General features: G+C 38.9%; 1 protein-coding gene across 1 annotated transcript; it reads right to left on the bottom strand.

Annotated features, from left to right (window-relative positions):
- Nucleotides 1–44701: 44701 nt before the first annotated feature.
- LOC104585868 (Transducin/WD40 repeat-like superfamily protein) lies at nucleotides 44702–117302 on the bottom strand. Its single transcript, XM_010242884.3, has 21 exons — nucleotides 116834–117302; nucleotides 116663–116747; nucleotides 107899–107938; nucleotides 107563–107811; nucleotides 97869–97968; nucleotides 97712–97786; nucleotides 83406–83504; nucleotides 82913–83029; nucleotides 82689–82804; nucleotides 82441–82540; nucleotides 81981–82339; nucleotides 77949–78279; nucleotides 65416–65630; nucleotides 63628–63846; nucleotides 62149–62335; nucleotides 61407–61657; nucleotides 51584–51676; nucleotides 51234–51335; nucleotides 50713–51070; nucleotides 45698–45835; nucleotides 44702–45609 (listed from the first exon to the last, which is right to left on the bottom strand). The coding sequence occupies exons 1-21, from the start codon at nucleotides 116963–116965 to the stop codon at nucleotides 45055–45057; spliced, it is 3921 nt and encodes a 1306-aa protein (XP_010241186.1). The 5' UTR covers nucleotides 116966–117302; the 3' UTR covers nucleotides 44702–45054.
- Between the last annotated feature and the right edge of the window lie 26877 nt (nucleotides 117303–144179).

The following is a 144179-nucleotide window of genomic DNA, read 5'->3' as shown; positions in this document are numbered from 1 at the left end:
CTCCTTGCTCCAAGCCCACCCCCTTTTTGAGTACTTATGTCAAGGGTCGAGTTATTAAACCATAGTTTCTCACAAACTTCCTATAGTATATGCATGTGTATGAGATATGTGCTGAATGGATGTGATTCGTTCATGGGTCATAATTGCTTGACCCATGTATTGACTTATGTGGCTCTCCACAATCGTCATGGCTAAATGCACACCATTTCCATGATGCCCATGGATCATTATATGATCTTCTTTTCTGATGGGCTCCATCAATAGCTTTCTCCCCAAGAGGAACCTCGTGGGAAATCTAGCCCATTAATGGCCCATTTGAATCTTACTTTATGAAAATCAGTGGAAACCACTATGGTATGCCCTAAATCCGACTTAGGGAGTGATATACACGTTCATGATTAGCATGAAAATGGGCTGAATTGGTGGGTGAAGATGCATCATAAAATTGGACTATCCAATTCTCTGAGGCGATTAGTGGGTTTGCTTCATAAGATGATAGGGGTGTCATAGACAAGGGGGGGTTATCTTAAAATGGAACTCTTCCAGTGTATCTTGAGGATCCCGATATGACGGGTCTGCACATGCCAGTTAGAAAGGTTTAACCTAAAATGACAATGAACCATGTCTGATAGAGGCTAAAGGGAAAGCTCATTGGATGGGTGGATATGTGATCATTCATAGAAAGTGATGGGATTATGTAGCTGAAACAGTTAGTCCCATGCACCTATGTGATTTTCTACATTTTCAGGGACATGAACTGTGTCCTCATCATTGAGATAGGAGAGAAATCTTAGAGATGAACAAATGGCAATGGAACATAGATAAAAGTCTATTCTATGAAAGATAACATGAAACAATATTATGGTTGTTGACTAATTAATCAGGCCTTTTATCAGAAATAGCACACAGACAGCTCGCTAAATTGTTAGACGACAACAAATTGAAAGGACCCAACTATGCAGACTGGTTTCATAACCTAAACGTAGTGCTCATGTCAAAGAAATTGGACAAGGTTGCCAAAATCCCAACACTGGAATGTCTAGGTGATGGGGCTTCTAAGGCAAGGAGGGAATATCAGGAATGGGTAGTGAAAAATTCTCTTGCCTAGTATTATGGCATAGCCTCGTTGGATAATTCTATCCAGCGAGTATAATCATTCTACAAGACAAAAGTTCTTCAAACTATTGATGACTATGAGGATGACTGAGACCCAACTAGTTCATGACCATGTTATGCGGATGATAGATTATATAAATGAATTGGAGGCTCTTTGCTCCCAACTTGACGATGACACTAAGACTGATGTTGTCTTGAACTCTTTACCCTCATCTTTCAATCTGTTTGTTATGAACAACAACATGAACACGTTAAAACTTAGCTTGTAGAAGCTCAACAATATATTGCAAAGAGACGAAGAATTGATTAAGAAGGACAAAACGGTAGCCATGCTTGTTGAAGGTGGAAAATCTGGTAGGAAGAAAAGGAAGGGTAAGAAGAAGCCTTAGGAAAGGGAGGCAAACCGAAGAAGTAGAATAGACAAGTCATCTGATGAATGTCACTTCTGCAAGTAGACTTGGCACTAGAAGAAGATTTGTCCTCAGTATCTAGAATCCCACAACAACAAAGAAGGTAATTTTGAATCTCTTGTCATAGAGACCAATATATTGGTCACTCATGCGTCCAGGTGTATTGACTCTGGGGCTTTCACTCATGCATATAACACATTGTAGGGGTTCAAGAAAAGCATAAGACTGAATGATGACGAGGTTGTGCTTTACTTGGGAATGACTGCAACTGTTGAAGCTACTGCTATAGGAACAGTAGGTTTAATTTTTAGAGAATTGTTAGCACCCAATTTTTGCTTGGTCCTTTCACCTTACCTCTTTGTATCACCTTTTGGCACTCCAAAAAACTTGAAATGCAACCATATCAGCTTGAGACTCTCTAAAACCAAAAATACCCCATTTCTTGATGCAATCCACAGGACAAATAAGAACCTTGATTAGACATAATCCCCAGACTTGGAAAACTACAACTTAGTTACACATAAATTTTCATGATTAAACTCTAAAGATCCACTGTTCATCACGCCAACTTCCCTTCTAACGGCCCTGATCCATGTGATATTCAAACCTCAACTCCCCAAAATCAAATCCAACACACTCATCACCTCAAGATCACTAGGAAGCAATCAACTAGCGAATCCCCACCACAAATCTATGATGATCAATTATAAAAACATCAAGATCCCATTTAGATGACCCTGAATGATTATTGAGATCGACCATATATTTCTCAGACCATAACCATCCACTTGACTTCTTACCCTAATCCATGCCTACTTGCCAAATTGTAGCTCAAAATTCCCTCGTTTGACCCCCCATCAAGCCTAGATCCTATTCCAATAAATCTCATTAATTAGAGCCTACCATCCATCATCCCAACTTCACATGACAAATCAGACCTGACCATTGTGTTCGGAGACCTAGAAAACCCTAGCATGTCAAATCTCACGACCAAACACCTCTGTTTGACCGTTGAAAAAGTAAGATTCCATTTCGAACCCTCTCATTGAATGGAAAACCACAAACTAAGACCATGATCTAAAATAAATCAATCAATCTACACCTCTGATCAAATATTCATCACTTCCATTAGATTCAGAATGATCGAAAGTGCCAACCCATCAAATTTCATCCCAAATTTCCTTGTTTAACCCTTCATTAAGCAAAGATTTTGTTTTAGCAAATCTAGTTGATCCGTCAACTATACATTTCAATCATCCCAACCCCATTTTTCCAATCAGACCCCACCACTATGTTCAGATACCCAAAAAACCCCAAGACGCCAAATTTCATGACCAGACTCACTCATTTGACCATTAAACTAGAAAGGTACCATTTTGATGTACCAGATTAAATTGCCATGTCATCTGGTCTGACCTGAAGCCTTGAAATGGTGATGGATGATGTCAAACCGATTCTTGATCCATTAGAACACCTGAACCAATCAAGCAAAGCCTAATAGACCCAAAAAGGTCAAAATACCAAACAGACCCCTACTTAAGACCAAGAAAAGACAATAGTTTTTAAAAGTTCATCAAATTTACATTTTCTGCCACTGATAACCCCAAATATGAGACTACAACGTCTGGCATGCCCGAAGCTCCCATTGGACGCACGAAACCCATGAAAACCACCCCCAAATCGAGAAAAAGAGTTTCACCAAACAGGAAAGCTTAACTGAGCACCTAGTTCTTTGAAGAATTTTTGCCTATTTCAGTCAAAGAACTCTTCTCAATCACAGGCACTGTAGCTGAGCAAATTTTAGACCCATCTCCCTCCATTTTCTCTATAAATAGAGGCCCAACTCAAGCTTGAGAGAGGGCAATTGGACTGAATAGAGAAGACTTGAGGGAGAGACCAAGAGGGGACTGAAGAGAGGAGAAGAATGAGAGAAAACCTGAGAGAGAAGGGGGACAAAAGAGAGAAAAGAAAGAAAAACCCAAGAGAGGTTCCTAGAGAGAAAGAGAGAGAGGAGAGCTTTCTCCCAGACCATAGGCTACCTTATGTTCACCCAAAAATCCGGAGATACTTTGAACATCAGATTCTAAACTCGTCTCCTCCACCTTCAAGTGAAGGTTGCTGCAACCAGAAACACTCCCTAGCTCAAGAACCCATCTAAACTTCATTTTGTCGCATCCCTAGCTGCTAGAAAATTCCCGTCAAGGAACATACAAAAGGTAAGTCGTCTTTAGTTTTTCTGGGTTGCTTGAGGTTCTGAAATGTTGGAGAATCATCATTTTCAATTTCTTATTGACTGAGAGTTGAGGAAGAGAGGCGAAGGTCTTAGGGAAACCAGTACCTAAGACTCGAAAACATCACCTCAAAATCAGTCTTAGGAGGAGTTGAAAGCATGTTCCTCCAGATTTAATAAATTCTTGCAACCATCTTTGTTTTTCCCTAAAATAAACTGAGCCTAAACAACTCCTGTATTGGACTGCTACAGCAGCTTGGAGAAAGTATAGCTCGCTAATAAAAAACAGAGCTCACCTCAGCAGACCAGTGCTGGAGACCAACTCGTAGACCACCCTCTTCCTTCGGAAAAATCCAAAAATAGTGGACATGTGGGGACCTAACTAGAGGCCCCCATATTTATAGCTCGTGGGAGATGAAATCAATGCCCAGATGAAAAACCACAGTTGGCAAAGGTATGTTGTCAGGAATCCAACGGCACAGGTGCAGGATACCTTGGCAACAACAGGGACCTAGCGCGTGGGCACAATCCTTGAGAACGCCAATTTGAAAATTCAAAAATAAGCACGTAACAGCTTGGTGACAGTAGGATCTTGGAGCATGGGCTCAATCTCCGAGCGTGCCAACTCGAAAATTTAAAAATGAGCGCACACACGCTCAGTTTTTAAATTTAAGCATGCATTCAAATTTGAAACACCTGCCACGATGCATGAAACCACCCCCTCTTTTTCTGAACTTCGAAAGGTTCTAGAAGAAGTGGTTTAGGCCGAGCCTAAATCGGGTGAGTTGAACCGCCAACAAAGGCGAGCAGACCAAAAATGCCCCAAAAGGTCCTGCTCTCTTCACCTGCTATGCAACGACTCGAAAGTAGGGGCAATTGATGAAAGGCATTTTGGTCACTCCGCACAACTACCGACATGTGGACATTATTGGCGATGTAACACCAAGTTAGCAATACAGCTCGACAAGTCAGCACGTGGCACCCAACATCAGGTGAGCGGCCAAACTAGGGCAAGCTTAGGCCACTGTCAACACGAGCTCGTCTAAATTGTTTAGTGTGACATAGGAGCAGCTCGTCGAACTGTCTACAAGACCCGCGGGCGACTTGTAACCGCCACGCGAATTCCAACAACTGATGCACCAACACGCCTTAAACTGCAGAAACAACTCCGCAAGAGACTTAGAGACATTGCCTAATGGAACTTGAACCTTAGATAACTATAAAAGAGCCCCAAATCCACTAAAAAGAGGTATGCGCATTGAAGCACTTAAGCTCTCTTACACAGTCTCACGAAAATTCTCGTACTGACTTAAGCTTCAGAATGTTTTCCTGGGTAAAACCTACCCAGGCACTGTAAGTAGATGCATGCCCTTATGAGATTAGCTCTTGGGTAGAAGCATTAATATGCCAATTTTAACCTCTTATGTACTTCATCATGTGCCCATCTCTTGGCTAAGTAGACGTATGACTTTATGATCTCAACTCTTGAGAAGTAGCATCAAAAGGCCATTTTTTTGGGGTCTTCTTCTATCTTGTGACCATTTGTTGGCTAAGTAGGTACCTAACTCTATCAAAATGCCACTTGGACCCATTCTTAATATTTAAACTTTGGGAGGATCTAGTAAAGATATATGGTAAAGGGTCTAACCCTCCCTTTACCAGTATCAACGGATACTTCGTTCCCTTAACCAAACTTAGGCCAAGTAGATGTTTGACTCTATGAAGTACTCTTGAGAAATAACATCAAAAAGCCACTTGGACCTTCATACCATCAAAACCCCAGGATATCAAATAGGTACACATATGGTGTAGGGATCAATATTCCCTTAGCCAGTATCGAAAAGACATTCTCATGATCCTTCATAAAATTTTGAGCTCAAATATCTTTCTTGCTCTTCACCAAACTAAGTAGATGTTTGACCTAATGAGTTTGCTCTTGGGGAGCAACATCAAAAAGCTTGTTGTTTCACAAACATGGTATATAAACTAATTACTCTCGGCATTTCCTTCAAGAGTATTTTAATTACACCACTATCTGCTTAAGTCCCAAAATTAATAATAATAAAATGAGAGAAAAGAACAAATGTACCAGATAGCATCAAATCCCAATATCTAATTCATAATAAAAATCTATCTATCAAGTCAACAAAAACACAATAAAGGAAAACCCATAAATTGAGGTGAAATAAAATTATCAAACCATGAGATTCTATTGTAAGGATTATCAAATAAAGTCTCTTTATCAAGTCCTAACTCACATAATTTCAAGTCAATTACAAAAATCAACATTCCACAAACTTGAGCAAATACCATAGTTCACGAATGCTCTTTCAAAGCTTAATCGAATTCCTCAACCTCCAAAAGTTTTTTCAAAGTTTCTTTAAACATTGTATATTCCAACTTCAAGATCAATATTAGTTTTTTACCTACTAAATGCTTTTTAGTTTTCGACAAAGGTCCACTAATTTAAGGCATTCCACTTGCATGACCTAGTCTAGTTGGCCGTAGATTTTTGCACATCCTTGCTAGGTTCCCTTGACCCACTCCATGGAATCTATCCTATCTAATCACCTACACATCTAACCTTCTTAGGATTTTCAATTAGTAGCCGCACCCACCGTAGAATCGACAACCCTAGCACTTCACACCAAGGCTATTTTATCCATATCACCCTACACCCTCACAAGTCAGGCTTAACCTCAACCCATTCTTGCTTAGGATCCAATATCTAGTTAGCTAAGTCATAGTAGCCTCAATAGTTCTAGGTGCGTACTAGGGGTATGTCAGTTTTGTTGTGGTTTTTCGTTGTTTTTGCCTGCACTTCATCATTAGCATGAGCATATCGCATGTCATTGCATGTTACATCCCTAGAACTAGTCCTTAGCCCACACCAGTTTATTCCCATTCGTTAGATGCCTACAACCTAGATTGGTACCTTTATAGAACCAACAACATAGGCCCTTTAGACAACCAACTTTAAAACATCAATACAAATCAAACAAAAGTTCAAATCCCTCTTAAACTAAAAAGAACCCTTTCAGGATCGTCATAGAGCAAACCTCTCATCAACCTTCCATTGAAGAACATATGAACATCCCAACCAGAAGAAATAATTGAATTCAATGCTTTATCCCCTCACCCTAACCTTGGCAGGCCTAAAAATGTTAAAATCCTAAAATTCCACAAGTATAATGGATCTAGTTGTCTCATAGCTCACATCATCCTTTATTGTACAAACATGTTGTAGCTTGGACATAAGAGCCTAAAAGGAGCCACTTTGGATTGACATACCCAACTTGACCTAGACACTCAGAGAACATAGGGAAAATTAGTAGAACAATTTATCAAGAGTTTTGTTGATCTAGAACACCTTAGGATGACATAAGACAAGCTTTCCTAAATTGCAAAAGTCTGGTGCACACATCGAATGGGGAGTTAAGGACTAGAAAATCCACCTAGCATCCACAAATCCATTAGTCGAGAGCAAAGAATCTATTGTAGTTGCTATCGTACATCAACCTTCATCTTCATCACAGAAACTGATCCCTTCAAAAGAAGATCAAAGAAATGATTTGCTTCCCTCCCTTTCACATTCTTAATTACTTCTTCAACTGATCGAGAGTGGATATCTAACACCTTTGTCACCTAAATCAATTCCCAATCCCCTACAAAAGAGCTTCAAGGACTAAGGCACTCAATGAACAATTGCACTTTTCTCAAAGTCAACATCCAAGATCTAATCGGCTTCAAACATATATAATCAAATTTGCAACCTTTATGAGAATTACGACTGGTCTGATCCCTCACAAGGGGTACGTGGGCAGCCTGGGCATTGGCGTTTGGGTGCAACTCGAATAACCAAATAAAAATCATAAAACCTTAGGGCCCTCAAATACACCTAAAACCCTAGGTTATCCACCCAGACACCCTTTAGGTACCAACCCAAATAGTGTAGGCATTGCTTGCATAATCTCTGTATTGCATGCAAACATATTAGGCATTCATTCCATGCATGGTGCATTCCATTTGAAGTCTAATGCTCCCAACAGGAAATATGACCACACCTACTAGAGGTCAAGTCAAAATCCAACAAGAGATCAAAGAACTTCAAAAACACTGAACCTATTAACCTTCAAAGTTGATTGGCTAATCTCCCGCACAGGGGCAACACCACCAATTTTTGTTTCGAATCCTACACCACCGCCCCAACCATCCAAGAAAGAAGTGAAGAAGTTTAGTCCGCTACCTTGCCAACCTTCCCAACTTTTGTCCATGTTGGTTAAGAAATGATACCTTCATTTATTGCCTTGGAAGCCTCATACGGATCCATGAAATTTTAACCAGAAGGCTTACTGTGCCTACCATCAAGGAACAGGACATGATACCAATGAATGCTGGCAATTGAAGTATGCTATCCAATGCCTCATTGATGATGGCCAATACAACCTTGGTGCTCAAGCTTATGGACATGCTGCCATCTAAAGCACATTTGCATTGAACTTTGTTTTTCTTTGTGCCTTAAAGCTTAGTATACTCAATGGAATCTTGCTTTTCGTCTTTTATCAATCTATGTTTGTGTTCCAATGATTGCTCCCGACAAAACATTGAATTCAACTAGGCCCAATTTATCCTTTCAGTGTATCCAAATGTGATGATTGAAAACTTGTAACAAGTCTCATTGATATGTTCTTGAGAAAAGTTGGTTGTTGAATGGAAATTCAAAAAAGGAAATTTTTGGAGAAGGGACAACCCTAGGTAGCACAAGCGCTGAAGGCATAAGGAAAATAGAGTCAATTGACAACAGCTACTCCTAAGTCGACACAAAGGCATCAAAACCACTGTCAACTGCTCATCGATCAAAGAAAGCACTAGAGGCCATTTTTGATCGATCATTTCCCTCGGTCCCTTATCATTCATTTAGACGATAGTAAGCCTCTTTGAGTCTTTCATCTAAACCCTTTTTTGACAAAACCCACAAGTTTCCAAAGATGCTTGAAACAAATTGGAAAATAAAAAGGCAAAAAAAAAGGAAAAAAAGAGGAAAGAAACAACATGAAAAGAGCAAGAAAAAATAGGGTAAAAAAGAGATAGGGGCAAATCTATTAAAGGATCCCAACATTGTAGAAGAGTAATACTTCTCCCATAAAGGTTCCATTAGGGACAAGTTTAACATGTATTTAATTTCATAAGTCATACATACAATTAAGAGACGAAGGGAGGCCATCTATCAACCATTTCACCTCATCTTTGATCCACTAACCAATCCTCTAAACCTCTTCTTTAACTAAACCCCCTTTCTCAAGAGACATATGTCAAATATTTGAATTGAAGGGATGAGAGATCCATCCCATGGACTTCCAAAGATTGCGGAATAAGGGGGTGAATTTCAAAAATTTTTCTCTCCCTTCAACTGGGAATCGCATTCCCTATTTAAAAAATCATATTTTCAAGGATCATTCTTGAACCATAAACTGAACCAGATCTGAACCAAAAGGAGTAGGAGAGGATTGTACCTGATCCGGAGAAATAATATCTCCCAACGAAGGTGTTCATGCCCAAGGAAGGATCCAAAGACTGCTCCCACTGAAGATGGCGTAGTGCAGGATGGAGCAGAATCAGCAGTGTTGTTCTCCAAGAACTCTGTCCTTTGCAAGAATCAGTAGGATGGTACGTGAGCACAACTTCCTTTCAATTCTTTCTCAAAGAATTGATGTCAAGATCCAATCTTGACTTCTCCCACAACTGGAGATTGAACTGGCAAACAGGGCAGCAAGAACAGGGAGGCGGCAAGAGAGTATTCGCAGGGTGCAGAATTCTCTTTTCTTGATTTCAGCACTGAAGAAAATCTAATGTGTGTCTCCTAAAGGCTGCCAGCCCCTTCTTCTTTTGTTAACCTAGAAAGATCAGCTCCTAATCTCATTAGGAGCTGCTTATCCAAATGATATTTGGATCAGCCTTCTCTTCAGGTGATAAGGATAAACCCTTATCTTATTTGCAGATTAGATTAGCTTTCTCCTAATCACATTAGGAGGTTTCTAGATTTGAATCACATTCAGATCTGGACTCTCTGAGTGGATAGGGTGAAGACCCTATCCTATCAGCTAATCCATCTCATAATTCGCCCCATTATTAACTAAATAAATAGCCCAGTTCGAAATGGGATTTAGGCCCATTAAGCTTATGTACTCACTTAACCTTCCTAACTGCTGCCCAGTTGGGCTTCCTTGTATGGCGTGGGACCCAAGCATTGATCTACACATCAGCCACATGGGTTCGGCCCAGCCTTTATTACAAGGCCTGGCCGAATACACTGTTATGGATAGTGCACCCCCTGAAACCCATCAAATGGGCTCTATGGGCCCAACACTTACCCTAAGTGGTCCCTGGGCCAAGCCACCTTGTAACACCCAGGGACTGTGGGCAGATGCAATGTTAGCCCATCAGGTATTATCCTCAATGGTCATACACTTAACCTCTCAGCCCATAATGATCATACACTGCCCGACAAGAGAGGACCTCTCCCTCGGCTGCAAGGAATAGTGTTGCACTCTCTACTTATATGGATCATGGGAATTAAAACCTTTTTGCAAACATTTGAGAAACCATAATATATATACTTTTATATCTCATATAAAATATACTTTGCAAAACAAATCTCAACGGTTGAAATCGGCTGCCGGTAGTCTTGGTTTCCATCTGTGAGAGTGCATCCCCGATCATTACCTTTGTCCGACAAAGGGGCTGATCCTGTCACTATGATCACTCACTCAGATGAATTCTCGGACTGTCCCAACATACCCTGGTTTTGACCCCGCTAAGGATCTCCCTGATTGGTACATCAAAGACAGCCCAATCCGACACCTAGTGCAGTATCATAATCGAGTCTAGGGGTCGGGTGTAACTTTCCAGTTCTGCCCATCAATCTCCAAGGTCCAGGGCAATACTGGAAATCTGGTCCAGTTCATAGATTCAATTAATCCTACACTGTATGTGCCTAGGGTCTCACCTTGGCAGCTGAGATAGGCCACCCCAACCGACTTGGTGGCACCACAGTGTCAGCCTTGTCAGGATAGGTCTCCCCAGACCGACCCACTGGCTGTGAACATTCTAAACTAACACGAGTCTCATTAAGTGTCCAGTTTAAGGGTATTACACAGAAACTTACCAAGGGAACATTAATCAAATATGCACTTGTATTCATTACAATAAACTCATAAAGTACATCATTCTGATTGAAGCTAAGGGCATACAAAATTGTCTAACATAAATGCCTTTACAACAAGTCAAAAAGAGGAAAAACTAAAGCAACAAAGTGCAATATCAAAAAAAAAGAGAAAAAAAGATTGAGGCAGCTAAGTTAAACATCTATTTCCGACTTCGTCATAACCCCGCCTCATCCTTAACTCCAATAAAAAATCTTCTTGGATCAAGAAGATGTATTGCTTATGGCATTAAAAGTCATGAAAAGAATTTCTCATCCAAAGGGATTAAAAAAAAGGAGAAAAAAAAGGAAATGAAGAAGTGCAAAAAAAAAAAAAGTGCTAAAAGCCCCATTTGTTTATTCAAGCATCTAAAACCTATGTCAAACGAATATTTGAGCCTCCTATCTTTTGATTTTGAACCATGTCCTAAGCTACGTTTTGTCCCATCTAATAAGACCTCATCGATATTTGAGAGATTAGCAAGTTAACCTTGGGCACACTTTTTTCGCTGACAATGACGGAATCAAATATAGGCCCTCCAAATGAGAGAAAAAGAAGAAGAATAAGAAAAAAGAAGTTGGACCTGGAAATACTAAACCAGGGGCAAAAAAAAAAAGAAAAAAGGAATGATACATTCCAAACTTGGGGCAAGGGTATTAAAGCACAAGAAGTTCGATTCAACAAAGTTGTGAATGTTCAATCTCTATGTGAAGGGGCAACTACCTCTTGCTCGAGCATTTTCCCGAAGTGAATTTCCATTTGACATTTAACATTCCTAAGACACCTATCTTTGAAACCAATAGTGTTGTTATCATCAAATCTCACACCACATTAAGGGTAAGCAGGCTCTTTTAAGTGTCTTTGTTTTATCGTAAGTAAGCCATCACCACTCACCTAATCCGTATCAACCTCTTGTCATCATCTTCTCAGTTGGCATCATACACATTATCCTTTTCTCCAACCCAAATGTTTCAAAATGAATAATCATCATAGGAAAAGAAGAAAAGGGTCCTCACCCATTTACCATGCTTCTTAAAATCATTCATCTTCCAGATTAAAATCATTCATCTTTCAGATTAAAATCATTCATCTTCTGTCTGTTGTGAATTCCCTCATGGCATCAAAGTCCCTCACAACATTAAAGTCCCTCGTAGGCATCAAAGTCCTTTGTGGAAAAAGAAAAAAAAAGGGTCTTACATCATCGCACGGCGAAAAGCTCAATAGCATTCTTTTTTCTTGCATCTAAAGCATCCAAAAATTTGTTTTCAAATCATCCAAAAGTTTTTTAGAAAATCCAAAACCTTTATCCCAATTATCCAAAAATTTTTCATTAAATCCAAAATTTTGGCATGCACCTGATCCGAAGTTCTTTGTAAGTTTTCTTTTATCTAAATCCAAAAGTCATTAATCGTCCAACTTCCTTTCATTTACATCATCCCAATCCATCTACCTTTGGGCATAATCAAATATCATCAAAATGTCTCGCTTTGTGCGATCTGCCATTGGGTATAATCGAATACCATCAAATATCACCAAAATGTATCAATTTGTGCGATCCGCCCTCGAGCATAATCGAATACCATCAAATATCATCAAAATGTATCGCTTTGTGTGATTCACCTCCGGGCATAATCAAATACCATCAAATATCATCGAAATCTCTCGCTTTGTGTGATCCGCCTTCTGGCATAATCAAATATCATCGAAATGTCTCGCTTTGTGTGATCCGCCTTCGGGCATAATCGAATACCACCAAATATCATCAAAATCTCTCCCTTTGTGCGATCCATTTTTGGGCATAATCGAATACCTATCAAATATCATCAAAATCTCTCACGTAGTACGATCTGCCTTCGGACACAATCAAATACCCTTCAAATATCGTCAAAATCTCTTGCTTTGTGCGATCTACCTTCATGCATAATCGAATACCCATCAAATGTCATCGAAATCTCTCGCTTTGTGTGATCTGCCTTCGAGCATAATCAAATACCCATAAAAAATTGTCAAAATCTTTTGCTTTTTAAGACCCGCCTTTAGGCATAGTTGAATACCCATCCAAATTCATCAAAAATCCTTCTCCTTTGGGCGTAATCAAATACCCATCCAAATTCATCCATATCTTTCACTTTGACTTCGAGCATAATCAAATACCCATCCAAATTCATCAAAATCTCTATAGCATAATCTCTTACCCCTCAAAAACCATCGAAATCTATCACCTTGCGTGGCTTGCCTTCGTGCAAAATCTTGGAGTCAATCAAAAGCATTCACTTAGTATAATAAAAAAAATCCCATGTGAGATACCTTTGAGCAAATTGCTCAAAGAAAAGAAAAAACTTTCAGTTCGATCATTCCTAGAATCAATTGTAGAGTTCAAAAATCTTTTTCCCCCAATGCGTGGCAGTATGTCCAAAAGCACAAAAAGCTTGATAAGTCATGATTAGACCACCTTATCCTCAAACCACCCTTATAAAATCTGAACCATTACTTGGGGCACTAGACTTACTTTAACATCGTACACTTTGCACCACACAGTTTTCATCGCTTAAATTATCGAAGTTTTAATGCATAAGTAACTCGTACACGTGCTATATCAATCACAAGACCTTTGTTTCAAAATTGTTTCCTAAAATGATTTCAGCATCAAACATCAAAAATCAAAACCCATAAAAAACCAAAAACAAAAGTCAAAATCCATATTAAACTTCCACCAAATATTTTAAAAAATCAAAACCTATAAAAACTCAAATAAAAAAAAATCAAAATCAAATAACTGATTTCAAAAATCAAAATCCTTTCAAAAAATCAAAACCCATCAAGTATTTTCAAAAATCAAATCCCATAAAACCCCAAAACAAAAATCAAAATCCATCAAATATTTTCAAAAACTAAAAACTTAGGACAAAAATCTAAATCCATGCCCAAACTCAAATCAAAAGACAAAATCTATCAAATATCCAATAACCAATTTCAAAAATCAAAACACATAAAAATTCAAATCAAAAGTCAAAAACCATCAAGTATTCAAATCAAATAACCAATTCCAAGAATCAAAACCCATAAAAATTTAAATCAAAAGTCAACAACCCTCAAATATTCAAATCAAATAACCAATTTTCAAAATCAAACACATAAAATTTAAATCAAAAGCCAAAGTCCATTTAAATCAAATAAATAAAACACGCAAAAATTCAAACCAAATAACTAATTCCAAAAATCAAAACCTGCATCAAAATTCAAAATCCATCAAATATTTAAATCAAAATCAAGACTTGTAAAAAAACTCAAATAAAAAACCAAATTCCAAATTAACTTAGTAAAATTCCATCAAGCATTTGAATCAAATCGTAAAAAAAAAAATCAAATTAAAATTTTTTGGCTTTCCTAAAATCATGAATTCAAATGCCACAATCGAAAAAGGTCAAACCTACACAAACTAAACCTATAGGTATCCCCAAAAATAACAAATTTGAAATTCATAAAAAAAAAATAATAATAAACTTTAAAAGCTTCATCCCATACTAAAAATGTATGAAATCCTTCAACGCATATGCATGCATTAATCAAAGATCAAACATCAACCAAGGCTAATTATTTTTGGGATGACACCACTATGTTTTTCTCGTGTTTGTTTGACAGTTGCAATTCCCTTTAAAGGCTTGGGATGGTACAACACCTTCCAAGGTAAGGTTTTGCACTACATCAACTTCAACCTTGACTAAAGTTCTAACAGTGAAATCCCCTCCTCCAAACTCTTGGCCCTCCCAAAAATCTTTGTGTGCTTCTTTTTCTTTGTTGTTCGGCAGCCTCTACCTCTAACAAAGAGGGGCAGTTGTTACCATCCAATTTTTTCTCAGTCCCTTCACCCCACCTCTTTGTACCCCCTCTTAGACCCCGAAAACATAGAACCTTGATTAGACATCATCGCTAGACTTGGAAAACTACAACTTAGTTACTCATCACTTTTCATGACTAAACTGCAAAGATCCATCGTCCATTATGCCAACTTCCTTTCTAACGGCTTCGATCTATGTGACATTCAAACTCCAACTCCTCAAAATGAAATCCAACATATCCATCAACTCAAGATCATTAGGAAACAATCAACTAGTGAATTCCACCACGAGTCTACGACAAGTAACTATAAAGACATCAAGATCTCATTCTGATGACCCTGAATGATTATCGGGATCGACCATATCTTTCTCAGATCAGAACTATCCAATTGACTCCTCCCCTTAATCCATGTCTATATACCAAATTGTAGCTCAAAATTCACCTGTTTGACCCCCCATTAAGCATAGATCCTATTTCAGCAAATCTCATTAAATAGATCTTACCATCCATCATCCCAACTTCACATGACAAATCAGACCTTATCACTGTGTTCAGAGACCCAAAAAACCCTAGTACATCAGATTTCATAACCAAACACCTCCGTTTGACCATTAAAAAAGTAAAATTCCATTTTGGGCCTTGCCGTTGAGTGGAAAACCATAAGGTAAGACCATGATCTAAACTAAAACAACCAATCTGCACCTCTTATGAAAGATCCATCACTTCCATTTGATGAGACCAAAAAGAACCCTATTTTTATCCCCTAATATTCACTCTTTTACATTTATTTAGCACTTAAATGGACTCATTACTCTTGTATTTCGATTCAGGGCAATAAAGAAGGCAATTGGAAGAAAGCAGGGCAAATCTAGTGAATTTGCACAATTTCGGCGACAGTCAGTAATCTAAGCCTAACTCTCAATTCCAGACTCCGAACTGGACAATTCAAGAAGAATTAGAAAGATGAAAGGAAGACCCACAACTTTTATGTTTTTGATTTTAACAGATTTGGCCCGCATCGAGTGCGAAAACGAGCCTAAAGTTGGAGCAAGTTCGTAGCCAGACCCATTTCACAACTTAAGCCCAACTCGTAGAAGTACCTTGAAGTAGCCCAAGTTTTAAAGCAGCCCAACTCGAATTCAAGAGTCAAGAGTCCAAATCTCAAATGTAATCTCCAAAGAGAGAGTCTTATTAGATCTAAAGTCTTGAATGTAATCCTAGAGAGATAAGAAGATTGAGATTAGATCATTAGATAAGAGATAGGATAGATTAGTTCAAAGATGATCAAGACTCCCTAAAGATAAGATGATCTCCTAGAAGGAGTTGGAAAACAGCCCTCTCCTTTGGCTATATAAAGAGGGGGGCGGACCATCTCTAGCATCACTCACTCCCAGATCCAAGAGATCATCAAGAAGACCAAAAAGCTCAAGAAAGTAGTTCGGTTATGAAGAAGCAAAGCATGGAGATTGCGCTGATCATGAGCAGCTAAGCTTCTTTTTCTGGTTCAAGGGGGGAGGTTCGATTGTGTCATTGTGAGGTTCTGTAGTTAATTTATTTTTTTGTTTTTTAATTCAAGTATTCATTGGTTCTTGTGCACATTTTTATTGGATGTTAATGTTAATTAGTTTGACAAACTGAATTAATGTTGATTTTTCTACTGCTATCTATGATTTCGGTGATCCGTAATTGTCACGAATAGTGGTACAAGTAGCAATTAGGTTAATATCTTTTTGGGTCAATTGTTCGTGACAGCCTTTGACCAATGTATTGACATGGTTTAACCTAAAAGGAATCGATGGAACAAGATCCAATAATTGCAGCTATCTCAATTATTGTTGTTTTGGTTTAACTGTTTTCACAAATCTTAATGCTATCACCGGTTAATATGGAATGCTATCGTACCCAGTTGAGTGGTGATAAGTGTTGATCGAATGCTGGGTTTGGTCAACTAAATTAGGAAAACACAAGGTTTATTATGGCTATCCTAATAAATCTAAGGTTAAATGCTTGAATTGTGAGATTTCCAGGGATACCTATGATTGATGGCCAATCGGCTAAATCGAACCCCTGAACCAGAATTCGGTAAGACTGATTTCTTTTTGATTGTTGAGTTTGCTATTGCTTTCTTGTTCTTTTAATTTTAGTTATTTTATTTTCCCACTCAGTTATATTATTCATTCGGCTGAGAAATTACTGTTAGCTCCCTGTGGGATTCGACCTAATACCACTTTTACTGCAAATATCTTATTGTGGGACTAGTACTAATTTTGAGGGCTTCAACAAAACCATCAAAATTTTGGTGCCGTTGCCGGTGAGCAACTTTAATTTCTTAGCTATTACCTTCCTCTTGTTAACCTCTTTTGTTTTATGACTCATGCTTCTCAACGAGGTGAACTCGAGTACAACCCCGAAATTGAGAAGACTACCCGTCGTTTAAGGAAGGAGGCGAAACAAAGGAATGATCGTTCACCTAAAAGGGTGAATTCAGATTTTGATCTACCAACTTGTGATCTACCCCATTTTCAAAGGAGAAAGAATGGTTGACAGAGAGAGGACGTTGAGAGAGTTAGCTGCACCAATGATGAACCAACAACCCCTATGCATCACGTCTCCCAATCTTGAGGTAGGTTTTGAATTGAAATCTGGTTTGATACAATTATTGCCTCTATTTCATGGTTTTCCAGGTGAGGACCCTCATAAGCATCTGAAGGAATTCCATGTCATCTGTTCAAGCATGAAACCCCACGGTATGACCGAGAATCAGGTATAGCTCATAGCCTTTCCATTTACTTTACGTGATAAAGCAAAGGATTGGTTGTATATTCTTCCTTCCAGTTCAATACGCACATGGGATGAGATGAACAGGGTATTTTTAGAAAAATATTTCTTTGCATCCCGGGCTGCAAACATAAGAAAAGAAATATGTGGAGTTCAGCAATTTGGTGGTGAGACGCTATATGAATTTTGGGAAAGATTTAAACAACTTGTTGCTAGCTGTCCACACCACCAAATACCCGAACAACTTTTGATCCAATACTTCTATGAAGGGCTTCTATCCATGGATAGAAGTATGGTTGATGCAGCCAGTGGAGGAGCCCTAGTGAACAAGACACCCGAAGCGGCCAGGGAAATAATTTCCAACATGGCCGAAAATTCACAGCAGTTCGGTGCAAGGATAAATGGCACTACTAGACGGGTTAATGAGGTAAGCCATGTCAATTTAGAAAATCAGATTTCAGATCTAACAGCTTTGGTTAAGCAACTTGCTGCAGGAAAATTACAAACAGATAGGGTGTGTGGTATCTGTTCGATCCCTGGTCATCCTACGGACATGTGTCCATCATTACAAGATGGATCGATGTAGCAAGTAAATGCCATAGGAGGATTCCCGGGGCAGCCCCAACGAAAGTATGATCCCTACTCCAATTATTACAATCCAGGGTGGAGAGATCATCCAAATCTAAGCTACGGGAACCAAGGAGGACATCAGCAATATCAGCCCCATTTTTTCAGTCGTCAGTCCCAGTTTTCAACACCCATCACAGCGGAAGGCCAACCCCTGAATTCAGGTACGTCATTAGAAGATATAGTTAAGGCTGCAACTACTAATACTCAGCAATTTCAGCAGGAAACAAGAGCCAGCATTCAGAATTTGGGGAATCAAATCAACCAATTTGCCACTTCCATTAGCAAATTGGAGGCATAGAGCTCCGAAAAACTACCATCACAAACGGTAGTCAACCCCAAGGAAAATGTAAGTGCAGTGGTGCTGAGAAGTGGGAAGGAACTGCAGCTAGAACCCACCTCACCAAAGAAGGCGGATAAAGGACAAGAAGAAGAGGAGGTACAGGACTCAAACGAGAACCCCATTAAGGTAGGAGCTGGAGAGAACGTTTCAGCCATGATCACGAGGACCTTACCAGAAAAACATGCTGATCCAGGTATGTTCACCTTACCTTGTGTGATTGGCAATAAGCGAATCGAGCATGCCATGCTAGACTTAGGTGCATCTATCAATGTCATGCCATATTCGATTTACTATGCTTTGAGATTAAGTCCTTTAAGGGAAACTAGAGTTGTTATCCAATTAGCTTATCGTTCTAACGCCTACCCAGAAGGGATTGTTGAGAATGTATTGGTACAAGTTAACGACTTAATCTTTCCAACTGATTTCTACATTCTAAAGATGAAGGAGGACACGATCACAAGTTCTGCCCCACTTCTATTAGGTAGGCCATTCATGAAAATGGCCAAGACCAAAATAGATGTGGATGAGGGTACCCTCTCCGTCGAGTATGACGGGGAGACTATTAAGTTTAATATTTTTGAAGCTATGAAGTACCCAAATGAAGACCATTTGATCTATTCGGTTGACACTATTCATCCAACTGTGCAGGAAATTTTTGAAAAAGACATGAATGAGGAGCTAGAATCGAGTGCACAATTAGATACGAATGCCCCTATTCCAGATTTGAACTCGCCCATGATGGATGGAAGGGGAGCACACCGGAAGCTGCAACCACGAGTTTCGTTTGAAGATCTTTTAGTTGCTGGAAAGTTTGTTTCAATCTCGTACACGAAAGGTAAGCCTCTCACCCCCATCTTTCTGCTTTAGTTTAGTTTCAGATTGCTTAAAATCCTTAAATTCTGGGAAACTTGTATTTCTGGTTTCCTCTAGATTGAGAAAAAAAGGTAGAGAGGCTTAGGAAAACCAGTACCTAAGACCCGATAACATCACTTCAAATCAATTATGGGCGAAGTTGGGAACGTTTTTTCTGGGTTTCAGGAGCTTTGAGCAATCCCGTTAATTGGTGTTTTGTCGAAATTTGAGCCTGAGCTACTTCCGTAGTGGGCTGCTATAGCAGCTTGGAGAGGGGGGTAACTAACACCTTAAGTCTTCAAGATTGGTACTGTCACCTCGGTCAGTGCCTTTTAGTTCAGTGCCTTTCCTTGGCAGAGAATGGAGTCACTATCAAGGCAATGTAAACCATTTTTGTAACCTAAAAATAGGGCCCAATTCCTCTAAAAAATGGGTGGCGATTCCAACTCTTTGAGCCGGCCATGAGCTTCCCAGAGCTCACACTCGCCATGAGATCTCACCTCCTCGGCTTGGGGCACCGTCACCTCGGTCAGAGGCCACACCTGGATGGCTACACCTCGGCAGCCCCCTCTGCCCGCCTCTTGATGGACGTACACCCCTCCTTGCCATGAGATCTCACCTCCTTGGCTCGGGGCATCATCACTTTGGACGAAGGACACACCTCGGCGACCTCCTTTGCCTGCCTTTCGATGGACGCATGCCCCTCCTCACCTAAGATCTCGCCTCCTCAGCTTGGGGCATCATCACTTCAGATGGCGGCCACACCTCAGCGGCCTCCTCTGCCCGCCTCTCGGTGGACAGGCACCCCTCCTCGCCAAAGATCTCGTCTCCTCGGCTCGGGGCATCGTCACCTCGAACGGATGCAACACCTCGGTGGTTGCACCTCGGTAGCCACACCTCAATGACCAGCCCTCTGCACTGAATGCAAAGAAATACCACTTCTGTCTTGCATACGGTTATGACCCGGTGTACGCCTACGGCATGGTCCCAAACCTTCAACACCAAGACCCATTGCACGCACGAACACTACCCGGCGCCGGAATTCATCTCATGCACGGCCATGGAACTCCCGCTCGTTATCTATACCTCACATGGTGGCAATCGACCAGAAGCCAATGCCTGTTGCATGCACAGACTCATCTGTTAATCTAAAGCACACAATTGGGGGGCACGAGCACCTTGTACCCGTGCAAAATATGGTACCGATCTCTCTGAAACCGAGGCTAACGCCTCCGTGCTCTTCGGCTCTCCACAACCCTCTCAAGAGATGAAATCAACATAGTAGCCATTGGAAGCCTCTTGAAGTTGAGGTCCTCAACATCTCCAACAAAGCCTAAACTAGAGCCGACGTCTCCATGCTCCCAAGTTGGGCTATCCTCAACATCTCCAAAATCGAGGCCAACACCTCCACGCCCTAAGACTGCTCTCACCAGCTCAGTCGTAGCTGAGGCCCTTGCCATAGAAGGCCACTCGGCGCCTCCCAGCAAGGATGGCACACTCAGTTAAGACCTCCACCACGGCCTCAAGAGTGGGGGGCAAATGATGTAGGCGCTTTAGGCAAGCTAGTAGCACGCCGACACACAACTGAGGGCAGTGTGCAACGCGGGACCAATGGCACGACCACACATGGTGACCTCGGATGGTCGCGCTCCTAGAGCCAGATCACATCTTGACCATCCATGCCTGTCTACCTCCAGGTGGTCTCAAGTATAAATAGGAGCTAACCCCCCTCAAGGTAATCATTTGGAATCTGGGCTGGAAAACCGTTACCCCAAGCTCTCTAGCTTCCTGGCGACCTCGTCTGAACTACTCTACTTTGGCCTCGTCCGCCCTCTTTGCCACACTCCTACTAACTTGACCGTCGGAGTCCCCACCTCGGGCATCAACCCAGGGCCTCTGACGTTCCCTTCCCTACAAGATGAACTCCATAGGTCCTCAACCATACCAGACCTCAGACTCCACTGGTCCTCAGCCTCAATAGTTCTCAGATTCCATAGGTCCTCGGCTACAGTAGACCTCGGACTCCATTGGTCCTTGTCCTCATTAGTTCTTGGACTCCATAAGTCCTCGGCCACAATAGACCTTGGACTCCACTGGTCCTCGGCCTCAGTAGTTCTCGGACTCCATAGGTCCTTGACCACAGTAGACCTCGAACTCCACCGGTCCTCGGCCTCAGCAGTTCTTGGACTCCACAGGTCCTCGGCCATAGTAGACCTTGGACTCCACTAGCCCTCGGCCTCAATAGTTCTCAGACTCCGCAGGTCCTCGGCCACAGTAGACCTCAGACTCCACTGGTCCTCGGCCTTAACAACCCTCAAACTCTCCCATCTTCCAGCTCATCCACGAAGCGAAGCTATAGAGTTGTCCTCATCCCATTTTGAGCATCAACAGTGGGTATTTTACATATAGGATTATGAGACTTTGGGGGTATTTCAAAAATTGAATTATGACAGCTTGGGGGTACTTTATAAATGGAATTATGGAATCATCAAATTCTAATAATTTGAAGAAAACTTAGGGATATTTTAAAAATCATTATTAAATCTAGGAACGTTTTATTAAATTACCTTTGGGTTTGGGGAATTATATGCAAGCCCCGTCCCCACCCCATCCTTGGTTTGGGGCAAAAATATTTTTTCCATCTCCATTTAAGATCGGGGAAAACCTATCCCATTTGGGGTGGGCCCTAGTTTTATGGGGAGAATTGCCATCCCTACCTCTTTATAGTTATTATTGCATTTTTAGTATCTAATGTGTTAATTTTAATAATTATTTAATAATTACCTATTCAGGATGGGGAACGAAGTCCCCACCCCAACCCAACCTTGACTGTAATATATGAAATATTTTTAATTATATATATATACATATAATAAGTATTCTAAAATATTATTTGTATATATGTTCTTAAATAGATTTATGTTCATTTCATCTCAAATAGATGTTAGTTAAGTGATAAACTAATTGATTAATGAACTTTTTTTTCATGTTTTAACTAAATCTTTTTCCAAAGTAACTCTTAACTAAAGATTAAAAGGAATTTGAGGACTCGGGTCCATGATGGGGAACTTGTCTCCACATCGAGGATCGGGAATAGGGGTTCATTCTTCTCTCCAATGGGCATTGCCACATTGGGGTTGAGGAAGGGTAGTTACTTAGAAATTGGGGTTAGGGATAGGGTATATGATCCCTGCCTTGAACCTGACCCATTGCCATTCTTAGAATTGAAATGATTTGGCCCATTAGAGAATATTATATGGCAACTTTTACTTCAATTTTTAATAAAGTGAATAACTAAAAGATAAAATATTTCAATAACTAAACATATTAAATAACAAAATATTAAAAATAGCTAAATAATTATATAAAAATATTTAATATTATGTAATTCTTTTAAAAAAATAAAATTCAAATAATGAAAACTATAAATATTTTACATATTATTTAAATACTTAAATAACTAAATATTTTAAATAATATAATATTTAACATAGCTAGATTTTAAATAGTGAAAATAATGAAACTATGTATTAAATTTCAAAAATTTCTTAAAAGTAGAAATAATGATATTATTTAAGGATTATTAATTTCAATACATAATTAATATCTTAAAATTGAATAAATGATATTATTTATATAACAAAATAATATTGTAAATAACTGATTTAACTTATATCAAATAATAGTTCAAGAAAATGGCTTTCAAAAAATTAATAATTATTAATAATAATTTTAAAATCTTAACTTATATCTATTATATATATATATATATATGTATGTATACTAAAATTAATATATGTTGTATTTTCAGTAATTATTTATTGTTTTTTGTGATAAATACATTTTCTATAATTATGTATAAAACTACTTTTTTTTGTTATTAAACAATAAATTTTCAATAATTATTGGAGATTAAACTATTGTTATTTAACATTTAAATTTAATTTATTGTACTTATTGTATTTTTGTTATAATTTATTGATTAATATTTATTAGAGATTAAACTATTATCTGAGATTACACTATTTATTGACTAATTTAATATATTTGTTAGTATTTATTGTATTTTCATTATCAATATTTTTTTAATAACTGTGTATTTTCACTATAAATTTTCAATAATTATTGGAGATTAAACTATTGTCATTTGTTAAAGGTTACACTAATAATTTAGCTGAAATTAGGAGTATTCATGGGTTGGGTCGGATAAGTTGTAGGTTATTTGGCCAACCAAATTGACATGGTCAGGTTGGGGAGTTGGTCACCCGAAATTGACTGACCATTAGTGAAAATTGACCAAATTGGGTTGTATCGGTTTGGGACAATTTTCAGTTTGGTCGATCGATTGAAAAGATTTAAACTTAAAAAATTATAGTGGCATTATTGTAAAATAAATTTATGATATAAAAATTATATCATAGATTATATTTATAATATAAAATATTAATATACATCTATGGTCTGGCCATTCGATTTTGGTTAGTTTACAAATGGCCAAAACAAAAATAGATCCATCTTGGTCGGGTTGGGAAATTGTTGAACCAAACTAACTGGAAATACTAGAAAACAGACCAACTCGGGTTGAGTTTGTTAGGTTGGTCAATTCATCAGTTTGATGAACAACCATGGCTGAAATTAATTATTGTTATTTTTGTATTGTAAAAAAACTTATTAAAAGTGGCATATAAAATATAAATAATTTTTAATTATTTAAAAAATAAAAAATATAAAACAATTATATACTCTTATGTATTTCTATTATTTTGCTTTCGTTTAAGAAATCTCGTGCATCATATGGGTCCTCGGTAGTATATGCTAAATTAATGCTATGCCACGTTAGATGGCCTCTTTGTGCTCAATTACCCCAAGGGAGCAATTCTAGAGTGGGTGCAAGATTCCCTTTAGAAGCACTAGGAGTTGCCACCTAGAATGGCAATCTCCCCTTTTTTGCTCCATTGATTTAGGAAGTTTCCGAAAATAGGGAATTCGCCAAATGAAACAATATTTATATCTATAGACATGATTTCAAGCAAATTAAAGAGAGGGGAATAAGGGGAATTCAATGTTTCTATAATCATGGAATTTTCCATTATTGTTAAATAATATATTCTTAAATAATAATCTATTGTTAAATAATCCATTAGTTATAAAAATTATTAAAAATTTCTAGAAAATATTCTACCAAAAATTATAAAATAATTATTTTAGAAATAATACATTATTTAACAAATAGTAAATAATTTAAAAATCTACCAAAAATTAATAAACAATCCATTACTTAATATTTTTTGGTTATTAATAAAATTGCAAAATTTAAATGTTTGGCGTATTTTACATTAATCATTATAATTTAATAAATTTTCATTAAATTTTTACAATAATAATTTATTGATAAAAGATATTACTAATTATCATAGTTTACTAATGTCTATAAAATCAATAATTGTAGTTAGAAATTATCAAATAATTTATGGAAACTCTTTAACTATAAATCCATAATTATTTTTTAAATAAGTAATTAAAAATTAAGAAATTAATGTATGAAAAAATATTTTCCAAAACTATTTAATTAATAATCTGTTACTATTATTCAACTAAATGATTAAAGAATTGGAAAAGTAAATTAGGAATTTAATATACCCGAAATTGTTTCATAATTATTTAAATAACAATCCATTATTATTATTTCAATAGATAATTATTAAATTAACAATCCATTATTATTAAGTTTATCCACACCGATCTACACTACCACTTGGTTAACTTCAATCATACATGGTTTTACATTAATTAACAACAAATGGTTTACTTTTAATTAAAAATAATGTAATTAACCATAATTACATTAATTTACTATAATTACACTTACTTTGATTAATAGTAAATAATTTAAGCTTAAAAAGTAACTAATTTACATTAATTTATTGTTATTGTAAATAATTAATTTACTACACATTACTACTAATCAATAGCAATTTCAATAAATTTTTGGAAATTATCATAAAATATTGTAATTTATTGTTATTTAATTTACTGTTAGTTAATTAGTTATAAAAAATTATTAGAAGTGTAGGGATTACAATTTTCCCTCTAAATTTGGGGCCCTACCCTGCCTTGCTCGGAATAGGGCAAGTTTTCTCAATGGGCAGATTTCTTAAGCTATCCCTAAAGTTTAGGAAATTGACTAACTATACCCTTACTATTTTAGTATTGTCATAAAATATCCCTAATGTTTTTGACAATTGACTAAATCTTCCTTACTGCCATTGTCCATTTTTAAGGACTTAAAAAGACTATTTTTCCCATCATTCTTCTTGAAATTTTCAAAATGAGGGTCTGTTAGAAAACACTACCTAATGCTCAATCTGGATCTTGGGAATGACAGGTGGCATCGATGATTAGGAGCCTTATACCTAACTTGATGAGTGTAGACCTACTGAAGGAAGAACTTCTCCGTTCATCTTTTCCAATCGACAGAAAAGCCTCCAATGCAACTTGATTTCGTTTCATTTCTCTTTTTCCTCTCCCTCTCTATCCTCCTCTCTCTTTCTTCCTGCTCTTCTTCTTATTCTTCTTCCCCCATCGACCTCACCTCCCCTGTTTCAGTGTAATACCTCATCGTTGCTGTTGTGACTTCTACTCACTGGTTGATTCAGTCTTCTTTTCTAAAGGTGTTATCAACTAGGAACCACCTCTGCAAATGCCTAAACTGCCACCATGAGTTCCCAAATCTCCACCACCATCAGAACCATCACTCTCTCTAACAGGAGGGTGGCGAGACATTGTCATTGGAGCTGTTTAAAGTGACAGAAACGATGAAGCATAGTATATGATGTAGGTGCATGTGGCCTTCCCAATAGCGGGCTTGCATGTGTTAGGCAGTTGCGCTCAGAGCGGCCCAATCAGGGCATGCGCAAAATAGAGCTCGGAGGCCTCCGTGGAACCAATAGCGTGGACTTTTAATGACAACACGTTTGTCATAGAAGGATCCATTGAGTTTCTAGTTGCTATAGGGCCGTTCACTATCACCCATGGGTTTCAAGTGATCTCAGGAAGAATTGCATATCACGCTCTGTTATGGCATCCACTGATACATGGTTTGGCCTTGGTCCCATCAACATACCATCAGTGCATCAAGGCAAACCACAAAGAACGTGGTGTGAGGATTCCAACGACTTGTGTCCCTTTCGACAAGGCAAAGACTCACCTACAAGACGCGATCTATTATACTGAGCTAGCCCATGAGGGTTAAACAAGGGTGGCCAAGGTAGAAGGTGTGCAGCTGTTAAAGCATATGAGAAACCCCCTGCCGTACCGAAAAGGAAGAAGAGAACGAGATGTGTTCGAGCTACCGACAATGATGGAAGAAGCTACTATACTATTGTTGAGGAGTATGAGGACGATGACGTGCTAGCCACCAAGAAAGCCATCCCTGAGGTATGACTGCATGGTTAAGATTTGTTAGTAAATGCATATATAGCATCAAATACTTGTTGTAGGCTATACTGCCATCTCTAATTCAGCCACTATACACATGCATTTTCTTCTAAAATCGAATGACTACTATGTGTGCATCTATTGTATGAACATGAATGATCATTGTACATATGATGATCTCTCCAAGTTGTATATGCATGCCTTCATAATTAAGAAAACAGATGTACTCATCCTAAATGGTGTTTCAACTAGAACTATTTTTCCATACCATCTCCACAAATGGACATCACGATGATCTCATCTTAAAAAGACTGTGAACAATCAAAATAGAGCCCATCAGAACCAAATGTACGACATACTAAATTGATGCATACATTTAACCATAAAAACAAAAAATACTAAAATCTACCCAAAATAACAGGGACATAACAAAGAAACTGTAGAATACTATGATGAGGTCCATGCACCTTGCAAACACATGCAAGACTCCATTGATGCTGTGGAGGAGTCATTGGAGGAAATAAACATGGCCACAAAAGAAGTAGAGAAGAGTGAAGGGATGAGAGATCCATCATATGGATAGTCGAACCCTGTATGTAGGTTGGGCGAAATTTCAAAAATTCCTCTCTCTCCCATGTAGGAATCGCATTCCCTATTTTAGAAAACTGCATTTTCAATGATCAATCTTGAACCCTAAACCAGACCAGATCTGAAACCAAAAGGTAGGAGAGAGAAATACCTGGTACAGAGTAGTAGTAACTCCCAATGAAGGTGTTCAAGCCCAAGGAGATCACCAAAGACTGCTCCCACTGAAAATGACACAACGCAGGGTGGAGCAGAATCAGCAGGGTAGTTCTTCAGCAAGAACCTGTTTCTTCACCAAGAATCTGATGAGTGGCAAGTGAGCACGACTTCATATCAGTTTTTCTCCAAAAACTGATATCAAGAACCTTTCTTGATCGCTCTTACAGGTGGAGATCGAACTGGCTATGACGACAACAACAGAAGGCAAGAGCAGAAGATGGCGTTAGTCCACTTGCAACTGTCTTCTCTTGTATCAGTAATCTGATTGGTGAACTGGGGTTCACCCTTCTCCTCTATTTATAGCCTTAAAGAGAGGTTCTCCTAATCCCATTAGAAGTTTCCTAATCCAAATCTTCTATTTGGATCTGGACTCTCTTTAAGAGATAAGGATAATCCCTTATCTTATCTGCAGAAAAAGATCGACCCTCCTAATCTTATTAGGAGTTTCCTAATCCAAATCATTATTTGGATCTGGACTCTCTGAGTGGATAAAGACAATCCCTTATCCTATCTGCTGATCTAAATCCCAGAACCGCCCCTCTTTAATTAATCATATTAAACCAATTCAAATTGGGCTTTAGGCCCATTAAGTCCATGTGCTCACTTATCCTCCAAACTGCTGCCCAGTTGGGTATCCTTGTATGGCGTGGGACCCAAACATTGATCTATACATCAACCACATGGGTTCAGCCCAACCTCTGTTACAAGGCCTGGCTGAATTCACTGTAGGAGACAGTGAACCCCTAAGTCCATCACCATGGTCTCTTAATGGGCCCAACATTTACACTAAATGGTCCCTGGGTCAAGCCACCTTATAAAAACCAAAGGATTGTGGGAAGATGCAAGATTAGCCCACCAGGTATTACCCTCAATGGTCTTACACTTAACCTCTCAGCCCATAATGATCAAACACTGGCCGACAAGAGAGGACCTCTCCCTCGGCTGCAAGGAACAGTGTTGCACTCTCTACTCACATGGATCCCGGGAATTAAAACATTTTGCAAACATTTTGAAACCATAATATATATATATATATATATATATATATATATATATATATATTTTGCAAAACCAAATTTCAACGGTTGAAATCGATTGCCGACAGCTTTGGTTTCCATCAGAGAGAGTGCATCGCCGATCATTCACTTTGTTCAACAAAGGGGCTGATCCTGTCACTATGATCACCCACTCAGATGAATTCTCGGACTGTCCCAACATACCCAGGTTTTGACCTCCTCTAAGGATCTCACTGATTGACATATCAAAGACAGCCCAATCCCACACCTAGTGCAGTATCATAATCGAGTCTAGGGGTCAGGTGTAACATTCCAATTTTGCCTATTTATCTCCAAGGTCCAGGGCAATACTGGAATTCTGGTCCGATTCAGGGTTTCAAGAAAACCCACACTGCATGTGCCTTAGGTCTCACCCTGGTAGCTAAGACAAGCTACCCCAACCAACTTGGCGGCACATCAGTGTCAGCCTTGGCAGGATAAATCTCCCTAGATCTATCCAACGGTTGTGAAGATTCTAAACTAACACGAGTCTCATATGTGTCCAGTTTAAGGGTATTATACAGAAATGCACCACAATAACATGAATCAAATATGTACTTTATTCATTTACATTAAATGTCATAGGGTACGTCATTCTAATTAGAGCTAAGGGCATACACTGTCTAACAAAGAGGCCATTATATATCTCGGCCATGCTAGAATATGAGGAGAAACATAAATTACTTGATCTTCTAAAAGGTACAGAAACCTTTCCTCATCACAAACACTAGGCTTCTGTTAAAACAAAGTTGATCAGTGTTTTCTTTCATAGAGTTTGAAGATGTCTTCGCTTGGTCATAACCAGATGCCAGGATTGGACTTGGCCCTTGTCAAACACTCATTGTGCATAGATATGAAATTCAAACCAGTAAAATAACCACAAAGGATCTTCAAAACAGAAATAGCTCTAAAAATCAAGGAGAAGGTCGAGTGACTTCTGGAAGTTGGTTTCATCAAGCCCATCACACATCCACAATGGTTAGCCAACCTGGTTCCGGTCAAAAAGAAGAATGGATAACTCAGATTAGTATCCAATCTCTAGTACACTGGTTCTGGTTATCAGAACAAAAATTAGCACACTAACTTCTCCCACCCTTACCCTAGGTGCTACACCGACTTCAGAGACTTGAACAGAGCTTGCCCCAATGATGAGTTCCCTTTTCCAAATATGGATATCCTGATAGACTCAATGGTAGAAAACCAACTATTCTCCTTCTTAAATGCCTACAGTGGATACAACCAGATCTTTATGGACCCTATAGATGCACCACACATGGCATTCAAAACACCTATTGGGAAGTTTTACTACAAGATGATGCCCTTCGGCCTGAAAAATGTCGGAGCCATGTACCAAAGAGAGATGACGAGCGTATTTCATGATATGATGCACAAGTAGATAGAATGTTATGTGGATGACATAGTGGTCAAGGCAAAGAAAAAGGAAGATCATTTTGAAGTGCTTAGAAAAGTTTTTGACAGATGCAGAGCATTCAACATGAGACTCAACCCATTAAAATGTGCATTTGGTGATCAATCCGGAAAGTTTCTAGGCTACAGAGTACCCCCTCCAAATATTAAGTCTCAACTAAAGACCTTCCTAGGAAGAGTCTCCTACCGTAGAAGGTTTATTCTCATCCTAGCACACGCAACGATGTCGCTGCTGAAATTAACCAAGAAGTCTAGAGTATAAATGATTAACAGAACATTAGGATGCCTTCAACCAGCTAAAGTAGACTTTGGCCAAAGCCCCAACCATGTCACCACCTAAGAGTGGTCGAAATTTCAAGGTGTACATCACATCAAACTCAGAGGCCATAGGATGCCTGTTACAATGATGAGGGCGTTGAGTGTCTGATATACTATGTCAGTAGAACTCTGAAACTAGCTAAAAAAAACTACTCCCACATGGAGCAACAGTGTCTGGCATTAGTATTCGCAGCATAGAAGTTTAGACATTACATCCTAGGACAAAAAGTGAAGTTGATCGCATGGAGAAATCCCATCAAATACTTCATAGACAGACCTCCACTCTCATGAATATTGGTTAAGTGGATGATGCAATTGAATGAGTATAGCATCGAGTACACCCAACCAAAGGCGATTAAGTGCCAAGCGGTTGCAGGCCTCCTAGTTGCCTTTCCCACCAATGACAGTTTCCCCATCTCTAAAGAAGTATCCGGAGAGCTACCCGTCATCGTAGTAATAGAAGATGGAGAGTGGACCCTAACCTTTGACGGTATAGTAGTACCAGCACCTTAGCCAGAGTCGGAGTCACATTGACTTACCTTGCCGGAGACACCTCAACCTACTCTTCCAAGTTGCAATTCCCCTGTTCACATAACATAGCTGAGTATGAAGCATTAGTATCGGGCTTGACAGTAGCCAGGGACTCCAGAGCAAAGAAAGTTAAAGTAATAAGAGACTCCAAATTGGTAATTGGCCTGATGGATGACATCACCACATTTAAGGAATTGATAATCTTGCCATATAGGACACTGATCCAAAGGTTAATCAAGGATCTGGAAGTAACCTATGAGCACCAAAACATAGCCAGAAATAGATACGTCGATGCATTAGCCACATTGGGATCCAAAATACAACCAAGTGAAAATCCAACGGAGACATAACAATGGAGGATTGGAGATATAATGTCATATAGGAGCTAGATAACCCAACGGAGGCAATGCAAGACGGTAAGATACTGTCAAGGTTCCAACTGGTGAACGGAGTACTATACCATATATTGGCATCTAGAGTTAGGGTAAGATGCTTAAGGCCCAAAGAGGCAGAAGTAGTTTTGAACGAAACCCACAAAACTCACTATGGAAATGTAACCACTACACTATATAGAAGACTGCAAAGATTGGGGTACTTTTGGCCATAAATGAAAACAGATGTGACCAAGATTCAGAATGACTACGAGAAGTGCATCCTAGAAGAAGACAAAAATGAATGCCTTATAGTGGGTGAAGCAGATTGGAGAACCATGTACATAGAATACAGTGAGAACAACACCACACCTTCCGACCTAGTCATGAAAGGAAAATTCTTAGCAAAGGCCAAGAAGAAAAACAACGTTTTGAAATGAAATGACTTTAAAAAGTTGCAGAAAATCAAAAGAAAATAGTAGAAATCAGGTTTCAAGAAGAGAGAAGAAGAAGAAGAAGAAGGTGGCGACAACTAGGGTTCAGAGAGAGAGATTTTCGAACATAACCTTCCCTCTTACACCCCTAATTCCATTTCATTAAGTTAAACTTTAATAATTTACAGAGAGGCCCCTAATTGGGTAGAAATTTAAAAAATATAACACAAGAAAGAATAAAACCCATATTAGCCCATTACAGTAAAGAACATAAAAAATAAAGAAGGATAAACAACTTATGGGCCATTCGGCCCATCTTCTCTACACTCCCTTCAAGCTGAGCATAGATGTCAATCATGCCAAGCTTGCTAGTATCATGCTGAAATTTAGCCTTGGGAATTACGTTGGTAAGGAAATCAGCTAACTGTCCTTCAGAAGTGATGAAAGGTAGACACACTTCTCTAGAAGCCACTCTTTCTTGAATGAAGTGTCTGTCAACTTCAATATGTTTAGTTCTGCCATGTTGCACTAGATTGTGAGCAATGTTGATGGCAACCTGATTATCATAGTATAACATCATTGGCTTATCATGCTCAATACCCAGTTCCTCCATCAAGGATCTAAGCCACGGTTATTTAGAAACTCCATGAGCCATGGCTATGTATTCAGCTTCGGTTGAAGGTTGAGCAACAACTGATTATTTCTTGCTTCTCCAAGAGACAATATTACCTACCACCAAGCTATAGTACCTAGAGATAGATCTTCTGTCATCAATGTATCTGGCCCAATAAGCATCTATGTAGGCTTCAAGTTTCATATGGCCATGCTTAGCAAATAGAATTCCCTTTCCAGGGGAACCCTTCAAAAAACACAAAATCCGCTCTACTACTGCCATGTGAGTATCCCTGGGAGCATGCATGAACTGACTAATGCAACTGACAGCATATGCAATGTCTGGCCGAGTCATGCATAGATAGAGATGTTTTTCAAGTAGTCTCTGGAAGACACCCTTATCTTTAAACAATATTCCATCTGAAGCAAATAGTTTATGATACATATCAATAGGAGTAGCAACTAGTCTAGCACACATCTTCCTTGTTTCAAAGAGTAAATCAAGTACATACTTTCTTTGAGAGATAAGTATCCCATCTTTGGATCTAGCAACTTCTATGCCAAGAAAGTATCTCAATTCCCCCAGATATTTGATCTCAAACTCTGTATGAAGGAAAGATTTGAGATCATTAATCCCTGATACATCATTACCAGTCACAACGATATCATCAACATACACAATTAGGTAAATGGCCAAGGATCCTCTCCTCTTGACAAAGAGGGTATGATCAGGCTGTGTCTGTACATAGCCAAAGCTAACAAGGGCAGCCCTAAACCTTTCAAACCATGCCCTAGGGGACTGTTTAAGTCCATAAAGAGATTTTTTTAACCTGTAGACCTTTCCTTTCGTATTTGTTTCATACATCCTTGAAGGAAGAGACATATAGACCTCCTCATGTAACTCGCTATTTAGAAATGCATTCTTTACATCCAGCTGATAAAGTGGCCAATCTGAGTGTGCAGCCAGAGATAGCAGAACTCTCACAGAAGTCATCTTGGCAAAAGGAGCAAAGGTCTCCAGATTATCAATCCCATAAGTCTGTGTATAACCTTTTGCAACCAGCCTAGCCTTGTACCTTTCAATGATGCCATCAACATGAAATTTGATAGTAAAAACACACTTACAGCCGACTGAATCCTTTCCTTCAGGAAAATCAACCACTTCCCAAGTGTCATTCTTGTGCAGGGCATCAATTTCTGTTCTCATAGCATCCGTCCATTCTGGAATAATAAGAACTTATGACACAAACCTGGGAATTGGGTTCGAAGCAACAGAAGAAAGGTAGGCAAAATATGAAGGAGTGAGCAAACTATAAGAAAGGTGTTTGGAAATGCAATGTGCAATACACTTCATTTTTCCTTTCCTAATAGCAATAGGGATATCAAGGTCTGGGAAGGATGACTCCAGAGGGGTTGTATCAGAACCTATTGTCTCTTTTGTGATTGGAAGTGTAGGAGGCTCATGTGCTATAAGGGAAACAATATGCTCATTTATGGTTCTCTGCCATTGGTACAACCTGGGATTAAAAAGAGGACGAGGAGGTAAAGGAGGAAGGATATGAACACTGGAATGAGAGTGAAATGACTGATCCTCGACTCATTTGAAGGAGGAAGAGTCTCAACAGAAGACTCAATTGGGATAGGAAGGGGAAGAGAAAACAATTGTGACAAATTCTCCCCCTTTGGACAATGCCTCTCTTGAGAAGAACCATAAAAGGAAGAGAGCTCGTCAAAGGTGACATCCATTGAAACATACCGGGTGCAAGTCTTTGGATCAAAACAACAGTGACCCTTTTGTGTGGGGGAATAACCAAGGACGATACACTTGTGGATTTTTGGTTCAAATTTATGTCTCTGGACACTTGGGATATGAACATAACAAGTGTAGCCAAAGACACGAAGAGGAATAGGAAAAAGATCATTGCCTGAATGAAGAAGACTGAAGGGAGACTTAAACACCAAAACCCTAAATGGCATACGGATTAGGTAGGTTGCATTGAGAACAACATCACCCCAAAATTTTGTAGGGATATGTGAAGCAAATAGAATACTTCTTGCAACTTCAACAATATCCCTATTTTTTCTTTCAGCAACTCCATTCTGTTTTGGGGTCCTAACACAGGAGCTTTGGTGAATAACCCCCAAATCAGTGAGATAGCAGGTCAGGTTTTTCTCAAAATATTCTTTTGCATTGTCGGATCTAAAAATTTTATTTCTGGTATCAAATTGAGTTAGGACAAATTCATGGAATTGCTTCACAAGTCTAGGAACTTCATCATGATACTTCATCAAAAATATCCAAGTGAACCGAGAAAAGTCATCAATGAAAAGGAGAAGATCTTTTATTACTTAGAGGATAACTATTTCTACAATGTTTTGACAATTCACACGACTCACAATGAAGACTGGACAGACTAATTCTCATAAACAGTTCTGGGAATAAATGACTTAATGCAGAAAAAGAAAGACGACCCAAACAAAAATGACATAACATGACTCGACTGATGGACTCTGTAGATGTAGACCCCAAAACAACTTTTCTAGGTTGTTCATGGCTCTGTCCAGGAGTGTCCAGTAGATATATTCCATTTGCCTCATGGCCACTCCCAAACACTTTATGAGACTTCGGATCCTGAAACACAGTAGGAAGGAAAGAAGGTTACACGGCAGTTCAATGACTTAGTTAGGCTACTTACAGATAACAAATTTGTATTTTGCTTGGGTACATGAAGAGCATAAGTATCAAGGAATCTGTAGTCTTAATGGTTCCCTTGCTGGAGATAGGGGCAAGAGAGCCATCGGCTAGGGTGATTTTGTCATGGCCAGGAAGTAAATCATAAGAAACAAACAAAGTGGAAAGGTTGGTCATATGATTAGAAGCACTAGAATCAATAATCTAAGGGATCCTACGATTACTTGAAATGACTACATGATTGGCAGAAGTCTATATACCTGAATGAGCAAATGAAGAAGATGTTGAATTTCCTGGAGAGTTGGAAGAAGATGCCACACCCTCTAGGTGATTGACCATCCTCCCAAACTTCTCATATTTTGCCTTCATAGCTGCTAACTTCTCACTAGCAGTCATCTCTTCAGTTTGGTATCTGTCACTATTTGGACCAGTAGCAACATCGACACTCCCTGCCTTCATATTATCAGACTTCTTTTGAAACCAATGAGGAAGAAGCTCAGGGTGCAATTTCCAACACTTGTCTTTAGTGTGTTTTGGCTTCTTACAGTATTCACAAATAATTTCTTTATTCCTTGAGTTACTTGGAGCCCCTGCAACTCCCTTCGGTTTCACTCCCATATTAGCAAAGTGATCATTTAGACCAGCCCCTTGGACCTTGATGCGTTTAGATTACACTAGCAAGTGCACTAGCCGATCAAGTAATATAATGATGAGTTCAGATTAAACAAAGAAAGGTTTCACTCCCATATCTGGCAATCCGAAAGGTTAAACAAAGAAAAACTTAACTCCTAATTAGCAAATTATCCAAAGTATTCTTGGATCAAACCGCCTTTAATAATGAGAAGAAGTGCTTCTCGAAAATACTAGCAAAACCGGTTCAGCAATTATACCATTAAGTTGTCCAACCGAAGTTGAATTCAGTCATGGGTTGGCTAATTTCTAATTGTATGAGCAGTCTCTCTCGAGCACAACCCACTCTATCTATGAGCAACAATTCCTATATTTCTATCAATAATTTAATAGCCATAGATGCATTAAGGACAAAGAATTCGAAAGAAATCAATTCTTGCTGAATGAATGGCAAACCAATCATGCATATTATCTCTAAGATACATTCAATCCGTTTTCTTGATCAGTTGATCTGATTACCTAAACCCTTTCTCAAGCAATTCAGGTAATCCAAGAAACAAGAATAATTCGGCCAAAACTACTCTTATAATCAAAAACCCTAATCAAGAAATCTCAAGACTGAATCACTATCAATTAGATCAACTTAAAATATTAATTACAAATCTGAATTAACATCCATCATGGTTCGCATAATAGAAAGAAGGAAAGAAAGATTCAACAAGAAAACCCTAATTGAATCTAGGTTACCAAATTCACAGAATCAAAGAAGAAGACAACTTAGGGTTTTTGCATCAATCTTCGATCTCCTCTTCAATTCGCATTCAGCAGCCTTGTGATCCTTCTCCTAGCACTTCTCTTCGTTTTTGTGTCAAGGGGTCGAACCCTAATTTCCTCTCATTCTTTTTCTTTTATACTTCTTTTTGCATCCTTTGGATTAGAGTCCTCCTCCTTTCTAATTATGCTAAAGTCAGCTGCCTTTTTGGAGCCTCCCATTGGGCTACGGTTGGGCCTCTCTCCTTAGTGGGCCGAAGTCTTCCTCTTGGTGGTCCGAAGTCCTCCTCTTGATGCCATATCACCATGTATTATGTTCTCTTAACTCTAAATTGTCCCAAATTCCCAATTTCCTGAAATCCAACTCAATTAGTGTAAAAACCATTAAGAATCATCATCAAAACCATATATAAAGCAATAAAAATAATGTGTAGTATGCGCACACATCAGACCTGGACAAGTCTTCTGCTTTCTTCACTACTTACCAAGGCATAGGCTTGAGATAGTGAAACACTAACCTTGGATAAAATATTTTGCTTTGTAATGTCATAATTTGGATTCAGCCCTGTCAAAATCTCAAACACCTTGTTTCTCTCAACAAGTTTCTTGTATGTCTCAGCATCATAAGTGGTGTCCCAGGCTATAGCTTCTATCAAATCAAATTCTTGCCATAAAAACTTCAGTATTAAGAAATATACAGCTAATGGTTTCTCCCTCTGTCTCAAATTCTTCACATCACTTCTTAGCTTGTAAACCCATTTAATTTATGGGAATAGGTTTCAGCAACATTATCCCGAATTTCCTTTGCTGAATTCATCCACAAATAGTGTTGACTAATCTGTGGTTGCATTGAGTTCACAAGCCATCCAATAACATTATAATTTTCTTGCATCCATTTTTCATATGATGGATCATCTTCCGAATGAGCTTTCTTGCTCCCGGAGATAAAATCCCATTTGCCTCTATTGCAGATAGGAATATTTACTAATTGTGACCAAGTCAAATAATTAGTTTCATTCAGCTTGACTGTGGTCATAGCTAGTAGAGAATCTATAGAGGCTCCTAGAACCTGTCCGGAGTCAGCAACATGCTTGTTTTCAACTTTTAAAGGGTTCATCTTCTTAAATACTTTGAAAATAACTTCTAACAACTTCAAATAACAACAAATGAAGATAGAACAAAAACTATGTTGTGAGCTAACCTCTATGCAGCCATACCAGCTACTTGCTTCACACCTGAAAGTCGGGAGAAATAGAGAAATCTTAGTCGTTCCTTGTAGACTTCACAAAACTCCAATCCACTTGATTCAATCTTCAAGATGAAGGATAAGAAGACCTTCAGTCACTGAGCGCCCAGGTCAAACTCCCTGTGGGGCCCGTAATTAGAGTTCTCCAGAAAATTAGGGTTTCGGGCAACACACTTGAATCTGTCAGGAGGATGACAAAACCAATCCCCTTCTCTCTAGAAACCATTAACAAATGAGCTGAAATAGGTTTCTTTAACTATTCATACGATTTAGTTCTCCATACACACTGTGTATGGGAAAAAAGAGGTGAAAAGTCGAGCCTGCTCTGATACCAAGAAGAAAAACAGTCTTTTGAAAATAAAGGACTATTTAAAAAATTGCAGAAAATCAAAAGAAAGTAGCAAAAATCAGGTTTCAAGAAGAGAGAAGAAGAAGAAGAAGAAGAAGAAGAAGAAGAAGGTGGCGGAAACTAGGGTTCAGAGAGAGAGAGATTTTCAAACATAACCTTCTCTCTTACACCCCTAATTCCACTTTATTAAGTTAAACTTTAATAATTTATAGAGAGGCCCCTAGTTGGGCATAAAATTAAAAAGCATAACACAAAAAAGAATAAAGCCCAGATTAAGGCCCATTACAACAAAGAACATAAAAAATAAAGAAGGATAAATAGTCTATGGGCCATTCGGCCCATCTTCTCTATAGGCCAAAAGGTTCTACCCACACGACGGAGTGTTGTACAGGAAGTCTTACACTGGGAAACCTCTACAATGCCTAGCCGGTGAGGAAATAGAAGAAGCATTAGGTGCAGCCCACAGCTCTGAACCAGCCCCACATTAGGGACAAGTAGCCTTACATAACCATATCCTGCACTTAGGCTTCTACTAGCCTACAATGTTGGAAGATACCCAAAAGCATGTACAAAGGTGCTACAAATGCCAAGTACATGTTGAAAGGATACACCGACCAACCAATGACCTACACCCAATCATCACACCGTAGCATTTTCACACATGGGGGTAGATCTGATAGGTAAAATACACCCACCTTCTCTGGGATACTGCTTCATCATAGTAGCCAGGGATTATTTCACAAAGTGGGCCGAGGTCATACCCCTAAGAAGAATTTGTACAGAAAACATTTCAAACTTCCTAAGACAGCACATAGTCCACCAATTCGGGGTACCCATGAGGATTTTGACAAACAATGGTTTATCCATAAAGAATCAGGAGGTCTGGGACCTGTTAGGATAGTATGGGGCAAGACTAGGCACATCTACAACCTATTACCCATAAGGGAATGGCCTAGCAGAGGCAACCAATAAGACCTTGTTAAAGATGCTGAGCAAGATGGTAGCAGAAAACCAGAAGGACTGGGTAGAGAAGTTGTTTGAAACACTGTGGGCTTATCACACAACAATAAGAAAAAACACTCAGGCAACACCCTACTCCTTGGTATATGCCAAGAAATTGTTCTACCGACAGAGATACAAATAGTGTCTACCTGAGTAGCCTACGTAATGGGAAAACACTTTTGAACAGAGATGGATCAATTGCTTAGCGACAAATTAGAATGCATAGAAGAAGAAAGAGAGAAGTCATTGCTGAAACAAATCAAATACAAATAAATCATGGCTTCTAACTTCAACAAGCTAGTAAAGCCTAGAAAATTCAAAGAGGGCAACAAGGTACTAAAAACAACACTCCACATCAGACAGGGTAAATCCACTGGAAAATTTGCACCTAATTGGATCGGACCATGCATAATCCAAGAATCTCACCCAACTGGATATTATGTACTAAAAAATGTAGATGCAAATGAACAGGATGAGACAGTGAATGGTCACTGGTTGAAGCCATATAATAATTACTAATGTAAATTGTAGCTGTGAAATCTTGAAGGAAAAAGCATGTCATATGTCACTTGTATTTCTTTCATTATTTTTTTTTCGAATCAAGAACTCAGATTTCAAGGAGTGAATATTGACAAGTTCAGTTTGTAAGAATCCATTGACTTCCTCTTCTTATTCTTCTCTTTTATATTTCTTTCATTCTTTTTATTTTCTAAACAAGAACTCAGATTTCAAGGAGCGAATATTGACAGATTCAATTTGTAAGAATCCATCGACTTACGTAGGCTAGATGGAAAGATATTGGGGGTTTCATTGTTCCTCTTCTATGGACAAAAATTGAGAAAGGTAATGAAACTTTAATTTTTTGTCTTTGGACAAAACAAAGAGAACAATAGGGTGAGCGATTCAGGATGAAAGGGGTTTTTCTCTTCTTATTTTTTTTTTTCTTTGGACGAAAACTAAGAAATAATAGAGGGGTGAAAAATTAAGGACGAAGGGGTTTCTTCTTCTCTAGGTTTTGATTCAAAGAAAAAGAAAATGAAACCCTCAATCTTGTTGATCGTTACCCTCTATTTATGAGTTTGTCTTTCAATTTCTGAGTTTTTGTTCATAGGAAAAAAAGAAAGATATTGACCTTTTATCATTCACTCCTTTTGTCTAAGTTTTCATTCAAAGAATAAAAATGAAACCCTCAATCTTGCCAATCATTTACTCTTTGTTTCTGAGTTTTTGTTCACAGAAACAACTAAGGGTTTCTATACATTTTTTCCTACCTTCTTTATTCCTTTTTCCTATATTTTCTCATTTCCTATATATTTTTCGTATCTTAATAATTATTATTAGGGCCATTTACTGGAATACCCCCTATAGTTTCATAGTTTTACTTAAACCTACCCTATAATTTGCATTTTACTAAAACACCCCTTATAATTTGCAACCTATTTACTTTAATCAACCTTTCATTAAAAACTATTTGTATTGCTATATGAAAATAGTAACATAATCACCTAAACTGAGTGAAAAATGTTTAAGGGAATGGACCCATGGTTGTTTATTCCAAAAGTACCCCTAAACTAAGTGGAAAATATTCAAGGGTATGGATCCATGGTTGTTTATTCCAAAAGTAACTTAACACTTTTTTTGTATAGAAAACAAAATTTACCATATAGAGAAAAAATAAATGTTCATTATGCTATCTTTTCATAAATATGGAATTAAAAGTTCCGCATATTTGGGGGTGAAGGCACTTGACATGTAGAAATTTGATTGGGCCATTGTTCTAGTCGTTTCTCTTCATCTTAGCTATTTCAATTGTTAATGTTGTTCTAATTCCATTTTTAGATCTGTGCATGTGGTTATAGAAAAAGGCATTTTGGTCGGATGGAGTTCTACCCATTTGCACATAAGCCAACACATTTGCACATTTGCTCTTCATCTGAGACTTCTTGTACTATATCCATTTGCACATAAGCCAACACAAATTTGTATTTACGATAGATGATTCAACCATGGGGACAAGGTCATCCATTTCTGGCAGATGGAGTTCTACGCATACATTAGTATTGAGGTTTAATTTATTGTCTCATAAACGGTTTTATACAATTGAATTCATCCGTTGATAGTAAAGGAAATTGCACGTGTGGTTTCAATCATGGATGGAACAGTTCAATGATTTGATTTGATTTTTTTTTTTTTCAATTGTGAGGTCAAATCTGGCCTTATATACAAACACTTACGTTGTATCATGGTCGGACTCATCATACAATTCTCTAATTATCCTTTAGAAACGGGGTATTCTTAACCAATGTTTTCAGCCCAGTATTGACCCGGATGGTTGAACTGTTTGAATGTTTACTGGGTCCGATTTTTCTAAAACCTGGAAATTGCCCAAAAATCATTGATATGATAAAAACCGTTCAACCCAGGCGGTTGAACCATTGATCATTCCACCCGGTTGACGGGTCACAGGTTATACATTAAAATGTGTTCAAACCTGTAGAGGCTTATAACTTTGTGCCTGATTGTCTAATTAGGGGTGATATTTTTTTATTCTTTTTTGTTTCAATGATTATGGGCAACTTTTTGAGCTGTGTTTCTAGGTCTTGCTATTTTTTTCTGAAAAAACCCTTTTTGCCTCAAATTTCAACTTTTATATTTTTTATATAAAAAATTATAAAACTGATATAAAAATATAAATTAGACCTAATATAAGCCATATGCATATATGTATACACGTATGTATGTATAATGTGCTGATGTGTTATAGACTGACCTGTCCGACTCAGATGGTTAAACTGCTAAACCAAAACTCAGGCAAAAACGATTCTGCCAACACTGTTCTTAACAATAGACCATTTGGGACAAAAAAAGGGGTGTTCAACAACATAAATGTTTTTTTTTTCATTTATTTTTTAAACTGTCACATCAGCAAAAAACAAAAACATGTTCTTGAACAATATTTTAGCTTTTCAAAAGAAAAAACAAATTGGTTTTATTTGAAAAAACACGTTTACGAAACAACCAAAATAATGTCTTTTGAAACACAAATTATATGATTTATTGAACAGAGATGAATACAAGTTCTTTAAACCAAAAAAACACACGTGTTCCGGTTTCAGTTTGGAAACCAAAAAGCACACACAAGTAACCAAGAACATGGTTTTATTTTTAAACCAGCAACCCCTAAGTCAGCTGTAATGTGACACTTTGAAACTCAAGACTTGGGATTTGCCATTGCTGCAATTATTCATGCATGATCGATTGGTTATTTTAAAATTTTAATACACCCTAGGATAGACGAGATGCCTACGCACTCAAGAACTAGCTTGGACTGGAGTCCTTTACAATTCAGTACTTAAGCAATGTTGCACCGAATGTCACAACCCACAAATCACAAGGCACGTCTGAATAGCTTGAAGGAGAATCAGGAGATGCTTAAAAAATGATTGTCGATGTTAGACAATGTATGTCCTTAACTCCAATCAGAATGATGTATATTATGACATTTATTGTAAATGAATAAAGTATATATTTGATTCATGTTATTATGGTGTGTTTCTGTATAATACCCTTAAATTGGACACATATAAGACTCGTGTTAGTTTAGAATCTTCACAGTTGTTGGATAGATCTGGGGAGATTTATCTTACCAAGACTGACATTGATGTGCCACTAAGTTGGTTGGGGTGGCTTGTCTCAGCTGTTAGGGTGAGACCTGAGGTACATGCAGTGTGGATTTTCTTGAAACCCTAAACCAGATCAGAATTTCAATATTGCCCTGTACCTTGGAGATAGATGGACAAAACTGGAATATTACACCTGACCCCTAGACTTGATTATGATACTGCACTAGGTATCGGATTGAATTGTCTTTGATATGCCAATTAGTGAGATTCTTAGAGGGGGTCAAAACCTAGGTATGTTGTGATAGTCCGAGAATTCATCTGAGTGGGTGATCATAGTGACAGGATCAGTCCCTTTGTTGGACAAAGTGAATGATCAGGGATGCATTATCTTTGATGGAAACCAATGCTATTGGCAGCCGATTTCAACCATTGAAATTTGTTTTGCAAAATATATATATATATATATATATATTATGGTTTCAAAATGTTTGCAAAAAGTTTTAATTCCCGAGATCAATGTGAGTAGAGAGTGCAACACTGTTCTTTGCAGCCAAGGGAGAGATCCTCTCTTGTCGAGCAGTGTTTGATCATTATAGGCTGAGAGGTTAACTGTAAGACCATTGAGGGTAATACCTAATGGGCTAATCTTGCATCTGCCCACAGTCCTTGGGTTTTTATAAGGTGGCTTGACCCAGGGACCATTTAGTGTAAATGTTGGGCCCATTAAGAGCACATGGTGATGGATTCAGAGGTTCACTGTCTCTTACAATGAATTCAGCCAGGCCTTGTAACAGAGGTTGGACTAAACCCATGTGACTAGTATGTAGATCAATGTTTGGGTCCCACGCCATACAAGGATACCCAACTGGGCAGCAGTTTGGAGGATAAGTGAGCACATGGACTTAATGGGCCATAGGCCTAAAGCCCAATTTGAACTAGTTTAATATGATTAATTAAAGAGGGGTGATTCTAGGATTTAGATCAACAGATAGGATAAGGGATTGTCCATATCCACTCAGAGAGTTCATATCCAAATAAAGATTTGGATTATGAAACTACTAATGAGATTATGATGACTGATATTTATTTGTAGATAAAATAAGGGCTTATTATCATTATCTCTTAAAGAGAATCCAGATCCAAACACAAGATTTGGATTAGGAAACTCCTAATAGGATTAGGAGAACCTCTCTTTAAGGCTATAAATAAAGGAGGGCAAACCTCAATTCACCCAATCAGATTACTGATACAAGAGACAGCTGTAGTTGGACTGATGCCATCTTCTGCTCTTGCCTTCTTCTGCTGTTGCCGCCATTGTCAGTTCGATCTCCATCTGTATGAGCGATCAAGAAAGATTCTTGATATCAGTTTTTGGAGAAAAACTAATCTGAAGTTGTACTCACTCGCCCATCAGATTCTTGGTGAAGAATCTAGTTCTTACTGAAGAACCATCATGCTGATTCTGCTCCACCCTACGCTACGTCATATTCAGTGGAAGCACTCTTTGATGATTTCCTTGGGGGTAGACACCTTCATTGGGAGTTACTACTACTTTGTATTAAGTATTTCCCTCTCTTACCTTTTGGTTTCAGATTTGGTCTGGTTTAGGGTTCAAGACTGATCCTTGAAAATGTAGTTTGCTAAAATAAGGAATGTAATTCTCATATAAAAAAAATTTTTGAAATTTCGCCCAATCTACTTGTAGGTTTCGACCATCCATATGATGAATCTCTCATCTCTTTAGTCGACTCGACTGTATTCTTCACTAACTAAAGATTTTCCTCGCAAAAAGAATAAGCTCCTTTGTAGAGGATTCCAGGCTGTTCGACCTTATTAACTAATTTAATGGAATGGTGGGATAACGTTTTATATACCTGTTGCCAACTTGCCATTTAATTTAGTTGCAAGAAAATCTTTCGCAAGTCTTAACGCAACAATCTCAAGGAAAAATTACAAGTGAAACTACCAAAATAGAGCTACAAATTTTTAGCCAAAGAAAATTTGCACCTGTGCAAAGAACCTAAAACGTATCCATTACCATATATGATACACAACTCGTTGCTTTCATTATATAATACAACCCATAAATGGCCTGCTCTATAGATGCCATTGGAAATCATGTGACAAGGGAGCCTAGGGGTTGGGGAATATACTACACAAACTTTTTTCTCTAATGGAGTTAAATTCAAAAATGTAACAAAGGAAATAATCACAACTCAGACAACCGAACCTCAATACACCCCCCCCCCCCCGTCCCCCGAAAAAATAAAAGAAAAAGAAAGTAACTTTCATCAATGAAGCTAGTGTGTTTACCATATGCACCGGCTTCAATTGGCAGGGTTTGAAACTCTTGTCAAGCAAGTGGATCAGTCCCTTCCAATGGAGTTGGAACATTCGTCCACTGGGTATCACCCATTTCAGCACCGTTGGATGCTAGGGGTGGTGTGCTTGCTGCTATTGTAGTACTTGATGCAGGTGTACTTGCAACTGGTTCTGAAGTACTTTCAGGTGGGGCAATTGGATCGCTCAATGAAGATGAAGGTGTAGCACTCGGTGGTCCAACTGGATCACTTATTGCCAATGAAACTGGAGCACTCACTGGGGGAGCAGCCAGAGGAGGTGCTTCTAGTAGCATTGGCTTGCCTGGCTGCTGCTGGGAGCCTTGGGTGGCAGGAGCTGGCTTCTTTGGAAGACTGATGGGATTGGATAGAGACAACATCCCTGGAGGTAGAATCTCAATTGGTGCCTTCTTCCCTGCTTCGGCCAAACTTGTAAGCTTGGGTTCCTCCAGTGAAGAAAGAAAAGCAGCTGTAGCATCAGTTTTTGTTGATGGGACAGGCTCAAGCTCTTTCTGTAACATCTTATTCCAGGACTGGACCAGGTTCTTCAATGTTGGTCGCCCATGAGCCTGAAATCATCCAAGAGTGTAGAGATAAATCAAAATTACTGAACCATATATTGTAATCAATTTGCATAAACAATGACACTATTTATACATGTGCATGAAGAACAGCCTCTGCCAGCATTCCAGTGTCCTGCCATGCCTTCTCCATTAAAGCATTGTCTCCCAAAACTGCAGCTGAAAATGCTGCTTCACGTCCTTGTCCAGCTGAGATAAGATTATTTACCAACCCCTGAAAGACAAAAAAGTAACAAGGCAAAGCAGAAAATTAATAATTAGCAACAGAACAACTAATTATTCCAACAGGTTTGACAGCATTTTAGGACTGTAATGTTGGGAAGACAAGTTTATTCATGATAAAATTTCAGAAATTCTCTCTCTCTCTCTCTGGTAAAAAGAATTTTATTGTTAACAGATATAACTTTAGTCACTTTAGCAATGTCATGAGGATCCCCAGGTTGAAACCCACAAAAAATTCTTTAACAATCTGTTACTAGATAAACCACCTATTTCTACTATGTAGGAGATTCTTGTTGCCAATTCAGAATGCCTGTAAGGCAGAGTGCCATCTAGATCAGCCACATCAGCTCTATTCCGACCTAGTATTGGAATTTTGATAAAGTTGCATTGGTTATCTTCAATTTTTTATTTTCAAAAAGACCATAAAGAAGGGCTTATTTTGGACAGATGGCAAGGCCTTTCAACCTGAAATTTATTCCACTAATCAAGGGTGGTCAGAAGAACCTCTATTTGTCCCTCAAAACAAGTTGACACAGAAATTTAAGGAAGCTTACTAAACGATATGGCCAACTGACCAGTGTTTTAAAAGCACAAGGCATGAGAAAAGCGCAAGGGCCAAGGGCCTTCTAGAGCCTCAGGCACAAGATGCAAGATGAAGATTCACCTTTTTGAAGCGAGGCACAAATTATTGAAAATTTTCTAAAAATAAATAAACACTAATACATAAAAAATGAAAACCTGAATTTTAAAAGAAATTAAATGTGTAAAAAGTCTATTGTCTACTGATAAAAAAGCCTATTGGTTCAAGGTATGATAAATGTATGCACAACATTTATAGAACATAATCAAAGTGAAAACATAGAAGTAAGAGCACATATATGTGGATGCCAAAGTGTTTCAAGCACTAAAAAATTCAAGCATGTGAAACTTTCAATCCTAGTTGCATTACTTCAGGTAGCTAGTGTGATGCTAGGGGTGGATTTGAGCCAAGCTGAGCCGAATATCTGGCTATTTGAGCTTGGCTTGCCAAAAATCCACGAGGCTCAAGCTTGAGTTCGAGCTCGATTTCGGTTCAGCTCAAATGTTAATATGTTCAAGCTCGGCTCGGATTGAGCTTGAATGTGAGCCAAACTTCCAATAAAAATATGGGGTTTTTATAGTTCAGTCCACCCCTAGGGTGGAGCTAAGATTTCTAGGGGTGGACTGAATCCTGCCCGTGGATTGATGCCAAATTCACGGGCAGGATGCGGTTTATGGGGGGGCTACTAGTAGACTAGGAAGGGGCTGCAATTCAGATTTCTGAGGTGGATTGCAGTCCACTTATCCCTAAAAATAAATATTATACATATAAAAAATGTTTTATTTTACATACAAATATTCAAGGATTATAAAAATTATTTATTATCATACATATAAAAAATTATTATATATAACATTTATTATTATACATATAAAAAGTTACTTATTAATATATATAAGCTCGATTAGGCTTGTGAACCTCATGAGCTGAGCTTTGTTAGGCTCAATAGATCATGAAAAGCTCAATTTGTTTCCACCCCTATGTGACGCTAAACATCTTGCATTAGGAGATTAGCCCTCCCCATCCGTAAAAGCCCTTGAGGCAAGCCCAGTTGAGTCAATTTGGCAGTTTTGGGCAAATACCAAAAAACAACCTAAATTTTTAGGTTGTATATATAAAGGGGAAGATTTTGTAACTTTGCCAGTGTGAGATTGTTAGGTTGGCAGTTGCCACTAAAACTTTTGCAAAATTCTCATGAACATGGGGCATTATTTGCCTTTTCATGCTCATGCTAGGGCATTCTCTGAAAATGATGCACTTCACCCAAACCTAAGTGTAGTGTCACATAGGCAAGGGTTTACTAAGATGGTTCCTTAAGTGACCCGTCACAACAACACCTAATTGTGATGTTAAATAGGCAAAGGTTCCCACATCCTTCTAGATAGGGACATGTAAAGAAGCTAGTCCAAGAGACACAACTTCGTTTAGTTATTTGGGTTGTAGGAACATTAATAAGAAAGACTGCAATTGAAAGACATTATGAAGAGGAGAAAGGTTAACATTGCATGCTTACAAGAAACTAAAAGGGTAAAAAAGCTAAAGAAATTGATGGCTACAAATTATGGTACATGGGAAACGTCAAAAATAGAAATGGAGTAGCAATAATAATAGATAAGGATCTAAAAAATGAAACTGTAAATGCTAAAAGAATTGGAGATAGAACGATTTTAATTAGACTTGTTTTAGGTGAAGAAATCTTTAACATAATTAGTGCTTATGCACCTCAAGTGGGTTTAGAAGAAAACATTAAAAGACAACTTTGGGAAAACTTAAAAAGGATTAGTCCAAGAAAATCCAAATAAAGAGAATATTTTTATAAGAGGAAACTTAAATAGACATGTGGGGAAAGAAATACATGATATGATATGGTGCATGGAGGATTTGGGTGGGTAGAGGAATGAAACAAGAGATACAATCTTAGAATATGTAGTAACTTATGATTTGGAAATTTTAGACAAAATTTTCCATAAAGAAGGACGAACACTTAATAATATTTAAAAGTGGCTCAAATATAAAAATATTTTTTCCCTTATTAGGAAAACAAAATGAATACTTTGTAAGGATTGCAAAATTATTCTAGGGGGAAATATTCATCAAAAAGAAAAAAAATATTCCAAGGGATAACTTAACCACACAACAAAGAATAGTATTAATAGATGTGTGCATTAGGGCATGGGAGAGAAACGCTGAAGAAAATAGGTGTCCAAGAATTAAGTGGGAAAACATAAAAAGAGAGAAACAAGCTCAATTTAGAGAGAAGTTGATGGTAGGACAAATGGAATTTAGATGGAAAGACAAATGATATATGACTTTAAATGGAAAATTGCATATAAAAAGTAGCAAATGATGTCTTCTTAGTAGAATCTAAGGCTAAGTTTGGGAAGAGTACAAATACAAATATGTATAGTGCAAATACAATGTTTAGAGATACGGTATACAAGGTTTGCATTGAACATATTTGTACTTGCACTCTTCCCAAACAACCAAACTAAGCCTAAAGGGAAATGGAAAAGTGATAAAGAAACTTTGGTGGTAGAATGAAGACGTTTAAAATATAAAGTTTGTTATAATACGCTATAGAAAACTGCTTGGTGATTAGGCGAGGCGAGACTCCAAGGGCGCCTTGTTGCCTAGGCGTCACCTTGACAACTATGGAAAGGTATGAGAGAAGCAAAAGTTATTATGGATAACTAAGCTTTTCAATGAGATAATGAAAGAAAAGAAGATGCTTAATGATTGGAGAAAGAGTGTTATGGTGCCTATATTTAAGAACAAAGGTGATCTACAAAATTGTAATAACTATCCAGCGATTAAGCTTGTGAGCCCACTATGAAACTTTGAGAGAGAATAGTTGAGAAATGAGAACAAAGTACAGGATGAAATAGGTACATCAGAGAACCAATTTCGGTTTACTATGCTAGGAAATCAACCATGGAAACTATGTTTTTTTTTTTTTTGAGAAGATTGATAGAAAAGTTCAGAGAGATCTCCAAATGGTTTTCATTGACCTAGAGAAAGCATATGATAGAGTTCCTAAAGAGATAACATAATGGGTCTTGGAAAACAAAGGAGTTCAAAGTAGGTACATAGACCTAATTAAGGATATGTATGATGGTGCAACAACCAATATTAGAACATTTGTGGGAGAGACATCAGATTTTTATAGGTTATATTAGAACATTTGCTAATGGCATCATTTTAATTGATGAAACTAACAAAGGATCAAATGTAAAATTAAATTTATGGACAAATGCCTTACAAGCTCAATATATGGTCTTAAATAATGTAAAACAAGTCTCCCTTGACAAAGCTAAATATAAACAAAAAAAAAACAAAGTAGAGAACTAATTCATATTGAATTGATTCGAATCACAGTGAATTGCAAGAATTGTATTAATCGTAGGATTTATGAATCAAATCATAGGATTCAAATAAAAATCACAAGATTTTGTGAATCGTATCGCAAATTGTAAGATTTTGACAACATTGATTCGTAAGAATTTAGAGTAACTCTGATAGGTGATAAAATGAGAGAAAATAGACTAAGATGATTTGGTCATGTGTAAAGAAGGTCATCAACAACACCCATATGAAGAAGTGATTTGCTACAAGTTGAAGGGGCTAGGGCTACAAGGTCAAGGGGTAGACCAAAAAAGTCATGGGTAGTAGTGAGAAATGAGTTAAGCGCCAATAATTTAACAATGGATATGACACTAAACAGAATGGATTGGTGATGTAGCCAACCCCATATAGTTGAGATAAGGCTTGGATGATGATATAAAGGGTTGATTTTGTGATTTTAGTTGTAGTCCATTCTATTTTAGGACTAGTGACCAAATATTTGTATTATTCTTGTTGCTTCTTTAGTAGAATTTGTGGTATTCAAGATCCTATTTGCAATAACTAAGGCTTCAGTTATTTAAAAGGATTTTGTTTTTGCTTATTTTAAAAGTTAATAGGTCATTATTGGTGTGTAAATAGCAAGAAAAGGTAATATAGAAGTTGACAAACCATTAAGGTGTAAAACACATAAGAATCTACCAAAAAAAGGGAATATTTGAAAAAGGCATGTGCATGAGCTGAGGCCTGAGGGACACTTTTTAAAACACTGCAACAGACCCCCTTTGCACACTCAAGCATGAGCACATATTCTTTAATGACATTACCATGGGATAAATGCATAAGAAATAGTCACTTAAAAGCCAGAAAATAACAAGTTTTCATGCAGCTAGGCGATATAACTAAACAGGGAATGAAACATAAGTGAACAATAAGTAATGGCTACATACAGTTAACCGGGTCAACTCTCCATGATTTGCAAGTCGTAGAGATAGTCCCCTTAACTCCTGACCTTGTAGAGCACCTTTGACAGAACCAGCAGCAGCTAATCTCTTAAGAGCCTCACGAGCAATGTCAGCTTGTGCCGTAGCATCTGCAGCATCAATAAGATCCAAAAACTGCTTTGCAAATTTTACTATTCCCTGGACAGAATCCACCAAGTTTTCCTGTTTAGCTGTTAAACTCAGAATGTTAGTTACATCTAGCCCTGTTGTTTCTTGCCCAATATCTCTGCTATTGCTCATTGTCAAGAGGCACTGAAGAGCTCTTTTCAAATCATTGCTCTGCATGGCAAGATCAAACTCCAACCTGAGAATTTTCCATGAACAAAAGGTTATTTAGTAATACAACATGAGAAACCTAAACATTAAGATTGATCCAGCCTAGTATTAAATGACATGGAAAAGAAATTCTTATATCAGGGAATTCAGGATCGTAAGCACACTGAGGAACACCAATTTGGATTATAGACCTCTTAGATATTCCAGGCAAGTGAAGTGCTTCTGTAGCATAACCCATCCCAAGCATGAATTGTGCTAAATCATCATGGTGCTCTCTACCAAGCCTACTTGCCCTGCATAATAAAGTGTATTTAGTAAAAACAATGCAGAAATAAATGTAGGGGACTAATATGGGCACAGCCCACTTTGATAAGTCCAGCACATCCCTAGTGAAAAGACAAAGAAACCATCTATTCTAATGAAGTTAAAACATGAGGGTGCTTCTGCGTCTCATTACCGATGATGTTACCCCTTTACCAAAATTGGAATATGCCAAAATCACTCCCAAAAATTAATTAAAATTGATCAAGAAGCAGCATACCATTTCACTGCACTAACTGCATCTCCATAGGCAGCAAGACAGCGGCAACGAATACCGGGATGGTTAAGAGACAAAGCATGGGCACACATGTACCTGAAGCAGAAAATCCAAGAATTTATGAACTTATTCTAAAGATGCAGAAGCCTATGAGAATCAGGCTTTGTCATAGTTGTAACAGCTTTTTGGTGTTCGATAACAAGATCAGAGAGGATTTATCAATAAATCTAAACAGAAAAGGGGAAAAAAAGAACTGCAAGGGTTCTTTAATACAGATCCAAATAAGAGTCGGTTTTCAATTGGAAAAAAAAAAGCACCACATAACTTGCAGCTTGTTTTTTCAGCATTAGAGTCTTAGATGTTGCAAGTTGTAACAGATTATTCCTTAAACTTAAGATGATGGAATGAAAGTCGTTGGCAGTATTGAAATTGAGGGAACTCCATTCGACATAATCAGGACAGAATGGGATGATCAAAGAAACTGGTCATGTAAAAGATATTCAAACATTCGAACTAATGATTCCATTTAGAATTTCGAAGTGACCACTGCAAATGGCACAATTTGCATTCATTATAGAAAGATGCCTAAACCTGATTATACTCAACCCTTCACTTAATCAAATCAAAGATGTAAGTATTAATTTCTTCTTATTTAAAATACTCAAATATTTATTTTTTGATCAGTGAAATACTGAAATTTATGTACTAGGATTCAAAGGAGTATTTACGGTGGATTCTTTCATGTTTGATCGTAAACATGGAGCTTTTTCATACAGAAAGGGTTCAATTTGAAATCTTTGGATTAGAAATGACATCTATTAAGCTGAATGGTGATAATTATATACCATGTGCTAAATCAGTGGTGATCTTTCTTAAGGCAAAATAAGTTAAAATACTTGAATGCAAAACCAACAACTAGTAGCAATGAGCTTGATACCTATCAACCTCTTAGTTCAGATATCAAAATTTAGTAGCAGTAGATGGGGCAGTTTGACATAGCACATTTTCTTTCAGGGCTTAGGCCAGAGTTTGAGCCTGTTCGAGCTCAGATATTGGGTAGTGCCAAACTTCCCTCATTAGAGGAGGTCTTTGCTCGGATTGTAAGGTGTCTCTTGGTCCTACAGAGACAATTACTGGACATGAAAGATTAGCATTAGTAGTGGTGAGAAGGGGAGGTCATGGTGGAACTAGAGTTGGACGTGGGAATACAAGTGATGGCAGGACTGGCCTGAATAATCAAGGACTCGATGGATGTGGTGGTGGACGTGAACAAACAGGAGGTAATGGAAAAGGTGGCTATGGAATAAAAAAGTGTACTTATTGTAGGAAGGATAGTCATAAATTAACTACTATTATGACCTTCACCCACTTCCTAGCTGGGAAAATCATGCAGTAGCAAGTGATGATCATGGGGATAGTTCTAATCCTAGATGGATTTAGTGACATCAGCAAATGCTACTTGGAAGGAGATGGTATCTCATGTGAAGATGACAAATTCCTCTAGTTTTCTAACCAAAATCATACTACCACCACACTTGCTACTTTGGGTATGGCTTGTGTAGATTCCCTGTCATCTCATTCACCAACCTAGGTCATTGATTCTGGAGCATTTGATCATATGATTGGGTCATACATGTGTTTGCTTCCTTGTTTCGTTCTTCTCCCTCTCAGTCTGTTACCCTTGCTAATGGTACTATTACTCCTTTTCTTGGTGTAGGTGACGGGATTGGTCTGAATTCCGAATGTTTGAGGAATGGTGGAAAGCTGGTGGAGAGAGAGGAGTCAGTAGGGGGAAGAAGGGAATTGCTAGACCTTGAGAGGGGCTACACTACATACCCTCCTAAGAGGGATCAGGCCTAACATAGTCCAAATGATGTTTCTAGTGATGAAGTGAGTTGGTGGAATGAGAAAGGAAAGTAACCAAGACTATCAACCACTAGCCAGCATGCTACACTGGTGACTTGTCTTGAATTGTTGTTTCATGACCTGAGTTTGACTGACCTGGTTCTACTTTGGCTTGGGGTTGGTTGGACTGGGTTTATGGCCTTATGCATATCTATGTTCTTACAATCAGTTTTGGTGATGTTCCTCTTCACTTACCATTACCATTGCCTTTGTCTTCTGTTCTTTATGTTCCTAAGTTTCTGTTAAATTTAATGTCCGGTAGTAAATTTTCTAAATCTCTTAATCATTCTGTTACATTCCTTTTTTCATATTATGTTTTTCAAGATCAAAAAACAGGGAAAACAATTAGTTGAAGGCATGAGATATGAGGATTGAAACTTGGGTAGGCCCAACCTGAGCCTGACCCAACTCGTGTTTTTTGCATGGGTTGGGCTTGAGTTTTCGGGTTGCGGGCCAGGCGTAAGCTAGAAAAAACTTGGGCTTCACCTAAACTTAAGTTAGGCTTGGATTGAGGCCTTGGGTAGCACGAGCCCGGATCAATCTAACCTAGTCCCAAACTAACCCAAGCCCGCCTTAACAAATACTTACTAACATGCATACAGAGAAATGCTTAATCTCCCTTCTCACCAGTATTGGTGTGTTTATATAGAAATGCTTTTTCCTTTTCTAATTATATATACCCATGTACATTGTACATAGGTGTATACACATTTATAAATGAAACTTGTACATGTTTTCAATCAATTTTACTCCTAAATTGGGCCACAAATCCCAATAAAAGATGGTTATACAAAAATATATTCATAAGTTCTTACAAACCTGACCAAGCTTGATTAAGCTCAGCCTGATTTGTGCTGGGTTAAGTTCGGGTTGGGCCTAGGTTTATAACTCAAGCTTAAGTGCTTAACCTTAGGTTTGGCAAGGTCAAGCCTAAGATTGAGGTTTGAACCTTTAGATTTGGGCCTGGGTTGATCTTCAATCCAACCCAACTCACCCATATTGCACCCCTAATTCTAGTCATCTTTTACTCCATTCCAGTGGCATTACCATCTTGGTCATCCCACGCTACAGAAACTGAAGTCTTTGGTGCCTACTCTGAGCCATCTCCTCCTTGGAGTGTGTTTCAGAGTTGAGAGTCATGCATTAAGTCCTAAATTAGCTCTACATCCATTAGTTCCTAAATTAACTCCTTATAGTTTGATTTACCCATTGCCCTCAAAAAAAGGTAAATATTCTTGTACCACTGATCCCTTGTACATTATCCTTTGTTATAACCATTTGCCACCTACTTATCAACAATTCATTTCTTTGTTTTCCTCATTTTCTTTTCCTAATTCTATTCAAGAGGCTATTCGACTTATTGGTTGGAAACAAACTATGGATTATACTGTGAAGTATAATTTTTCTTCCTCTTGGAAAAAAAAATGTTGTTGGTTGTTGTTGGGTTTATACTGTGAACTACTTACCAGATAGCAATGTAGACAAGCTAAAAGTGACTTGTCGTAAAGGCTACACCCAAACCTATGGTGCAGACTATTCAGAGACATTTCCAAGTGGCTAAGATTGCACCAGTGCATGTTGTGATCTCCCTTGTTGCCACTTTCCACTGGCCATTGTTCCAGACAATGTTTTAAAACACGGAGGCGAAGCACAAGGTGTTCCACTACCTAGAGGTGTGAGGCGTAGTTCAGAATGCAAGAGGCATAAGCCTCCCGAACACAAGGAAGCATAAGCCTCCTTAAGAGGATGGAGGTTAGAAGGAAGGGGAGGAGGATGAAGGGGAAGGGGGGATGTCATTTTTTCTTTATTTTTACTAAAAATCCTTTATATTAAGAAGAACAAAGACGCATAACATTAGTTGAAAGGGGGGTAAACCACTTTCTTTCTCCTTGTCTTTTCTTCCCTTCCCATTCCTTTTCTTTTCTTTCCTTTTTCTCTTTTTTTCTTCTCTTTCTTTTTCTTTCCCTTCCATTTCTTTTCTTTTCCTTTCCTTTCCTTTTTTTTTTGTCTTTTTATATAAGATGTGCATGAGGCGCATGAGGCGTATGCCTCACCTCAGAGCTGTCAGCGCCTCTGGCATATGCCTCAGTGTGACGGTTCAGCACAGGCTTAGCCTTGCCTACGCTTGGCAGGCTTACGTTAGGGACATGCCCGTCATTTTCGCCTGTAAGATTTTTGGGAGAACTGATGTCATCTTCAAGCAGACCACCAAAAGCTTAACGTACTCTTTGAGGAGGGGTGGTCGACCTCCTTGGGTGCCTAACCTTGGCACTCCTAGACCTTCATCCCCTTGCGGGGCGGCCCTGGTTAACGGCTAGCATGGCTACCAGGGTTCCTCATGGGCGCACACTTGCTCATGGGGACAATGTTGGACTGGCACTGCGCTACCGATACTCAAGGGAGGCTTGGCATGCGGGCCTGGCTCAAGCATGTCCCTTCACCTCGCCAGCCCCTTGCCCAAGCTGATTGAGCTATCCCGTTGCCCCTAGCGCACGGGTGTGTTCCGGCCCAAGCGGTTGCCTATCATCATGGCACACAGGTGCCTGTCATCATCAGCATACAGGAGACCCTTCACATCGGTGCCAAGTTACCTCATCGGCGCATGGTCGCCTTCCATTATGGTTGTCCCCCTTTAGCACGTAAGCGGCGCCTCCCATGGACCGGTCTGAGCCAGGAGAGTGCCCCGGCCATTGGACTTGAGGTCATGATCCAGTGCTACTGACTTTGGTGGAGCCATCCCATCGGGCAACTCCTAGCCTCTAAGCGCATAAAGGCTTGTCCTGGCCTGCCTTGGCCAGGACGCCGCACGGGTTTCTTCCGCTGTAGAACTACCCCCGTGACACCAGGGCGTTTTGGGAGAGCTTCACCTGGAGGCGCGCTTCCAGGCATACACCTCCCACACCTTTTAAAACACTAGTTCCAACTAGATGTTAAAATGCCTTTTTATCTTGGCAACTTGTAGGAAGAAGTACATATGGAGCAACTTCTTGAGTATGTTGCTCAGGGGGAGGAGTTATAAGGTGTGTAAGTTGAGGAAGGCGATTTATAGGCGGAAGCAATCCCTTAGGGCCTAGCTTCGTAGGTTTAGTTAAGTTGTGAAATAGTTTAAACTAAAGCATTGCAAAGTTGATCATTCTGTGTTTAGTTGTGATACAATGGCTGGTAAGATGATATTGGTAATTAATACTAATGATATTGTTGTTTGTGCCATGGTAAGGCTATGGAGGTTGGTCAAGTCTCCGAAGGTCCGGAGAAGGCAATGGGAAAGAGAGGTCGCGGGGAAGAGAGAAGAAGAGAGGGGAGAAGGGAGGATCTCCTTGTGAGAAACCCTAGGTGAAAGTTATATTGTATTGTCTATCCCCCGTGGGGAGAGTTATTCCCCTTTATATAGAGAGGACCCCACGGTTATAAGGAGAGGGATCTAAAGGAGACCTTTCCTATTAGGAAAGGTGATCTTTTCTTTATGTTGACTACTAATGGGGCATCATTGGGGTTTTTCCACGTGTCTGACGAGATCCCTCGAAGACAGGGTTTCCTTTCTCTTAAGGATTCTCATAATCCACGTATGCTTCTTCCTTTTGTGACTCTTAAAACTGACATGGCGCGGGTGACATCATTATTTACATTGCTCGCCTCTACTAGGCCCATGGGGCGTCCCGTCATTCACATAATTTAAAGACGCACGTGTTTCTGATATTTGTTCCCGATCTACAGTAATTCCACACCTACTAAAAGTTCATCACGGATCTGCGTGTCTAAAGCTCATCGCAAGTTCGCGTGTTTAAGATTCATCGCAGATCCGCATAGGCCAAAGCTCATCGCAACCTGTTTCGGGTATGAGTTCATTGCAGATGTGCGATGGGTTATGAACTCATCGCAAACGTGCGATGGGTTATGAACTCATCGCAAACGTGCGATGGGTTATGGATTCATCGCAAGCATCCATCTGGTATTAATATGACACCTTTTGTGCTCTGATGGTTTGAGCGACCACTATGTACCTACAATTGTGATTATTGAAACTTGCTCTATGGGAATAGAAAGACTTAAAAAATTTATAGCAGCATTGCAAACCAAGACCTAGGCACACTTGCTATTTCTTGGGAAAGTGGTATGGTCACATCATGGAATCAACCTATGTTAGAGGAAGTATGTGCTAGATATTCTTGAAGCAACTAAGAAATTGGGTGTTCTGCTTGTTGAAACTTCATAGATCCTAATATCTATCACAAAACCTGATATTTCATTTGTTGTAAGTGTAATAATTCAGTTTATGTAGAGTCCTCAGATTCTTCATTGGGAAGATATAATTGGGATAGTTAGAAGTCTAAAAGGAGCACCTGGTTGTGGTCTGTTATATAAGCTGAATGGTCATTTGGAGATTGAAGGCTATATTGATGTGAATTGGGCTAGTTCTATAGGTAATATAATGTCCACTACTACATACTGTACATTTGTTGGTGGCAATTTAATGACTTAGAAAAGTAAGAAGCAAAGGGTGGTGGCAAGTAGTGTAGAATCAGAGTATAGGGCAATGGCACAAAAGTTATATTGTGATACTCAGCTGTTCACATTGCTTCCAACCCAGTTTTCCATGAGAGGTCGAAACATATAGAACTTGATCATTTTGTTCGAGAGAAGCCGTTGGAAAATACTATTTCTACAGTTTTGTGCAGTCAGATGGTCAACAGGCAGAACTGTTTACTAAGAACTTGAACGAGTTAAGAGTGGTACATCTTTGTAAGAAGCTGGGTATGTATGATAGTCATGTTCCAGCTTGATGGGGAGTGTTAAGAGTAGTTGACTTACTAGGGGTATTATGGTCTCTTCACTTTGTTTTATAATAGTTCTTAGATTACAGATTTGTTGAACTTTAAGTTAGATTACAGATTTCTCTCCTCTTCTCTTCCCATTCATTTTCTTCTTTTTCTTTTATTCTTTTGCTTTCCCTTTCATATTCGGTATCTTCAGGATGTTTTTATATGGTTGATACGTCCTGATAGTAACAGATACTATCACCCTAAGATTTGGAGCCTTTTTTCTTTCATTAACCCTACAGAGTAGCTGGGATGCCATACATAACCTTAATTAGGTACCTATAAAACAAGCATCACAAGGAATCCTGATATTATGCTGGAGGAGCTCTTCCCCAATGCAAATTGCTCCTTGGACTTGGAACCTTAGAGTGACCTTTTCTGCAGAGAACGTGGAGAAAAGAAACTTCACATGGAAAATGGCAACGGCCATGTAAAAAAGGGCAAAAGCTTTGAGTTCTCAAACATAATGCAAATGAGCCATACTTTACTAGGAAAATGGCTATTGATACTTGCATTGGAACAAGAGTCAATGTGGAGGAAGTTTCGGCTGAAAAATATGGAACATGTAATATGGGATTTGATTCTTGTCAATTTAAAATACCATATGAGGTTGGCCTGCTAAAAGGGATCATGGATATAAGTTTGGTTGTAATTTTTAGATTGGGAATGGGAGTGATGTAGGATGGGAAGGAGAGTCCTACTGGGGTAGATGTGGTATCAAAAAGGAGAATTAAAGATCTAGATTATGGGTGAGTGGGGGGATTCAAATTTGAATAGAAAAGAGGCAACATACTTTTTTTTATATCTAAGAGGCAACATACTTTTAGAAGAGAAAAATATCACAGTATTACATGCAGGTAACATCAATATAAACTATTATTCCATTAAATCAATTCTAAAATTCCAATTACAATGACTGCTTATAGACTAAGCATGAGGCCTCAAAACTCCCTTTATTGACTCTAATTTCAACTAGGGAACTAGTACAAAACAAATTATAAGTACTTTAAAACTGAGGCAACCCAATAAGTAATCCATAGGGACACTTAAATAAAGACTTTAGCTCCTAAAATAAGGAGTGCAATTTAGGTAGCTCAATTAAAAGAATTTTAGTTACATCTGGCTTGGGCTCGGGCTCATTGAAAATTTAAAAATTCCTAACTTAACCCTACTCAAGTTGCACCCCTACCTAAAATAATTCTGATCACAGTTTCTGATCCTACTACAACTAACTTAAGACCCCAGAAGTTACTAAAATAGTAAAACACATTTTACATATTTGTAGGAATTACTATAATTGGTTAATCTTAAAGTTGCCATAAATAATAACATAGACTTTTACTAAAAAAGAAAAGTTTCTAAATATTGACATGTAATTCCTATGACACTAACAAACTAAAATACCAAAATATTGACATGTAATTCTTTCAAAAAATAAAAAACCAAATTTCAAATGACCCCAGAAGTACAAATTTTCCATTGTTTCAGGAATATGAAGAATCTTAGTTTCCTTTTTCCAAGGATTCTTTCTCTGCTTTTGTGCCTGCATCAGTGAGAGATTCAGAGTTTAAGAAGACCATTGGAATATTTGTACCCTTCTTTGGGTCCTGGTGGCAACTTCCAAATGACATCTTTGGACTATATAAGGATTTTCTTCTCGCTTCCTTGCCTCTTAAAAGGAGATAACATATCACGCAAAGGTGTTGGCATGTAAGGAGCAGAATTCCATGATTTTCTACAGTAATTTCCAACACATTGACTCTATCCTTGTAGACCTTATTGACACTGTGTAGAGTATGGCAGATCACAGTAAATTCATTGATGCATAGACAGCGGGCAATAAAATGCAGGGAGATAACTCTTGTCCAGCAGGAAGACTGTGTTTAGAAGTTATGATCCTTATGGAAGCAACATCATGGTCCATCTTTCTAAATTGGAGAATATGTCCATTAAAGCTTAGATATTCAGGGTCAATGTAGAGGAGGCTTCTACTAAGTCATCTGCTGAATATGGCCCATGGAACATAAAACATCATGTTACAAGGGAAAGTATATTTTTGGAATAGTTGATCATTGTACTGCTTGTACTACCATGCACTGTTAGCACCATAGGGTCTTTGCAACTTTTCTAATCCTCTGCCAATGTGGAGTAATCATTTGTATTAAACTTTGCTTCTTTACCTCTTAGGATTGAAGACCAAGAGAAAACTCAATGTGTCCTCTAGGTTATATAATTCATAACAAAGGGGAGATTGAAGATGTTACCATAGAGCAGGATGGGAAAAATGGAGGGGTGCATCTGAAATCTTGCATTACAAATAACCTTCTGGCCAAAAGGAAAGTTCTATAAAGCACTTGAAAGGCCAGAAGCAGTGTTGAGAAATTAAGAAACAGCATGTCCAAAAAATGAGTATGACAAAATTGCATATGCTTAGACGGATGATTGGTAAAACTAGAAACGACAGGGTTAAAAATGAAGTCATAGGAAGGAATTTAGGAGTAGCTCCAATGGGTGGTGATAAAATAAAAGTAGACTGAGGTGGTTTAGTCACGTGCATAGAAGACCATCTACAGCACCCATTGGAGGCACTAATCTTTTACAAGTTCCTTGGCTAGAAGAGCCAGGGCAGGATGAAAAGGACTTGGATGGAAGTAGTGAGAAATAATTTAAGCGCCCATAATTTGACAATTGATATGGCACTGAACAGAATGGATTGGCAAAACAGGATTCATGTAGCAAACCCCATATAGTTAGGACAAGGTTTAGATGATGATTTACCTCTTTGGTAAATCCTCCCCCCCCCCCCCCATGTATGTTGACCATTACCTCCTGGAAGTGGCAAGAGATAAGAATACATATTTAACATGGTCAACAAAAGCAACTTAACCATAAGACAGGGAACCTAAAAGCTTTTGTTTTTGGGAGAAAAAAAAAACATTTTCCAGTACACTACATGCTTATAATACTAGTAGAGACACAAAAGTGTTCACTGAGTTGCTAAACCACAAGATAACTATAAGTAGATAGATTTTGGAAGAAAAGGAATCTGTGCCTTAACAAGCAAGGAATCTTGGCATTACATATCTTTGGAACTTGGAAAGTACCTGTCAATGAGCCAAAGTACTGAATCTCTAACACCCACCACAACAAGAGGTCCTACTGGCCGTTTCTGTTCTGCAGGAAAACGTGTTACTGCAACTGATACCCCTCCACCACCAACAGCTATCTCATTAGTTTTTCTTTCTTCCATCTCTTTTGACAGTATAGTATCCTCTGAATCTACTTTAGATTGTTTTGGTAATGATAAAAATGGTGGCACAGAAGGAGCATTCTGAAAGGATGCTAACCGCACTACCTGAAAGGGAGAAAACCTTTCTTTAGTTGAAATCAACCTCTACTTTATATCTTGAAACTGATCATACCAAGAAAATCTAATGCAAAGGAATGAGTTAAATTGATTGCATTGAATCAGAATGAAAATGAATAAAGATCTAAAGAAGCATCTTCAAACAATCATTTTATTTTACACTACAGGCCCTTTGTACTCGTTATAAATTTATAATGAATTTTATGATTACAAAAATCTCCACTGCTGCAAAAAGATTTTAAGTGACACTGAAAGAATGTGGAAAGACAGAACACATGCTCAAGATAACTAGCATAGTCGAATAACACAACCAATCCAAAGCACAAGGTGGGGCTTCTCCGAGTCCCACAAACGTTTTAGTTCCCCCTCTTTTGCAAAAATTGTCATTTATCCAAAAAAGGAAATAAAGGAAAAGTAGAATGAGATAGGAAAAAAAACTTTCAACAATTTAGAATGAATAGAACCTCAGACCATACTACCTGCAGCATCGGAGGCCTTAATGAAATCCTTTCTTGTGTGACAACTTGTGGACCATCAACTGTGATGAGTGCTAATTCTCCATGCTCAGCAACAGATCTTGCTTGTGCCTCTTTGATTTTCATCTCTTCTTTTCTCTTTTTTGTTTCTATATCAATAGGTGCAACTCCAGCATCCACAAAGACACACCTAAGTTTCACAACAGTGTTAGTGTACATACATAGTAACATATAAAGCTGAGATTCTGTGAGTCCCACCAAAGCAAAAGATCACCAATTTTCCATATGATTTTAAAACATTTGAAGGAATGGATTGTTAATATATATATATATATATAGAGAGAGAGAGAGGGAGTGATCAAAGCTTCATGCAGATGGCTTTTTTTTTCTCTTTTTGAATTTGAATTTGAACAGTTTCATTATTTTCTTAGCTTCACCAATTTTCTTGTCTCTTTTTGAAATCTGACATTATTTTCTGCATAAGCTGAGCATTAGACTATAATACTTTGTTGCAGTACAGACCAACACTAGTCTTCCAACCCCAATTAGGCAATTAGCCTAATTATATTTTTTAGTTGTCCTAACACAAAATTCCCATCGCTTTTTTTTTATAAAAAATTTCCCTCATTTCAAACTTTTGTACAACCCAACTCTTCAATTTTCTTAACATGTATTACATCAGCCGAGGGCTGACATAGAAACAGGCAAGTCAAGCACTTATGTATTGCAAATAACTCAGGAAAAAAAAAGAATAACTATAGAGACAGTGACAAAGAAGAACCAAAAATTAGGAAGTGAATTATTTTACAATTAAATTTCAATAAGCTTTCTAAAAGGAAAAGAGAATGTGAACAGAATTCAAAAGAGGAGAGTTTACAAAACACTTAAACGTTAACCACAAAGCTCATACAGTTACAATTCCAAACAATAAACCAAACCATCCTTAATTACAATCACTAGAGAAAACCATAAGTTAAACAGAAAAGAACTTCTAGCAATGTCAAGTTCCATATCTATCAAAATCTAATCTTTACCAGACTTACCAAAATAGAATCATCTAAATTATCTTCATTCACATTGATCCTTATAATCCAATCTCAGGATAACAATGCCAAGGACACTAAAAAGCATTCTCCTCACAAAAGATTATTGTTATCTCAGCCCTAACCCCTTTTCACAAGGTACAATTTGCGCCTTTCTCTCCCTTTGGTAATTTGTTCTAATATCATCAATTACATATTTACATCTATTCTGTACAACCCTTCCTAGTTGCCTCACTTCTTATCATTCCAATCCCCCTACCTTCAATCCCTTTACCAATTTCTCTTGGTTCCTCAAAACCAATACGAATATTCCTACTACATCCCAGAGAAAAAAATGAATTCCTTAAACATCAACCATGTATAGAGAAAAATAAGTGATCAAAAAACATGATTCCAGCCTGGAAAGTAAAAGTACACAGAAGAAGAATAACTGTCTTACTCAATGGTTGTTGGTGTAGCCACAAATAGTTGTCTCCGGTGCCAAACACCACCAGTAGCATATGAAATGGCAACATCCCCTAGATATCTATATTGAGGGCGCAAGGAAGAGATGACAATGTACTGGTGGTACGCAAAAGCACAATACTCAACAGTTTGGTCCCATGCAGTCCATTCTGGCTGTGAAAGAAGCCCACTTACAGGTTGAAAAGTTTCCCAGCTGCAAAATTTTGACTAATTAATCAGAAACAGATACCCAAAGATAAATTCATAGAAGATATCCATTATCACAACAAGCAATTAAAATCAATGTTTTAAAACGTGGAGTTGTTTAAAAATCAGAATTTGAGTCTGTTGTTTAGATCTCAGAACTGGTAGTATCTGTAATTTGCGGAGGCTCTAGGCAGCCTCTAATGACCTAGGCTCCTTTGTACTGGTTCTTATTTTAATAAATTACCTTACCTTTCCAAAAAAAAAAATGTTTTAAAATGTGGAGGTGTGATGCGAGGCATTCCACTACTTGGAGGCGTAGGGTGTAGTTCAGAACGCAAGAGGCACAAGCCTCCTTAAGAAGGGGGGAGGGGGGATGAGGAGGAAGGAGGATCTCATCTCTCTTTTTTTTTTTCAATTTCTTTCCTTCCCTTCCCTTTTCTTCCTTTTCTCTTTTTTTCTTCTATATTTTTCTTTCATTTTCTTTCCCTTCACTTTCTTTTCCTTTCCCTTCCTTCTTCCTTTTTTTTTTTTCTGTATGACGTGTGCATGAGGTTCATGAGGCGTACACCTCTAGCACACCTCATTCAAAAGGCATATAAGGCATACACCTCAGGGCATTCTGGGGGTACCTCGCTTGGAGGTGCACCTCCAGGCATATGCCTCCCACACCTTTTAAAACACTGATTAAAATAAATTAACAAGATAGAACAAAAGACATGCACAACAAAAAGGACACAAGATACAGTATGTGGTAATACCATAACATACAGGATGCAAACTTAAGCATGGTAAAATATTAAATGAAACTAAGGCTGTGTTTGATTGCAGTGTAATTTTATTTGCACTAGTACAAATGCATGGGAGTGCAAATGAAAAAAAAATGAAAATTCTCATTTAATTTTGTTTTGGGTATTATTTTATTCTGCTTCATGTCTTAATTTACTTCATTAGTACTGCAATCAAATAAAATAAGCTAAAATTTGATACAAAAATAGGTCAGAATTTACACTAAGGGGCGTTCTTTTTCTGGATTTTGAGAGGGGGGAAAGTTGGTCAATGGGATTTTGATTCCCATTGACCAAAAATCCCATGTTCTTTTTTCAGATTATGTGGGGACCAGGGAAAGTTTATTTTCCTGGGTATTACTTACCTTAGGTGGGTAAATAACTTTCCCACCTTAGAGGAAAGTTGCCAACACTTGAATGGGACAAAAATACCCCTTGTAATAATGGATTTTATGACTAAAATGGTCATTGTCTTGTTTGCATGGGAAATAAAAGAACATGGGTAAATGCACTTACCCGGGTAAGTGTTTCCCAGGAAAGACTTACCCGGGTAAATAACTTACTAAAAAGCGAATGGGGCATAAAATCATTTGCATTGTCATAATTTTGCATCAGCGCAAATTTATTTGCATTGCAACCAAACACAGCATAAATAAAAAGTGGAAGCATTCATAGCAACATCAACAAAACAAAAGCACTCTGATTCTTAAACCTGAAAACATAAACTTTCAAAGAAAATAGTAGTAAATAATAACAAGAATTTAAAAGGAAAAGCAGTTATCTTCCAGCACCTATACAGTTGAAAGTTTTGAGGTGCTGCTTCCACAACAGATCTGTTCGAAGCAAATGCATCATCAGCTGCAGTAAAAGAAGAAAGGCCAGAATTGCCAAACCCAGATAATGGCATTGATTGAATTGTTGAAATAGCTGTTGCAGCCCCAGGGCTTATCCTCCGCGACGTTCGATATGAAACACCAAGCAGTGCACCACCATGCAAACCAATCACCTAGAAGAAATAAATTCACAAAAAAGAAAATCAGAATATGGCTAAAACTCGTTAAAGTATAGTCGCAAGCACTAGGAAATTACATGGATCAGACCAAAGTACAATGCTTGTAAACATCTTTCAATTCTGAAGTAATCATATTATTGATGCAATGTGTTCCACCATATTGGTAGCAAATTATGCCCTCAAATTGTTCTGACTGTCAATCCTTTATTGATTAAACCAACAAGGATGTTATTTCCTTGAAATCCAATTTCAGATAATCACAAGCACAAGGCATGAAGAGCAGAAAAAGTTAGAACAAAAATTCGGGTAAGTCCAATTTAATCAAACATTTACAAGGAACTCCTTTATCAATGCAAATTACAAAATAGTCCCTATACAGGGACCAAAGAAAAAATAAATAAATTAGACAGATTAAAATAAAATACAAAAAGTCTGTTCCCAGCCATTGTCTTCATATTCCCCCTAAAATTGATAATGGTGACAGAAGTAGTTTGTCAATAAGAAAATCATAGTATGATTTGGCTGTAGCCTTGATAAATATGTCAACAATTCAATAGTCATTTGCCATGTGAGAAAGAGCAATAAAACGAGATAGGATTAGATGAACACTTTAGCTGTTCAGCAGGCTGTGGAACCAATAATAACACTCCACACCAGTCATAAATACATGGGCCCAACAACTATTCAACCTCTCAGTGTGGACTCCACGTATTTTATCACTGGTGTGGAGCGTTATCATTGGTTCCACAGCCTGCTACACAGCTAAAGCGTTCATATAATCTGAATTCCAATAAAACCGCACAATATTGATCTTGGATAAAGTGGCAGTTCACTTAAATATGTTTACCAATTGAGGTGGTAACAACATAGAGAGATTTGGTTATAGAAAATAAAACACAGAAAAAAAATGAGGTGGTTGGGGCAAAAACACTGATATGGAAAAGAACAAAATGGTCCATAATGCTCAAGTTCTCTGCTTGGGGCATTGTTCTGCAAACACTCTGATTTGTGCTTGAAATGATGTATTCTGCCTCCGAAATACTCTATTTTGCATCAATATGAAGTATTTCTAGGCAATTTTCAGGGTTGCACAAAAATCATTTTTTCTCCCTTCTAGCTCAAACCGGGCATGAAAAAGGCAATACAACAACAATAATAAACAGTATTCAAGCCAAAAAATAAACTGCAGCAAAATAAGAAACAAGCACACACCACAATTTTAATGTGGAAAACCTCTCTAATTTGAAGAAGAAAAACCACAGAGCTAAAGTCCAAAAAATGTCCACATCCACTATAATGATGATAATGGGTATGCAAAACACCTCTCCAGAAGCAGCTAGAGGAAACAAAGAATCAAGAGAAGAAACCCTCTTGGTTATAATCCAAGCTTCTCACCAATAAAGGTGGATTACACTCGACAAAGAAAATCAAATACTTCTCACCTCGAAAGGAAGCAGAATCTCTTGGAAACAATCCTTGGAGATCCTTGATAGCAGATACGTACTGTGGTATGAGCCTTCACAGTTAACCCACTTCTCCAAGAAAACCTTACTTTATTTTGAATCCAAGAGAATACCATAAGAATCCCATACATTTCCCTCTTCTCTTCCTTTCAAAACAAGACCATTATGAGACTAGAGAGGAAATTACTGTCTTGCCCCTCCTCTCCACTTAAGTGAGAAGATCTCAAGGGGTTCAACCCACGGTGTACCTCAACAATATCCCTCTCCAGTCCCATGAGGAGGGAATATAAACAACTAGGATACTCATCTAGCATCCATCCTAGTTAGCATTCCACACAACTCATGTTTGGGAACCACTTTCATCATCATATAAGATGGACTCTTATAAGTGTGAATCTTCTCAACCTGCATCAATTGGTTCCCTAAGACATCATGTATCCAAAGATAACAAATATCAACATGCTTAGTTTGGGAATGTAATGCAGCATTCTTGCTCAAGTCCATAGCACTTTATCATAGTAAACCCAGTTCATGCTTCTATCTCAGGTAATAGGATCCCTTGTATTGAAGATTAATTAGTTTTATGATGTTTTTCTGAGTAGATGTTTTATGTTAGTTGCTAGATAGGAGGTGGGGACCACAGTAGTTATGTCAGCCTAAATTTTATTATGTTTTTTGAGTGTTATATATGCTGTTTTATGTTTTGCTGCCCTATAAGGGCATAGTTGTCTTTGTACTGTTCTATTATTTTAGTATAAATAATAAGTGAAGGGGGCGGATAGATTATTGCTCTCTTTTCTTTCAACTTCTCTTATTTTCTTCTCCTTCTCTCTTCCTTCTCTCTTCAAGAAACTACTTTCTTTCATATTTTTTTAATTCAGCATATTTCTACTTGGTATTAGAGCATCGGCTAGGGTTTCTTGAAGCATTCTCATGCAGCCCTAGATCAGCCGACTGCATGAAGTAGTAAGGGGCTGATCGATCTGCTATAGATTGCCCAGTTCTTGGAGTTTTTGGTGGGATCTAGACATCAGGAAGGTGATCTACTATTCGGCATCAAAATCAGGAAGAACTGGAGTACGGGGAAGAGTCCCACAAAAGTTGGACTCTTTGTTTTTTATCTGATCTTGGGCGCCCAAGTATTGTTATTTTTCTTTTGATTTTTTGAAGAGGGCGATTTGGTTTCTGAAATTTTCTAGGCCTCCCGGAGTGACCGATTCACTTTTCTCTTTGTTGGGAGGCGTGGGGAGGAGAGAGATTTCCCTCCAGCTAGGGTTTTCTTCTTCCGGAAGGGTTGGTTTGTGTGTGTGGTATTAAATTATTTTTTGAAGGTCTCCAATCTATTTTTTTTCTTTCTATTAAACTGTTTAAAGTAAAATGGAGAGTTGGAATACCGAGATGAAACCTACTGGTACTGTGGGACTAGGTGTTGGAGGTAGTAGTGATATTTTTGGGTCTAGGATTATTACTACAGTAAAACTTGATGGTACAAATTATTTGGAGTGGGCACAATCAGCTAAGATGACTATTGGTGCCCGTGGAAAATTAGGTATCTCACTGGGGAGGAGAAGAAACCTGATACAAACTCTTCCCGATGGGTGCAAGAGAATTACATGGTAATGTCTTGGCTGTGTAATTCTATGTTACCTCATATTGCAAAAAATTTCCTATGGGTGGGACGGAGTGACTGAAACCTACTCTCATAAGCAAAATGAAGCCAGAGCCTATCAGTTAAGAAATCAGGTGAGAAGTATGAAACAGGGAGAAAAACCTCTTGTTGTGTATTTCTCCATGTTGAAAACCCTATGGTAGGAAATAGATCACTTAGAAACTGTGGTATGGGAAAGTGTAAATGATGCAACAACTTATCACAAACTGGTAGAGAGGAATAGGGTTTTTGAGTTCTTGGCAGGGCTGAACCCTGAATTTGACATTGCTAGGCAGCAGATTCTTTCTAGGGCGGGTGTGACACTCTCTCAGGCCAATGCTTTTGTCTCTGGAAAGGAGAGTAGGAGGAATGTATTGCGGAAACAGCCTGGAATTGACCAGTCGGCTATGGTTGGTACAACAAAACCTAAGCCGAATGGAGACAGGGGGAGTACTGATACTAGAAGGGAAGATAAGAAGGACTTGGTGTGTGTTTGCAAGAAGCCTAAGCATACCAGGGACACTTGTAGGAAGCTTCATCCAAATCTCATGCCTGCTCAGATAAGAAACAAGAAGGGAAATGCAAATGTAGCCACTACAGGAGACTCTTCAGCCCCTCTCTCCCAAACTAATTGGGAATCCATTGCAGTAGCAACAGTGAGAACAGAATTGGAGAGGTTTGGACAGCTTATGAGTAAGAAACGTTCACCCAGCTCTAGCCTTCCAGATGGACAGCAGAATGCAGGAGCCAACTACACCACTTCCTTTGCACATACAGGTAGTTCATATGCAACTACAATCTTGCATTCACTTCAGGTAAGGAGGGACCTCCCTAGGTTATAGAATCAGGAGCATCTGAGCATGTGACTAATGCCCCTACCATTTTTAGTTCCAATCAGTTGTGCTCTGGTAGAGACAGAGTCTCTACAGCAAATGGTTCACATATGCCTATTGTTGGGAAGGGAATTGTTAGAGTGACCAATGATATAACTCTGTCCTCTGTTTTACATGTCCCTAGACTTCATACCAACCTACTGTCTATTAGTTCTTTGACAAAAAAATTGAATTGTTTTGTGACCTTTCTTCCTGGTAATTGTGTTTTGCAGGATCTGGAGTCAAAGAAGATGATTGGGAGTGGTCGTGAGGTGAATGGAGTCTACCTTTTGGATGAGATTCCGAGACATCAGGGCTATCATGTTAGCAGCAGCAATAGTAGTGGGTCAGAGTCAGTAAACCAGATTATGCTTTGGCACAATCGCTTGGGACATCTTTCTTTTAGTTCTTTGAAATGTCTTTTCCCAAAATTGTTTGAGTCTGTTCAATTATCCACCTTGGAGTGTGAGAGTTGTTAGTTAGGAAAGCATTGTAGACAGTCTTTTAAATCAAGTAATAAAAGAAGTATTTCTGCTTTTAATATTGTTCACACTGATGTATGGGGGCCATATCAAATCCCTTCCATGGGAGGATTCCGTTACTTTCTCTTGTATGTGGATGATTATACACAATATTCTTGGATATATTTGATGAGATCACGTGATGAGGTTCCTAACTTAGTATGACAATTCCACCAGATGGTTTTCACACAATTTGGAGTGAGAACTAAGGTTTTTAGATCAGATAATGCCAAAGAGAACTTTGAGAAGGACCTAACCACGTATCTCTTAGAACATGGTGTAGTTCATCAGAGCAGTTGTGCATATACACCGCAACAAAATGGAGTTGCTAAGAGGAAAAACAGACACATTGTGGAAGTGGCAAGGAGTCTTATGGTGTGTGCTTCTGTTCCTGTGCAGTTCTGGGGAGATGTAGCTCTTACAGCCGTACATGTGATTAACCGTGTTCCTTCACGGACTTTGGGGTTTAAGGTGCCATTTAGCCTCCTTTTTCCAGATAGAGAAATATTTCATATACCTCTGAGGGTTTTTGGTTGTGTTTCTTTTGTTCACATTCTTGGCTCTCATCGCAAGAAATTGGATCCTAAGGCCTAGAGATGTGTTTTTCTTGGGTATGCTCAGAACCAAAAGGGGTATTGTTGTTATGACCCAGTGTCAAGGAGCAGATTTGTCACTATGGATGTTACATTTTTTGAATCCACCTTCTTCTCGAGTGGTTCTCCTCAGGGGGAGAGTTTTGGGGAGGAGAACTCACAATCTATTCCTCTTCCTGTTTCTATGGTACCTCCATCAGTTCAGCCAGCATCGGTTCAGCCAACACCTGCACCCACAGTTTCATTACCTGAGCCACTATGGGCAACCTCACAGCAATACTAGTGCCGACAGATGATGGTTGACTCCACACATCCTTGACCCACACCACTCTGTCAGTCCTTCTAAAACACCAGATTCGGCAGATACAGTTCCAGGTATTCCTCTTGAGTCTGTTATGTTTTCTAATGATAATGTTTCTATCCCTAACACCACTGTCGCAACTGATCCCACTGACCTTGATCTTCCCATTGCACTTCGTAAGGGGAAGAGAAAGTGTACAACCCACTGCATTTCACACCTTCTTTCCTACAGTGCCTTATCACCCTCCTACCGTGCTTTTCTTTCTTCCATGAATTCTGTGTCTAGACCCAGGAATGTTACTGAGGCTCTCTCCAAACCTGAGTGGAAAACAGCCATGCAAGATGAGATGCATGCTTTGGTCAAAAACCAAACTTGGGAAATAGTTGATCTCCCCCCATACAGGGAGACAGTTGGATGTCGATGGGTATTCACAGTGAAGTATAAGGCCAATGGCAAGATAGAGAGGTACAAGGCAAGGTTGGTAGCAAAAGGGTATACTCAGACCTATGGTGTTGATTATCTGGAAACCTTTGCACCAGTAGCTAAGATGAGTTTAGTTCGTATTCTTTTATCTCTAGCAGCCACCTATTCATGGCCCTTGTTCCAACTTGATGTCAAAAATGCTTTCCTCAATGGTGACTTACAGGAGGAGGTATATATGGACATTCCAGTAGGCTTTTATGAAAATGTTGGTAAAGGAAATGTGTGCAGACTCAGAAAATCTCTGTATGGACTGAAACAGTCACCTAGGGCTTGGTTTGACAGGTTCAGAGGGGCACTCATCTGTTTAGGATACACAGAGACACAGTCTGACCACACCCTCTTTGTGAAGAGGAGAGATGCTTTGGTGTAAATTCTGATTGTGTATGTGGATGATATAGTGGTGACAGGAAATGATCTGGAGGAGATTGATGATCTCAAAAAATCATTGTAGAAAGAATTTGAGATCAAAGATCTTGGTGAGCTCAAATACTTCTTAGGGATTGAAGTTGCAAGATCCAAGCATGGGATCTTCATTTCACAAAGAAAGTATGTACTTGACCTACTGCGAGAGACTGGGAAGCTGGGGACCAAACCAGCAAACACTCCTATTGATCCAAATCACAGAATTAATGGTGTGGATGGTGAATTGGTAAAGTATGTGGGGAGATATCAAAGAATAGTGGGCCGACTGCTATATTTATGTATGACACGACCAGATATTTCTTATGTTGTCACTGTTGTGAGTTAGTACATGCATGCACCTCGGGTTCAACACTAGGAAGCTATTGAGAGAATACTTGCATATCTGAAAAAGCACCCTGGTAGAGGCATTCTTTTCTTAAATCATGAGAATTTGAAGCTAGAATCCTATACGGATGCAGACTAGGCAGGATGCTTAGATGACAGGAGGTCTACATCAGGAGTGTGTACCTTTGTAGGTGGAAACTTGATCTCCTGGAAGAGTAAGAAGCAAGCGGTTGTGGCAAGGTCAAGTGCAGAGGCTGAGTATAGATCAATGGCTCATGGTGTCTCAGAACTTCTTTGGGTTAGATCTCTTTTGAGTGAGATCGGGATGAAATCAGAGGAACCTATGATCTTAAATTGTGACAATCAGGCTAAAATCAATATTGCCACAATCTAATTCAGCATGATAGGACAAAACACATTGAAGTTGATAGACACTTTATAAGAGAAAGGGTAACAACCGGAGAAGTGTGTTTGCCTTATGTCTCTTCAGAGTTGCAGCCAACTGATGTTCTCACTAAAAGGGGTGGCAAGGAACAAGCTTGAACATGATCTATGCAAGTTGGGAATGTGTGACATTTACTCCCAACTTGAGGAGGAGTGTTGAAGATTAATTAGTTTTATGATGTTTTTTTGAGTAGATGTTTTATGTTAGTTGTTAGATAGGAGGTGGGGACCACAGTAGTTATGTGAGTCCAAATTTTATTCTGTTTTTTGAGTATTATATATGTTGTTTTTTGTTTTGTCGCCCTATAAGGGCATAGTTGTCTTTGTACTGTTCTATTATTTTAGTATAAATAATAAGTGAAGGGGGCGGCCAGATTATTGCTCTCTTTTCTTTCAAATTCTCTTCTTCTCTTCTTCTCCTTCTCTCTTCCTTCTCTCTTCCTTCTCTCTTCAAGAAACTACTTTCTTTCATATTTTTTTAATTCAGCAGATTTCTACTCCTTGGATGGTTGATTTTGGTGCCTCTGACCATATGACTAGTGTCTCATTTATTTTCTACTTACTAGCTTTTATCTGGCCAAGATAAGATCACCCTTGTTGATGGCTCTCTTGCTCCTATATCTGGCGAGGGAAACATCAGAGCTTCAGACACCCTCACCTTATCCTTAGCCCTTTGTGTTCCTAAACTAAACGCTGATTTGCTTTTAATTAGTAATTTAACAGAATCTTTGAAGTGTAGTGTGACCTTTTTCCCTTCTTACTATGTTTTTCAGGACATGGACTCTCAGAAGGTGATTGAGAGTGGCCATGAGGCGAATGGGATATACCTACTAGACATGCCTGGACAAAGCCAAGTATCACCTCCAAGAGCAACTTTTGGTTCAAATGTTTCGGAGTCGTTTAGTCATGTTATGTTATGTCATTATCGTTTGGGTCATATTTCTTTTTTTCTCATTGAGTCTTTTGTTTCCAGCTTTGTTTAAAGAAACTAAGTTGTCAAGTCTACATTGTGAGTCATGTGAGTTGTCAAAGCAGTGTAGAAAATCTTATTCTACAAGTAATAAAAGATCTATAGTTCCTTTTCATAATGTTCGCTTTGATGTGTGGGGGTCATTACCATTTACCTTGCATAGGTGGTTATAAAATTTTATCCTGTTTACTGATGATTTGTCTCATTACATCTGGTTTTATCTTATGCATTCCCATGCTGAAGTACCCAAACTTGTAAAATAGTTTCATGAATCTGTGCTTACCCAATTTGATACTCGCATCAAAATATTCCGATCAGATAATTCTAAGGAATCTTTTGAGAAGGATCCGGTTTCATTCTTTGAGAAGTTTGGGGTTATTCATCATGTTGTTGAAGTAGCCAAGAGCATCCTTTTTGCATCCCATGTTCCAATGAGATTTTGTGGGGATGTAGTGATGACAATTACCTACCTTATTAACCGCATGCCTTCTCGAGTCTTGTGGTTCAAATCTCCCTTTGGTGTCCTTTTTTCCTGAGAGTGAATTGTTTCCTATTCCCTTGCGTGTCTTTGGGTGCACAGGTTATGTTCATGTCCCTAACTCTCAGAGACATAAGTTTGAACCCAAGGCCCAAAAGTGCATTTTCTTAGGGTATGCCTCCACACAAAAAGGCTATTGCTATTTTGATCCTATTAGTGGAACTTGCTTTGTCTCCATAGATGTTACCTTTGTAGAGCCAATTCCATTTAATGGTCATTCTTCTAAGGGGAGCATTCCGTTGAACTGTTTTCTTCACCACTTCCTTTGACTCCCGTTGATCATGAAGTTGAGTCGCCTATGGTTCATTCTTTTCTAGTGGTAGAGCCTTCGTTTCCTAGTTATACCATGCCTACTCCTCCTACTAGTCCTCCAGTTTTCATTACTCATCCTATTGTTTAGAGGTGGTACCAGAGACAATGGCTACAACATGATCAAGTTGTTCCCTCATCTACAATTGAACCTCAGACACTCTCAACCCATGAAGAGAGGATAAGTCCTTCATTGCCTATTCTAGAACCTCCCTTTCCAGACTTGGACCTGCCTATTGCTATGAGAAAAGGTAAGAGGAAATGTACAACACATTGTATTTCCAAACACTAGTTTTGCAGCCTCTTATCCCCATCTTATTATTCTTTCTTAGCCTTCATTTCTTCTCAGTCTATACCCAAGTCAATTACAGAGGCCTTGTCTAGGCCAAAATGGAGGGAGGCTATGAGAACTGAAATAGAAGCACTTCATAAAAATCATACCTGGGATATTGTGAATTTGCCTCATGGGAAGAAACCAGTGGGATGTAAATGGGTGTTCACTATCAAGTATCATGTTGATGGCACCATTGAGAGGTACAAGGCTCGGCTAGTAGCCAAGGATTATACTCAAGTATAGGAGTTGATTATATGTAGACTTCATTTTCAATATATATGGAGACTTTCTCACTAGTTGCAAAAATGACCATAGTGAGAGTTCTGTTATCCTTGGCAGTGAGTTATGGCTGGCCCTTATATCAATTTGATGTAAAGAATGTTTTCTTAAATGGAAACTTGACTGAAGAGGTTTATATGTCACTTCCACTAGGTATGTATGGTATGGAAATGCAGGGCAAGGTATGCAAGTATAAGAAATCTCTTTATGGCCTCAACCAATCCCCATGAGCTTGGTTTGATAGATTCATAGCTGCACTTATTGCGTTTGGCTATACATAGACATAATCTGACCATGCCTTGTTTGTGAAAAAGAGAGGCACTCATGTTACCTTCCTCATTGTTTATGTTGATGATATTATCGTTACAGGGATTGATACAGAGGAAGTTCAGGCACTCAAACATTCCTTAACTCATAATTTGAAATTAAGGATTTAGGGGAATTGAGATATTTCCTGGGAATCAAAGTTGCTAGGTCTAAAGATGGCATCTTCATCTCCCCACGAAAGTATGTGTTCTTGTCACGGAGACTGGGAAACTTGGTGCCAAACCTGTTTTTACACCTATTGATGCTAATCATAAACTCTTAGTTGATGATGGTGATCTTTTGGCAGATAGGGGAGCGTTTTAGAAGCTTTTGGGGAAGTAGCATGACATGATCAGATATATAATATGTTGTTAATGTGATCAGTCAATTTATGCATGCTCCTAAAGACACACATATGGCTGCTATAGAACAAGTTCTATGTTACTTGAAGGGAACTCCAAGAAAGGGTATCATTTTCTCTAGGCATGGACACATGAAGCTAAAGGCTTACACAGAAGGCGATTGGGCTAGTAGTATTGATGATAGGAAATCTACATTGGGTTACTGTGCCTTAGTTGCAGGGAACATTGTCTCCTAGAAGAGTAGGAAATAGTTAGTAGTAGCCAAGTCTTTGGCCGGGATCAGGTCACTTCTAGAGGAGATGGGTATTACACATGATAAGCCCTTAATGCTTTATTGTGATAATCAAGCTACGATCACCATAGCTCACAACCCAGTTCAGCGTGATAGGACAAAACATATCGAAATTTATAGATATTTTATAGGAGAAAGGGTAGTTCCAAAGAAGTTTGCCTTCCTTTTATTGCCTCAAAGCAATAGTTAGCAGACGTTCTAACCAAGGGTGTCCCCAAGGCAATGATTGATATCTATGCTCAGCTTGAGGGGGAGTGTAGAGATAATGGGCCGAATGGGCCTCAGTTTGTTTGTTTTTCTTTAAGTTATGTTTATGACTTGTGTTAGTAGGTAGTGGGCCTTACTTATGGGCCTATTTTCTCTTTTTTTATTGTTTTTATTGTTGTCTATAGTGATGGACGCCCTAAGGGCACTCATGTAATTGTCCTTATTTTTTACAATGAAAGAATAAAAGAGATAATTGGAAGCTGAAAAGAGGTTTGGAACTACTCTCTCTTCTTCTTCCTTTTCTTCCATCTTCCTCCATCACTTCTCCCTCTTCGACCTCCTTTTCTCCTGTTTCTTTTCTTTTAATTCAGATTATTGCAGGTGTGATTTACAACTACATTGTTTTACTTTTTTTAAGAAATATTTTTTGGGAACAAAAGAGGGGCTCCATCCTCTTATTTTTCTCTCTTTTTAGCTGCATTCCCCCTTTTTTGTTGGCATGAAACAGGTTATTAAATATTGAAATTAATATATTTAAATGTTACTTATTTAAATGATTTTGTTGCTAATTAGTATACAGGTACGTTGGCTAGTACAAAAAACTAATAAAGTAGCTTAGGAGGGGTAGGGATCTTTAGATTTTATACTTTCAGATTCCATCGCGTAGGCATCAGCTAGACGCCTAGATGCCTAGGCACCTTGTGGTCACATGGGCTCACCTAGGTGCCTTGACAACTATGGGATGTACGCCTCTGGTACGCATCATGCAAAAGGTGTTTGAGGTGTACACCTCCCACACCTTTTAAAACATTAGTAGGAATAAGAAGAAAAGCACCAACATCCTCAATTTTATTTACTTTTAAGTTGCATAGGGCTGGCCACATGCTTGGCATTTCTTAAATGAGCTACCTTGATCAACTCCAAGGCATACTTCATTACTTCCTCTGGTTAACAACATATCCATGGGAAGGTTGGACCTCCAACCCAAAAAAGCATGTCAGAGGCCCCAAATGTTTGATAATATTAAAGGTGTTGTTTAACAACTATTGTAAATTTCTAATACTATCTGCATCATCTCTAGTAATCAAAATGTCATCTGTATATACTAGAAGACACATTAATCCACAAGAGACATGACAAGTGAACAAGGAAAAATCATAAATGTTCTACGAAATCCCACACTGGTAATTGCACCATTCAAATCATGCTCTTGGAGCTTGTTTAAGTCCACAAGACCTTTTAATTTTACAAACCAATTACTAGCCCTGTTTTTGACATGCATCTCAGCCTCTGAAATATGGTCCATTACAAATCATAACTAAAGCAAGAACATAAACTGTAATCATTTATCCATGGGAGAAAATTCCTCGTCATAGTCTACCCCATATTCTTGTTTATAACTTTGAGCTACTAGAGAAGCTTTATACTGATCAACACTTGCATACAATTTTGCCTTCACAGAGAAAATTTTACAACCAATAGGAGATGCATTGGATAAAGGCAGAACCAGATCCCATGTATAATTCTTAGTTATATGAAAACATATAGATTGTCATACAAATTCATAATATAGAAGTTGTACCAGAAGGAATAAATGAAGTTATATGAAAACATGATTTTCAACTCATTTAAAGAATTCATACCGGTTCACTGCGGCCATCTATAGACCTTGTTAAAATATTTGATGTTCCATCATCCAACAAGATTCTCACTTGAACAGTAGCTGCAGAAGCTGCACTAGCAACAGCTGCTGCTGCTTGTGCTGCAGCAGCAGCAGCTTCTTTCGCTTTCTTTGATGAACCACCTTTAGGCATTACTGGCATTCTAGGAGGTAAAGCAGATTCTACCAAAGAAAATCTATCACGGCATGCATCCCAAGCAAAAAGCCTTCCAGACCCTGAATCAACAACTGACCAATCACTAACCTTGTATACAGAAAAATAAGGGATATCAGGCCACACAATTGCAAGGTACCTGCAACCAAATTACCACAATAAGGACCAAAAATTAGAAACAATCAACCCTTCTCTCTTTTCTTTTTTTATTGAAACAGGTAGTGTAGAATTTGATAATCATATAGAAAAAAAATTGTTATACTAGGCCAGGACCCATGTTAGCCAAGGCAACATACAATGGGAAACTACAAAACTACTAGTATATGACAAGAATTACAATTCACGAGAAGGCTATCATACTCAGAGATAGATGGAGAGAGAGAGAGTTATAATGTATTCCTTTAGAAGCATGATGAACCAACAGCCAATTGCCTAAGCTCTGCAGACTATTTTCAAAGGGATACATGCATTTTTCACCTTCCAAATGCTCCAAAAAATACCAATGTATGATTTCCCATATGACCTTTCCTTTTTTGCTCAAACCTCTTAGTTGAATGCTACAAAAGAAAGCTTCAATTCTGGATGGTAAGCATTCCCTAACTCCAAAAAGTTCCTAGGAATCTCACCATGGTTGATTTTAACAAATTCCAAGGGTGAATTGATTCATCTCAATAATGCAAGAGAGAGTAGATGGACTGAGGACCCTAAAGGTAAATTCTTTCTCTTGAAACAGAATATCGGAAAACCACATACCACTAAGTGTGGAGAATTGCACTTGGCTGGTGACATCAGAGAAGTTAACTCAAGATCAACTTAAATAACAGTTTATCCCTGGTGGCATCAGGGATAACAACTCTAAATTCTTTCACATCTATGCTTCTGGAAGGCAGAAAAGAAATTTTATCTCTAAAATAAAAGTTGGGCAAAGAGAAATTTTCTGAAGCATTTCTAAGCTTTTTCTAGAACCTCTACTCCAAGGAAGAAAGTAGGAAACCCTTCCTAAGCTCTTGGGAAGGTTTTAAGCTCTCAGAGGAGAATAGAATTTGGCTCAAAAGAGAGTTTGAGGAACTTGAAGTGAAGGAAGCAGTTTTTGCATGGATGGAGACAGAGCCCCAGGACCCGATGGTTCATTATTTTCTATCAGACTTCCTGGAGTATCATCAGTTTGGATCTTTTGGAGGTTTTCAACTTAGTTTTCAAGGCAGCAAGGTGAGGCTAGGTGACAGGGGGACACCATGTCGCCTAGGCAATGGATTTTTTTAAGTAAAAAACACATATCCTAGGGTAGTTCCCTGTTCCCTAGGTTCCATAACCATCTTTCCTTGATAACTATCCATAATCTTCATAAGAAAATTATAAGCTTCATACCTAAGTCTAGAAAATCAACATATTTATAGAAGAAAAGAAGAAAGAAAAGAAAATTCAAAAAATATAGGGGTTGAACCACTATTTTTGTTATAGGAAAAAAAGAAGAAGAAATGTGTTGATTAGACAAAATTTTAAGTTCTTCCCTTACTTATTGGTTCAGATTTTGAAGTCTTTGAGGGTTCAATACAGCAGGTAGCAATGCTTGTGTTGATTAAACCCTAACAAATAAGAAAATAATAAAAGAAATTAGTTTATAAACACAAAAAATAAATATTTTTGTTTAATAATGTCTATTGTACAATTATAATCTCAAAAAAAACAATACAAAAGTATTTTATAACAGTATACAAAGCTGCTTGGGGACTGGGCGAGGCGAGCCTCCAAGGGCGCCTTGTCACCTAGGCATCGCCTGGACAACTTCGGCCATCGTAAACAAGGTAAATAACTCTAATTCTATCTGCCTAATTCCCAAGAAAGAGGGCATTCTAGAGGTGAAAGGGTTCAGACCAATCAGCTTGGCTGGAGATGTATAAGATTATAGCAAAGTTCCTGGCGGGGAGATTGAAGAAGGTCTTAGGAGAGATCATTTCTCCAAATCAATTTGCCTTTGTAAAGGGGCAGCAAATTGTTGACAGCATTCTAATAGAAAATGAATGCATAGAAGAGAGAAGACTTGATGGAAAGCCAGGTGTGATTGCCAAGCTTGCTTTGGAGAAGGCTTATGACGAAGTTGATTGGGAGTGTTTGTTGAAGATTATGAGGCTAATGGGATTTGGTAGAAGATGGATACAGTGGGTTGAGGCTAACTTTTTGGGTGACTGAAATTTCCAGACAACTTGTGAAGAAGGCTAACTCTTTGGGTCTGGTGATGTTATGGGCCCGGGCGTAGGATCTCGTCACGGGTCGGTCCACGGGGAGAACCTCTAGCTTCCCCTTGCCCCTCCCTTTGTGTGTAGACCCTATTGTGGTGACCTAAGGGGTGATTTGTCCAAGAGATCACCCTAACTCTCCTCAACTCTTCTCTTGACTGAAATTCTTGGATGTCTTTATTCAATAATAGTTGCTCCTTAAATAGGAGATTACAAGAGTCCTGCTCTTAGGGAGACTCCTTGCTGAATAGGGAGACCTCCAACTCTATCTTGATAAGATAAGACTGATAAGATAAGATAAGTCTCTCTTAATCCTAATCAAATAAGATAAGATAATCTCTCTTAATCCTAATCTAATAAGATAAATCTCTCTTAATCCTAATCTAATAAGATAAGATAATCTAATCTACTAATCTAATAAGATAAGATAATCTAATCTACTAACTTAATAAGATAAGAATAACAAGATAGTCTAATCTAATCTGCTGAATGGATAAGACTGTTGCTGCCGAATTGGATAGGATGAGAACACCGGATCATTGCTGCTGCTGCTCCCAATACGTGTCCACATCAGGTGAGAGGCTTTGAAGTTGGTAGAGAAGCTATTCAGATTTCACACCTTCAATTTGCTGATGACATTATGGCTAATGAGGTCAATATATCAAATCTGAAAAGGGTCATAACCTGTTTTGAATGGGTCTCTGGACTTCGAGTCTCTTTTCACAGAGTAGCATAGTAGGTTTGAGTATAGCAGATGATCTTTCTCTGAACAGTTTTAAGGAGACTTTGGGGTGCAAAGTGGAGAATCTTCCCATCTCTTACATGGGATGCCCTCTTGGAGGAAATCCAAAGAGTCAAAGTTTCTGGGACCCAGTACTGGAAAAATGTGAGAAGAAACTTTTCACTTTGAAAAGGAACTACCTTTCCAAAGGGGAGAGACTTGCTCTTATTAAATCTTCTTTGGTTAATCAGCCTATTTATTTTCTTTCTAATTTTTGCATGCCCACCAAAATCACTAATCAGCTTGAAAAGCTTCAGCAAAATTTCTTTGAGATAGGGGTGGGGAAAAGCGAGCTCACCTTGTGAGCTGGAATCAGGTGTGCAAACCCAAGGAGGGTGGTGGTCTGGGAATTGGTCACCTAAAAGAAAGAAATACAGTCCTTCTTACTAAATGGCGTTGGAGATTCCCACTGGAACAAAGTGCTCTTTCAACCGCTGTTATCACAAGTACAGGAAGCACGCCAATGGTTGGGATAGCAATTTTCACTTGAACAGGGTCAAAGACACCAACCCTTGGAAAGGTATCCTCTCCACTTATAACTTTTTCATCTCTTTCATTAGATACAAAGTGGGAAATGGGGATAGAATAAAGTTTTGGACCAACCTATGGTGGGGTGACTCTAGTTTCGACAACAACCTTTTTGTACTTTTTTTCATTTTATGCATATCTCTTTTTCATTTTCAGACCCTCTTGTCAGTAAAATGCATCATTTGTCCAGTCTCCCTTGTAACTTATTTAACATAAATTAACAAAGTTGCATTTAACTATCAAAAATGGTGCACTATCAACAATGAGAATTTACATTTTGCAATCACAACTTACTTTCCCGAACTGCTCACAGAAAGAACAGAATACGAATCATGTGGAACAGGTGTGCTAATGTGCTTCTTAATCTGCTTCACATGCAATGGTTCCAATGACTCTGCCCTGGACCTTCCTGTTTCAGATAAGGTACTTGTACTTCCAAGAGATGGATTTGCTGTGTTAGATAACTGAAAGCTTAGTAACTTCAATTCTCTTTCAACAACATATACAGCAGAGTGTTCTCTGCTGCCTGGTGGTGTTGGTAAAGGAGCAACAGCTGGAAGAGATCTTGCATCAAACTCACTGAGAATAACACCAATATTGGTTCCAGTAGCAACAAGGTGTGGTTGTAAAGGATGTGCAACCATGCAGTAAACCTAACACAGAAACTTAAAAACAGTGGATAAAGCAACAAACTAAATAACTTGCATGATCAGTAATTAGTAAGGATCCCAATAAAGAAAAACAAAAGGCATACCCTAAGTTTCTTGTTTGGTGCAAGTACTAGTGGAGGAACAAGCGAAGAAAGTTCACACAATGGCCTCGTAAGAGCTGAATAAGTTGGATGTTCAATTGCCCTGCCAAATATCAAGGCAAGAGATGATCTCAGAATCAATCAAGAAGAAATGGCATTTCTTAAAAATGAAGTGCCTTACTTTTGAGAGATGATACACTATTCAGGTACATAAAATCTACTGTCATGGGTAAAAATAGATAAATACATACCAAATATGAGAATCCTTAACACAAGTTAAGATGTCAAGATTAGGAGCTCGAGGGTGGCACCAAGATGCCACACTATGGCAAGCCAGTTTCGGAACAGGTTTAATACGCCTCAATTCCTGAATATAGCATGTAAGGAAAATGTCAAAGCATCACTAACCCTTCCAATAATAATAAATTCTATTCAAACAAAATAAGAGCAAAATTCTGGGCAGGCAGTGTGATACCTTAAAAGAGATAGTATCCCAGATGGCTAATGTCTTATCTGAACCAATGGTTATCAATTGCGGTGCACCTCCCATCACCCTAGAAAGCTCAACAGCCACAACCCCACCATCATGTGCCTTGAAGCATCACCAAGAAGACAAGTAAGATGACAAAATATTACCAAACCAGGGAATCTGAATCAACTGCATTTGAAGATTACTCCCTAACAAGATTGGAATGAATAAAGTGTCCACTTTAATCATAAGGCATGAGCTCAAGCAAAAAAAGAAAAACAAAATAAAAGATTAAATATGAAATATCAAAAATAATGAACTGCCTAATTGGTAACTTTTAAAATTTTCTTATTACCATGATGAAGAGAACTTGAGCAAATGACAAAATCCTAATGACCACTGAAGAATAAAACATAGTTCTCACAAGATACATTGAAAAATAGAAACCTTAAGCAGTTGTGCCATATCTATTAGTAGGATGTGAAAGAAGAATAACTACCTTCAAACTCAACTTTGGAACAAGTTCCCGTGAATCTTGACCATGATCAGCACTCCATAGTATAAGCAGACCGTCACTACCACCAGACACCAGAAGCGCCTAAAATTGCAGTTGAATGCCAAAAAGGGTAAGCTTCAATATAAAAATCAATCCAACAAGAACTTAAAGCATAGGAGAGGACATGAATTAATTCCATCATGAATAACCAACCAGTGATTTAAAAGGCGCGCCTAGGCACACAGGCGAGGTGCAGGAGAGGACATGAATTAATTCCATCATGAATAACCAACCAGTGATTTAAAAGGCGCGCCTAGGCACACAGGCAAGGCGCATTTCAAGGTATGCACCTCGCCTAGGTCCTAGGTGCAGCCTTTCAAAAGGTGCATGCCTGGTGCCCCTGATGCGCCTTGTGCCTCAGCCCAGGCGTGCGCCTTTTGAAAATTTGGCGCTTTTTCGCTTTTTTTTTTTGAACATAACGGCTGGGCCGGGGCCTCTGCCCCCGGACCTCCGTGCCACCGCCCCTCGAGGCAAGCCCAAACAAGTCCACATTAGGTCTTAAATTCCTAGTTTTCACACAAAAAATAATGATTTTATAGTTTTAATTGCTTTTTAAGAAGAATGTAATATGTTTTACATTACATTAGCTATGTGAAGTACTGCAATTAAGTGAAAAAGATATTAGAGGTTTTACATGCTTGAAAATGTTTTATATGTTTGATTTTATTTTTAAATTCTCATTTGAATATACTTTACATCTTATGTTTATGTATTTTAATTTTAGATAATAGGTTTTTTAAAACATTATTTTAAATTTTAACTTTATATTTTTTTAGTAATATTATGTTTAATATTTTTTTTTGAATTTTTTGGCTTTTTTTTTAATTTTCTGACTTTTTTGTTGTATTTTTGCGCCTTGCTTCAAAAAGGCGTGCACCTCGCCTTGCGCCTCAGGTGCAAATTGACCCCTGCGCCTTTTTTGCGCTTTGTGCTTTTAAAACATTGTAACCAACAAAACCAGTTTAGTCCAAACAAGAACAAAACGAATCATCCAAGAAGAGAAAGAGTTAGTTCTGTTTAATAAATAGATTTTATTAGAAACACAATAGTACCCACAAAGAGGGAGCCCACCGAGGACAACCAAGAGAAAAAAAAAAAAAAAAAGACAACAACCGAAGCAAGGGAACGGCCTATGAAGGAACAAAATTGCATAGGAAATCTCCATCTCCAAACAAAATATGTTAAGAACAGTAACAAAGTTCCATCATCTTTATGTTTTTCATCTGATCCTTCTCATTGAACTGTAACCAAGTTTATATAAAGTAGTTTGTCTAACAAAGGAGAATGAACATGGTCAATAATATCCATAGATGCTGTTGAAATAATTTAGTTATTTGTGTTAGGGTCTGTTTGGCTAGTAAAAGACTTTTTTTATTTTCTATTATTGTACTCACTTACAGCAGGGGCGCAATAGTCTTTTTCCTTCTTATTTCTGCCGCCCTATACAATATAATAGAAGCTGGCGCCGCCAGTACTGTTCCATTGCTCCAAACCTTTTCTTCTTCCTTTCTTTCTTCTTCTCTTCTCTTTTCTTCCCGTCTCTTCTCTACTTCCTCATATTTCAATCGGATTTATTGCCAAGATGGTATCAGAGCAAGGCTGTTGAATCTAGGCGACCAAGTTTTCTCTTCAAGTTGGTTAATCTGGGCGGAACAGAGGATTGAATCTGGGCTGATCAAATCAGAACTGCAACTGGTACAACCCTAAAGTTTTCTTTCTTCTTTTATTTCTTTCCTTGGTCGTGTACCAAGTGGAGAACAAATGAATCCAAACCACTGAATGTTGACAGACTTTTGTGAGGGTTATACCTCTTTTATTTGTTGGATCGTGTGATCTTGTACCTGTGAAAAGGTGATTGTAGGTCACAGATGACCTGTTTTCTCTGCTCGTTAGTCTGATTTCATGTGTGTTAGGATCTCTCTTATTGATTAATGCTGTGGTGGAACTTACTGGAAAACCAGTAGGCTGGGACTGTTCTTCATGCAGATCTGAAAATCAGTCTCGTCATAGTTCTTCTTTGGAAATTGGTGCTGTTTTTTGTGCTCAGATTAAGTCCAAAATTGAATTGTTGTGTGTGGAGCTTTTGTCAATATAAGGAGGGATCCTAAGTTGAGAGTTTATATCAAAAAAACTGTGTTTACAATGTCGTCTGAGAATTCTGCTACTTCAGAGATTACAGGGAGCCACAATGGAGTGAGTGGGGGAATGGATATGAATTTCCCCATGGCTGTTATTCCCTTTGATGGTCTAAACTACCTTGAGTGGTCTAGGGGAATAAAACTCTACATCACTGCTAGGGGGGAAATAGGATACATCAATGGGAGAGTGAAGGAACCGAAGAACGGAAGTGTTGAATATGATAGGTGGAACCAAGAGAATAGTATGGTGTAATGTCATGGCTCTTAGTTTCCATGCTGCCACAAGTAAGGAAGACTTTTATGTGGGCTGAAACTGCTTGTGAGATATGGGAACAAGCAAAGTCCGCCTATTCAGAGCAGAGACACTATGCCAAGATATACCAACTACAAGCTGAATCCTCTACTTGCAAGCCGGGGGAGAGGAGTCACTTGTATGCCTTAGTGCTGAATCCTTCATATGAGTCCATCAGGGTGTGAATTGGAAGTGTGATGAAGATGCAAAGGCGTATAAGTCACTTGTATCTCAGCAACGAGTCATTGCCTTCCTCCTAGGGCTGAATCCTTCATATGAGTCCATCAGGGTGCAGATCTTGGGTAGTAAAGACTTGCCATCAATTCAGGAGGTGTATGCCTTAGTGCAGTCAGAAGAGAGTAGAAGAAGTGTGATGAATTGTGTAGAGGGGGAGTCAGTTGCCCTAGCTGTCCGAGGAAATTCAGATGCAAATGTCGGAGGTGCTTTTAAGAAAGGTGACTCTTAGAAGAGAACAGATGACAAGAGTAAACTTTGGTGCACTCACTGCCAAAAGACAAGACACACCAGAGATACATGTTGGATCTCCATGGAAAACCTAAATGGGCACAAGATTTGGGTAAGAAGTCAACACCTGATCAGGGCAAGAAACCAAGTCAGCAGAATCAGAAAAAGTATAACTCAGCTAATATGGCATCTCCAGAGACTAGTCCATTGGTAACTCAGGAGAGGCATCCCAGTTCTGACCCTAAGGAAGAAATTATCAACTCCTTTCGTGACCATTTGGAATTGTATGGTAGGACTCTTCGCCAAATGGATTCTGGTCCTACTCCCTCTACCTCTTTCGCATCTACATCAGGTAACGCTGCCACTGCCTTCCATGTGTCATCTCATACCATTGATTCTCCTTGGGTTATTGACTCCGGAGCCTCAAACCACATGACCGGTAAGTCAAATTTATTTCAGACATATAACCTTCTCTCTGGGAGAGATAAGGTGAGACTAGCTGATGGTTCTTTCTCTACCATAGTTGGCCACGGTACCATACCTCTCCCACTCGACCTTACCCTTTCTAATGTACTGCATGTTCCGAAATTACCTATAAATTTGTCGTCCATCAGTAGTATAACTCACTCCTTGAACTGTTCAGTCACTTTCTTTCCATCTTCATGTGTGTTTCAGGATTTGGCCTCGGGGAAGACGATTGGTAGAGGAAGCATGGTGGATGGTCTCTACGTGTTGGAGAATAAAGATGGTCTTGTGGCTACAGAGTCCATGAGTTTGTCCAGTGAGAGTCAAGCCTATTTATGGCACAGTCATCTTAGTCATCTTTCTTTTGAGCCATTAAAAGTTATGTTCCCAAAGTTGTTTGAGTCCTTGTCAGTGAGTTAGTTACAGTGTCAGACATGTCAATTGAGTAAACATTGTAGAAGTTCTTTTCCTTTGAGAAATAAAAGATCTGAATTTCCATTTCATATTGTTTATTCTGATGTTTGGGACCCTGTTACTCTACCTACTAAGGCTGGATATAAGTACTTCATTACCTTGATTGATGATTACTCTAGATACACTTGGGTTTATCCTATGCGATCTAAAGATGAAGTGCCAAAAATTGTGAAAGACTTTCAATGCATGGTGTTCACTCAGTTCCAAGCTGAAATCCATATCTTCCAGTCAGACAATCGAAAGGAATACTTCCATAGTGATCTCACGGAGTTTTTTGCTTCGAGTGGGTCACTTCAAATAAGCTCTTGTGCTAGGACACCCCAACAAAACGGTATTGCTGAACGAAAGAACCGTCACCTTCTCAAAGTAGCTCGTGGCTTATTAATTCATATGAATGTGCCAAAACGTTTTTGGATGGATGCAGTTTTATGTGCTACATACATCATCAACCGTATGCCATCTCGGTTACTAGAGTATAAGGTCCCACATCAGCTTTTGTTTCCTACAGTCAAGGAGAGTTTTTGAAAGATGTGAAGAAGTTCCAGAGACTCGTAGGGAGACTCTTGTATTTGTCTATGACCAGGCCTGATATTGCTTATGCAGTGGGTGTCCTTAGTCAGTTCATGCACAATCCTAGGACAACTCACTTTGAAGCTGCAGAGAGGATCCTTAGATACCTCTAGAAGTTTCCGGAGCTGGTTTGTTGTTCCAGAAACATGGACACTTAAAGGTGGAAGTATATACTGATGTTGATTGGGCAGGAACAGTTGATGACCGAAAGTCTACCAGTGGGTATTGTGCCTTTGTAGGAGGAAACCAGGTCACATGGAGAAGTAAAAAACAAAGTGTGGTGGCTAGATCTAGTGCTGAAGCAGAACATAGAGCGATGTCTCATGGGGTTGTTGAAATCATGTGGATAAGAAATATGTTAGGTGAACTGAGTTTTGCAGTGAGCAACCCTATGTCACTCTATTGTGACAATAAAGCTGCCATCAATATTGCTGCTAATCCAGTCCTGCACGATAGGACGAAACACATTGAAGTGGACAAGCATTCTATTAGAGAGAAACTTGTAAATGGAGAGTGTGTACTACATATGTCAGCTCAGAAGAACAACTTGCAGATATCTTCACCAAAGGTCATCATCATGTGTGGCACAATGATTTGTGTGACAAGTTGGGCATGATTGACATCTATGCTCCAACTTGAGGGGGATGTTGAAATAATTTAGTTATTTGTGTTAGGGTCTGTTTGGCTAGTTAAAGCCTTTTTTCTGCCGCCCTATATAATATAATAGAAGCTAGCGCCACCAGTACTGTTCCATTGCTCCAAACCTTTTCTTCTTCCTTTCTTTCTTCTTCTCTTCTCTCTTCTTCCCTTCTCTTCTCTACTTCCTCATATTTCAATCGGATTTATTGCCAAGAGATACATCGTAGTTACTCAAGTATTCATAAGCTAAGCTATCTCAAGTATTCACCATGTCCCCAACCTAATAGGGATTCATTCCTCTCCTCTCTCCCGTCCTAAGACTCTCCAAAACCACCTATCCTGAGCCCAAATCACGTTTGGTCAGCTCTGAGAAAACAACAGCCTTGTTCAAATCATCAGCTGCGTTTTTTCCTTTTTTTGGCCCAATCTATTCCTTTCCCTCCCATTGCCTAACCTGCATAACAATCTATTTATCTTCTTCATAAAGATTATCTTTCAGCCTATCTTGATCCACACAAAAACTTAGCAAAAACTGACCCTAATATCCCCAACCCCTCAAATCTCCAAAGCCACAAACTCAACAAACTAAATCTTTACAGGATCTTCCTTCTCTAACCTGCAAATTGGTCAAGAGAATTGAGGATTGGTTGGCCAAGGGATCCACCACCACACATCCACATCATCCTCTCACCATCTACTTGGATGTCTTTTGTCTCACAGTCATTGTTCCTTCACAATGGTTCAAACCTAAATTTACTTGATCCAATAACACAAAAGCATGTTCGCTTTAACATATCCCATAGCAAGGAAAGGAGCATAGATAGACAGTAGGTAAGGAAGATTGGGTTGTTTCTGTATATAATTAATAAAATTTGAAGCTACTTACCAAAAAATAATGGAACAAGGGAGATTAAAGGTAAAAGAAAATAGACACAACAGATAGGGACAACGATCAAAAGATACATATAGATGTGGTTCTTAAAGTGAACAAAAAGATGAAATTCAGAAAGGTAATTGATAGAGAGGCGAAATAGGAAAGGCATTGGGTGTATTTTACATAGGGGGAGAAGAAGCTGCAAGAAGAGTTTTTGAGAAACTTTAGGGAAAGAGGAAGGAAATAATTGAGGAAAAACAGGGCAATTTCTAATTGTGAAGAAATGGAGGGAGGGAAAAGAGAGAGTTAGAGAAGTATAATATACAAAGGGAAGCCACGATGGGATTAGAAGGCTATCAGGTTATAGCAGAGGTGGGTCATTCTGAGGTGGGGATGAGGGTGGGAGGACAGAGGGAAGAAAAGGAGATATGCAACAACTAATGGGGTATGGAAGTAGAAGGTGGGACTGTGGAATGTGTCGTAGAAGGTAAGAAGGGGAGTTTAAGCTTAAGTTTACACAGGAAAGTAAATGTTGGTGGGGCTTCTGTACTAGAGACATGATTGAATACTGATGAGTTCTAAGAAAATTCTTTTGAGAAACAAAAGAAGTTACGGCTCGTTTGGTTCACAGGAATAGGTGGGCCATTCCGATTCCAACTGTTTGGTTGGGTGGCCATTCCCTCCCCCTCCCTTGGGAATGAAATCCCATTCCAGCTGATTCCAATTCCTGTCTGAACCAAACAGACTATGGGAATAGACCATTCCGAATCCGATTCCAAGGGATTGCAATTCCAATTCTGATTCCGACTATGAACCAAACGGACCCTTAGATGTGGCAATTGGCATGTTAATTAGGTAGATGGTTGTTATGATCTGATGTTATTGACATTGAGCTCTATGTTTGTCATGTCATTAGTATAATAGGGAATTTTGGTTAGGGGAGGAGTGGTTTAATTCTTTTTTCTCTCCCTCAGTGATTCCTTATCACCTACCTTTCTATCTTCTTTTTATTTAATAAAAAATTCCTTTATTATTAAAATAGTTACTACCTTCAAACTCCTGGTTGTCTCCACCAAGAATTTCTCTTTTCCTGATTTCAGACTCCTGGTAGTTGAACCACTACTTTCTCCTTTTCCCAAAACGGAATATAAAGCATTTGGATCCTAAACCAAAAGATAAAAGGTACCCTTTATGTCTCCTATCCAAGAGTTGCACCACAAATAGTTTTGAAGGGACCAAGACCCTCCTGTTAAGGATCATTCACCCTGTGACATCTATCAACCAAGTACCTTTTCTCCACCTCACTTCCCTGATACTCATTATCATCATGGGATTCATCTTCAGACTTCTCTAATGTCAGTGAAGCTCTGTATTTTAATAATAAAGGGTAAATTTATTGCAGAAACACAAACAAGCCAATAGAGTACAACCAAGGTTCAAAATATTGATACACCCCGATATGCCGGAAGGGGTTTATCTTTGATACCTTGTACTTCTTTTTTATTTTTTTTTCAAAATTTTACAAGACAGTCATTTTTGTGATATTTAATCAATAACAAAAGAGTTTCTAAAAATACCTTGAAATAGGTGTATCATTGAGCAAAAGATACGATACAATATACCCAATATGGGACATATCATATCGAAATTTTGAACCTTGAGTGCAACAAGAACCCAGGCAATAGTGAAACTCCTCCTAGGGTTGGGAGTTTTTGGGAAACTCCCAAGACTTGTTTATCCCCACTAGTGATCTACTTCAAAGAAAGAGACCAAAGACTTGCTTATCTCCACATAGGTGCATTCTCTGCAATGCTAATGGGGAGACTGGTTATCACCTTTTTAGTTACTTGTCATTTTGCTAAAACTATTTGGAATGGGTTTTATACCCTTTTTGGGTGTGGGTGGAATCCCCAATTGAATGTGCAAAGTTTTTCTTCCTCCTTCAGGTGGCATTTGAAAAGAGTTAGGATTATGTGGAGATGCTTAAGGGCTGCTGTAGCTTGGTCTTTGTGGGCAGAAAGAAACTCAAGAATCTTCTCAGGAAAGGAGAGGAACATTGAAAATGTAATAGAACTAAGCCACTTAAGGGCAGCGCAATTGTTAAAGTCCTCAGATTTATTCACTGATTTCACTTTGGATGACTTGCTGAGAAAGTGGAAGAGATTGCTAGCTCTGCCCAGGTTAGAACGGGTCTAAGTCCTTCCTGGATCCCTCCCCCCACTAGTTTTATAAAGCTGAACTTTGCTGGCAGTAGTAGAAGGAACCCAGGGCAATCTGGCATTGGAGAAGTGATGAGGGATGAGAATGGGATTGTCATAGCCATGTTCTCAGGCCCAATTGGTGTAGATGATTCCCTCGGAGCTGAGATTCTTACAGCACTGGAAGGAGTCCGAAGAGCTAAAGAAATGAATGTACAGAGGCTTGAAGTTGAAGGTGATTTGGAGGTGGTAGTAGGGTGGCTGAAAGAAGATAAGACTGGGCTGTGGAGATACAGCAATGAAAAGAAAATTCTCAAGTGGCTGGCTAAGGACGTGGAAGTAAAGTGCAGTTGGGTGAAGAGAACTGCTAACTCATCTGCTGATGAGTTAGCCAAGCAAGGGGTGACGAGGGAATCTTTGTTCTGGGCTCAGTTGTAATTCTGTTTTCTCTTCTTTTTGGGGGCTCTAGCCTCTGCTCGGGGAGTTAAGATAGCTTATCTCCCCCTCTTTGTACTTATTTTTTCTAATTGGTTAATGAAAGTTCTTGTTATTGATCTAAAAAAAAAGGAGTCCAGATCTCCTGAAAGCAAAAACTCTGCACACATAGCATCCAGCTGTGCACATTGGGAACATCTGTTGTACATGTATATTGAATTCATGAGGAGACATTCCCAATGTGCAGCTGCATTCCCATGCTTGCAGAGTGCGTGCAGAGTTTTTGCTTGCAGGGAATCCTATCGCCCATAACAGTAGTCATTAGATCCTTTATCTTTGAAATGCTCATCACTATTCTTCTTTCCAGAGTTCTCACCATCAATGATCACCTCTAACCACTGATCCAACTACAGAAAGGTATCCCTTTATTGCAGTGACTCTTCAACTCCCACCACAATTTGAAGAGCCTCTGAATTCCAGATCTAAAACCAACAGAATTGCCCCCCAGATTCTAACCATATCTCCCAATGCTTCACCTATAACCTCAAAAGTTGTTCTTACTGTTAAAAGAATAGGAGAAAAAAAGAAAGAAGTACAAAATACAATCATCAAAGCACCTTTTAGAAGGTCCGTTTTATAGTAAAGCAAACAATATATTAGAGGAAAAAACAATTTACAAGAAAATAAGGTAGATAACCCACCTCCTCCAAACACCAGGAGGTGTCTCTTATATGGAGACTGGCACAAAGATTAAAAAACATATTAAAAAAAAAAAAACTTAATACAAACCCATTAGCTCCAAACTAAACCAGAATTCTCCTCCAAGGATGATTTACCAATATCCTCAAATTCTGTGTTACCAGAATCCAAACCTCAGACCTTAGTTTAACTCAGAACTTAAGCACTTTGCCTTCTGCCTTTTTATTCTCTTTTTTTATCAGTATGCCAAAGACACAGGAGATAGAACCCTTGTTTTCTTCTTCAAGGATCCTTCAGTTTCTCTCTAGCAAAACACCTTGACAGACCACAAATAGGACTATGTTCCCAAAAAGATCTTTGTGTTGTTGCCACCAACAGCTCTATGCCACAACATAAAAAACCCCACAAGGAAAGGGTCATTACAAAACCTTTCAACATCATATGGCAAGAAAAGTTGTGGCATATCAATATAGCGAAAAAAATACAAAATCTCAAAAGATCCATCCTAAGAGAGTTTTCCACTATATACCTAACTCCTACAAAGACCTCCCCTGGCCAAACTTATATCAAGTAGAATGCATAAACTCTCTCTATCAACCTTTCCCTTCATTTTCATTTTGTTTTTTTTTTTATCAATAACAGTAAATTTTATTAAGACTATGAAACTTTAATTACAAGGGGGAAGGTAAACTGTCTTAACTCCCCCACCAGCAAATTACAAAGGAAACAATATTAGAAATGAGCCCAAAACAAATAACCCCAATTCACCCCTTGCTTGGCTAACCCATTGGCCAGTGAGTTAGCAGTTCTCTTTACCCAATTGTATTTCACCTCAATGTCCCTAGTCAGCCATTTAAATCTTTTCCTTTCATTTCTGTAGTTCAACATACCAATGATGTCTTCCTTTAGCCATCTCACCACCACCTCTGAGTCACCTTCACGAACCAACCTTCTAATGTTCAACTCTCTTGCTCTTTGGGCACCTTCCAGAGCCACAAACATCTCAGCCCTAAGAGAGTCTCCGTCCCCAATAGGGCCTGAGAACATGACTAGAATAAGCCCTTCCTCGTTCCTGAACACACATACCCCTATACCAGATAGCCCTGGGTTCCTTAAGCTTCTGCCATCAAAATTCAGTTTTATGAAACCAGAGGGGGGAAAGGTCCAAGAGGGACTAGAAACCCTTTAGGCCTGGGTAGAGTTTGCTATCTCTTTTCAATTTCTCAACAAGTCATCCATGGAGAAACCTGTGAATAGGTCCAGGGATTTCAGCCAATGTACCACCCTTAAGTGTATAAATTCTATTAAATTCTCAATGATTCTCTCCTTTTCTGAGAAAATTCGTGAATTTTTTTCTTCCCATAAAGACCAACAAACTGTTGCCCTAATACATCTCCACATAAACCTCCCTCTTTACATTGGCACATTGGCCAGCTAAAGTAAGAAGGAGCGAATAGGCTTTGCGCATTCAAGGGGTGGGGGTGGGGGGATCCAACTACACCCAAAAAGGGAAAATACCCACTCCCAAATAGTTCTAGCAAACAGGCAAGAAATCAGTAGGCGGTCCCCATCAACTTTGCAGAGATTACACCTATGTAGGGATAAACAAGTATTGGGTCTCTTTCTTTAAAGCAGGCCACTTGGGTTAATTCTTTCCAGGAATGTCTCCCAACAAAAACTACCAACCCGAGGAGGGGAATGGGCGTGCTCCAAACATCTTTAACATGGAATGACAGACCACTAGAAGTAGGAGGCTGACATAAGGTTTCAAAGAAAGAGGCACAAGAGAAGGTACTAGAGGAGGACGAGGTCCAAATTTTGATGTCTTCCTTAGTGGGATCCAAGAATACATTTTCAAGAATGGTTAACAAATTCAAAGTACATCTGTGATTTGTGTCCCTAATGACCCTTCTCAGGCCCAAGTTCCACCCAAACCCAAAAGATGAGTCTGAAGGCACAAGGAAAGAAGAGATGGGTTCATTCTTCAGATCAAACAGGGCATACAAAGAGGGAAACTGGTCCATCAAGGGGGAATCCCCAACCCAACTTTGCTCCCAAAACTTTTATAAGGTTACCTGAATTCAAACCATACTTAATCCAAGGGGAGAATACTGGAAGAAGATCATGGATGGCTTTCCATGGAGAAGAACTTATAGTCCTTGCAAGAATTCCAAGATCCTAACCATTGTCCTCTAACCCATGAATGCTAGCCACTATCTTTGTCCACAATTTTTCCTTTTTCCAATGGAAACCTCCATAGCCACTTCCCCAATAAAGCCATATTTCTCTTCCTGATATTCCCAATCCCAAGACCACCTAGTTACCACCTCCCAACCTATCCTATGGTCCCTCTTCTCCTCTCTTGGCTCCCACAAAAAGTCTTGGTTTATTTCTAACCAATGTTTAGAGGCGTATGGAAGCGCACCTCCAGCGAGGTGCCCCCAAAACGCCCTGAGGCATATGCCAGAGGCGCTGACACCTATAAGGCATATACCTCATGTGCAAGAGGTGTATGCCTCATACACTTTTTTCATGAGGCATGCTAGAGGCGTATGCCTCATGTGCCTCATGTGAAAAGACGAAAAAAGAAAGAAAAAAAGGAAAAAAATGCAACTAGTGCTATGCATCTTCGTTCTTCTTAATATAAAAGATTTTTATTAATGATAAAGAAAAATGAGATCCTCCTTCCTCTTCTTCCTCCTCATCCCCCCTCCTCTTAAGGAGGTTTACGCCTCCTTGTGTTCGGGAGGCTTACGCCTCATACGTTCTGAACTACAATTCACACCTCTAGGTAGTGGAATAACTCAAGTCACGCTTCCGCATTTTAAAACATTGTTTCTAACATATGAAATAGGCTCATATCAGTTCATCATATACTTGGTTGATTCTATTGCCAAACATGTCTATAAAAAAACTTGAAATATTAAGGATTGAATTAACACCACCTAACCAACAAACCCTTCCAACTGAAATGTGCTGTTAGAACTTACAACTTAAATGGCATGAATATAAGAGTAGTCATATAATTTTAGTTTTCCATTATTATGTTTAGATTCTGTCCCTAATTAATAAGGGCAGAACAGTAAATGTAATTGAGTTTGAGTTATCTATATAAAGCAGCCAACTGGAAGAGATCAGTTAATCTTTTTCCCATCAGACCAGCTTCTTTCTATTCTTCTTTCTTTCTCTTCTCTTTTTTTTTTTTTGAAGATTCTCTGATTCCTTCTCTTCTCCTTTCTCAGCAGGTCTAATATGAGAACATGGCATCAAAGCCATTTTAGAGTCTGCACTCACATCAGATCCACGAGTGCCCCTTTCTTATCTAACATTGGTCAAGTCACCATTTGTAACAGTGAAGTGCTGTCTATGGTGATCAGTTGTTGGTGCTAAATGGTAATTCTATGCAAACAGGGGTGCTGTTTCTCAGATTAATGTTTTTTGGATGGTGACTATGACATATAACAAGTGAGGTGTTCAAGTAAGTTGTGATTTGTGAAGTTGCTTCTCCTTATACAATCAGTCCAGCACTGTGGTAAGGCATACTGGTTGTGGTGAAGTATGTTGGTTGGGTAGTTGTGATCAAGCCTGGCTGTTAGGAGGCTAATGTGTGTAGTGTGTTAAAGAAGGAAGCAAAGGCATCCTGAAGAAGTGGAAGTGATAGATTCAAACCAAATCTGCTTGTCTCAGGGCTATTTCCAGTGTAGATTACATCTATAAAGCAGAATAGTGAAAACTATGCCCCTTGGGAAAGGTCTGTAGAGGCGTTTTTAACAACTAAGAGAATCTATTTTAAGGATCATAAACCCATAGCTAGGTTAAGTGGTTAAAGTGATTAGGTGCAGGAGAATGCTCAAATCGTGACATGATTGTGGAACAGCATGGAACCAAAAAATATGTCAATTTCATGTTCCTTGATACAGCCAAGGAGATTTATATTCAGGTCAAGACAACATTACAAGGTATATCAAATATTCCAGGAGTATTTTACATTACAGCAAGGCGACCTGAGCACTGAGGAGTACCATGCTAATTTGAGAAATCTTAGAATGTTAATGTACCAACAATTGACTCTTGATGTGATGATACAACAGCAAAGGAAGAATTTTTTATGTAGCAATGAGTTCTTTCCAGGTTGAGGACCGGTTTGTGCCTAAATTCTTGGTAGTACAGATTACCCAACCTGGCAAAGGTGTTCGAACCAGGTGAGAGTAAAATACATCTGTAACAAGTTAGGATAATATGATATACTCACCAGCTTGAAGGGAGTGTTAGACAGATGAGTATAAGGATAGTAATGTAATTTTTAGTTTTCTATTATTATTTTTAGGTTCTGTCCCATACTCAATAAGGACAGAACATTCTGTAGTTTATGTGATCTACACAAAGCAACCAACTGGGAGAGATTGGTTAATCTTTTTTCTCATTGGATCTGTTTATTTCTATTAGTCTTTCTTTCACTCCTTTCCTTTCTCCTTCCTCAACAGGTCTAATACCAGAACATTTGTGCTTGTCAGGACCTTCCCATTGTTACAAGTCTACAAGTATGCAATAAAGTTGTGCTACACCAACATCTGTTATCAAAGTTCATATACACAATTTTATCAAAAAAAAAAAAAGAAAGTTCATATGACACAATCAATAAATGTGCACATCCATCCATCAAATCACCAATCATCTACACATGTTTACCATAAATCAAACTACATTCGTTCATTTTCTTCTTATCAGTAAACTATAAAACTATACCATTCATGTCAAAATCTTATTTTTACAGAAACAAGAATTTCATTAATAATTAGAAGAGGAATCAAAAGAAGAAAACACTCTCTCATTATGTATGTATAAGATATCAACTCCAGTAACCACTCAATTTAATGCACATTTCAGTTTGTAACCAACAAACAGAAAAAGAAACCAATAAATACATGGACTAATAAAATAGGAGAACTTCCCATCTTTTTCATTGTGTAATTTGATTTAATAAAATTCTAAAAAACTACCTCGCCAGAAGAAGCCATGAATGTCATCAAGCAAGATATAGATCCCTTATGACCTCCCATGTACCTTCTAACAAGCTGTAAAAACAAATTTCAGCACATGTAACTTAAAAATGGTAAAGAAAATGACAGCTCAAAACCAACATGGAACCCTCCAAACCTTCCATGTTATCATTGAAAGAACTCTAATTACACCATCTGATCCACCAAAAGCAATAAGAGGGCCATCACCACCTGCTGATCTAGAGAGGAACTCCATACTGAAAAAGCGAAAAGAGATTTTGAATCAGTTAGGCATTGCTACAAACTAACAAAGATATCAGGGATTGCTAGAGAGGAACTCCATACTGAAAAAGCGAAAAGAGATTTTGAATCAGTTAGGCATTGCTATAAACTAACAAAGATATCAGGGATTTAAAATCCTATAAATCCACAATACTCAGAAAACTAGGTAGAGTCATTTAATTATTCCTTTCTTCTTATGAATGGCAGAAGAAATTCTTTCAAGAAAAGGAGTATGATAAATACAAAGGGAACTCTATGATTAAATTTCAGCATCAATCTAGCATCACTTCACAAGTAGTCATAGTTGTTAAGATACTCTGTGCTAGGTCGAGGCTGAGCAACAGCAGAGTGCATGGGCAACCAGGTGTCTGCCCGGGAGTCACCTAGGTGATATACTTTTCATATAAAAACTGTGTGATTTAGTTTGTTTCCCTATTCTCTTATGAATTTAGTCAGTTCCCTTAGTTAGCATAGCAGCTAGAAAACATCAGAAATGATCTAACATAAAAGAAACAAACACTAACAGGCAGCTTGATAACAGCTGAGTTGGCTGAACTGAAGGACTTATTGCTTTGTCTTTCTTTTTGCTTGACTGGCAACAGAAAAACCAGTTTTTAGAAGTGCAAGGGCCATTTTGTGCCCGAGGCTCAAGGCGAGGCACATGCCTTTTTGAAGAAAGGTGCAAAAATGCAAAAACAAAATCCAAAAAAAAATCAAAAAAATGCAAAATAGTAAAAATATTAAACACATTATTAATTAAAAATATAAACTTAAATTTTAAAATAAATGCTTTAAAAATCTATTATCTCAAATTAAAATACATAAACATAACATGTAAAACATATCATATAAAACATATTCAAGCATGTAAACTCTTAATCTCATTATTTTTTTTCCCAATTGCATTACTTCAAATAGCTAATGTGATGCTAAACATTATGCATTCCTGATTCTACAAGCCGCCTTGTACCAAGCCCCTCAAGGCAAGCCCAAATAAGTCCATATCAGCGTCTTAAATTCTTAATCCCTATAAAAAAAGGTTTTATAACTTTAAGTGTTTTTTCAAAAGGCGCATGCCTGGGCTGAAGCGCAAGGCACACCAGGCATGCGCCTTTTAATAATGTTGCTCTTGGGACCTAAGTGAGGCACATACCCTAAAATGCACCTCACCTGTGCATCTAGGTGTGCCTTTTAAATCACTGCAAAAAACAGAGTTCATTAATTAAAAAAGAAACAAGTACTTGTTTCTTATGTTTTGTCTTTGTAGTGAATAAGTCATTAACTCATTAAGTAGATTTTGACCTCCTTAATGACTTGAGGGGATTGTATAAGAAAGAGAAAATATGAATGATAAAAGCTCCTATTCTAGTGACAAATAAAATAACGTGCAGATGTTTTAATTGCAGAGGAAAGAAAAAATGAAAGGGCAGAGCCCTTACTCTAGTCACAATTAGAAAGACAAAGAAATGCAATTACTAAGGATTTTTAGAGAAGAGCAATAAGGTCATTCTAAGATAGTGGTAGGCTGGATGATATAAATTGTAAAGGATTATAGCAGTATAGGAACCACATGAGAGAGATTAGACAGACAGCAAAGGACCTAAAATCTATTTTCTGCTTGGTTCAAAAAGTCATCATCTAAATAATTTGCTTAGAGGTTGGAGAGTTGGTATGAGGTTGTTGTCACCCACTTACAATTTGCAAACGATATAATCATCTTTTGTGAGGACTGCAATGAATCTAGTGCGAGGAACTTAAAACGTCTAGTTGATGGTTTTCAAAGGGTATCAATGTTAAAGTGAATTGAGAGAAGAGTTTGTGGCAAGAATTAATGTGGGAGAACAAGATATTCAGGTGGTGGCAGAAATACTAGGTTGTAAGGTTAGGAGTTGGCCCCTAGAGTATCTTGGTATGCCTTTGGGGGGTAACCCAAGGTCTGAGTTTTTGGAAACCGGTAAGTTGTGAAACACACCTGCAATGATTCAGAAAATATAGAAAAAGAAAAGAAAAGGAAGAAGAAAGAAAGGTTTCAACAGAGGTTTGTGGAAGAAGAAGAGAAGGGAAAAGAGAAAAGAAGAGTTTGATCCTTTCTCTCTACCCCCCAAGATGTCTTTTATTCCCGGGATGCCCTTAATGGGGCGGCCAGCACTAAAGAAAAAATAAAAACAAAACAAAGGAAGTCCATAACTAAGGCCCATAACTTAAAGAACATGAACTCAAAAGAAATAGAGACACTAAGGCCCATTCAGCCCATTCTCACTACACTCCCCCTCAAGCTGAGCATAGATGTCAATCATGCCCAACTTTCTTACATAATGTTGAAGCTTTGCTTTCGGAACTCCCTTAGTAAGAAAATCTACTAGCTGCTTTTTTGATGTAATAAAAGGAAGGCACCTCTCCTAAAGCCACTCTCTCCCGTATAAAGCGTCTATCTACCTCAATGTGCTTAGTTTTATCATGCTGAACCGGGTGAGCAATGCCAATAGCAGCCTAGTTATCACAATATAACATAAATGGCTTGTCACATGAGACACCCATCTCATCAAGGAGAGATCTAAGCCATAACAACTCAAAAACCCCATGGGCCATAGACCTATACTCTAGCCTTAACTAAAGATCTAGCAACCACTGACTACTTTTTATTTCTCCAGGAAACAATATTCCCAACTACCATAGCACAATAGGCTGATGTGGACCTCCTATCATCAACATTACCCACCCAATCAGCATCTGCATATGCTTCTACCTTCATGTGGCCATGTTTAGCAAATAGTATACCCTTCCCGGGAGTTCCTTTAAGATAGCACAGTACCCTTTCTGCAACAGCTATATGTGTGTCACTGGGAACATGCATGAACTGGTTGATTACACTCACAACATATGAAATGTCTGGACGAGTCATACATAGATAAAGAAGTTTCCCCAATAATCTCTGAAACACTCCCCTGTTAGCTAAAACTTCTCCATCATTAGCTATGAGTTTATGATTCATGTCAATAGGAGTGGAGGCAGTTTAGCACCAAGTTTTCAAGTCTCAATAAGAAGATCCAGTACATACTTCCGCTGAGAAACAAAGATACCTTCTTTGGACTTAGCAACCTTATTACCAAGAAAATACCACAACTCCCCTAAGTCTTTAATCTCAAATTCAGAATTGAGGAACCTCCAGTAACAACAATATCATCCACATAAACGGTAAGAAATGTAACCAGAGTATTTCTCCTCTTAACAAAGAGAGTATGATCTAATTGAGTCTGTGTAACCGAACTGAACAAGAGCAGCCCTAAACATGTCAAACCAAGCACATGGAGGTTTCAGAATGGAGAAGTAGACGGCTAAGGGCTTCTCCCCCTATCTTAGATTATTCACATCATTCTTCAATTTGTAGGCCTAGGCAACATTCAGCTTTTGGGAATAGGTCTCCATGATACTATCCCACAGTTCCTTTGCAATTTTCATCCACAGATAGTGCTAACTAATATGTGGCTGCATACAATTCATTAACCAACCCACTATTGTTTAGTTTTCTTGCATCCACCTTTCATAGTTAGGATCATTCTCTGCTGATTTCTTCTTGCTCCCGGTAATGTAACCCCCTTTCATAGGTAGGCCCCTAAATGAAGTCCCTATCCATCCTAAGGACTTTAAGCCAATTAGTTTGGTGACAAATATCTATAAGATAATGGCCAAGGTCCTTTCTTTAGGGATTAAAGAAGCCCTCCCTTCCATCATCAATCAAGCCCAAGGGGCCTTCATTTGAGGATGTCACATAATTGATTAGATCTTGATTGCAAATGAGTGTGTGGAGGAGATGAAGAGATCTAGGAAAAAAGGTTTTGTTTGTAAGCTAGACCTAGAGAGCCTATGATCTAGTGGATTGGCAGTTTCTACTGGAGGTGATAAGGAATTGTGGGTTCGGGGAAAGATGGTGCAGTTGGATGATGGGTTGTGTCAGTAACTGTCACTTTTCCATCCTAGTAAATGGAGTGGTTAGGGACTTCTTCCCAGCTGTAGGTGCATTAGGCAAGGGGATCCCCTTTCACCTTTTCTTTTTACCTTGGTAGCTGATGCTTTTAGTTGAATTATCACTAGGGCTGATAGGGAAGAGGTCATAAGGGGTTGGAGAATAGGTAGAAACCAAGTTCCAGTTACCCATCTTCAGTTTGCAGATGACTTGATGATATTTTGTGATGGACGCTTTAGTGAGAAGGTGGGAAACTTAAAGGAGTTGATTAAGGCCTTTGAAGAAATTTCCATTTTGAAAATCAACTTAGAAAAGAGCTGCATAGCGGGGATTAATTTGGAGAATGAGGAGATTGAGGCTATTGCACATTGCCTTGAATGTTGTACTTCCTCTTGGCCTATGTCCTACTTAGGGCTTCCTTCAGGGGCAAATCCTAGGGAGAGTAGGTCCTGGACTCCAGTCATAAAGAAGTTTAAGAGGTTAGCGGTGTGGAAGAAAAATTACATCTCGTTGGGTTTTAAGAAATGAGGCTGGAGAGGTTATCCTTCTCTACTCTGACCCTTTGGGAGTTGGAAATTCTGTTAGGGCAGAATTGTTAGTCGCCATACAAGGATTCCTCACAAAAGAATTGGGTGTGGAGTAGGTGTTGATTGAGGGACTCTAAGATAGTAGTGGGGTGGTTAAATAATTCAGAGCAGGTTGCATCAATTTACAAGATTGAGTTAAAGAAGTATAAATGGCTGACAAGAAACATGTCTGTTATAGTACAGTGGGTGGGAAGATCAGCAAATGCACTCGCTATTACTTTGGCAAAACAAGGGACAAATAGGGAAACACTGCTCTAGGCTAAACTGTAATCTTGTAGTAGCACTCATGTACTCCTTGTATAGTTTTTATAATTTTGTTTTTGGGTTTCTTGTGTTGGAGAGGCAGCATCTCATGCCTATCCAAGGGATTGTATCTTCCTCTTGATCTTAATGAAACGTGATATTATTTATCATAAAATGTAACCCCATCTACTACACACATGTATTTTAATTGACTAAGGCCAAGCTAAATAATTGGTTCCATCCAACTTCATAGTGGTCACATCCCCAAACAAAGTCTCCATTGGCCCCCCATGTTAAAACCCAAAATCTGTGGGATATTTGGTTTCTCCTTTAGTTTGCCCCATTGAGTGAACAGATGCAAACGAAAATCAAATTAGGGTTTTACTAAGCTAGATTTGCTATTCTAAGCAAAGAACAATTCTTCAACCACCCAAAACTAGGATTTCATAGGACCCAACAAGATGAAAGGAGAGAAACTCCAACTACTCTTACCAGAGGTTCCAGAACTCAATCCAACCCAAGCCGCCCTTAATAGAAATCATAGAGTTCCCAATTTGATCCCCAAGCGCCAACTTCAAAGAGTCTCTAGGACTTGTAACAAGTTTTCTCTAGTTATCTAGGGTTTTTGGGAAAAATCTCTAAGAACCTGGCTTGGGATTCAAATAAAGATGAAAATCTCCAAAAAAAAACCTCCTAATTGGGCTACTACATAAGCTATTGATTAATCAGCCGACCAGTTCTCCATACACACTATGTATGGGCTAAGAAAGGAGAAAGATGTTGAAAATGAGCACCTGCTTTGATACCAAGTTGTGAAACAGACCTGCAAGGAAGAAGAAAGAATGGTTTCAGCAGAGGTTTATGGAAGAAGAGAAGGGAAGAGTTTGATCCTTTCTCTCTACTCCCCAAGATGTCTTTTGTTCTCTTAATTATAAATTGAGTACAATTCCCTGGATGCCCTTAATGGGGCACCCAACACTAAAGTAATAATAAAAACAAAAAAAGAGGCCCATAACTAAGCCCCATAACTAAAAGAAAATAAACTTAAAACATAACTTAAAAGAAATAGAGACACTAAGGCCCATTCTCACTACACGGTAGTAGAAAGGTCACAAAAAGTTAGATTTATGCAAGAAGAGTTACATTTCCATGGGAGGAAGAATTACTCCGATTAGATCCCCCTTAGCAAACTTGTCTACCTTCTTCCTTTCCACCTTTAGAGTACTGGTGAAAATTGCAAAGACTTTGGAAAAAATTATGAGAGATTTATTGTAGGAACTGGGTAATGAAAAAAGAGATCATCTCATCAAATGAGAACAGGTATGCAAACCTAAAGAATTGGGAGAACTTGGTATTGGGAATCTGACAAAGAGAAATATTGCTCTACTAGAAAAACGGCTTTGGAGACTTCCTCTAGAAAGAAATGGATTGTGGCACAAGGTCATTAGAAGCATTCACGGTATGGCAAAAAAATGGCTTGGATGCAAATTTGGCACCTCATGCTTGTTCAAAATCCCCTTGGAAAGCAATAATAGAGGTATTACCATCTTTTCTCAACTTCACTCAATTTGATGTGGGCAATGGGGAAAGAGTTTTATTCTAGGAAGATCTTTGGATTGGGGATCTCCCACTTAAACTACAATTTCCCTTACTCTTCTCTTTATCCAAGTACAAGGTCGAATCTGTCTCAAAATTTGGTTTACCCTCAGAACTTGGTCTAAAATGGGAGGTTTTAGGAGGGGTCTGAGAGATAATGAGTGTGACTACCTTGTTCTCTTACTGTCAAAGATGGAAACTGTTTTTTTTGGACCCTAACTCTCCAGATGAAAGAATTTGGTTCCCCTCGCCTGATGGCCTTTTCTCCTGTGCTTCCTATTCTAACCTTCTTGTCTTGTAAGAACCTTTGGGAGAAAATTTCCTGATAAAAGAAATCTAGTGCAAACCTATCCCTCCTAAAGTACAAGACTTGTGTTGGGAAGTGCTCCTTGGGAAGATTAACACCTGCGACTTGCTACAGAAAAGAAGGCCAAATAAGTGCCTCTCTCCTCATGTGTTTATCCTTTCAAGGAAAGTGGTGACACCCTTCCTCGTGTACTTATCACCTGCCCTTTTAAAAAATAATCACTTGTTTCATATTGGGCGTTTGGTGTTCTTTTTCTCCAATAAGCACTTGTGACTCATTTGTCCTTCAGTTTCTTCAAATTTCAAAATATACCATGGGTTGCAAAATACGGAGACTACAATGAAGCTGTGAAAGAGAGAAATTCTGAGTTTACTGATACCAACAGCTTCAACCCAGCAAAAAATAGGAGAGATGCAGCAGAAGCCATTGCGGAGGATGGAGAAGAAAGGGAGGTCGGGCTCATTAATGGCGAAAAAGAGGAGACACAGCAGAAATCGTTACAGTCATCATCGTTGTGCCTGGCTCCATCATTGAACTCACAACAAAGACGCAGCAGATGTGGGAAGCAGAAACCGTTACAGCAGCAATGCACAATCCAAATATCTGGTCAGATAGCTCAGGCTGCAACTATTTTCCGAGTCAAAGCAGGCAATGCACAATCTCCTCCTTTAACCAAGCCATTCATCTCCTTCCTGAAGTCCAACACTGAATTCTCAAATTGAGGAGTGAGGATACCGTGCAACGTGGGAAGCATTGGGAAGCTTTTTGTTGAAGTTTCGCAATTGGGACACTTTTTGCTGATGTTTTTGAAGGAAATGGATGAAGTGGGAAGCATTGAGGACAACATGCAATACAGTAACTTTAAGAGGTTGAGAAGGTCAGGTGTCACCACATAAGGAGGTCAATTCCCATGGAAGCGGCAATTGCAGAGGCGCTGGTATCGCCAGAGGGATTGTGATTGCCTGGGATGTCCCCTAGAGAGGAGGAACTGGAGAACCTGAGGTTGTCTTGGAAACTGTTAATGAGTGGTGTTAGGCCTGAACAGTTGATGGGCCAAACCCTAGGTTTTACATTTGAAGGGCATTAATAGAATTATATTGATTGGGGACAGTTTTGGTAGAAAAAAATAGAACAAGTGCTTATTGTTTAATCACTTAAAAAAAAAAAAAACTAGAAATTTGGGCTTAAAAAATGAGCACTTATTTCGGGCTTATTTCCCAAACGCCAATAAGTGCTTAATAGTGTGGTCCTGACCCAAATAAGCACTTACTTTTAAGCACTCCAAAACTTGGCCCTAGTAATTGCAAAGAATTCACTTGTGGAGAAATAAAATCTTCATAACTTCAACTGCTTCATAACATAGTACAACACATTGAAAGTGAGAAAAGTTCAAACAAGTTGTTCTGCAGAAGTAAATGGAATCATCTTGAATCTGCAAACAAGGCCCTCTCCTGCCACAGGGAAAAGGGATAAAAAACTTGAAGCCTTTTATCATACCATTCTTTCCCCTCTATTACAAGTATGTAAATTTTTGCAACCACAAGAATTACTCAAGTAGAACGATCAACGGCCACTTACTTGCTATATTTGATCGAACTGGTAACTGACCTCATTCAGTCATAAACTTTTAAACACTACCAAAATCCATTTAAAATGATTTTATGTTTGACTGCCACATTACTTCTCCCAAGATATTAGTAGATGAAACATGGATAATGAGATCAGCATAAGTGACAATAAGAAACTTAAAGAAATAAACCCAATATGTCTTCTTAAGGCAGATGTCTCCAGCTCATGGCTCATTAAATCTCTTATTCTCTAATACTCTTATTCTATGGTGGAATAATGCATTCTTCAGTGGCCTATAAAGCAGGCTAAACCTACCTACTCCAGCCCAAAGAAACAAAAACAAATCTGCTAGAGCAATCTTCTGGACATAGTTGTCAAGGTGACGCCTAGGCGACAAGGCGCCCTATGAGGCTCGCCTTGCCTAATCGCCAAACAGTTTTGTACTATGTATTATAAAATACTTTTTTATTCTTTATTTTTAAACATTATAATTATAAAATAGGCACTATTAAACTAAAATATTCATTTTGTGTGTTTATATACTAATTTCTTTTTATTATTTTCTTATTTGTTAGGGTTTAATCAATATAAACATTGCTAAATGCTGTATTGAACCCCCAAAGACATTAAAACCTGAACCAATAAGTAAGGAAGAACTTAAAATTTTGTCTAATCAACACATTTTCTATTACCACCACCACCACTACTACTACTACTACACATTTTCTTTTCTTCTTTTCCTATAACAAAAATAAGGGTTCAGCCCCTATATTTTTTGAATTTTCTTTTCCTTCTTTTTCTTCCCATGAATATGTTGATTTTCTATACTTTAACATGAACTCTATACTTTTCTTATAAAAATTATGAATAATTCTTAAGGAAATATGGTTATGGTACCTAGGGAACTACCCTAGGATCTATGTTTTCTACATAAAAAATCCATCGCCTAGGCAACTAGACGACAAGGCGCCCCCTGTCACCTAGCCTCGCCTTGGCGCCTTGAAAACTATGCTTCTAAAATAAATTTTAATGTTGAAAATACAGCATAAAAAAAGAGCTGAAAGCTAACTGGCCAGCACTATATTCCTTTGTATATCTTGATGGTTAGATACTAATAATTTGGTGTATAACTTAATTATGCAGCATGTCAGCATCCACATGTTTCTATCCTACTTGGATAAATGGTTATAAATATTTTCTGCATTGAGCCAGATAAAAATTTCATAAATTTCGATTAAACATTCTAGCTGCAGTCAAGCATAAATATTCAACAAATGAAGTATCAAATAAAGTTTGAACTTGCCAGAGGAGAGACTTATTATCGAGGTCTTGCTTTGGAACATCACGTCCTCGCATTGTGACCAAATCCAAGAATATGGCTTTATTTTCACAGCAAATGACAAGAAAATGTCTTCCCTTTGTGGATGGGGCAGGAGAACTAAAAGCTGAGGCATGCTGGCTCACTGGAGATGGTGCCTCAGCAGCAGCAGAGCGGTTACGCCAAAGTTGCCAAAATCGCACATCGTCATCATAAAAATTAACCTGCTTAACACTTTAAGGACCCATGTTCCAAACACAGTGAGTTAAGGTTCAGCAGAAGAAAGCCAGAAGTGAACATTGTTGCAGCCAGATCCATTACCTCCCACCCCGCATGGCTTCCGTTGGTTTTGCTTTAGACTCTGCATGCATTGAAAAAAAAAAAAAAAACATCAATAGTGATATACAGTGTTAACCAAGATAATCATGATCTTAGTTCAAGAAAGCAACATGATTAAAATGGCATACAACCACTAAAAATGTTTAACACACATATCCAAAAGGGTCATGATAACAAGTGTGTATAGTACACTTCATTAGGAACAATTACCAGGTCTAGTTTTATCATTTCCCAATTACTATCAAATAGACCTTACTCTCTTCCTAAAATACCTTTAGTTACAGCTGTCCACATCCAACTTATCAAGCACTAAAAATAAATGTAAAAGCAAATAGACTTTTTAATGGTCCCACTATCCTACTTTATCCACAAGGAAGAACCTTATGCACATATATTTTTGTTTTGATCTTTTCTTTTTTATCAATACCTTATGCTCATATATTCAACACATATGCCCAGTGCCCAATTTTGTATCCAAATTTTGAGATTAATAATAATACTCCTTGTTTTCAATTGTTTTAATTTAGTAAAATCTACAACTCTTCAGACTTGAGTTTACGCATAAAATAAAGGGAGCATATAGAAACAGAGATGTCCTTTCAACACTCAATATAACTCAATGTTTTTAAGTATGATTTTGCAGTCACAAAAGAACTAAAAGAAAAAGGGGGGATCTTACATACTTTGAGTATGTAATGGGAGGATTAGAGCATATATGACCCCTTGATTGGATACAACAGCCATCACCATGGTACAAAATGGCAACCACAAATTGCAGCTTATGTTCAAACAAAGTGAAGTGCTAAAACACTCATCTCATTTGCTTGTCCACACTAACCTGATAATACTACTTCTGTGATGCTATATTCCTCTCTAAAGCAGATCCAATTGTTTGTCTTTCTTTGTAGTATTTAGGAGTGAATTGCCTATGCCATTTGAATCGTGCTATTTTCTTTAGTCTTGCCATCATAAAATTCAAAGAATCTATTCCTGTTTTTTTTTTTTTTTTTGATAATGAAGAATCCATTCCTGGTTTCTGGTTTGGTTCTAATTGCAGAATTGTAATTCACTTGATACTGGTTGAGACCCAGTTTGAATTGCCAAATATTAATTCACCAGTTATTTGTTTTAGCTTTGGTTGAACTATAGTAGATCAGTTCTTGTTATTTATACAAAACCCTATCCATCATCAGATGTAGAGTTAGGCAATTGAGTGCAAAACTTACTTTTGGTAGTAAATAAAAAAAAATTATTAAAATGAAAATGATTGATGTAATATTAGATGTTTGCCGGAACGGTACTTTTGTCTTTTTTTCCTTTTAAGTTGTATGGTCGCCCTAGTATAAATATAAAGGCTGGCGCCGCCAGCCCTGTTTTTTTGTCTCTCTCAACTTCTTTATCTCTTCTTCCTCTCTTCTCTCTTCTTCTCCTCTCTTCTTCATCTGTTACATCGGCTGAAAACATGGTATCAGAGCAGGACAGTGCTCTGTAAATCCCCTCCTCCTATTTGAAGCCCTTCCTTGGTTCTCTAGACTGTGAATGAAAGAGACAAGTGCGATCTCTATCTGAGGACTGTTTGATTGTATTTCTGCTCCTGTTTCTGGACTGCAACTGAGTAATACAGCTCCCAGGAATCAGTGGATGACGGATTGAAGTTCCTTGAGAGGTCGGTGGACTTTTTTCTTGTGTTTCTTATTTAAACCTGAGTTGGAAGCCTCAGAAACCCACAGCCTGAACAGGGACAAAAGCTAAACCTCTTTTTTATTTGGTTCAAGGTGTCGAGAACAAGAACAGGTTGGGCTTTCTTGCTTGACCGAATGGTATAAAGGGAGTTAATCCCTCTTTGTGGGTATGAAGGCCCAGAAATCTTCATGTACAAGGAACCTGTGTAGGTCATAAGTGACCTGGTTCGACTGACAGAGCACAGAAGCTTACTTTATAAATGTTTTTGTGGTACTTGTTGCCTTAAAAAGGGGTTTATCAGATCTGTGAATGTATGTGACAGCAAGGACTGTGCTCTGTTTTAGCAGTATTTTTTGTGTTAACTCAAATAGAGTAAGGACTGTGTAAGTCTGTGTGTGCTGCCTACATAGAATTCCCATGAATTCCGAAGATTCTGCAACTTCAGGAACCACCTCCAATCAAGGTGGGATGAATGGCGGTCATGAGACCTTAAACTTTCCGATGACCATTACCCCTTTGGATGGCAAATATTATTTAGTTTGGTCCAAGGAGATGCAGCTGTACACTACAGACAGGGGTAAGGCTGATTATATAAATGGAAAAGCAAAAGAACCTAAGGCTCGAACTGCTGATTATGATAAGTGGGATCAAGAAAATTGCATGATTATGCTGTGGCTTTTGACCTCAATGCTGCCATCTGTCAAGCAAAATTTCATGTGGGCTGAGACAGCAAAGGAAATTCGGGATCAAGCCAAGGCAACATATTCAGAACAGAGACATTATGCAAAGGATCTATCAATTGCAAACAGTCTTCAACATTTAAGCAGGGTGAGAGGAGTTTATCAACTTACTATTCTGCCTCACATCAATCTGGAAGGAATTGGATTACTACCAAACCATTGAATGGGAGAGTGAGAAAGATGCCAAGGCCTATAAATAGTTGGTCTCCCAGCAACGAGTGTTTGCTTTCCTACTTGACCTTAACTCCATGTATGAGCCCATCCGGGTACATAGAGGTGTATGCTTTAGTTCAGTTTGAGGAAAGTAGGAGGTCTGCTATGAATCCTCCTAAGGGGGAGACCATGGCTTTAGCTGTGAAAGGTAACACCAATTCAGCAAGAAAGGGGGGAAGTCAGAAAAAGGTGGATGATAAGGATAAATTGTAGTGTACCCACTACCAAAAATCCAGACACCCGTGAAACATGTTGGGAATTGCATGGGAAACCAAAAAGGGCACAAGAACTCAGCAAGAAATCAGCACAAGAACATAACAAGAAGCCAACCCAGAAGTTCACCTCGGCCAACCTTGCCTCGCATGAGTTCCAGGATTGCCCCCCAGTTGTGATCCCAAGGAGGTTATTATCAACTCCTTTTGTGACCATTTAATCTTGGGGCCAACCCAGAAGTTCACCTCAGCCAACCTTGCCTTGCATGGTTTGGTCTTGGGACCAAACCAGTGGTTACTGCACCTTTGTAGGAGGAATCTTGTTACTTTGAGGAGTAAGAAACAAAGTGTGGTTGCCCGATCCAGTGAAAAGGTAGAATATAGGGCCATGTCACATTGACTTGCAGAGCTACTGTGGAGCAAGAACCTTTTAGGTGAATTGGGTTCTCAATATAAAGATCCTATGTCACTCTATTGTGATAACAAAGCAGCTATCAGATTTGCTGCAAATCCATTTCTCCATCATAGAACCAAACATATTGAAGTTGACAAGCATTTTTTCAGGGAGAAGTTTGCACCCCTTACATCAGCTCAGAAGAACAATTTGTAGATGTTTGTACCATGGGATTGAATTCCTTGCGGCATTATGATCTAGACAAGTCGGGGATGATTGACATCTACGCCCCAACTTGAGGGGGAGTGATGTAATATTAGATGTGTGCCACAAGGGCACTTTTGTCTTTTTCTCCTTTTAAGTTGTACGGGCGCCCTAGTATAAATATAAAGGCTGGCACCACCAGCCCTGTTTTTTGTCTCCCTCTTCTTCTTCTCTTCCCTTCTTCTTCTCTTCTCTTCTTCTCCTCTCTTCTTCTGTTACATCAGCTGAAAACAATGATAAAGATTACATCTAAGAAAGGTGATAAGCAATCACCCACAATAGAAATACACAATAAACAAACATAAATTACATTAATTTTACCCACTTCCCTAACACATTCCAACTCCAACAAAGACCCCTGCAACAAATGACTCTTTATTTACTTCTCTAAATTCTGGTAAGATCAAAACCCATTCCAGCAGCTTGAAATATACCCTTGAACAAACCTTCCCTTTGTTTTTTGTTTTCCTTCAAAGATCCTTCTATTCTTTCTTTCCATATCTCCACCAAGATACAGCAAAAGGGATAAACACCAAAAAAAATTTTGCTTTTCTGTTTCCATGTAGAACAGGCCAACTAGCAAAGATGTCACTAGGGAATTGTGGATCCCAGTTCTCCATGCTGGCAAGCCGGAAAAAGAAACCCCAAATAAGTTTTGTGAAGCCGCAACAAAAAAAAAAAATGAAGAACATCCTCCTCCCAGCTGATTCACAAAACATATATCTACTAGCCATTTGAAACCCCTTTCTTTTCAGATGATTTTGAGTAAGAATATTGTCCATGGCCACCAACCAAGCGAAAGCTTCCACCCTTGGAGGAATAGGATTACCCATGCCCTTCACAGTATCTTTCAACTTGATTCCTTGCCAAAACATTATAAAATGATTTCACCGAAAATCTACCATTTTTACATTCCTTCCACCACCTTGCACCTGGCCTCTCCAAGCTAATCTCTACCTCTTGTAGTTTGGGCAGCAACATTTCTTTGATAATAAAATCATTTTTTTTAAAAGAAAAAAAAGTACAAGAAAGGTGATCAGAAGTCACCTGAGAGAAGAAACAACCCAAGAATAAACCAGTCCCACCTTACAACCAAGTCCGAATATCAAGTGCAAAACAAAAATTACAACCATCCAAACAACCCAATAATCTTATAACCAAAAGAACCACCACAAGATACAATAACCTCCTAACTTCTCTTCACAACTTTTTTGGATTTCTTGGCCTTTGATAGGCCCAATCCCAAATAAACCTCCCTTCAGCCTAGTGAAAACTTTAAATACTTGTGTAACTCAATTTTTTGTGCCTTCTGAAACATCTTACTGCATTAGGAAACCTCTTCAAAACCTCTGCCTCTTTAGTACTAGCGTTGATCATTTCCAATTCCAAAACCATATTCCTCTCAAAAATTTTAAATTCCATCTCTTCACTACTTTCTTCTATTACAGCTCCCATCACTCCAAATGATTTTTGTTCTTTCTTGAAACTCCTCTGCTTCCAACTTAAAATCTACTGGCTCCTTGAGAAAATTATCCTGTTTCCTTTCCCTCTCCTCCAACTCTCTAAATGCCTTCTTTGCAAACTCGTCACCTCCCTAGAAAAACAGTCCCAGGATCTTTCTTACTTTCACCTAATTGTTTACCACTTCTTCTAAATCAATCTCTTTCTGAAATCTGAATTTCGTGTGTTTCATCTATTATCACCACTCAACCTTCTTCCCCTTCCCCCGAAGCTTCCTCCTTATCCCCACCAAATTCAATAGGTTTAGTTCTATACTTCCTTCTTCTGTTATAAATATTTGCCTCTTCACTTTCATCTCTGGTCAGTTCCACTCTATCACCTTACCTTCTAGTTCCTTTATCACCGTTGAGGCTGCTTCCCCCCCCCCCCCCTCTCCCACCCCTGTACCGCCCACTCTTGGTCTTCTAAGTTCTTATTTCCACATTCAAACTCTGTTATAAATGTAAAATATTCGCCTCTTCACTTCTAAGTTCTTACTTCCTTCTTCTGCTATAAATATTTGCCTCTTTACTTTCATCTCTGGTCAGTTCCCCTTTATCACCCCTTCACCGTTGAGGCTGCTTCCCCCCCGCCCTCCTCCTGTACCACCCTCTCTTGGTCTTCTAAGTTCTTATTTCCACATTCAAACTCCCCACCCTTATCTGTTACCCCTCCTCCTTCCAATCTCCTCATGCTCACCCTCCTGGCCCACCTCAAAAGTCAAAACCAATAACCCCTACACCACCACACCCTGCCTCACCACAAAGCATTGAGAAACTGTTATGTTCTTTTCACTCAAATTATACAACCTTGGTCACACCTCACAAAGTTTCCCACCCCTGTCCAAGTTATATATCACTTGTCAAGGCTCAAGTACTTTGAAAATACTTTGAACCCGATCCTAGACAGTGCCAACCATACACCTAGGTGCCTAAGGCAAGGCACCTTCCATTATAGTTTTATATGCCAATAGGTACCTAGCCGCCTAGATGACAAGAATTTTGTAAAATAAAAAATTTTGGTTAATTCACTAGTTTTATATAGTATTTACCAACCATCATTTATATTAATTAGTAATTACAAAAGTTAAAAAAAAATACCTTTATTAAAAATATTAAATTTCCTCTGGAAATATGGCAAATCATCATATCTTAAGACATTAATTTCAACATTCTCAAATATAATAAGTATTTAATAATGAAATTTCATAACAAATTAGCAACAAAAAAAAGCTTGTAATTTTATATGATAAAAGTTTAAGATAGAAAGTAAGTAAAAGAGAAAAAGAAAGGGTGGAGCCACTGTTTTATTTAATGTAAGAGACGGGAGAAAAAAAACCTCTTTATACTTCTATTCTTTCTTTTTTCTCTTCTCAAAAGCCTTGGAAGTTGGATCTTTTAAACTTCAATGGTAAAACATTTAAACAAAGTATAAATGATATATAGCATATAATAGAATATATGAAAAAACATATCAAGATGTAGCAATATGAATAATATTTTAACAAGGCACCTGCCTTGTCACTTTAGTCACTTAGGCAGGTGCCTAGTTGCCTAGACAGGCACCTTGTTGCTATAAGTCAAGGCATTGAGGCAAGGCACCTAGTCAAAGGCGCCTAGTAACCTAGGTAATGCCTTGAAAACCATGATGTACCTTTTGAACTTGGATAGTTGGATTCAAACAAGGCACATGCTTTAAGATGCATCTCACTTGTTTTCTTTCAAAAACACTGTCCTTATTCATGTTATTTGTCTTAGGTTCAGACTCAACAACATACAGCATTAGTGTAACTAATTGTATACTTTAATGCTTCATCATTTTATTATTTTCCTTTTCATGCTTTTTTCATTGCTAATTGGCATTAAACAGAACAAACTGCCAAAACAGGATTCATGTACCCCGTATAGTTGGGATAAGGCTTGGATGATGATGATGATGATGATTTTTTCTTTGTTAATTGGCATTAAACAAAACAGATTGGTAAAACATGATTCATGTACTGACCCCATATGGTTGGGATAAGGCTTGGATGATGATCAGTGTTTTAAGAGCGCAAGGGCCAATTTGCGCCTGAGGCGCAAAGCAAGGTGTGCGCCTTTTTGCAAAGCGCAAAAATACAAAAAAAAAATGCTAAAAATTCAAAAAAAAAAAATAAACATAATATTAATAAAAATATAAACTTAAATTTTAAAATAAATGTTTAAAAAAACCTATTATCTAAAATTAAAATACATAAACATAACTGTAAAGCATATTCAAATGAAAATTTAAAAATAAAATAAAACTTATAAAGCATTTTCAAGCATGTAAAACCCACAATCTCTCTTTTTCCTTAATTGCATTACTTCAAGTAGCTAATGTGATGTAAAACATATTGCATTCTTGATTTTATAAGTCACCTTTGTACCACGCCCCTCGGACAAGCCCGAACAAGTCCATGTTAGGGTCTTAAGTTCTTATTTCTCACATAAAAAATAATAATTTTATAATTTTAATTGCCTTTTAAGAAGATATTTTATTAGGATGAATGAATGAACAGCATTAGCAAATAGAGGGGTTCTTAGAGTTTCAATGAGCAAGCAAACCGAAGCGGAGTGGTCGGGGGTCCAAGGGCGGAGACCCCGGCCCAGCTGCTAGGTCAAAAAAAAAGCAAAAAGTGCAAAGTTTTGAAAAGGCGCATGCCTGGGCTGAGGCGCAAGGCGCATCAGACGCACGCCTAGGCGCACCAAGCGTGTACCTTTTGAAAGGGCTTAGCCGAGGACCTGGGCGAGGCACATACCCTAAAATGTGCCTCGCCTGTGCACCTAGGCGCACCTTTTAAATCACTGATGATGATGATGGTGATTTTTTCTTTGCTAATCATCAGTATCTTTTTGGTTTTAATCCTTTTCTGGTCTGTCAAGTTCACTACTAGCTTTTTTTCAACTTTTTTTCAGTTTTATGTCTCATTGCATCTTGATCAAGATGTTCTTTTATTTCACTGTTTTTTATAGTTTTAACTTTTAAGTTATGTCTATTCAAAAGTTTTTAACATTTCATCTATTTTGTAGATTCTGATCTCTTCTATGAAAGATTAGCCAACCAACATCTGCCTTTTCTTGTCAGAGACTGATTGATCAGCATGTTTTTCTCTTCTTGCTAGGCCAACAGTCCTTTTCCTCTCTTGCTTTTTTTTTGGATAATTTTTTCTCTCTTGATCATGTATATTAGTTGACCAATCTTGGGCATGTAATAGTCTTACATTATTTATTATAAGCATCGTTTATGTGGAGAGAGAGAGAGAGAGAGAGACTTACTGATATACAAACTTCATAATAACCAAAATATTTTAATACTCTTTGTTTTTTTTTTTTGATAAATATTTCAATACTCTTTTTCTCGTACTCTAAAGAGTCGATTAATTAACTGGCGTCAGAAAAAAAGAGTCAATTAATTTCTTAAACTGCTTGACAACATAAAGACATTTAATAAGATACCCAAATCTGAAAACTAGAACCTGCAGTCAGCATCTAGACAACTAAATTTCAGAATATTCCATGGTTACATTCTAAATTTGAAGAATATGGACCTATAATTGGTTAATTAATAGACGGCCTTATACGATCCCCATAACACAAGCCCCGTGAATGTAACTCGAAAAGAATCAGCTGATCATGATATCATACCAACAAATTCAGCCCTCTAACATTTGCGCGTACTTGAGGGAGAGAGAGAGAGAGAGAGGAAGAGGGACGCATTACCTGATTCTCCCTCGGCGAGCTTCTCCAGCTTCGCTCCAACCAAACGCCTCTCATCGATGCCACCAGCTTTTAACTCATAGATCACCTGAGGATAACAAATCCAAAAACTCAGATCCAGTGAAAATTGCGAAGCAAGCAGCGAATAATTAGGGAAATTGGCAGAAACAAAACCTGTCGATGCTCCCAATTCCAGACAGAGACATGATCCGACGCGTCTGCAGTAACGAGCCACGGGTGCGTCGGGTGTAGCTGAATCTTCACGATTTTGTCGCTTGACGGACGGAAAGCTCTCAATCGAAGCATTCTTGTTTCTCAAACTTCTTCCTTTCTCGTTCAGATCTCTTCCGTAGAGCTACAAAGCAAAAATGCAAAATCGTTTTCGATCATTAAGAGAGAAGGAACGACGGTTGTTCTGTAACTTCTGGTTCGCATGCATTATCAAACAAGGTCGACTCGAAGCCGCTGTTAATAGAGATCTAGACAGAACTCCATTACCCGGCTTGGTCCTTTGGAGTCCAAAGCCAAACGAAATCGAGCAACTACTATACTTTGATGGAAACAGAAATTTATTTACCAAAACAACCCCTCAATTTACCAAACACCCAAGGCCGCCCTCTTTTGCGAATCACAGATCTCATTTGTCCTCTCAGGGGATGGTTTCGGCCCATATGGGTGGGCTGAAGCTTTGGTTGAACTTCTTTCACCGGTTTGCTTTGGGCAAAGTTAAGTTACCGTTTGGAGGGTCCTTCGCACACGGGCTTTTGGCCTCGTGGTTGTAAGGTGAGGTGGGCCCTCCAGACACCATAAAAAACTAGAAGCTTTGTTTGGTTAACATCCCAAAAAAAGCACAAATACTGATGAGGGAATTTTGGTCCTCCCATACAAATGGCGACACGTGGACGTTATCGACAATACAGCTCTATGTTAGAAGACCAGCTCGGCAGGTCAGCCTGGAGCACCTCAAACAAACCAGCCAAGAGGGTAGCCGAGCTGGGGCGAACAATCAGGAGTCGGCAAGGCAAGCTCGCCTAAATCGTTACGCGTGCCCACCCTCAAGGCCGCCAATATAGCGACCATGGGAATGGCTCGCCGAACTGTGCGTCACAAGTTAAGCAAGCGATCTGTAACCGTCGTGCGAATCTAGTAACTGACACATTAACACGCCTTATATTGGGGAAACAGCTCCGCCAAAGGCTAAGAGACGTTGCCCAGACACATGAACCCCGGATAAACTATAAAAGGACTCTGAATCCACCTAGAAAAGGTATGTGCACTAATATACTTAAGCTCTCTCACACATTCTCATGAGATTCCCATACTAACTTAAGTGCTCTCCCTGAGTAAAACCTACCTGGGCACTCTCACCCATCTCCCTTTACAGCTTTCTTCAGCACGGACACACAAACATTAGCACGGCCGTGCAGAACGGCACTGCTAGATCGGGACCTTATTCGAGCCCAGTCATTAGACACAAGGGAGCAACCAGATCACGCATCATCAAATACATTTCACACAAAACCAATAAGCCACCACAAGGAAACCTTTCCAAACAGTCGCAGAAGCTTCAACAGAAAGCCGATTTTCATTTAAATAACAATAAATTTGGGCTTATCTGGGTTTTCACCAAATTTGGGCTTAACAGAAAGCCGGTGATCCAAGTATGAAACTCTCAATATGCTGATAATTTACCAAGAGGGTGCTTAAAGTAATTAAAAACAACTAATTCTTGTTATTTAGCATATTGGTGACCGTAAAAACTGACATATATCGGTCAAATATACACTAATACATTGCGATACTTTGGACCTAGCTCAATATCTTCATAAGGTTGTTAGAATAGTCCACATTCCGCAAAAGATCACCTAGACATGTGATCCAAGTATCAACGTCTATCTATATTTTTTAACAAACATATCGAATATTCCTATTCTAGAATTTGGTCTCTCTCTAATTGTAAAGGCAAAAAATGTAATTTGAAATGTTACTTTTTATACAAATATACCAAAACACACATGAAATAATAATGATTTTATTTTATTCACTAATAAATGTTAGAATACATTAATATTATTTGAGTTAAATGCATACACTATCTAATACCTATCACTTGGATTGAGCCCATCATGAATGACAATTGCCCAATACCTTATCATTCATGTTTTGCTTTGTCTAGCATTTGTTATTCATTTTTAACTCAATGGAACCAGCTTCACACTTAGTACAAATCATTTGTACTCCCAATGTTTTTGTTATTGATGAAGGCAGATTTGGCCCTCCACCAACATCATGACACACAGCTTAGAACAGCTGGATGACACCCCGGCACCACCTAGGCGATGACTTGCCTTAGCCAAAATGATGGAGTCCCAGCTGGCGACCTACCTCCACTGACTTGGCGACCTGCCTCCACTGCCGACCTGGCGACCTACCTCCACTGACTTGGTGACCTCGTCTATAACTCAGGACGGTTAACAACACCTCATCCATGGCCGACCTGTGGTACCTAGTCAGTACCAGCCAAAGTGGCCTCGACGTAAGGAGCGACCTCCCTCGAGGGCTTGCTGACCTAATTGAGGTCCAGGTGGCGATCTACGAGACATGCTTGCCGACCAATTCTACATGCATCTCGTCACTCCCGGGTCTCTCAGAAGTTGGTTCCCACATCGAATGTTCTAGAGGAAACTGAATAAGGCGCAAAGACTGGTCTACGTGCATGACTACCTCAGAGAACATTGGACTAGTTAGCCACGTCTACCTGGAGATCTCGGACCCGGTGCGTAAGGCCCATGCCAAATAATGCCTATATAAGGGCCTTACCTCCAACCTCAAAAGGTATGTGCAATTTAACTCTCGTATCTCTCTATTTCTCTTGCTTTTAGCTCTCTCAAAAATCTCCAGCTCGCTGACTTAAGCATTGGAATGCCCATCCCGAGTAAAGCAACCAGAGCACTTTGACATTGTTTCCTTGCAGGTCACCCTAGTAAACTATACAACTCGTCATTATTCATCTAGGCATCCATGCCACATTCCAGCTAGAAACTGTTCAGTTAGGCGTATGAGCCACCTTCCAGCTAGGAACTGTTTAGCTAGGCATCCAAGTCACTTGCCAGCCGAGAGCTGCCAAAATGCACATCATCAATTGGAACTGTCTATGGGAACCACTACACAAAAGCTAAGTTCTCACCCGTTCTCTAAGCCTCAAATAATGGCATCCTCAAGCAGCAACAACAATGCATGGACCAAAGGAACGCCCCAGGGTGCGGAATCAAAATGATTAGCCCAGACAAGTTCTCGTAGTCTTGCCTGGACAAAATTTCCCTAATTGTAAGGCCACCCCCATAGGTCGAGTCCTACATGCTCTCTGCGAGAGTTGACGACCAACAGAATGTGAGGCCACCCCCACAGGTTGAGCCCTCTATGGTTCCCATGGGAATTGATAGCCAACAAACTGTGAGGCTGCCTCGCAGGTCGAGCCCTCCATGCTTTACGTGGGAGTTGATGGCCAGCAGGTTGTAGAGTCGCCCTCGTAGGTCAGCCCTGCCAAGGTAACAAAGTATTTGTAGGCTGAGGTGCTGAGAGCCAACTGGACTGTCAAAATTTCGAAGACTCACTTTGGCAACCTAAACAAGCTAACTTGCAACACACGTAATCAAGCATGGATGAACCTCGTCAGCCTTGTTCGTGAGGTTGCCCCTACAGGTCGAGCCCTTTCGCAGCTCATGTGGAAGTCAACGGCCAATGAACTTTAGTCACCCTTGTGGGTCAAGCCTTTCGAGGTTCCTATGCGATTTGGCAACATGCACTTAATAGAGCTGCCCCCGCAGGTTGAGCTCCCTGTGGCTTATCATAGGAGTAGACGACCAACACCTCAAAGGACTGACGTATTGCAGCCATGGCACTGACTTGCTATTAATATGCCAACAGCGACACATGTATCACAAGGGGAAGCCAAATCGCTTTCAACGTCAAGGCCTCCTAAGGCAACCTCGAATGTGTTAGTAACAGGTAGGCCGACCTATGCAAGTTGACCCCCATCTATCCAGCTCGGCATCATTTTGATAGCTGAAATTATAACCGCTTTAATCACCTGGGCCGATGCTTATGAGCTCATCAAACTAGTCACTCCGAGCCAAAGGACCTACAACAAGCTACTCCCTTTGCCGAGCTGACCTCAGCTCGGGAGTGGGGGGCAATTGATGAGGGTAGATTTGGCCCTCCACAAACATCATGACACATGGCATCTCAGAACAGTTGGATGACACCCCAAAACCACCTAGGCGATGACTTGCCTTAGCCAAAATGATGGTCCCAGCTGGTGACCTACCTCCACCGATTTGGCGACTTGTCACCACTGACATGGCGACTTGCCTCCGCCGCCGACCTAGTGACCTGCCTTCACCGACCTAGCGACCTACCTCCGCAGACTTAGCAACCTGCCTCCGCCAAATTGGTGACCTACCTCTGCCAACCTGGCGACCTACTGCCACCAACCTGGCAACCTACCTCTGCCGACCTGGCAAACTCGTCCACAACTCAGGGTGGCTAGCAGCACCTCGTCTAGGGCCAACCTGTGGTACCTCGTCAGTATCGGCCAAAGTGACCTTGACGTGAGGAGTGACTTCTCTCGATGGCTTGCCGACCTGATTGGGGTCCAGGTGGCAACCTGCGAAACGTGATTTTTCGACCAATTCTACATGCATCCCATCACTCCCGGGTCTCTCAGAAGTTAGCTCCCACACCGAATGTTCTGGAGGAAACCGAATAAGGCGCAAAGACTGGTCTACATGCATGACTACCTCTGAGGACTTTGGACCGGTTAGGCACATCTTCCCGGAGATCTCGGACGTGGTGCGTGAAGCCCATGCCAAATAGTGCCTATATAAGAGTCTTACCTCCAACCTCAGAAGACATGCACAATTTAGCTCTTGCAGCTCTCTTTCTCTCTCGCTTTTAGTTCTCTCAAAATTTCGCAGCTTGTTGACTTAAGCATTGGAGTGCACATCCCAAGCACTTTGACATTGTTTCCTTACAAGTCGCCCTAGTAAACTATACAACTCATTATTATTCAGCTAGGCATCCAAGCCACCTTCCAACTAGGAATTATTCATCTAGGCATACAAGCCATGTTCCAATTAGGAACTATTTAGCTAGATGTCCGAGCCACTTTTCCCACTATGAACTATTCAACTAGGCATTCAAGTCACTTACCAGCCGGGAGCTGCCAAAATGCACATCATCAATTATCATCCAAATACATAAATCCAATCAGATATGATTTTGTTCAATTCCCAAAATCGATCCTTGTTGAAAAAAGAACGTTTCTCACATGTGACATGGAAATTTTGGCAGCTTATCTAATGGGTCTTGAGCCCTACTTGGAAAAATAAAAAATTGTCGATTTGCACTGTGCGAATGCCACATCTTCCAATTGGTATCAGAGAATATGGTTTAAATTTTTGGAATTTGAATCACACTTGTTCACACCTGAATTTATTTATGGTAAATTACTCAATTTGGTTTTAGGGTTTTTGGGTTAATCTTGTTAATTCAATCAAAGGTGTGATTAAATTACACCCAAGGGCTATGTGATATGAAATTCTAGGGTTTAAATTTTGTGATAACTATTGTTTAATTGTTGTAGTTTGGCTGATCTATTGATTGGTTTATTATTTATTAAATTTGTATAATTAAAGGGTTGTAATAAACTTGGACGGCTATTATTATCATATCGACTTCCCAAATGTTTATATTTTCTCATTCTTAGGTCAAGCTGTACTAGGTCTTTTTGTTATAAGCGTCATAAAAAGTAGGTTGTTTTGTTTATTTTTGTCAGATCTAGATGACACACAAAGCTGAACAGCCTGGACTTGTGGAGATCTTGGTTCGATTTGCAAGATTGGATTGTGGTCAAATTACACAAAAGGGGAAGGAGATTTTGGTCACATCACTTTAACAACATTATTATTGCGTGTTTTTGTCGTGTTTTGTGGTTGTTCTTGTAACACATCAAACCTTAAGGTCCTGTTCGCTTTTCAGTAAAATACTTATCCGGGTAAATGCACTTGACCAGGTAAGTGTTTCTTACCGAAGTAAATGCATTTACCCATTTTCTTGTATTTCTCAAGTAAATAAGGTAATGACTATTTTAACTATAAAAATCCATTATTACAAGGGGTATTTTTGTCCCATTCAAGTGTTGACAACTTTCTCTCAAGGTGGGAAAGTTATTTACCCACCTAGGAGATAGGTATCACTTATCCGGGTAAATGAAATAAACTTTCTCTGATCCCCACATAAATCTGAAAAAAGAACATGTAATTTTTGGTCAATGGGAATCAAAATCCCATTGACCAACTTTCCCCCCTCTCAAAATCTAAAAAAGAATGCCCCCTAAAATCAATGGCTAGAAATCCGTCCATCTTGACGGGTGAATTCAAGTTGAGATGGGTGCAACCTGTTAAAGGTCATAATTTTGCTATGATTACTCATTACTTGCTCAAGGATTTGAAAGTGCTAGAAACTCAACCAAATTGCCCCCTGTTGGGAACCCAACCCAATAACAATAAAGCAAGACAAGCCCAATGTTGACCACACTAGTTTATGGGCCGAATTGCTATTTCTTTTAAGGCCCATGACTTGCATTGTTAAAAGTCACAAGTTTAGTGACGACTGAATTATTTAGTGGGGTCTAGGTTTCACTTGTTTATTACTTGTCGTTCTAATTAGCTTTATGTTAATGTGTTTACATAGTTGCTTGTCCTAAATCGCACATGGCCATAAGAACTTACCCATGTTTAGGCATTACACAGACTCTAACTCATTTAAAAAGAATCTAACCACTTAAAATCCATAAAAGGGTTATTGTAGAATCCCCCTTACATAACTGACTCCAATTTAGATTCCTTACAAGAGGGATAATTGCAATCAGTTACCCACTTGCACTTGGTTTTAATTCTAGTTTTATGAAGGCTATTAGGAGTTACCTTCCAAATACGAATTGTTCCCTCATTAAAATATAAGCGCATGAGATAGGGATTGAACTTTTCCATCATCGATAAGAAGGTGATGTGAAATAGAAAGAAGATATGCATTCTAAAATGGGGCTACCAACTTAACTATGGATGCTCTTGGATCCTTTCATGTGATGATAGGGCATCAGGGGTTAGATGGAAAAGGCCTATCCTTAACTAGAAGACTTTTCACCATACCTTTGGTGTACCTATATGATGGATTTGCACTTAGATATTAGAAAAAGTTTGACCTAAATGATTATGATATCATTCATAGAAAGTGTTGGGGTTATTTCTACATTCTTAGAGGTGTTAAAATACATCATTTTGTGTGGAATAGTACATATCCAAGGGTAAAGTAGTAAAACCACACCAACATATACACCGAGACTTATGATAAATGATAAAATTGATACCTCATGGCTCATTAAGAAGAAGAACAAACAAATCCTCCTAAGGCTAAGGCTAAAGAGAGACTCGTGTGACCTCCCAAGAATAGTAAGCAAACCTTGTGAGCCTAGCCTCGCGAGGCAAGGCTAATTTGACCTTGCAAGGGTAATTCCTATGAGGCAAGGCTAATTCGACCTCATGAGCCAAGCTTTGTAAGGCAAGACTTATTCAATCCCGTGAATCAAACCTCACAAGATAAGATTAATTTAACCATGTGAGTCAATTCCTATTAGGCTAAACTAACTTTATCCTGAGAGGTAGATCAAACCCCACTAATTTAGTTAAAACTTGTGAGACCAAATTAGGAGTTTAGAGTGCGGAGGGTAGCTCTAAGGGTATCAAACATGTGATTACTGCCTTGGAAAAACTTGACTACTTGTACCTAAGTGTCGTATTGACACGAGTCACCCTTATGGAAAGCCTAAAACTGTGGTCTGACGATCTTGTGGTCCTGAAGGACACACACCCTAAGGAAAGGAATAGATGAAATCTGTTCCCAAACAATTTTTGAGATGAAGAATATTCCATAATTATTGTTTCATATAATGTAGCCCTTTCCCTCGCTTTTATAAATATGGAAACCATCCTCTGTGAATGGGATTCAATCTAATTCTATTCAAAGTTCCATTTCCCTTCCCCTACATGACATCTTCCTATTTCCTTCCAATTCTACAGCCATCAGTAGAAGATCCCATACAGCCAAATCCATTGGCATTGAAGGTGGAGATCTCTTCAATAAAAAAGAAGAGGAAACAATGTGGACAATAACTAGGCCAGTTTGGCCAGAAAATGCATAAATTGCAAGATTGACTTGATTAGATAGAGGAGTTGCAACAAAAAATATTGAATCAGATAAATGGAGCAAAAACAACACTGACTATTTCAGCTTCTATAAAGCCACCTTTTAGCATAGAAAACTCAATCAACAGCACCAACAAGTATGAACACCACCAGATTCACTAGATTCGGATCCAACAACACTAGTAGGAGGCCTTCTAGCAATAAGAGCAACCAAGATTCATCATGAAACAAGGATTGCACCAAGATCACCGTCACCAATAGGACACCATCCGCCATCCCCAGTAGTTGTAGATCTGGGTTTGGCAACATTAAAGCAATGAAAGGAAAGAGCCCAACACTTCACTAAAGTGGAGCTCGTAGAGTGCCCATAGTCACTGGTTTTCATGAGCAAACCAAATCTTTTCTTCCACAAAGATCATATCCCATCTAGACTTGGCAAATGGGTTGGGTGGGTCGTGTTCAGGTTGGGTCAAGACACTTCGAGTTGATTTGGGTCAAGTTGAATTTCTGGTTGGATTAGCTAATGCTAGACCCTAAATTTAAATGTTTAGGTTAGGGTTGACCCGTGAGTCAATTCGTGTCATCCCTAAACATAACTAAAGTTTTAAAAAAGTAAAGAAAAAATACATGAAAATTCCAAAATTAAATGAATTAACCTTAAAATTCCAAACAAAAAAATATAAAAGAAAAAACTTGAACATTCAACAATTCAAAGAGTAAACAATAAAGAGTGGAACCTTCTAACAATACAAAACTAGTCCCAATTAGACATGACAATAAAGTTAGTGGGTTGACCCGTGACCCAATTGAACCCAACCCAACCCAACCCCTTTCTCCCCCCGGGTTGGGTTGGGTCAGGTCATTCTCAAATTTAGGTAGCCAATTTTGATACCTTAACCATGTTTTTTTGGGTTGGGTTGAGCCAAATTTGCAAGTTGGGTCAACTTTTTTCCAGGTCTAATCTCATCCATATTGCGCAAAGACCCTATCCACCTAGTTATTAGTCACCATTAACCTGACATGTGTACAATAGAAAGTGGGGGAGCCCCCGAGAACACATCAACAAGTTTGAAAATACCTTGTGATTCTATCCTATTAACAAAGAATTAAATCTAAGAGAATTTTTGAGGACACACATGGGGACAAGGTACACGTGATTCGTGAAGGGATGAGAGATCCATCATATGGATGGCCGAACCCTGCAGGAAGGTTGGGCAAAATTTCAAAAAATTTTCTCTCTCTCATGTGGGAATCGCATTCCCTATTTTAGAAAAACTGCACTTTCAAAGATCAATCTTGAAACCAAACCGAACCAGATTTGAAACCAAAAGGTAGGAGAGCGATATACCTGATACGGAGTAACAGTAACTACCAACGAAGGTGCTCACGCCCAAGGAGAAAACCAAAGACTGCTCCCACTGAAATGACACAGTGTAAAGTGGAGCAGAATCAGCAGGATGGCTCTTCAGCAAGAACCAAATTCTTTAGCAAGAATGTGACGGAGGGCTGATGAGCATGACTTCAGAATAACTTTTCTACTAAAAGATAATATCAAGAAACTTTCTTGATCACGTCCACAGGTGGAGATCGAACTGACAGGTGCGATAAGAGCAGGAAAGAGCAGAAGACAGGAGTAGTCAAACTACAGATTCTTCTCTCTTTATAATCTGCGAACTAAGTATATTGTCTCTTGGAGGTTTGCCCTGCTCCTCTATTTATAGCCTTTAAAGAGAGCATCTCCTAATCCCATTAAGAGTTTCTTAATCCAAATCTTGTATTTGGATCTGGATTATCTTTAAGAGATAAGGATAATCCCTTATCTTATCTACAGATAGAGATCAGCCTTCCTAATCAAATTAGGACTTTTCTGATCCAAATCTTTATTTGGATCTGGACTCTCTGAGTGGATGGGGATAATCCCTTATCCTATCTACTGATCTAAATCCCAGAACCGCCCCTAATTAATAAGTCTTATTAAGTCAGTTTAAATTAGGCTTTAGGCCCATTAAGTCTATCTCCTTACTAGCCACTCAATCTGCTGCCCAATTGGTTATCCTTGTATGGCGTGGGACCCAAACATTGATCTACACATCAGCCACATGGGTTCAGCCCAGCCTCTGTTACAAGGCCTGGCGAATTCACTGTAGGAGACAGTGAACCCCTAAGTCCATCACCATGGGCTCTTAAGGGGCCCAACATTTACACTAAATGGTCCTTGGGTCAAGCCATCTTATAAAAACCCAAGGACTGTGGGCAGATGCAAGATTAGCCCATCAGGTATTACCCTCAATGGTCTTACACTTAACCTCTCAGCCCATAATGATCAAAACACTGTCCGACAAGAAAGGACCTCTCCCTCGGCAGTAAGGTACAGTGCTGCACTCTCTACTCACATGGATCCTGGGAATTAAAACCTTTTTGCAAACATTTTGAAACCATAATATACATAGGTATATCTATATAGAAATATATTTTGCAAAACAAAATTTAACGGTTGAAATTGACTATTGGCAGTTTAGGTTTCCATCAGAGAGAGTGATCACTCACTTAGATGAATTCTCGGACTGTCCCAACATACTCAGGTTTTGACCCCCTCTAAGGATCTCACTGATTGGCATATCAAAGACAGCCCAATCCGATACGTAGTGTACTATCATAATCGAGTTTAGGGGTCAAGTGTAACATTCTAGTTTTGCCCATCTATCTCCAAGGTAGGGCTCGTGGTACCTGTTGCCCACCCTTCCTCCTCTGCTTTGAGAACCGTGTGAACGGAGAGTGGACAGAAGGGAAGGAGGTCCTCATACGGATTCGCACACAACCTTGAGTAGTGCGGGAGACTAGGGAATGGGTCGAGTAAACTCCCCTGGGGCCGGAAAAATCACAGACAAAGTCAGCCTTTGATTTGATTGGTATTGATTTTTTCTTAGTGATTGGAAGCCTGGGTATGTTTTAGAAAGGGAAGGAAGAGGTAGTACTTCGTATGACGAAGAGAGGCAGCTCGACAAGGAAGGAATGGGAAATCGTCAAGGATGGCAATACTGGAATTCTGGTCTGGTTCAGGGTTTCAAGAAAACCCACACTGCATGTACCTCAGGTCTCACCCTGGTAGCTGAAACAAGATACCCCAACCAACTTGGCGGCACATCAGTGCCAGGCTTGGCAAGATAAATCTCCCCAGATCTATCCAATGACTGTGAAGATTCTAAACTCATATGTGTCGAGTTTAAGGGTATTACATAGAAACACACCATAATAACATGAATTAAATATGTACTTTATTCATTTGCATTAATTGTCATAATGTACATCATTCTGATTGGAGCTAAGGGCATACACTGTCTAACAACTCCCACTTGCACTTAGGTCCAATCTGGTATAAGTCGGAGTCCCATGTTTTCCACGTGTTTCTCAAACACTTTCTGTGTTAGTGGCTTAGTCAATGGCTCTGCTGCATTTTCCACTGATGCTACTTTCTGAATCAAGACGTCCCCTCTTGCAACTATCTCCCACAGTACATTGTATTTCCTCTCGATGTTCTTCGACTTCGAGTGGGCGTGGCTCCTTAACCTGAGCATTGCCTCCAGTGTTGTCACACAACAATGGAATGGGTGATGTGCTGGATGAAACTACACCCAATTCCTGAATGAACTTCTTCATCCATACAACTTCTTTGGCAGCTTCACTTACGGCAATGTATTTTGCTTCGGTTGTGGAATCCGCCGTGGACCCTTGTTTGCAACAAACAACACCCGATCCTATCGTGAAAATATAACCAGATGTAGACTTTCGACTTTTTATCATTTGGATCTGACTGGAAATCAACATCAGTATACCCCTAGATCTGTAGTTAACTCACACCGAATACCAGACAAAACTCTTTTGTCCTTCGAAAGTATTTTAGTATATTTTTCACAGTGGTCCAATGCTCCTGCCCTGGGTTAGATTGGTATCTTCTTACCACACTCACTGCCTGAGAAATGTCAGGACGAGTGCACAGCGTGGCATACATGATGCTCCCTATGGCTGAGGCATAGGGAACCTCCTTCATGCCCTCAACCTCTTTGGGAGTCTTGGGAGACATCCCCTTGGAGAGAGTGGCTCCATGCTTGAAAGGAACGTTTCCTTTCTTGGAGTTCTCCATGCTATATCTCTTGACTATTTTGTCAATGCAAATAGACTGGGATAATACTATTCTCCAAGATCTTTCATGGAGAATTGCTATGAAAGCCACACTTTCATCGTATTCAACATTCCTACAGCATTCCCAATGATTAGAGTGTCATCTGCATATAAAACCAAGAACGCAACCTTATCACCACTGGCTTTCCTGTAAACACAGGGTTCATCTGGATTTTGCTCAAAGTCAAACTGTTTGATGGTAGAGTCAAACCAAATGTTCCAACTCCTTGAAACTTGCTTAAGTCCATATATGGATCGGTTGAATTTGCATACCATGTCTTCCTAACCTCCAGCTATGAAACCTTGCGGTTGCTGCATATAGATATCTTCACTAAGATCTCCATTCAATAACGCAGTTTTGACATCCATTTGCCATATCTCGTAATCATGGTACGCTGCTACAGCTAACAGAATCCTAAGGGATTTAAGCATGGTCAAGGGCAAAAATGTTTCCTCATAATCGATTCCTTCTTTTTGAGTGTACCCTTTCGCCACAAGACGAGCCTTGTAGGTCTCAACCTTACCATCGGGGCCCTTTTTCCTCTTATAGATCCATTTGCAACCAATTGCTTTTACCCCAGGGGGTGGATCTACTAGAGTTCAAACTCCATTGGTCTCTATTGAGTCCATCTCAGCTCTCACGGCATTTATCCTCTTCAAGGAATCTATGTCCAACATAGCTTCCGTATAAGTCACGGGATCCTCTTCAATGGTCGTAGCTTCCACCAAGTAACTATCCTGGTCATAGCCGAGATGAACCGGAGGCCTGAAAACCCGGGTAGATCTTCTAAGTTGGTCACTACCTGGAACTTGTGGGACATCTCCCATTGACCCTGAGCTCTCCTCATCAAGAACAACTTCGTGACGATGATTGTTCAGGATGTAATCATCCTCCAAGAAATGGGCATTTCGGCTACAGAACACCTTCTGTTCTCCTGGGTCATAGAATAAGTAACCCACAGAGCCCTTCAGGTAGCCTACGAATAGGCAACGACTGGTCTTGGATTCCAATTTATCCACACTCGTTCTTTTAACGTGTGCCGGACAACCCCAAATCTTCAAGTGTCTTACACTTGGTTTCTTTTTACGGTCCGAAGCTCTTAGGGAGTGTTCGGCACTGATTTGATTGGAACTTGGTTCAGCACGTATATCGCAATCTCCAATGCGAAATTCCAAAAGGATGTGGGCAATTCTATGTGTACGAGAAGTGACTGGACCGTATCCAATAAGGTTTTATTCTTCCTCTTCGAAACACCGTTTAGCTATGGTGTAGCAGGAGGAGCAAATTATGATACTATTGTTAGACAGTGTATGCCCTTAGCTCCAATCGGATTGATGTACATTATGACATTTATTGTAAATGAATAAAGTACATATTTGATTTATGTTATTGTGGTGTTTTTCTATGTAATACCCTTAAACTGGACACTTATGAGACTCGTGTTAGTTTAGAATGTTCACAGCCGTTGGATAAGTTTGGGGAGATTTATCCTGCTAAGGCTGACATTGATGTGCCACCAAGTGTTGGGGTGGCTTGTCTCAGCTGCCAAGGTGAGATCCGAGGAACATGCAGTGTAGGTTTACTTGAAACCCTGAATCGGGCCAAATTTCCAGTATTGCCCTGGACCTTGGTGATTAGTGGGCAAAACTGGAAAGTTACACTTGACCCCTAAACTCGATTATGATACTGCACTAGGTGTCGGATTGGGCTATCTATGATATGCCAATCAGTGAGATCCTTAGAGGAGGTCAAAACCTATGTATGTTAGGACAATCTGAGAATTCATCTAAGTGGGTGATCATAGTGACTGGAATAGCCCCTTTGTCGGACAAAGGTAATGATTGGGGATGCACTCTCTCTGATGGAAACCAAGACTTTCAGCAGTTGATTTCAATCGTTGAAATTTGTTTTGCAAAATATATTTTATATATGGATTTAAATATATATATATATATATATATATATATTATGGTTTTAAAATTGTTTGCAAAAGGTTTTAATTCCCGGGATCCATGTGAGTAGAGAGTGCAGTACTGTTCCTTGCAGCCGAGGGAGAGGTCCCCTCTTGTTGGGCAGTGTATGATCATTATGGGTTGAGAGGTTAAGTGTAAGACCATTGAGGGTAATACCTGATGGGATAATCTTGCATCTGCCCACAGTCCCTGGGTTTTTATAAGGTGGCTTGGCTCAGGGACCACTTAGTGTAAGTGTTGGGCCCATTAGGAGTCCATGTGATGGGCTTTAGGGGGTTCACCATTTTTTTCAGTGAATTCGGCCAGACCTTGTAACAGAGGCCGGGCTGAACCCATGTGGCTGATGTGTAGATCAATGTTTGGGTCCCCTGCCATACAAAGAAGCCCAACTGGGAAGCAGTTTGGAAGCAGTTAGAGCACATTGACTTATTGGGCCTAAAGCCCATTTCGAACTGGCCTAGTTTGACTAGTTAAATAAGGGGGCAGATCTGGGATTAAATCAGCAGATAGGATGGGGTCTTACCCTTTCCACTCAGGGAGTCCATATCTGAATTCAGATATGGAAACCTCCTAATGAGATTAGGATAGAGCTGATCTAATGAGCAGATAAGATAAAGGCTTATCCTTATCTCTTAAAGAAAACTCCTTATCCAAATACAAATTTGGTATAGGAAACTCCTAGTGAGATTAGGATCTCTCTTTATGGCTATAAAAAGGAGGAGGGGGCGAACCATTTAGATCATCCTCAGCATCCCAAATACTCCAGCCTTCCAGAGATACAAGATCTTAGAGCACAGAGAGAAGTTGAATACAGTGTGACTGGGCCTTCTCCCTGCGTTCTCCTCCTGCCATCGCCATACTGCCAATTCGTTCTCCAGTTTAGTAGGAGTGATCAAGATCAGTTCTTGATATCAGTCTTTGGTGAAAGACTAATTTGAAATTGTGCTCACTGCCTCCATCGAAATCTTGTGAAGGGTTCGGTTCTTGGGAAGAACACTACTGATTCTGCTCCACCCTACACTGTGTCATCTTCAATGGGAGCAGTCTTTGGAGATTTTCTTTGGGCGTGAACACCTTCATTGGGAGATACCATTTCTTCATATCAGGTATATCCCTCTCCTTCTTTTTGGTTCAGATCTGGTTCGGGTCTTGATTCAAGATTGATCATTGAAAAATGCAATTTTTCTAAAACAGGGAATGCGATTCCCACATGGGAGAGAGGGAAATTTTTGAAAATTCGCTCTACCTTCCTGTAGGGTTCGGCCATCCATATGATGGATCTCTCATCCTTTCAACTATCCCATTGACCTTCAAGTAGTCCCTGAATTCATCAAAGAGATATTCACCACCTCGATCCGATCGAAGGGTCTTAATTTCTATCCCTAACTGCTTCTCGACCTCTTATCTGAACAGTTTGAACTTTTCAAATGATTCAGACTTATGTCTCATTAGGTACACGTAACCATATCGAGAATAATCATTGGTGAATGTAATAAAATACACGTGCTGGTTACGAGTCCTAACACTCATGGGACCACATACATCAGTATGTATAAGGTCATGCATGCATGTACATCTTTCAGGCTTATCGTTAAATGGTCGTTTCGTCATCTTACCCTGAAGGTCTTCTAAAGTTTGAAAATCTAAAAGACCAACCTTGTGATACAATTTATATTAATATGGCCAAGTCGGAATGCCACTGGCACGTGGGATTAACTGTATCACAAATTCTTTTCTTGGGGATATCAACCGACGTAGTTTCGGCTATGTTAGTTTCCGGAGTGGTATGGAGAACATAGATACCATTCTCAAATTCTCCATATGCGATGAATTTGTTATTTCTTTTAGCAATAATCATATTACCGAAAAGAATAGAATATCCATCCGCACACAACTTTGAAACAGAAATCAAATTTCTTTTCAAATTCTGTACATAAAGACAACCTTTTAGTACAATAGACCCTTCTCTGAAAAATAACTCTATGGTTCCTATAGCCATAACTGCAACACGTGCAGAAGACCCCAAGTAAAGAGTTACTTCTCCGTCACACAATCTTCTGCTTATCCTGAACCCCTACAGTGAGTTACACACATGAGTTGATGCCCAAGAGTCAATACACCTGGAAGTAGAAGTTACCAAGAGATTGGTTTTTATGACATAGGATTCGAAATTAACTTGTTTCTTGGATTCTAGGTATTGAGGACAGTTCCTCTTCTAGTGGCCGGTCTACTTGCAGAAGTGACAAACATCTGATGCTCTATCCTTCTTCTGCTTCTTGGACTTGGTTGCCTTCTTCTGGGGCTTTCTCTTAGCCTTCCTATTCTTCTTGCCTGACTTGCTAGCTTCAACAAGCATAACAATGGGCTCATCCCTCTTTATCAGTTCTTCGGCCCTCTGCAACATATTGCTGAGTTCCTGAATGCTGACATTCAGCTTGTTCATGTTATAGTTCATGACGAACTGATTGAAGGAAGGGAGCAGAGAATTCAGGATGACGTCTACCTTCGTGACATGGTCAAGCCCAGATCCAAGAGCCTCAAGTTCATTAATGTAACCCATCATCCGAAGACAATGGTCATGAAACTGCTGGTTCTTGGACATCTGCGCGGTCATGAACTGTTTTAGGACCTTCTGACGAGTAGAACAATTCTGCTCCTCATACAACATCCTCAGACTATCCAATATGTCCTTGGACAATTCGATCTGATCGAATTGTCTCTGTATTGGATTATCCAAGGAGGCTATGATGTAGCAACGGGCTAGGGAATTCTTCTCTTTCCATTCCTGTTAGTCCCTCCTACGGGCCATTAGCGATTTCTCCATCTGCGAAATCTCCTTCTCCTGCGCATCCGACTTTGATATTGAAATAAAATAAATAGAAAAACCCTAATTTTCTATTAATATTACATAAGATCGAATTCCTATACATTCAGTCTAGAAAATTAAAATAAATTAATTACAGACCAAAATTTAAAGAACTGCAAATCGCAGTTTTCCTGTGCCATTAAAGAATTCGATCTCCACCGTACGAACAACCAATAAATCAAGAGAAATATAAAGAACTATTCTAAATATCATTCAGATTTATAAAGATTTAATTTCAGAGCAACAACCCTTAATCTGGGAACCGATTTCCCAGAAAATCAATTATCTGCGCAAATCGGGTAGAACGCCTTTTGCCCATTTGCGCATGTTTAGATCTGATCTATTTTGGTTCAAGATTTGAACCTGGCTCTGATACCACTGAAGGGATGGGAGATCCATCATATGGATAGCCGAACCCTACAGGTAGGTAGGGCAAAATTTCAAAAATTACTCTCTTTCCCATGTGGGAATCATATTCCCTGTTTTAGAAAATCTGCATTTTCAAAGATCAATCTTGAACCTAAACCGAAGCAGATCTGAAATCAAAAGGTAGAGAGGGATGTACCTGATAAGGAGTAGTAGTAACTCCCAACGAAAGTGTTCACACCCAAGGAAAACTCCAAAGACTGCTCCCATTAAAGATGACACAGCGTAGGGTGGAGCAGAATCAGCAGGTGGTTCTTCACAGGAACTGAATCCTTCAGTAAGAATTCGATGGAGGGTATAAGAGCACTACTTTAGATCAGTTTTTCTCCAAAAACTGATATCCAGAACCCTTCTTGATCGCTCCTACAGTGGAGAACGAACTGGCAATGGCGGCAGCAGTCTTACTGTTATTGTCTTCTGTCTTTTTGTGATCTAAGATCTGATTGAGTTGTGTCACTGGAGGTTTGCCCTCCTCCTCCTCTTATAGTCTTAAAGAGATCAGCTCCTAATCTCATTAGGAGTTTCCTAATTCAAATCCTTATTTGAATCTGAACTCTCTTTAAGAGATAAGGATATGCCTTACCTTATCTGTAGATTAGATCAGCCCTCCTAATCTTATTAGGAGCTTCTTGGTCCCAATCTCTATTTGGATCTGGACACTCTACGTGGATAGGGATAACTCCCTATTCTATCTATTGATTTAAATCCCAAAACCGCCCCTCTTTAATTAATCAAATTAAACCAATTCGAATTGGGCTTTAGGCCCATTAAGTCCTTGTGCTCACTAACTTTCCAAACTGTTGCCCAGTTGGGTTTCCTTGTATGGCGTGGGACCCAAACATTGATCTACACATCAGCCACATGGGTTTAGCGTAGCCTCTGTTACAAGGCCTGATCGAATTCACTGTTATGGACAGTGTAGTAGTGTACCCCTGAGCCCATCACCATGGGCTCTTAATGGGCCCAATACTTACACTAAGTGGTCACTGGGCCAAGCCACCTTATAAAAACCCAGAGACTGTGGGCAGATGCAAGATTAGCCCATCAGGTATTACCCTCAATGGTCTTACACTTAACCTCTCAGCCCATAATGATCAAACACTATCTGACAAAAGAGGACCTCTCCCTCGGCTACAAGGAACAGTGCTACGCTCTCTACTCACATGGATCCCGGGAATTAAAACCTTTTGCAAACATTTTGAAACTGTAACATATATGTATATCTTTATATAAATATATTTTGCAAAACAAATTTCAACAATTGAAATTGACTACTGGCAGCTTTGGTTTCCGTAAGAGAGATTGCATCCCCGATCAATACCTTTGTTCGACAAAGGGGCGGATCCTGTCACTATGATCACCCACTCAGATGAATTCTTGGACTGTCCTAACAACCCAGGTTTTGACCATTCTAAGGATCTCACTGATTGGCATATCAAAGACAACCCAATCCGACACGTAGTGCAGTATCATAATCGAGTCTAGGGATAAGGTGTAACATTCTAGTTTTGCCCATCAATCTCCAAGGTTCAGGGCAATACTAGAATTCTGGTCCAGTTCAGGGTGTCAAGAAAACCCACACTGTATGTACCTCAGTTCTCACCCTGGCAGCTGAGACAAGCTACCACAACCAACTTGGCGGCACAACAGTGTCAGCCTTGGCAAGATAAATCTCCCCAGATCTATCCAATGGCTGTAAAATTCTAAACTAACACGAGTCTCATATGTGTCCAGTTTAAGGGTATTACACCGAAACACACCATCATAACATGAATCAAATATGTACTTTATTAAATGTCATAAGGTACATCATTCTGATTGGAGCTAAGGGCATACATTGTTTAACACTTTCTTGGTCATAACTAAAACGAACTGTAGGCCTAGAAACCCGGGTAGATCTCCTTGGTTTGTTATTTTTTGGAGCTAGTGGGACATCTCCCACTACTCCTGGGCTCTCCTCATCAAAAACAACTTCCTGATGATGATTATCTATGATGTAATTTTCTTCTACAAACTAGGCATTGCGATTGCAAAACACCTTTTGCTCTTTGGGTCATAGAATAAGTAACCCACAGAGCCCTTGGGGTTGCTTATAAATAGGTAACGACTGGTCTTGGATTCCAATTTGTCAGCACATTTTCTTTTAACATGTGCCCCAATATTAAAGTGTCTTACACTTGGTTTTTTACCGGTATAAAGCTCACAGAGAGTTTTCGGAACGGATTTGGTTGGAACCCGGTTCAGCACGTATATCGCAGTCTCTAATTCGTAACCCCAAAAGGATGTCGGTAACTCGGAGTGTATGAGAAGTGATCGAACGATATCCAATAAAGTCTAGTTCCTCCTTTCAGGCACACCGTTTAACTGTGGTGTAGCAGGAGGAACTAGTTGTGATACTATCCCATTGTCCTTTAAGTATTCTCTGAATTCGTTAGAGAGATACTCGCCACCTCGATCTGATCGAAGGGTCTTAATTTTTCTCCCTAACTGTTTCTCGACCACTTGTCTGAATTCTTTGAACTTTTCAAAAGATTCAAACTTATGTCTCATTATGTACACGTAACCTTACCGTGCGTAATCATCGGTAAAATAAACATGTTGGTTACGTGTCCTAACATTCATGGGTCTACATACATCAATATGTGTAAGGTCAAGTGTGTCTGTACATCTTTCAGGCTTACCGTTAAATGGCCATTTCGTCATGTTACCCTGAATGCAAGGTTCACAAGTTGCAGATCTTCTACAATTGGAAAATCCAAAAGGCCATCCTTTACCAACCTTGTGATACGATCTATATTAATGTGGCCAAGTCGGTAATGTCACAGGCACGTGGGATTCACTGTATCACGAGTCCTATTCTTGGGGATTATTTCCGACATAGTTTTGGTAAGGTTCGTTTCCAGAGAAGGATGGGGAACATAGAGACCATTCTGAAGTTCTCCATATGCGAGGAATTCGTTATTCCTTTTAATAGTAATCACATTACTGAATAAGATAAAATAACCATCCATGCCTAATTTTTAGATAGAAATCAATTTTTGTTTTTTAATTTGGTACAAAAAAACAATTTTTCAGTACAATAATTTCTTCTCTGAAAACTAATTCTAAAGTTCCTATGGCTGTAGCTACAACTGTTGCAGAAGTCCCCAAGTAGAGAGTCACTTATCCGTTACTCAGTCTTCTGCTTATCTTGAACCCCTGCAGTGAGTTACACGCATGAGTTGAAGCCCCAGAGTCAATACACCAAGAAGCAGAAGTGACCAATAAATTGGTTTCTATGATAAAAGATTCAAAATTTCCTTTTTTCTTAGTCTCCAGAGATTGACGACAGTTCCCCTTCCAGTGGCCGACCTGTTTGTAGAAGTGACAAGCAGCTGAGACAAGCTACCCCAACCAACTTGGTGGCACATCAGTGTCAGCCTTGGCAAGATAAATCTCCCCAGATCTATCCAACGGCTGTAAAGATTCTAAACTAACACGAGTTTCATATATGTCCAGTTTAAGGGTATTACACAAAAACACACCCTAATAACATGAATCAAATATGTATTTTATTCATTTACATTAAATGTCATAATGTACATAATTCTGATTAGAGATAAGAGTATACACTGTCTAACAGTTCATGCTCTGGTAACCAAAAATATTCATACCTAGGATGACTTGGTAGAGAAGTTTGTAACAAAGTGATTCACACTAAAGAAAAAGTCAACATTAGTAGACTTAAGTGATGTAAGACAATACAACTCGGAGAAGGTAGGAGATTATGCTATGAGGTTTAGAAATAAGTTGTTGAGGGTACTTAGGGAGCACAACAAAAAAATCTTGGTGGACAAGTGCATACATGGTATGAATCCCAAGTATCACATCTTGTTGGAAACCTTGGGAATAAAAAAATTTTCAAACCTATATGTATGTGCTGAACGAACTTGTAAGACAATGAAAAAAGTAATAGAACAAGAATAGATGTAAGGTATGGCATGAAGCAAGAGACGTACATAGTTAACTTAAGGTGAGGCAGATTCTTACAGGTGGTTGTGACCCTAGATGAAGTTCAAGAAGATTGCCTCGCACTTCTTCGGCGAGGTCAAAATTTAGAATTCCCTCATCATTCCCGTACAGTAGGAAAGAAGTAGTCCTTTTCATGAGAAGACTTATTGTAAATGGGAAGATTGAGCAACCCCAACCCTTATCCCGCCCATCCAAGAAGAAGAACAAGGTCCCATCTTCTATGAGTTTCACCAATCCGCGATACATGATATGATGGACTATTACATTAAGAAAGTTATTTAAAGAGTTGTTCCTTTATAAAGACCCCAAGAAAGGACAAGGCAATAGCAGTAGCATGGTAAACAATGATCCACTCCCACCTCACCCACCAGTTGGAAGTATTAATATTATTGTCATAATAGTCATCAACAGAGATGATGAGGCACCCCTAGCAGCAAGGTTTAGTAGGAATCAACACTTGAAACAATTCTTTCAAATAGAAGCTATTATGAAGGAGGTGCAATAGAGAATGTTAAGGCAAATGGAAAGGGAAAGGCAGAGCAGAGAGGGAGACAAGGAGGTGATATTCAACCTTGAAGATATGTTGATCAAAGACCTAGAGCATAATAAATCATTGTATGACACAACAAAGTTAAATGGCTATAAGGCCAGACAAGTCCAATTAGACCACCTGAGCTCAATCAATGTAATGGCCACCCACACCTAAAAGGTAAATGGGAATTGATCCAAAAGACATAAGAAGGTTGCCCATGGAGTATCAGATTTTAGTGCCAATTTTTCCACTACTATAGGATCCATTCTTCTGAAAATAGAGTTGGGCCCCTTCTAATTAGAGGAGTAATTCCAAGTGATAAGAGGTTGAACATCTACCAAAGATTTAAATTGGTACCATTTATTTATCATTAATGCATCAAAGGTGTGAATAAGGAGAAATAGATTCGCATTCCAAGAACAAGGGCCATGTTTGTAGTATTAGTGGCACATTGTCATGGTGTAGTGTACTTTACCCATCTTTCCATAAACTTCGAAATGTAGTTAGTGAAAGTTACTAGCCATTGTCTACAAGAACCCATGCTAGTTGCATCAATGAGCACCTGATTTTTGCCTGGTCCCCTCACTAATCTACTTTTCACACTCCAAATGCCTGACCAGTCTTCACCACCCTCTCCAAGATATGCCAAAGCCCAAAGAAACAAAATTTCAGCCCAAATACCCTTGATTCACCCTTAAATCAACAAGTTTCCCTTCACACAATCATGATTGTGCCACACCACCACATCTGCCACAAAAATTAGACTCAATCATATGAACAAATTCTTTGAACAACCAATCATACCAATTTCAACCCTAAATTCCGTGATTTCATCGTTCATTCATTAGATATTTCATTTCAAAGCATTTAACATTACAACACTTCACGAGCCTAAAACCTACGATTCATACATCCCTTACACGACCAAACCCTTTCAACAGCCTCATAATTCAAATCCATGCCACTCTACCAAGTTTCAACTAAAAAATATTCATTTTCCCCTTATCTAAAAAGATTCCAATTCATCCTCTCCCGTTATCCGCTACTCTCAAAATCTTAGAAACCAATCACGACCACTCCTAAGACACCAAAACTATCATTAACCACCCAATTGACCATCCAAAAAATTCTGTATATAAAAATACCTGTTTTGCCCCTTAAATGCAAAGATTCCAAATCAACCACTCCAATCACTTGCTACTTTCAAAATCATAGATCTCGGTCGCAACACCAGTCCCAAGACACCTAAACTGCACCAAAACTTTCATCAACTACTTGGTTTACTACTCAACAAATTTCAAATGTAAAAATGTTTGCTTTAACCTTCATACACAAAGATTCCAAATTGACCACTCTCGTTGCTTGCTACTCTCAAAACCTTAGATCTCTATCTTGACACTTACCATAACATTCATCAACCTCTCGATCAACCATATACCCAATTTCAAAACTCAAAATACCCATTTTGCCCTTCCCCCAAAAAGATTATAAGCCAAACATCCTTAGCCACTTTCCTATTTCAAAATTTTCATTGTGGTACATTATCCGAGACCTCAAATCCTACCATAACCTCCATCAACCACTTGATCAATTATTCATCCAATTTTAGACAACAAAATACCCATTTTGCCCCTTATCTAAAAAGATTCCAAATCAATCATCACCATTAGTCGACGCTGTCTAAATTCAAGATTTTCATCAAGATACACCATCTAGAACCTTCAAACCCTATCAAAACCTCCATCAACCTTTCGATGGTTGATCCGTCAAAATTTAGACCCCAAAATGACCATTTTACCCTTTACTTAAAAATATTTTAAATGAAGAATTCCATATTGCCCGATACTATCTAAATTCAAGATATCCATCATCACGCATCATCTAACACCCTTAAACCATATTAAAACCTCAATAAACCTTTTGAACATTGATCTCTTAAACTTCAGACCTTAAAATAACCATTTTACCATTCACTTAAAAGGATTCTAAATGAACTATCCTTGTCGTTCGATAATCTTCAAATTCAAGATATCCATTATCATGCATCATCTGACACCTCCAAACCCCATCAAAACCTTTCGATCGCCAATTCATCAAACTTCAAATCTTAAAATAACCATTTTACCCTTTGCTTAAAAAGATTTCAAATGGATCATCCTCATCACTTGATACTCTCAAAATTCAAGATTTCTGCCATAATGCATCATTTGACTCCTTTAAACCCCGTCAAAATCTCCCAATTGACAACCCAATAAATTTTAGACCCTAAATTTACCATTTTACCTCTCATAATAAATTCTAAATCAAGGGCTCTCATTGGCCGCAATTACCCAAATTCAAGATTTGCATCGCAGTATATCCTTTGATACGCATAGAGTACATCGTCACTTTCGTAGGCATCCCGATTGACCATCCTTATTTTTTAGACCCAAAATGGCCATTTACACCTTCATCAAGAAAGATCCCAATCTGAGGGCCCATATTGATCAATACACTCCAAGCCACAATTTCTTATTCCAACATGCCCCCTGAGGCTATCAAACCCCATCATTACCTTTTTTGGACACCTTAGAACCCCCTTGAAAAATTTTGTTGCAAAATTCCCAATTTACCCCTCCATCTATGAACATTCTAAGTTGTGCAATCTTGTTGGTTGAGACAAACCCTATCATCTTGAGGTTTAATTCCTACCCTTGAATCTTGCACATCACACCCCTGGAGCCTAGAATTTTGTTCAAACCCCCCGCTGAATTTTCACACACACATTTCTAAAAATTTCCTAGAGCTCCCCAACAACCCTAGATACAACCTTAGCCCTAGATCTAAATCCACACTCTTTTTCCACCCTAGGATCGGTCTAACCCTCACTTAGCACACCCAAAACCCTAGCTTTCTACTCTTTCCTTTCTCTGAACAACCAAATTCAATCATATCTCCCATTGAGCTATTACCACCGAACCCTAACATCTTCTTTCTCCTTTTCGCTCCACCTCCTTCCTCCATCAATAACCAACCAAAATCCTCATCACCTTGTTCCCTCTCTAGCTCTCTCACTCCCCCACACCTAAACCAAAAATCCAAGACCCTCTCACCCTTTATCACCTTCTACCTTTTTCTATTCCCACAACCAAAATCCACTACCACACTCATCTCCCTTCTCAACAAATACCCCTTAGCAATTCTCTCCCCCTTCACTATGCTTTACCAACAACTGAAACCCTAGAATCCATTCTCCCTAGCACTCTCTCTTTCAAAACATTGAACCTAGCCTTCCATTTTCTTCCTCTCTTCATCAATCCAACAAAAAACAAAACATGTCTCTCCACCCCTTCCTTCATTCAGTCCCAACAACCCTAATAAAAAAATCAGGAAGGTGAGCCATGTGAAGAAAAATGAAAGAAAAAAAGAAAGAAGGAGATTCACCCCATTGAATTTGTGCAAATCCAAAGCCAACATTACAACATCATTTTTCACATTCAGACTCATCAATCATTCTTTTTGGAGTGTTTGTCAAAAGGCCACAAATAGGTAATTTACTCACCTTATCCTTTTTCATTTTTATTCTTAATATTTTTATTTTCTAGAATTTTATTGGTATCCTAGTTTCCAATTTTAGCATATGATTCCTTTCTTTTTGGATGATATAATGTTATTTCCTTGGTTAATTTCATGGTGGTGAGATGTAGGAGGCCCTAAGATGAATTATTTTAAGATGTAGATGAATTTTCCATGTCCTTGTTAGCATTTATGTAGCTTGATTTGGATATATACCATTACTGAAATTTGATTTTGTCTAGTCAAGTAAAACATTCATGTTTGAATCTTTGGCTTGGAAGTTAGAATACAATTTTAATGGCGCTTTTCCCCTTTTTATATCCAATTCAGTTTATTTTGTTTTTTTACTTCTATGATTATTTTGCTCACATGATGTTCGTGTTTAATCTTACGAGTAGATTGTAATTAGGGAGTCCAAGGTGAGGTTGCTCATAGAGGATTGAATCCCTTATTTTTAACCTTTCTCATTTGCCAGTAGGATTCAGGGAGACCTTGGGCAAAAAAACAGGATGCATGTAGTTGCCTATTCCTTTGCTCATCTAAGGGTTTCCCACACCTAAATGTAGAATGAGAGGGTTAAACCACATAGGAGATGATCCACTATGACAATCATTTTCTTGGTTGGACAAAGCTAATATTATTCTTGTAGATTGTGCTTTTTTAGTTTGTTTTTTCTTTTCTCTTAGATAGTAGGGGAATGGTACCACAAATTGCAGATGGGAGAGAGTGCCTAACACCTTCCCTCTATCCCCTTTCAAGTACCTAAAAAAGTCTTATTTGGGAACATGAGTCATTTCTTGCATTCTTGAACATGGGAGGCCCATCACTCCCATGTATCTTCCTTTGATAGGTGGTGACTCCATACAATTTCAGCCTTGAACATCACACCCATGTTTCTTCCTTTGATGGGTGGAGGCTCCATACAATTTCAGTCATGAAGTGAACCTCCGAGAATAATTGAGATGTTCACAAAATGACGACTCCACTAGGGATAGGGATGATATGTATGCAGGTATCATTCCTTTACCATTGAGTGGAAAAGTGCTTTCAGCCCACTTTTTTTAATTTGAATGTTGTCTAGATTTGTTTTCTTTTAATTTGCAAATTATTTTTGTTTTTTTTCTAATCTTTAATGCATATTTTCAAATCTGAAATGATGTATGTTAATGCATGTTTAAGTCTCAAATCATGAGGTTTATGTTTCCATTATAAGTATTTCTTGAAGCTTGCTTATTGTAGTATTTGAATTGATCTATTATGTGATCTTTTTTTATTTTTCTTAGTGCTGTCGTCAAGGGTTTGAATTGAATCTCCCCCATTTCTCCTTTATTTTCTTTCTTATGTTTGTTGAGAACCTAAGCTTAAGATATGTGTTGACATTCTCTCACCTTTGAACATGTTGATTTGAACTTGTACATGCTGGAGCGATATTATCAAATATGGGTAGATTTCGGCATGCTATTATGTTTTCTTCCTCCCTTAGCAAACCTCCTATTTATTTTTTTTTGTGATGCTTTTGGGTCAATGATATGGTCTTATGTTGCTTTAGGGTCAATTACCAAGTTAGAAGTATGTTGTTTCACATTGACTTTGGGCATAATGGATGATGGAAATGCTAGTTTTATGTTTAATGTCAATGCTGAAAGTCTTGCTTCCATCTTGCTATGTGATTAATGCTATTTGTGGAACCAATCACCATACTGAAATCTCACT

The sequence above is a fragment of the Nelumbo nucifera genome, chromosome 3 (genome assembly GCF_055504915.1).
Source record: "Nelumbo nucifera cultivar China Antique chromosome 3, China Antique-T2T, whole genome shotgun sequence".
NCBI classification, from domain to species: Eukaryota; Viridiplantae; Streptophyta; class Magnoliopsida; order Proteales; family Nelumbonaceae; genus Nelumbo; species Nelumbo nucifera.
The sequence above is the reverse complement of the archived record's forward strand: the minus strand, read 5'-3'. Positions and strand labels throughout refer to the sequence as shown.

Coding starts and splice junctions, on each gene's coding strand:
- LOC104585868 (XM_010242884.3), bottom strand. CDS start 116,965: ATGCTTCGATTGAGAGCTTTCCGTCCGTCAAGCGACAAAATCGTGAAG. Junction 82,340..82,440: donor CACCAAACAAGAAACTTAGG/GTATGCCTTTTG, acceptor TTTCTGTGTTAG/GTTTACTGCATGGTTGCACA. Junction 63,847..65,415: donor CAAAACTTTCAACTGTATAG/GTGCTGGAAGAT, acceptor AAAATTTTGCAG/CTGGGAAACTTTTCAACCTG.